The sequence below is a fragment of the Schistocerca americana genome, chromosome 3 (genome assembly GCF_021461395.2).
Source record: "Schistocerca americana isolate TAMUIC-IGC-003095 chromosome 3, iqSchAmer2.1, whole genome shotgun sequence".
In the NCBI taxonomy this organism is placed as follows: domain Eukaryota; kingdom Metazoa; phylum Arthropoda; class Insecta; order Orthoptera; family Acrididae; genus Schistocerca; species Schistocerca americana.
This window is the reverse complement of record NC_060121.1, coordinates 742,685,043-742,829,221: the sequence shown is the minus strand read 5'-3', so window position 1 is coordinate 742,829,221 and position 144,179 is coordinate 742,685,043. Positions and strand designations below refer to the sequence as shown.

General features: G+C 43.5%; 1 protein-coding gene across 1 annotated transcript; it reads left to right on the top strand.

Annotated features, from left to right (window-relative positions):
• The first annotated feature begins 58,628 nt into the window (after positions 1 to 58,628).
• On the top strand, positions 58,629 to 126,228 carry LOC124606358 (octopamine receptor-like). The gene is made up of 4 exons (XM_047138340.1): positions 58,629 to 58,634; positions 58,751 to 58,895; positions 101,608 to 101,897; positions 126,064 to 126,228. The coding sequence occupies exons 1-4, from the start codon at positions 58,629 to 58,631 to the stop codon at positions 126,226 to 126,228; spliced, it is 606 nt and encodes a 201-aa protein (XP_046994296.1).
• The last annotated feature ends 17,951 nt before the right edge of the window (positions 126,229 to 144,179 follow it).

The window sequence follows — 144,179 nt, the reverse complement described above, 5'->3', positions numbered from 1 at the left end:
TTCTCCTGGTAACGACGTCCTCCTGAGTAGTCCCCACCAGGAGATCTGTATGGGGGACTATTTTACCTATGGAATGTTTTACCCAAGAGGACCTCATCATCACTTACCCATACAGTAAAGCTACATGCCCTCGGGAAAAATTATAGCTGTAGTTTTCTATTGCTTTCAGCCGTTCGCAGTACCAGCACAGCAAGGCCGTTTTGGTTAATGTTAGAAGGCCAGATCAGCCAATCATCCAGACTGTTGCCCCAGCAAATACTGAAAAGGCTACTGCCCATCTTCAGGAACCACACGTTTGTCTGGCCTCTCAACAGATACCTCTCCGTTGTGGTTGCACCTACAGTACGGCTATCTGTATCGTTAAGGCACGCATGCCAACCAACCAACGGCAAGGGTCCATGGTTCATGGGGGGGGGGGGGGGGAAGTGAGTTATATCGCGCGTTTATAGTCGACAGTTTGGGTGGTCTCCTTGAACATGTGTGTCTACACACGAGAGTCCATATATGGATGCAGCACGGTGGTCACCCAGCCCATTCCGCGTATGCTGTTGCGGAAGAACTAAACAGCAGGTTTGCAGGAAGGTGGTTGGTCCTCGTTCATTGCCCGCCGTGGTCCTTATTCATGGTCCGCAAGGTCGCCCGATTTAACACCATTAGAGTTCTTTTTGTGGGGATATCTAAAGGATCGTGTTTATGTCACTGAGCCCACATCCCAAGATGATCTAAAACGGCTCATCGAGGACGCATGTTGCTCCGTGACACCGGTGATGTTACATCTCGTCCGCAGATCCTTTAGAAGGCTCATTGCATTGTGCATTCAGGAACATGGACACAAATTTGAACATCTCATTTAAATCAACTTACCACCACCAGAACATCCATCACCCTCCACACAGCCATGTATTATGTACAGCGTGTGGTATTTGCCCCTGAAATTTTGAAGGTTTATAGCTCCCAAACTAAAAGTGATAGGAATGTAATTTAAATTGATGTATACACAGCTGGTGTTACTGATTCCAGTGCGTGATAGAAACAACTATTGTTCCACTTAAAAAATTTTACCTTTTTCTGTAACTCTTTGTATAATAACACAGTAAAATATGTTTATAGCTCTGCATACAGTGTGACGTTTCATATAGTGACCCACCGCAATAAATATTTCCGTCGCGTATTACTTCGTAACTTACAGAGGCAAATACATGTAGTGAAACACCCTGTAAGTATATCATTTTATTCGGAAAATTGCAAATTTTGTAATGAGATAAAAATCCTAAAATCTGAAGAAAACTTTTTCTCCGTTCTAAATCCCACATATCTTACAAACTCACACTGGAAGTATTCTATTTTATGTTTTTAAATATAATCTACACTGGTTGAAAATTGTAAAATTTTTACGTGCATTATTTCAAGATCTAATGAAATTGGTAATTTTTTATAATGAAGGCTGTGGATTGCTGTGTTATCAAGGTTAAATTACGTGTCTGTACTGGTAGAACTGTCAAAAGCAGTATCATATCGTTCCACAGTATAAACACGCGTTGTATGTCACAATACTAATGATGCAAAGTGACGAATATATTAAATCTCTCAAAAAGTAAAGTATGACGCCAAAACGAAGTATTTGTAAGAAACCTTGGTTTCATAGTAATAGACTTGCGAATAAAGTGAAACATTGTGTTCAACATGCGGCGTGTGATGTAACAGACGGTGAAATACAGGCAAGCTCGTCAGTATCTGGAGAAAGACCCATCATTGCTTCGAAGATTAAAATAAAACTTTGTGACACACAGTTTCTCAAAGCGAAAGTGATGTAAATGGTAGGTTATGTTATATTCTGATAGATGTACACATCCTAACAAGGGTGTTAGGTGAGTGTGTGTGTTGTTTACATGAAGACAGTGAGGTATCAATTTCACTAGCCAGGAAACCTGTGGTTAATTGTGCCAATTGCAAACATACTCATATAAATGTGTTCAAATGTGTGTGAAATCTTATGGGACTTAACTGGTAAGGTCATCAGTCCCTAAGCTTACACACTACTTAACCTAAATTATCCTAAGGACAAACACACACACCCATGCCCAAGGGAGGACTCGAACCTCTGCCGGGACCAGCCGAAACACACTCATACATTTTGGAATTGTGATAAGTATAATTATTTTGAATCAATTATGGGTTGAGAGCTATTGACAAAGGGCACACTGCAGGAGAAACAATGCGTGCCGTGATGAATATGCTATGCCCACCTTGTAAAATTGACAAGTATACATATTTATTGGAGCTGCTGTGGAATCTGTTGGATGTGAATCAATGAAGGGTGCTGCAAACGAAGCTGTTGAAATAAATGATGGTATGACTGGCATACCAGTAACTTTTGAAGGCACTAGGAAGAAGTGCAGCTACAGGTCTAAGAATTTTGTTGCTGCGGTGACCAGTGTGGATACTGGTAAGGTAACAGATTTCCAGATTTTAACCAAACATTGTTATAAGTGGAAATCAGGTAATGAAGGAAGGCATATGTGTGACAGAAATTATGAAGGAACAAGTGGTGGTATGGAGGCCTCTGCAGCTATTGAAATTTTTCTACATCTGTGAACGAAAAGGGAGTGTGTTACACTAAGTTCTTAGGTGATGGAGACTCAAAAGCATATAACAGTGTAGTAGCCGCTCAGCCTTATGGTAAGAAGATTAACATAAAGTTGGAATGTGTTGGTCATGTCCAGTAGATGATGGGCACCAGGTTGATGAAGCTGAAACAAAGTTTGAGAGGCAAGAAACTTTCTGATAGTAAAACCATAAGAGGCAGGCTGACAGACAAAATGATTGATGAACAACCGCAATATTATGGGATGGCCATTGAAAATAATACTGAGGATTTGTTGAAAATCAAGCAGGCAGTATGGGCTACCATATTTCACAGACTGTCAACTCATGACAAACCAGTACACCACCTTTGCCCTCCTGGAACTGATTCATGGTGCAATTATCACAATGCCTAGTACTCAAACAGTACATACAGCCATAAATATTCCATACCAGCAGCAGTCATCAATATCATAAAAACTATTTACAGAGACTTGGCAAATCCTGAATTACTGAAGAAATGCCTGCATGGTCAGACTCAAAATCCCAATGAGTTGTTCAATAATCTTGTTGGAATCGCTTACCAAAAAATGTTTTTGTTGGAATGAAGATACTAAAGTGGGGGTCAGTGATGCCGGTATTGCCTTTAATGATGGAAACATTGGTAGGGTGAAAGTGCTACAGCATATGGGAATTAATCCTGGAGCAAAGTGAAATCGGGAACTTGAACAGATGGACAAGGTTCGCATTGATAAAGCAGAGCATGCAGCACAGTTGGCCACTAAGGATCCAGAAAGAAGAAAAGAAGAAAAAACTTGGCAATCGATCAAGAGGATGATATACAGTATGGTGCAGGGTGCTTCTGAGAGACTAAAAACCAAAAAATTAAGCATATATTGAGTTAGTCTCTTGAAACTTTAGAAGCTACATCTACATTTATACTCCGCAAGCCACCCAAAGGTGTGTGGCGGAGGGCATTTTACGTGCCACTGTCATTACCTCCCTTTCCTGTTCCAGTCGCGTATGGTTCGCGGGAAGAACGACTGTCCGAAAGCCTCCGTGCGCGCTCTAATCTCTCTAATTTTACATTCGTGATCTCCTCGGGAGGTATAAGTAGGGGGAAGCAATATATTCGATACCTCATCCAGAAACGCACCCTCTCGAAACCTGGCGAGCAATCTACACCGCGATGCAGAGCGCCTCTCTTGCAGAGTCTGCCACTTGAGTTTATTAAACATCTCCGTAACGCTATCACGGTTACCAAATAACCCTGTGACGAAACGCGCCGCTCTTCTTTGGATCTTCTCTATCTCCTCCGTCAAACCGATCTGGTACGGATCCCACACTGATGAGCAATACTCAAGTATAGGTCGAACGAGAGTTTTGTAAGCCACCTCCTTTGTTGATGGACTACATTTTCTAAGCACTCTCCCAATGAATCTCAACCTGGTACCCGCCTTACCAACAATTCATTTTATATGATCATTCCACTTCAAATCGTTCCGCACGCATACTCCCAGATATTTTACAGAAGTAACTGCTACCAGTATTTGTTCCGCTATCATATAATCATACAATAAAGGATCCTTCTTTCTATGTATTCGCAATACATTACATTTGTCTACGTTAAGGGTCAGTTGCCACTCCCTGCACCAAGTGCCTATCCGCTGCAGATCTTCCTGCATTTCGCTACAATTTTCTAATGCTGCAACTTCTCTGTATACTACAGCATCATCCGCGAAAAGCCGCATGGAACTTCCGACACTATCTACTAGGTCATTTATATATATTGTGAAAAGCAATGGTCCCATAACACTCCCCTGTGGCACGCCAGAGGTTACTTTAACGTCTGTAGACGTCTCTCCATTGATAACAACATGCTGTGTTCTGTTTGCTAAAAACTCTTCAATCCAGCCACACAGCTGGTCTGATATTCCGTAGGCTCTTGCTTTGTTTATCAGGCGACAGTGCGGAACTGTATCGAACCCCTTCCGGAAGTCAAGAAAAATAGCATCTACCTGGGAGCCTGTATCTAATATTTTCTGTTTCTTATGAACAAATAAAGCGAGTTGGGTCTCACACGATCGCTGTTTCCGGAATCCATGTTGATGCCTAAATAGTAGATTCTGGGTTTCCAAAAACGACAGGATACTCGAGCAAAAAACATGGTCTAAAATTCTACAACAGATCGACGTCAGAGATATAGGTCTATAGTTTTGCGCAACTGCTCGACGACCCTTCTTGAAGGCTGTTCCTGAAATTTTACATTTTCTGTTGCGTTTTACCCTACACCACAGAAATCGCTTCGAGTAGAGTAATAACACATATCCTGAGTCTGCTGAACTAACAGAAGAATCTAATGTTATGTATAATTAAAATTATTTATGATAACGTCCTAAAAAGTACACAAAATTTTAACTGTGATTAAAAAATTTTATTTAGGAAAGCTGTGGCTGAAATGCAATTATTGTAAATCAGTCGACTCAGAACATACAGTTTAATGTCCTGTAAAAGTTTCGTGACAGTGGCTACAGAGGTTCTTGAAATACAGGGAAACGAAGTCAGTAATTTTAACACTGTAAGGCGTTCCAACTCCCCTTAAAGAAGCCTACGGGGGCACAATGTCCGCGCAGATAGCATCACAACTGTGGCCTAATCCCACAACAGGACTTGACCAAAAGTTCAACAAATGTCATAAAAGACATTAAAATGCATACATCTCCACTGCAGAAGTAAGCACCAGACCTACTCCAAGGCAATAAATTAGACACAAGTACATATAATGTTGGTTTTCAAAGTCCATTAGACACCTCACCACTAGAAGATACACAATGACTTTAAATTTTCCTTTCACTATCAATACTAGGAACAAATGACGACACTTTGGTATCGTAAGACAGTGCTATTCTGCTGCCACCTTGACAAGATACGGCCAAAGTGACCCAACGCTACTCACGAGTAAAAACCTAACTAAACAGTAATACTTCACTGACTGGCCACAAGGATGTTACACATAAGTCGAGCTAAGTACTTAAACTACCGGGGCCCTAAAAGACTATTAAAATGATTATGACAGCTAAACCCTTATTCTTTTCTAAGAAATCAAGAACTCAGAGCTCATCTTGCCCAATGGCTTCCTTCACACGCCAGCAAGGACCTTACATCAATAGAATGAATGAGTAAATTACTCCCCCACAATCCCTAAAGCCAGGTACTAATCCAGAGACACCCCGCCGCGGCACGATACCAAAAGAATGGCAATAAACTACTCAACTTGAGGCTGGAACGGGAGTCCCGCAGAAACTCGTGTTACCCCCCAAAACTGAGGCCTCGGGCGAAGATGGGAAAGCCGCCGAAGCAGAAGGAAAACGTGTCCCTGCCCCGGACCAGCACAACAGCAAAACCTTAACATCTGCCGATAAAAGGCTGTCGAAATACGCCAAACAACAAATAACAAACAAGTTTGATAGAAATTAACATACACAGCAATACTTAAACGGACAATTAAAGATTATTTTCAATGATACCAACTATTCAAAGTACAGCAAAGGAGCGACCCTCTCATAAACATTGCAAGTTAGCCTTTTTAGCAATAACAAAGTAATTTAAAAAGATAATTACATAATATTTAAAACAAGATTAAATGAATCAAGGTATAGCTTTACTGAGGCCTCCTAGGGATTAATACACACTGTAATTTGAATACGCACGAAACGGCAGACATCGTATTTAATGCATATTATGCAAAAATTTTCTGGCTTATTTGTAGAAAAATTTTGGCATTTTTCGACATGAATGGTACTGTCCTACGTACCTCAACTTTGTGGAACGTTACCAGTTGCTGACCCATTCCACAATCACACTGTATCTCACCGGTGCGTTGGAATGTAGTAGAATTTATTAGACATATGTAGCTGACTTTTGAAGTCTCTCGTAGTTTACTCTTCACCTTTATACAATGAGATGACAAGTCATAGGACAGCGATATGCATATATGTAGATGACAGTAGTATCGTGTACACAAGTTATAAAAGGGCAGTCCACTGGAGGAGCCGTCCTGTGCAAAGTTTCCGACGTGATTATGGCCGCACGACGGGAATTAAGGCTTCGAATGTGAAATGCTAGTCGGAAATCGTTAGTAAATGCACTAGTCTTAGATCCACAGTATCAAGAGCATGCGGTGAATATCAATTTTCAGGCGTTACCTTTCACTACGGACAACGCAGTGGCCAACGGCCTACACTTAACGACCGAGAGCGGCGTATGCATAGAGATGTCAGTGCTAACAGACAAGCAATACTGAATGAAATAGCCGCAGAGATCAGTGTGGGACTTACGGTGATCATATCTGTTAAGAGGGTGCGGCGAAATCTGAAATTAATGCAGACGACTGGCGCGAGTGCCTTTGCTAGCGGTACGACATCGCCTGAAGTGCCTCTCCTGGTCTCGTGGTCACATCTATTGGGCCCTATAAGTCTGGAAAACCGTGGCCTGCTCAGATGAGTCCCTGTTCCAGTTGGTAAGAGCTGATGGTAGGGTTCGAGCAGATCCCACGAAACTGTCTACCCAGTTGTCAATAAGGCACTCTGCATGCTGGTAGTGGATCCATAATGGTGCGCGCTGTGTTAACATCGATCACTGATTGGAAATGATTATGTTCGGCTACTTGGAGACCATCTGCAGCACTCATGGACTTCGTGTTCTCAAACAAGGATTGAATTTTTAGGATGACAATGCGCCATGTCACCAGGCCAAAATTGTTCGTGATGGGTCAGAAGAACATTCTGGACAATGCGCCATGTCACGAGGCCAAAATTGTTCATGATGGGTCTGAAGAACATTCTGGACGATTCGAGTGAATGTTTTGGTAACCCGTATCTCCCAACATGAAGCCCATCCAACTTTTATGGGACATAATCAAAAGGTCAGTGCGTGCAAAAAATCATGTGCTGTCAGCACTTTCGCAATTATGGACGGCTATAGGCATCATGGTTCAAAATTTCTGTAGGGGACCGCCAACGACTCGTGGTATCCATGACACATCCAGTTCCTGCACAACACCGGGCAAACGAATGTCAATTCGAAGTTAATAAGTATGTATGACAGTGCATATAGCTTTTAGACTACGAGTACGTCACAGGGTGCTGGTCGACAATGCATCCACTCAAACGCCAGTGCGACGCTGGTTGCGCGCGTGTCAGAAGCGGCAGGTACTCAGGTCTACTAGATAGAGTCGAAAGGCCCAGCCGTCAAGAGAGCGTGCATCGGCCATTGTTCAGTGGAGCCTCGTGGCAGTAGCGTTTCGCCGTTATTGAGTACAGTTATCAGGTAGTGTGGGCACGATCGTGCCTGGCGGCTGCGGTTCTCCGCGCCCATGCTTCGCTCTCCCCCTCCCCTATCCCTCATCCCTCTCTCCCCTTCCACCGTACTCTACCTGGCCCACAGGCCAAACGCTCCCGTGTCGTATCGCGACAGGCAATTCTCGGGCGTCACCGAGCTGATACTCCCGCCACGCTGGCTCACTTCGTATCTTCATGAATATGCAGCGATCCACAACTCAATAAAGGCCACCTGCTCTTGCTGTTGGCTGTTGGACCACTGATTTCTAGTTTCGTCATGTGAGACCTTCAGATGGAGAGGCATTTCTTCTATTTCCGACAGCTGAAGCAGTCACAACTCTCACCCTTGATTGTTTTCTGGAGAACTTGTCAAACTGTTGAAAAAACTCAAAGAGCTTTGACATTGTCAGTCTGGAACACGTCATCTAGCTATCTGTAGAGACACCTGTTCCTGATGAAATTTTTTTCGTGATTTCGTCACTTTTAAAAAACTACTTCGGTATAATTTCCGCTATTTTTATATCATTTCGTCAATAATTTCGTTAAATTTTATTTCCACTTTTAAGCAATAAAAGCTACAACAAAAAGCATTGAAAACATTCTTGCAGTGGAAGGTCTTTAATTTTTCATAAATTCAAAACAGCTTGAAGATTATGCATCTACTGAGATCACAAACAGCAAAAATAATTGAAATGCCACGATCGCTTCAACCGGTTTCAGCACTTTGAAGGTGCCACATCAGATCTGTGAAGGTATAACATAACAGGTTTGAGGGAGGCCTTACATGAGTTAACTATATACCTTACAATTATTTCAGAACCACATACCTGAAACGTGGATTAACATTTACAAAACCACATGGAAAACATGGCATATGAGTCAGACCATCTGATAAAATCATTGTCACAACCAATAACAATATAAAAAACTCCTCTCATGATCGTTCTTTCCATAAAATATAACACTAAAGTCACCAGATGAAACTACCACTGCTCGTCTAACACCGGCCGGCATTATCACAGCTCTATTCCGCGCAGGCTTACCTTCTGTGATTCTAGCGGTTCACAACGGGCCACCAGATAGCGCTGTCCCAGCAGCGCATACATAGTCACACGGTATAACCACGCATTACTACTAAAACACAACTTTACTATAACTGCTTGTCACATACCCATGCAAAGCCCACATTTGCGCATACATTTCCTGTACATACTACAGTCACTATAAAGTAAGACAGTTACAAAGTATCTGAGGCACATACATTATCCATTAGTGCCTTACACAACTACATATTATAATTTACCTTTATTCATATAAGGACGTCGGGGATACGCACACAGAAAGCTGTTCATAACACGACTTAGCTACAATGTGACGAGCGATTAAAACCTGTATTCTGGGATTTACCTGTCTTAGCACTATCGTCTTAGGTATTGTAAACGCTAAAAAAGAACATATTCACTTGCTATAAAGTCTCTCACCATCTATACATTCGTTCTCTGAGCGCTTCTGGGCCCCTTCAATTACTATCTTGTGGAACTTGTGTCGTTCCTTTCCTGGTGCATGGATGTCATTTAGCCAGTGGGCGTGTTTCCTCTGCATGGTTGGGTCCGAGCCAGTATTTCCGCCGTCGTGTGTCTGGAAGTGAGTGGGAGACCCACCAGCAGTGCAGTCGCGACGGAGCAGCGGTCGCGGATGGATCAGCAGAGAGTCGGTCGGTTGTTGTGGACGAGGGAAGCTATCTCCACGTGTGCAGTCGGCTGGGGAGCTTCGTGGTTCACCGACCCAGGGCGTCAAAGAAAAATGGTTCAAATGGCTCTGAGCACTATGGGACTCAACTGCTGAGGTCATTAGTCCCCCTAGAACCTAACTAACCTAAGGACATTACAAACACCCATGCCCGAGGCAGGATTCGAACCTGCGACCGTAGCGGTTTTGCGGTTCCAGACTGCAGCGCCTTTAACCGCCCCAGGGCGTCAAAGTTGAGTAGTGGTTTCAACTACATTCATGTTGTGGTGGTTCGTTTCGGTGGTTTGCTGTTTGGGAGGTTTTCCTGTGAGCAACACCGAGTGTTTCTACTGCTGAAATTTAACGGCCATGCGGTGCAATTAACTATTTTGGTCGACTACAATTTCAGTGCATCAGTGGAATTTCCTGTCTTGTGGCCGTTAGTGTTCTGGTTACCTGCCCTGGGCACTGACCTAAATTCTGGCAGTGTTCTTTGAGTGAAGTGAACTAGTTAAGTGTATCAGCAGAATTTTCTGCCTACTGGCCGTTAGTGTTCCGGTTACTTGCCCTGGCCACTAACGTAATTTCAGGCAGCGTCCTTTCCTCACCTGTTGTCGCTGTCCAACATGGTGTGTAATTTTGACAGCCAATACATACTCCATTGTGGAGTATCACGTTTGTAACATTCCCGGTTGGGGTTCTCATATACTTATTGACGGGAAGCAAGTTGTTGTGTCGGTCGGTATGTGACTGCCCGCTGGTTGGTTTCCGACGGATCAAGTACAGTTGGGCTCACCACCTGTCTCACTTAAGTGAACGAGGTCAGACCGACCTCCCTGGACGCCTTCTGAGTGCCACCGGTGTTTAATTATCTGTTGTCAGCTATTTCAAAAAAAAAATGGTTCAAATGGCTCTGAGCACTATGGGACTCAACTACTGCGGTTATCAGTCCCCTGGAACTTAGAACTACTTAAACCTAACTAACCTAAGGACATCACACACATCCAGCTTAACTGGTTGGCGCAATGTACAATGTGTACAAGGCTCGATTGACACCGAAGCCGACGGAGCGAACATTCAACCTGAATGAGTGCTCGTACTAAATGTGGCGAAATAATTTACAATGCCGAATCGTGTCCTCCACCTGCTTCCAGTCGTTCTTAAACGACTGTATTACGTAGAGTCTGCTATTGTTTCCTCTTGACACGAAAATCAAATGGTTCAAATGGCTCTGAGCACTATGGGACTTAACATCTGTGGTCATCAGTCCCCTAGAACTTAGAACTACTTAAACCTAACTAACCTAAGGACATTACACACATCCATACCCGAGGCAGGATTCGAACCTGCGACCGTAGCAGTCGCACGGCTCCGGACTGCGCGCCTAGAACCGCGAGACCACCTCGGCCGGCCAGCTATTTCAAATTTTATGCTTATGGTTATTGTTTGTCTCTTAAAATTTTGTAAATTAATTTTTAAATTTATCTTTCAAGCTTAAACAATGCGGAATTCTGCCTCTAAAGATTATGGTAATATATTTTGAAATTTTGAAGTTTGATTGTGGCTCTCAGCCATTGGTATTGCACTTTGCATATGTTGTTTCCTTAAATTATTTTATTGCTGTACTAATTGGATTTTTATCTTGTTGATTTTTAAGATTTCTTGTTGTTAAACATGCTGGCCTTCTGCCTTTAAAGGTCTATGGTAATATATTCTCAAGTTTTGAAATTTAATTTTGCCCCTCAGCCATTTGTGTTGCACTCTGTATATGTTGCCTTTGGGTTTTAAATTATTTTATTGCTATCTTAATTGAATTTTTGATTTTTTTAAAGATTTATTATTGGCCTTCTGCCTTTAAAGGTCTTTGGTAACATATTCTAAAATTTTGGAAATTAATTGTGGCCCTCAGCCATTTGTATTGCACCTTGAGTGTGTTGTTCTTTTAATTATTTTATTGCTATATTAATTGGATATTTATCTTATTAAGATTTCTTGTTGGAGGCCTTCAGCCGTTAAGAGTTGATAAATTACAATAAATGACAATTAGAAGTAGAAACTGACTTCAACCCATTGGCCTATTCCACAATCCTATTACCTGTTCTGCCCAGCCAGTTTAGCGGGCGTATTCCTACGCGAACTAGCCTACGACAGACAACCAGAGGGAAGTAATAGCAGTCGATCAAAGATACTACGAGAGGGGACATATCGATACGCGCTGCTAACGCCGCTCACGGTCAGGCAAAGCAGCAACTCAGTGACAGTAGTAATTTCAATTAACGTAGTGACATGATGGCAGGAACACGAGCCACGCACGGCTCATCCATGTTTGACGGCGTCACTGTGGAAAACCAAGATCAGATTCGACAACATTTCTGTTTTGGTCGCCATATTACTGTTGATGTATTTCTTAGATTGCTGCAATCACTCACACTGTGGGTTTCCCTTTATTGATAAACAAGAAAACGGAATGATGGCAGGTATATGCAGAACTTCTAGGACTTCCTGTATACACAATTCAAAAAAAAGTTTAACACCACCCCGGTTCAAGAACTCCTGAAGACAGACGTTGACTGTGGATATTGTATCACAGACACAGCCCTTTGACTGTTCAGAGAGGTCACTAAACCCGCCCAAAGATGTTAACAACCATGAATGAGAAGCGCCTGTTAGACGTAAGAAGTCCGACAGCCGATCATTTCCAGTCATTCCACCATAAAGTAGGTACACGGCTCGTGTTGACCGTAGTTCAACCATGCCTAGACGCTGACTACCGCATTTCGATCGCGTCCACATAGTTACTTTGTGTCTGGAAGAACTCTCAACAAGGGAAGTGTGCAGGCGTCCCGAAGTGAACCAAGGCGATGTTTTTCAGACATAGAGGAGATACAGAGAGACAGGATCTGTCGATGACATGCCTCTCTCAGGCCGCACAAGGGCTACTACTCCAGAGGATGACCATTACTTACGGATTATGACACGGAGCAACTCTGACAGCAACGCAACCTGACGTCATGTTACTACTTAAACTGTGCGCAATAGGCTGCACGATGCGCAACTTCACTCCCGGCGTCCATGGCAAGATTCATCTTTGAAACCACGACACCATGCAGTGTACAATAGATGGATCCCACAACGTGCCAAATGGACAGCACAGGATTGGCATCACGTTCTATTCACCGAAGAGTGTCGCATATGCCTTCAATCAGACAATCGTCGGAGAGAAGTTTGGAGGCAACCCGGTCAGGCTGAATGCCTTAGACACACAGAGAGTGCTGCAAAGCGGAAGTTTCCTCATGTTTTGGGGTGGCATTATGGTGGGCCGACGTATGCTGCTGGTGCTCATGGAAGGCGCCTTAACAGCTGCACGATACGTGAACGCCATCCTCCGACCAATAGTGCAACCATATTGACAGCATATTGAAGAGACATTCGTCTTCGTGGACGACAATTCGCACCGCCACCTTGCACATCTACTGAATGACTTCGTTCAGGATAACGACATCGCTCGACTAGAGTGGCCAGCAAGTTCTCCAGACATGAACCCTATCGAACATGCCTGGCATATATTGAAAAGGGCTGTTTATGGACGACGTGACCCACCAACCAGTCTGAGGGATGCAGCCCGAATCGCTGTTGCGGAGTGGGACAATCTGGGTCAACAGTGCCTTGATGAACTTGTGGATGGTATTCCACAACGAATACAGCCATGCACTAAAGCAAGAGGACATGCTACTAGGTATTAGAAGCACCAGTGCGTACAGCAGTCTGGACCACCACCTCTGAAGGTCTCGGGGTATGGTGGTACAACATGCATTGTGTGATTTTCATGAGCAGTAAAGAGGGCGGAAATGATATTTATGTTGATCTCTATTCCAGTTTTCTGTAGAGGTGCCGAAACTCCCTGAACTGAGGTGATGCAAAACTTTTTTTTGTGTGTATGTAGCCGTGGAAAGAGATGAGTACACCAGTATACACATCACTATGAATAAATTGCATGCATTCCACAGGGTCAGTCTGTTAGGAAAAAGAAAGTAAATGACTTAACTGAAGGTGAAATAGCTGCTTTTGAGTATGGGATATTGTATGAATGTGTTAATGCAATTGGAAAGAAAAAAATGGTTCATATGGCTCTGAGTACTATGGGACTTAACATCTGACGTCATCAGTCCCCTAGAACTTAGAACTTCTTAAACCTAACTAACCTAATGACATCACACACATCCATGTCCAAGGCAGGATTCGAACCTGCGACCGTAGCGGTCGCGCGGTTCCAGACTGAAGCGCCTAGAACCGCTCGGCCACACCGGCCGGCAATCGGAAAGAAAATAAGCGCCTTAACTGAAGGGAAAATAGCTGTTATCAAGAAAAAAGAGCAGCATGAGAAGAAGACGATTGGATGTACAGGGTGAGTCACCTAACGTTACCGCTGGATATATTTCGTAAACCACATCAAATACTGACGAACCGATTCCACAGACCGAACGTGAGGAGAGGGGCTAGTGTAATTGTTTAATACAAACCATACAAAAATGCACGGAAGTATGTTTTTTAACACTAACCTACGTTTTTTTTAATGGAACCACGTTAGTTTTGTTAGCACATCTGAGCATATAAACAAATACGTAATCAGTGCCGTTTGTTGCATTGTAAAATGTTAATTACATCCGGAGATATTGTAACCTAAAGTTGACGCTTGAAACCTCCGACGTTCAGTTGCGTGTTGTAACAAACACGGGCCACGGTCGGCGAGCAGCATCGGCAGGGACATGTTTACGATGACGACCGTTTTTACGAGTGTGGTTGTAGTGCACTGTTGTGGTTTGATCTAGCTGTCGCAGTGTCCGCATGCAGCGCTTGCTGCTATTGTTATTCTGCATTCGTCTCCGCACGCAGACCACACCGTGTTACCAGACGTTTGTGACAGTGTAGTGTTGTAGGAACTGTGACCATGGTGTATTCGAACTCTGAAAAGGCGGAGATGATACTCATCTATGGCGAGTGTCGACGAAAGGCAGCTGAAGCCTGCAGGGTGTATGCAGAACGGTACCCGGACAGAGAGCATCCAACGTGCCGCACATTGCAAAACATCAACCGCCAACTGTATGCAACAGGTATGGTCGTAGCACGCAAACGGGTCCGTAACAGGCCCGCCACAGGAGAAGCGGGTGCAGTTGGTGTGTTAGCTACTGTTGCCGTGAACCCACACATGAGTACACGGGACATTGCGAGAGCCGGTGGACTGAGTCAAAGTAGTGTCATGCGCATACTGCATCTCACCGCTTTCACCCGTTTCATGTGTCACTACATCAGCAATTTCATGGTGATGACTTTAATCATCGAGTGCAATTCTGTCAATGGGCATTAACAGAGAATGCGTTGCAGTTCTACCTGTTTACCGATGAAGCGGGTTTCACAAACTACGGGGCAGTGAATCTACGGAACATGTATTACTGGTCCGTGGACAATCCTCGCTGGCTCAGACAGGTAGAGCGACAGCGACTGTGGATTGTAAATGTATGGTGCGGAATCATAGGCGACCACCTCATTGGTCCTCACTTCATTGCAGGGGCCCAAACAGCTGCAACATACATCGCGTTTCTACAGAATGATCTGCCAACGTTGCTCGAAAATGTCCCACTGGAAACGCGTCGACGTATGTGGTATAAGCATGATGGTGCACCTGCACAGCCGGCCGCGGTGGTCTCGCGGTTCTAGGCGCGCAGTCCGGAACAGTGCGACTGCTACGGTCGCAGGTTCGAATCCTGCCTCGGGCATGGATGTGTGTGATGTCCTTAGGTTAGTTAGGATTCAGTAGTTCTAAGTTCTAGGGGACTGATGACCACGGCAGTTGAGTCCCATAGTGCTCAGACCCATTTGAACCATTTTGCACCTGCACATTCCGCAATCAACACTAGGCTGACCCTTGACAGGATGTTCGACGGGCGTTTCATAGGACGTGGAGGACGCATAAATTGGCCAGCCCGTTCTCCTGATCTTACACCTCTGGACTTCTTTCTGTGGGGTACGTTACGGGGCTCCGGAAAGGCTCAAAATCAAAAAATGTTCAATTGTTACTTTTTTGCGTTTTCTGAATCGGCAGACTATTACCTTCTAATAGATGTATAATTTATTCAATTCCGAAGACTACAACTATTTTTAAATTTTTTTTTGAAATGTGTTCTACATGGGCGTGACCCACTGTGGCGCTGTTGAACTGCTGTCAAACGGTGTTATTATTAACGTCCGTGTTCATCAGGTACATTTTTGTGACGTGAGATAAAGTATTTATTGTGGCTAACCTGTGACGGTTCAATATATATCGCTGGTGTGATTGTCGGTTGTTTCATGTTTATTTACTCTGTCGTTATCTCGAAAATATTCGTAATTAATTTTGTTTCTTGAGTCTCTGTTTTGTTGAAGTATAATAATGAGTAAAAGTAAAGTTATTAGAAATCCTCTGAAGGCTTTTAAGAAAAGGAGAAATGTTGGAAGGCCAAAGGTATGTGTTATTACCGTAAACAATAAAGACGATAACCAAGTGAGTGAACCTAACCTCTCAAGTACTGCCCATAGCAGTCAAAGTGGGAAAGAAAACACTTCACAGACGAAGCTTGGTTCAATGAGTGAAAACTATGAATGTTTTATGGGCGAATCGGATGTGAATGAAATATTTGATATGTCGGTTCTCAAAGGAATTTTTTCGAACTGTGTAAGATGTATTCATTGTAGTGAAGTTGGTCTGGAACTCTCCATAATAAAGCACGTAGGACTTGCTAGTGAAATACAACTGAAATGTGATAAGTGTTCATACATGACCACCTTTTGGAACAGTGTTGCAGTAACTGCAACTGAAGAAAATGGTAGCAAAATCTACGAACACAACAACGAGCGATGCTTGCTTTAGACAAGGAACGCCTTCGGGCTGCAGACAGGGCTGTAAAGAGTCTAGAAATACAAGCAAGAGTAAACAGGAGGAGGAACAAGAGGAAGCTGGAGGAGGAGTTTGCAGAGGATGAAGATAATCCATCCTATGGACCTGGAATGCACTAAAAAGTTAATCCAATCTTTGTCGCTCGATTCCCAAAACTTTAATTTTCTCATACTAATTACATGTTTTCTAAGGATCTTCCAAATATATTTGTTTCAAACTTTCAGTAAATGTTACACAGTACCTTCTGCATAATTTAACACAGTCTTTTTCCAAAAAACTGTAAATTTTTGAATATATAAATAAAAAATTGCAAAAAATGTTGTGAATTTTCATTACAATTGAAAAAAATCGTCTTTAATAACTGAACTAAAATTTTGTAAAATCCCTGTGTTAAGTTGTAGCCCATATTCCAATAAATAATCTGTAAAAAGTTCAACTTCCTACCTCAAATACTTTGTGAGGAAAGATGTAATTTATAAGCGTTATTTTAACATTGCAAGTATAGGGCGTTCCGGAGCCCCTTAAAGGGGAATGTGTACCGTGATGTGCCTACAACACCAGAGGATATGAAACAACGTATTGTGGCAGCCTGCGGCGACATTACACCAGATGTACTGCGGCGTGTACGAAATTCATTACGCCAGTGATTGCAATTGTGTGCAGCAAATGATGGCCACCACATTGAACATCTATTGGCCTGACATGTCGGGACACACTCTATTCCACTCCGTAATTGAAAACGGAAACCACGTGTGTACGTATACCTCACCCCTCATGGTAATGTACATGTGCGTCAGTGAAAAAGACCAATAAAAAAGGTGTTAGCATGTGGACGTAATGTGCTGTTCCAGTCTCTTCTGTACCTAAGGTCCATCACCGTTCCATTTGGATCCCTACGTAATTCGGTGCTCTCCGATACACACGATCGAACAGCGGAGGAGTGCTACTCAAGCGTCAACTTTAGGTTACAATATCTCCGGATGTAATTAACATTTTACAATGCAACAAACGGCACTGATAACGTATTTGTTTATATGTTCTGATGTGCTAACAAAACTAACGGGGTTCCATTTAAAAAAACGTAGGTTTGTGTTAAAAACATACTTCCGTGCATTTTTGTATGGTTTGTATTAACCAATTACACTAGCCCCTCCCCTCACGTTCGGTCTGTGGAATCGATTCGTCAGTTTTTGATGTGGTTTACGAAATACATCCAGCGGTAATGTTAGGTGACTCATCCTGTATAAAACCTCATGCTGCACAGAATTCCGATTGATATACAACGATATGTTGGCTAAACATAAAGCCATCGATGCATGAAAGTTCATTCAAGAGAAGTTATGGGTCCTGAGGTCAGGGCAATTAAAAAGGTAGCAGACACTGCGAAAAACCCTTGAACCAGCGACTGAATCTCTCGTCGAACTCTCAGCGAAAGTCGATGACGATGATGATGCTATTGCCTGTTTCATGAACCATCACAACGATGCTACTAGAGACAAAACATTTACTTGTCAGTGGTGAAAAACTATAAATGTTAGGCATGCAAACTATAACTTGAATGAAAAAACGATGCAGATGGGAATAGAGAATTTCAAAGAACATCTGGTCTACTGAATCTTATATTCCTAAGAGCCACAAAAACTGTAAATCTTTCGCCTAAAGATCTGGTAATGTGTTGTGAAATATTACATTTGACTGGTCTGTACAGTTATTGGTATTGTCTGAACTCTTTTTATTCACAGTTCATAATTTTATAAATTATAGTACTGGTTGAATTTTTTTTGTTTTTGTTTACATAGCAGTACTGATTGCAGCTATTACGGAGGTACAGTTCCTCTTACACTAAAGCTATTAATATTATTACTGAAATTCCGTCCAAACAGAAGACATAATTTATATGTTGTACTGAGTGGCCTGAAATGTTTGCCACCTCAAGCTGCTGAAATAATTTGATAATACAATGAAATGTTTGGCCCTAAAACTTCCATCCAAAACAGCAACATTAAATTGAACTGTGTTGAACTCACACCCAAAACTAGTATAACCTGGACAACTAATGGTAGGTGAAACTTAAAAACTGTTCTTTTTTACATATGGACTCACACAATCATACATGCACATGAACTGCAAAAGAGAGAAAGTACAGTAAACTATCTTCTTCATTTAATTTTTTTTAACTTTTTTGACGATTTTACTCCATTTTTAAACTTATTATTTACGTAAATATATTGCAAATTTTTAATTTTTAAATTATTTTTAATTTATTTTCATCACATGATGCGCCGGCCGAAGTGGCCGTGCGGTTCTAGGCGCTGCAGTCTGGAACCGCGAGACCGCTACGGTCGCAGGCTCGAATCCTGCCTCGGGCATGGATGTGTGTGCTGTCCTTAGGTTAGTTAGGTTTAACTAGTTCTAAGTTCTAGGGGACTAATGACCTCAGAAGTTGAGTCCCATAGTGCTCAGAGCCATTTGAACCATCACATGATGCGTATATATTCTTGCATAAATAGCATGATACTTATTAAGAATAAAAATAAACAGAATGTATTTACACACAGGCATACACATTTACCCAGGCATCCACACTCAAACACACTCACAAGCTTACACAAAGAGACATAAACTATCACACATGCAGGCACACCATACATCACTCACATACAATGTTTACACTGTGATATAAGAGCCATAATGTTCGCCACAAGCTCTCACTCAGCCAGACATTCACTCTCTCTCGTTCTCACTGCTGGAGTCCCACACCCTCTTTTGTGCTTTATGTTAACGTTTTTGTCTACAGGAGGATGTCAATTCCATCATTACAAATGGCTCTTTTATCGTCATGAGAGAACAATCCGACTTTTGATTACGGCACTGTGTACACCTCATCGGCTCTCGATAAAATAACAGTTTCCAGTAGTATATGCAGAGGGTGTGGCAGAGCACTGCAAACACCACTGAACGGGCAGTGCAAGTAGTCTTCGCCATTGAAGTCATGTGAAGTTGTAAGTTGCAAACCCTTAGACCGTCTCAGGGTGGCTCCATCGGTCTTACGGTATCCGTACATTTTGGACCTTAGATCCGAACTCCGCCATCGGCAATCCAACAGCCTCATCTTTCATTAAGCTGATAACCTTCTTGTTATGACAAACAGTACCATAAGGATTAAAACTTCCTGGCAGATTAAAACTGTGTGCCTGACCGAGACTCGAACTCGGGACCTTTTGCGGGCAAGTGCTCTGCCATCTGAGTTACCCAAGCACGACTCACGCCCCGTCCTCACAGCTTTATTTCTGCCAGTACCTCGTCTCCTACCTTCCAAACTTTACAGAGCTCTCCTGCGAACCATGCAGAACTAGCAATAATGAAACAGTCGTAGCTCAGGTGGTAGAGCACTTGCCCGCGAAAGGCAAAGGTCCCGTGTTCGAGTCTCCGTCCGGCACACAGTTTTAATCTGTCAGGAAGTTTGACATCAGCGCACACTCCGCTGCAGAGTGAGAATCTCATTCTTTTCAAAAACTTCCTGCAGCAAGCACACGTTAGTGCCCATGTGTGCTCTTGTGTATTCATCCAGATTGGGAATGTTAAATTCCCGCCAGACATTCACGACATGTTCATACCCTGCACTAGTTATGGTATCGTCTTCGAGAGTACAGGTAAATGCAGATATGTTGGGTAGTCCGGTTTCGTCTTATTTCTCTTTACTATCCAGATACTCATAAGGAAAAACTCCTTTCCTGCTCACAAGCTGAAATTTTTCCTCATCAGGGTATGCAGATCACGTGATATGCATATTCTCTGAAGGTGGAGTTTCAACGAGTTTCTGGAGTGATGCCTGCATGAAATGTAGCGTGTCAAGGAAGCGGAGCGTAATTTTTGGCGTCATTCGTTTGGAGAATGAAATATATTTCCAAATTATTTCTGGTAGGGCACTGACCTGATTTTTCTCCCAGCGGAAATCAGTTAATCCCTCAACTAGACTTATGGAAGGAAACAGGTATGTGCCTTGGAAACTGATGCTTCAAATTGCATGCATTGTCTGCTGCACTGCGGTGCTTCCCTGTGACATGACAGAGGTACGTACGGGGAGTTCAGCTTTTCTGTCTAACGACAGCCCACAAATATCGCAATTAACTGTGTCATTTTATAATTTTTCATCCCACTCCGATTTGGTCATGGGGACGTTAATGCTGTAAAGCCTATCGACATTCCAAGAGTTTTTCAAGCTCAGTAAGCAATCAAACCTCAGGATTATCGCCAACATAAGACTCAAATTAGTTAAGACTTGAATCATATGTCCATGCAAGTTGGTTAGCTGCCGCCTACGGTACGCGGTTTCGTGTGAAGGTGGTATGTGAGGACTCCCTTCGCACTGCTTGTTAGGGGCAAGGAGACAATCGAAGTCAGTGCATACAAAAAATGGACATCGTTCCTGGTGGTGTGTATTCTTGAATTTCATGAACTAATTTTCTTCTGTAAGCAAAACAACACATACCCTTTCCTTGGAGTCACAGTCCTTGAGATCCCTTTTTGAATACATTTCTCCTGAATAGGTATTTATACACCTTAAGCAAATGTTTTTTTAATATTCATATTTCGGCAGTTGTCTGTAAAGGAGGTGGTACATTTCTTTGATCCGTGTGCTATGCTGATTATCACAGTCAGAGCAGCATAATTACTTAACGATCACGCTCACCTGCATATTTCGAAAAATGGAGTGGTCCATCTATAGTATGCTTGTCCTACTCAACTGGCTTGCTTTTCTGCTTCTTCAAGCCATAAAAGTGAATCGATATTCCCGGATTTTTTGTCTCAAATTTTTTATCTCCTGAATCTTTACGGGGAACTCCATACCATCAAAATTATGATCTAAGTCGATATTATTCTTTACTACAGTGTATATTGTTGTCCACTTGGTATGGTAACTGTAATGGTAAATTCTCTCACAGGCCAGGATTGACCAAGCAAAACAAGGGTTATCCTTTTCATTTTGAACGTTAATACAAGCCTGCATGTCCTTAATATCCTCAGGGTTTGATATAACTGGACCCTTCGTTTAACGGATCATAGACGTGAATATGGATGTCGAAGTGTGGTATTTGACTGAGTGCTTTAGCTGATCATCTTACTTCCATCTTGGAACACTGGATCAGTATCACACCTAAGGTGGATTCACTATACCACTAAGTGATTGATGTACTCTGTGATATAACGCCACTATCACACCAGTGTAGTGTAGGATTTTCTCCTCGGTAGCACCCTTTTGTTTGGGAGAGTTATTCAACTAGCAACAGAGTACTGTGTTACAGCTAATGGCAGTACATCTGGGATCATCTAGGTCTTTGAAGAGCTCTGCCTCCTACACTGGGAGGAATGCTTCTAGGAATCTGGGTCATCATACCCCATGGCTCGATTTTAAATTCTGGTGAATGACATACGCCCCTCAAAGGCCCTAGCAGCATCCAAGAATTCTAAAGGAGTGATGGCTACGCTAAGCTGAAGTCTTTCACTATCAAGATGCAATAGAGCACTACCACCAGCCACAGGTTCATTATCATTAACACCACAACTAGGAGACGACTATATCCACGCAGTGGATGGCAACGCTGTGGAGGATGCGCCTTCTGGAGTAAGGGATACGCATCGAGCCGGAGTAGGAGGTGGCAATAATGAGCTCCTGTTGCACCACCCAGGCTATGGAGAGGGGGTTCGTTAATGCAGCTACACCACTGCCAGCCTGGGGGTTGCGAGATCGTTCTCTGAGTGAACCACCCACGGATGCCAGAGGGTATGCGATGGTATGGGCGCTGGACGTGTAGTGGCCACAGCTGCTTCTGCCACTTCTCGCATAGCCACGAGCGCCGCTTTGTATAGTGGTCCTTATCGCTTGGGTGCCAGTTTAATGCCTGCCCCCACAGCCACCACTATAGATGCGTGAGTCACAGCGATCTGTTGTTGTGGTGGTTTGGTGACACCTCTGTAACATATCAATAAAAGAAAAAAATAGAGGTACAACGATCAAGACCTTTTTAACTCATGCTGTAGAGAAATAAAAACAATTACGTACATCAGCATCCCAGAATAATAATTATGTGTCCTGAGGACGACGCTTGCATTATAATCACCTTTTACACTCTGGGTCCCAGGGCTGAGCAGATTACTCGATCTTTCTGCCAGTTCCCCCATCCAACCAATTATTTCCTCCTCCTCCTCATCCAGGTCTAGCTGGCACTTCCTTTCTGCAACCATCATCTCATGTGCCCACTCCTGCATTTCAGTCTCGTTGGAATTATTGTTCATGACTCATTGCTCCATCTCATGGAAATCTACAACACGATAGTGATTGTAAGAAACAACAACAACATAAATCTGTAATGAATTTTTCTAAGGCGAGATACTGATTATACATAAGTACACATATCAAAAAAAGGTTTACATCGCCTAGATTCCAAGAGTTCTGGAAACTGTATAGAAAATTGGAATAGAGATGAAAATAAACTTCATTTCTGCTCTTTTTATAACCCACAGAAACCACACATTGCATGTCGTCTCAACATACAGCGAGACCTTCAGAGGTGGTGATCCAGAATGCTGTACACACCGGTACCTCTAATACCCAGCAGCACGTCTTGCATTGATGCATGATTTTATTGGTCGTGGCATACTATCCACAAGTTCATCAAGGAACTGTAGGTCCATATTGTCCCACTCCTCAACGGCAATTCGGCGGAGATCCCTCAGAGGGGCTGGTGGCACACGTCGTCCATAAACAGCCCTTTTCAATATATCCCAGGCATGTTCGATAGGGTTCATGTCTGGAGAACTTGCTGACCACTTTAGTCGAGCGATGTCGTCATCCTGCATGAAGTCATTCAGAAGATGTGTAAGGTGGCGGCGCGAATTGTCGTCCACGAACACGAATGCCTGCCGACATGGTTGCACTATCGGTCGGAGGATGGCATTCACGTATCGTACAGCTGTTACGGCGCCTTCCATGACCACCAGCGGCGCACGTCAGCCCCACATAATGTCACCCCAAAACAGCAGGGAACCTCCACTGTGCAGCACTCGCTGGACAGGATGTCTAAGGCCTTCATCCTGACCGGCTTGGATGAAAACAAATCTCCGACTATTGTCTGGTTGAAGGCATATGCGACACTCATGTTTGAAGAGAACGTGATGCCAATCCTGAGCGGTCCTTCGGCATGTTGTTGGGCCCATCTGTAACGCGATGCATGGTGACGTGGTTGCAGTGATGGACCTCGCCATGGACGTCGGGAGTGAAGTTGCACATCATGCAGCCTATTGGGCACAGTTTGAGTCGTAACACAACGTCCTGTGGTTACGCGAAAAGCATTACTCAACATGGTGGCGTTGCTAGCCATAATCCGTAGGTAGCGGTCATCCAATGTAGTAGTAGCCCTCGGGCGTCCTAAAGAGAGACATGTCATCGACAGTTCCTGTCTCTGTGTATCTCCTCCATGTCCGAATAACATCGCTTTGGTTCACTCTGAGACGCCTGGACACTTCCCTTGTTGAGAGCGCTTCCTGGCACAACGTAACAGTGCGGGCGGGATCAAACCGTGGTATTGACCGTCGAGGCATGGTTGAACTACAGACAATACGAGCCGTGTGCCTCTATCCTGGTAGAATGACTGGAACTGATCGGCTGTCGGACCCTCTTCATCTAACAGGCGCTGCTCCTGCGTGGTTTGTTACATCTTTGGGCGGGTTTAGTGACATCTCTGAACAGTCAAAGGGACTGTGTCTGTGAAACAATATCCACAGTCAACGTGTATCTTCAGGATTTCTGGGAAACGGGGTGATGTGTGAATAAAAGAAAAATAAAAAAAATAAAAATAAATTCATACTAGATGCATACCCCTGCTAGATACTCATCTTTTTCTTGCTACATAGCAACATCTACAACAATGAAGAATATGTGCCTCAACAACTACAAACGACGAAATGAATAGCATAACAGCAATATATTGCAAACATACTTACGTTTCTGCTGCTCTATTTCAGGCTCCAGCAGCTGCTAGAGGACAATCAGCTGCCGCTCTAATGTTGCAACAGCAAGATCAAAAATTTTATAAACACTTGTTACGATTTGAATACATCAAGAGCTGTTTTATGAACATGTTTACTGTCACACAGAATTTGGAAATGTACTCACATGATGTTAGCATAATCTTTTCGACTTGCTGCTGCTGTTGACTTTCACCATCCAGCTGCTGCCGCCCTAGTGCTAGAACAACAGCAGAAATTTACTCAAAATTTTAAGAATATTATCTCAAACAAACCAGGTGGTCTCTAGGATTCCTTATTACCAACTTGTATAACATTCTCAGTTAAACACATGACCTACCGAAGCACGGCTCACGACCCTGCCTCACAGCTTTTAATTCTGTTAGTACGTCGGCTTCTACCTTCCAAACATCACAGAAGCTCTCCTGCATACCTCATCCAAGGACAGAATCCAGAATTAGTATCGCTTACTGAAGGTTACAATGCACAGACAGTACTTGGAACAGAGAATTGGTTGAAACGGGACATTAATGACAACGAAATCGGTAGTTCAGATTGGAATACTTATCGTAAGAATAGGGTAATCGCCATTGGCGGCGGCACATTTATTGTAGTAAAGAATTCGATAAAATCTACCGAAGTTCTGATTATTAATTAATCTGTATGAAGTAAAGTTTCAAAGACTGGTCACATTGAAATCACATGCTTCTATAGACCGCCTGGATCAGCAGCTGTACTGGCAGAGCGCTACCAGAATGATTTTCCTGATCATCCCATTGTAATAGGGGATACTTCAACTTGCCAGTTATAGACTGGGAGTGTTATGCTATCAAAACTGGTGCCAGAGATAGGGATTAGTGTGATGTCTGGATATCTTGGACGTTTTTTCCGAAATACTTTGAGCAGATGGTTTGAGAACCAACTCGTGGGGATGATGTCTTTGACCTCTTTGCAAAAACCGACCTGAACTTATCGAATTAGTTGACGTAGATAAAAGTACACACCTGGAAATTGAAATAAGAACACCGTGAATTCATTGTCCCAGGAAGGGGAAACTTTATTGACACATTCCTGGGGTCAGATACATCACATGATCACACTGACAGAACCACAGGCACATAGACACAGGCAACAGAGCATGCACAATGTCGGCACTAGTACAGTGTATATCCACCTTTCGCAGCAATGCAGGCTGCTACTCTCCCATGGAGACGATCGTAGAGATGCTGGATGTAGTCCTGTGGAACGGCTTGCCATGCCATTTCCACCTGGCGCCTCAGTTGGACCAGCGTTCGTGCTGGACGTGCAGACCGCGTGAGACGACGCTTCATCCAGTCCCAAACATGCTCAATGGGGGCAGATCCGGAGATCTTGCTGGCCAGGGTAGTTGACTTACACCTTCTAGAGCACGTTGGGTGGCACGGGATACATGCGGACGTGCATTGTCCTGTTGGAACAGCAAGTTCCCTTGCCGGTCTAGGAATGGTAGAACGATGGGTTCGATGACGGTTTGGATGTACCGTGCACTATTCAGTGTCCCCTCGACGATCACCAGTGGTGTACGGCCAGTGTAGGAGATCGCTCCCCACACCATGATGCCGGGTGTTGGCCCTGTGTGCCTCGGTCGTATGCAGTCCTGATTGTGGCGCTCACCTGCACGGCGCCAAACACGCATACGACCATCATTGGCACCAAGGCAGAAGCGACTCTCATCGCTGAAGACGACACGTCTCTATTCGTCCCTCCATTCACGCCTGTCACGACACCACTGGAGGCGGGCTGCACGATGTTGGGGCGTGAGCGGAAGACGGCCTAAAGGTGTGCGGGACCGTAGCCCAGCTTCATGGAGACGGTTGCGAATGGTCATCGCCGATACCCCGGCAGCAACAGTGTCCCTAATTTGCTGGGAAGTGGCGGTGTGGTCCCCTACGGCACTGCGTAGGATCCTACGGTCTTGGCGTGCATCCGTGCGTCGCTGCGGTCCGGTCCCAGGTCGACGGGCACGTGCACCTTCCGCCGACCACTGGCGACAACATCGATGTACTGTGGAGACCTCACGCCCCACGTGTTGAGCAATTCGGCGGTACGTCCACCCGGCCTCCCGCATGCCCACTATACGCCCTCGCTCAAAGTCCGTCAACTGCACATACGGTTCACGTCCACGCTGTCGCGGCATGCTACCAGTGTTGAAGACTGCGATGGAGCTCCGTATGCCACGGCAAACTGGCTGACACCGACGGCGGCGGTGCACAAATGCTGCGCAGCTAGCGCCATTCGACGGCCAACACCGCGGTTCCTGGTGTGTCCGCTGTGCCGTGCGTGTGATCATTGCTTGTACAGCCCTCTCGCAGTGTCCGGAGCAAGTATGGTGGGTCTGACACACCGGTGTCAATGTGTTCTTTTTTCCATTTCCAGGAGTGTATTTGTTATAATAAGGCTGTGGTAGCATCTATGACAATGGTGATTACGAAGAACGTTAAGAAAGATGGGAAGATATTTTTGTTTAGAAGATGCAAACTTCAGAGTATCGAGCAGTGAGCATAAAATATTCCGTGATGAGGACAAAGATGTGGAGAACAAACGGTAAAAAATTCACAGACTTGGTACAATATGCTTTCGACAAGTATCTTCTGAGTAAGGTCTTGAAGAATAGGAAAGACTCGCCAGGGTTTAAGTGCCGTGTTAGAAAACTACTACGTAAATAAAGAGAACTTCATCTCAGATTCAAGAGAAGCAAAAACCTAGGTGACAAACAAAACTTGAACGAAGCGAAAGTGAGCGCAAGGACAGCAATAAGAGAATAGTTCAAAGACTTTGAAAGTAAATCTTTGTGAACCGCCCTGAATAAAAATCCTAAGAGATTTTGGTAGTATGTAAAATAAGAAAGTTGATCGAAATCATCTGTTCATGCACACACTGACCTCACTGGCACCGTAACGGAAGATAACTTGGGCCTCACGAAATCGTTTCACCGCCGAAGGTCGTAACACGGTCCCTCCTTTCAATTGCCGTACGGACGTCAAAATGGCAGAAATTGAAGTGACTGATCGCGGAACAGAAAAACAAAAACAATCGGTAAGTTGTGGAAAGGCGTCAGCGCCGGATGAGATACCTATAAGATTCTACAAGGATGATGCGAAAGTACCTCTTGCAGAAATATGGAACATGTCTTATTCTCCAGACTTATGACGTTTTTGGAAAATGAAAATCTGCTTCGTAAATATCAACATGAATTCCACGAACAGAGATCCTGTGAAATTCAGTTCGCTCTGTTCCTCCATGAAATCCACGATGCCGTAGACAAGGAACTCAGGTTTAGGTCGTGTTCCTTGATTTCAGAAAGGTATCTGACACCGTCCCGCACTGTCGTTTAGTGAAGAAAATGAGAACTTATCGAGCATCGGAGCAGATTTACGACTGGATTCAAGACTTTCCTTGCAGACAGAACTCAACACGTCGCTCTTAACGGAACAAAATTGACAGATGCAAAAGTAATTTCCGGGATACCTCAAGGAAGCGTGATAGGGCCGTTAGTGTTTACAACGTGTATAAATGATCTACTAGAAAGCATCAAATGCTCTTCAAGGCTGTTCGCAGATGATGGGGTTGTCTACAAAAAATAACAACGTTATTATCTGTAACGATCTGCAGAGCAATCTCCAGAGATCTGATGAATGGTGTAGGCCGGAGCGAGAGCGTTACAAAGATGCTCAACGAACTCCTTTGGCAGACGTTACAGGAGTGGCGTCGTGCATCACGGAGAGATTTACTACAGAAATTTCGAGAGAGTACTTTCCGGGAAGATTCGGATAGAACATTACTTCTCCCACATACATCTCGCGTAATGACAACTAGGAGGAAATTCTAGAAATTGGAGTCAATACAGAGTTTTACCGACAATCATTCTTCGCACGCGCTATTCGCGAGTGAAATAGGGTTGGAGGGCTCAGTTAGTGGTACGAAAAGTATCATCCAGCACACAACATAAGGTGGCTTGATGGCTTCCACTTTAATTGACGCTCTGTATCATACTGTATTACGTAGCTGGTATACATTACATTCTCAGAATTTACTCCTTTAGATGTATCCACTACCTGTTGTTAAATATTTTAACTGTTGCAGGGAATTTCCCTGCGGAAATTGCATGATTACTCGCTATTACAGACGAAGAGAGAAAGTTTCCCTGGAAAAAGGCTTAAATTTGCATTGATACCTCACATAGTCAACACCATTCATTCACGAACAGTGTTACTTACATGTCACTAATTTGAACTCTTTCTAATACTACCACTCGGTAGAACTCCCTATTTGGCATCATAAAGACACTGACATGCTTACGTGATTTAACATCATTATTTCCAAGTCAGAAGGCTTCTGCTGCAATAACTTCACCTCACCTTCAAGAATATTTGCTTTTTAGTCTTCGTTCATATTCATCATCATCAGCGATAAGACTTACATTAACTCCTGGCAGGGAGTGTTGATATACGTCATTACCCTTTCAGGGTTCTTTCACAAGTGGGAGAACTACTTATCGATTGTAGTATATATACTATTCACGACATTTAAAAAAAAACGAATACGTTGACATTTATGGCTAGTTCATCATCACCATGAACATGAGTGAGGTTATTACTATCGTAGATACTACACACATCAAAAAAGTTTTGCATCCCCTCGGTTTCGAGAGTTCCGGAACCTGTACAGAAAATTGGAATATAGATCGACATAAAAATCATTTCAGCCCTCTTTGTTGCTCATGAAAACCACACATTGCACGTTGTACCACAATACAGTGAGACCTCCAGACGTGGTGGTCCACACCGCTGTACACACCGGTACTTCTAATATCCAGTAGCACGTCCTCTTGCATTAGTGCGTGGCTGTATCCATCGTGGCATACTATCCACAAGTTAATCAAGCCACTGTTGGTCCATATTGTCCCACTCCTCACCGGCGATTCGGCGTAGATCCCTCAGAGTGGTTGGTGGGTCACGTCGTCCATAAACGGTCATTTTCAATGTACCCCAGGCATGTTCGATAGGGTTCATATCTGGAGAACATCCTGGCCACTCTAGTCGAGCGATGTCGTTATCCTGAAGGAAGTCATTCACAAGATGTGCGAGACTAGGACGCGAATTGGAATCCATGAAGACGAACGCCTCGCCAATATGCTGCCGATATGGTTGCACTATCGGTTGGAGGATGACAGTCACGTATCGTACTCCCATATGGCGCCTTCCGTGATCACCAGCGGCGTACGTCGGCCCCACATAATGCCACCCCAAAACAGCAGGGAACCTCCACCTTGCGGCACTCGCTGGACAGTGTGACTATGGCGTTCAGCCTGACCGGGTTGCCTTCAAACACGTCTCCGATGATTGTGTGGTTGAAGGCATACGCGACACTCAGCGGTGAAGAGAACGTGATGCCAATCGTGAGCGGTCCATATGGCTTTTTTTTTGGGCCCATCTGTACTGCGCTGCATAGTGTCGTGGTTACAAAGATGGACCACGCCATGTACGTCGGGAGTGAAGTTGCGCATCATGCAGCCTATTGGGCACAGTTTGAGTCGTAATACAACGTCCTGTGGCTGCACGAAAACCATTATTCAACATGGTGGCGTTGCTGTCAGGGTTCCTCCTAGCCATAATCTGTTGGTAGTGGTCATCCAATGCAGTAGCCCTTGGGCGGCCTTCTGGTGAACTGACTGGAAGTGATCAGCTGTCAGACTAGTTCTAGCTGCTCATTCATGGTTGTTTACATATTTGGGCGAGTTTGGTGACATCTCTGAACAGTCAAAGGAACTGTGTCTGTAATACAATTTCCACAGTCAACGTGTATCTTCAGGATTTCTGGGAACCGAGGTGATGCAAACCTTTTTTGATGTCAACTTGTATATCTTCGAATACAGTCATTAATTCGGAACACTGATATTCTGGAGCTAGTTTCTCGTGAATAAATCGCAAAACATGTCTATGTGTGAGTGATTTTTGTAGGACAGGAAGGTATTCCAGGTGACTTTTGTGTGCTGAAGTGAGATTCTGAAGCCGCAGCTTCATCCGTTACTGAGAAGTTAGATGCGCACTGAATACTGTACGTCGTGCCTTATGGCTTACAAGTGCTTAGCAGTAGCCACAATGTCGCAGACTCAAAAATAACGCATTCGCACTGTTTGCAATGCAAACCATCTGCTTGGGACCGTGTTTGCATATCAGATAAAGTTATTACGTCACCACACGCATGGCACTGTGCTTCTAGCATTACTCGTATGTATAAGTGAACACACATGTTGTACTACAATCAATAGCAAGACTTTTGTGTGCTTACAAACAGTTCAGATGTTGGTTTGTTGTAAATCACGAGCGTGTGGGCTGCTAATGATTGACTGGGATGAAAATAAAAATTAAAAAATGTACTGTAGAATATATATATTTACGTAGCAATTATATTATAATATTCTTCCTAATTGCTATGCACATTTGTGCACTTTAACTGCTGCTGCTGCGTTGTGTGAAACACCTGAGTGCCTCATTGTTCTGCAGAATGTGGTGGTTTTTGTGATGTGTAGAATAGAGATCAGAAACGAGTGCAGTATTGCGGATTGTTTACTTTTCAGATAAGGTCACCACTGTTACTAAGGCATGCAGGAGAGTAAGCTAATCATGACTTATTCCTAGTATGGAAGATGAGTACAAGTTTTGCTGTTGTAAAGTAGCCATGACAGGCGAAATGATTGATTATCGGGATCAGATGGCCTGCAATAATGCTATGTTTTGTAAGACGTGGAATAGGTAAGATTAAAATAAATTGATTCAACGTGCTCAATTGCAGATTTGTTCTGTCAAAATAGGAGTAAAATCTGGAATGAGTTTCATGCTGTAGTCTACGCTTCAGACGGAAAACATAAAAATATTGTCCAACAGGAGAAAACGTGTGTTGAGTCAACCGAAAACTGGGCACAGAACAACATCACTGTTACACCCCTGCGGCAAGAAACCACGTTATGTCGGTATTCATTTGGTCATGGCAAAGTGATTTTATGGGATAACAGTGGGTTGTGTAGCTTATGAAACATGTCTGTAATTTATTTTAAAAAATAATTACCATTTAGAAATTTCACCATATCCTCATGTCACGTTTTCTGGTACTGTATGTGATTTCTGCGTTGGAAGGTGGCAACTGCATGGAAACTATTGTTTTGATGCAAGATGGCTCAACACCTCATGTCACTCGCCAAGTGAAAGCTGTGCTTACTGCAATCTTCCACGATTATGTTACCTCCGGAGGTTTCCGAGGTGCATGGCCTGCAAGATCACCTGATCTGAATCCATGTGACTTTTGGCTCTTTGAATATCTAAAACAACGCGTTTACTAGGGACACGTTCCTTCTCTACCTGATCTGAAGACCAGTATACAGCAACACGCTTCTCAGACTCCACCAGAAGAGCTGCGAGTAACTGTTGAATACGTCGTTTTAAGCATGCAGCATATCGTCAACGTCTCCCGTGCCCATATTGAAAAAAACAATGTATAAGTGATGGTTAATAATAGAATTAAGATTATCCCTTTCTCACTTATTTCACCTTTCCTGTCCACATCCCATTCCTAATCCGTTACATATGAAACCATTTCTATACGTCTTTCTTGTATACACCGCGCCAGATTCGCACCTCGCCAAAATTGTAACAACATTTGTTCAGAGTTCATCCGTTCCGCATTAACACATTAGAACACCTACCAAGTTTCACTACAATACGATACTTACGGCCCATACTGGGCTTCTCTGAGTAGTTGAACTTTAATCGTAACCACCCGGTATAAACAGAACAATATCACTGCTACCCGTTCAATCATTATATTGGTAATAATAATTGTCATGCCTAATATTGCTTCTCTCTTTTAGAGAAGTTGGACATTTTGTGACACTTCCGAACTCGTGTACTGGCTTCTTTTTCTGAGTGAGTCGAGTCCACTTGTGCCATACAACGTACTCAGATGGCTACTGGGCAGCGGCAGAGACTAAACGACGCGAGTCCATGAGCACACGTAGGTGGCGGATTCGGAGACGACGTCGCAGAACTCGCTGGCGAGTTTGAAGCGAATATACAGAGCTCATACCTCATCTCTAGTGTAGATTACCTTTATGTCCAGATCCAACTATAGTTCTGCTAGTACTGATATAATAGCAATAACCTAAGTACACTGAAGAGTTAAACAAACTGGTAAACTTGCCTAATATTGTGTAGTGTACCCGCGAGAACGGAGAAGTGCAGCAACACGACGTGGCATGGACTCGACTAATGTCTGGAGTAAAGCTGGAGGGAACTGACACCATGAATCCTGCAGGGCTGTCCATAAATCCGTAAGAGTATGAGCGGGTGGAGATCTCTTCTGAACAGCACGTTGCAAGGCATCCCAGACATGCTTAATAATGTTCAAGTATGGGGCGTTGGATGGCGAGCGGAAGTGTTTAAACTCAGAAGAATGTTCCTGGAGCCACTCTGTAGCAATTCTGGACGCGTGGCGTGTCGCATTGACCTGCTGGAATTGTCCAAGTCCGTCGGAATGCGCAATGGACGTGAGCAGTTAAACAGAGAACCGACTCGTGGCGATAACATATTAGACCTTCTGGTGACAAACAGACCCGAACTATTTGAAAAAGTTAACGCAGAACAGGGAATCAGCGATCATAAAGCGGTTACGGCATCGATGATTTCAGCCGTAAATAGGAATATTAAAAAGGGTAGGAAGATTTTTCTGTTTAGGAAAAGTGACAAAAAGCAGATTTCAGAGTACCTGTTGGCTCAACACAAAAGTTTTGTCTCAAGTACAGATAGTGTTGAGGATCAGTGGACAAAGTTCAAAACCGTCGTACATAATGCGTTAGATGAGTATGTGCCAAGCAAGATCGTAAGAGATGGAAAAGAGCCACCGTGGTACAACAACCGAGTTAGAAAACTGCTGTGGAAGCAAAGGGAACTTCACAGCAAACATAAACATAGCCAAAGCCTTGCAGACAAACAAAAATTACGTGAAGCGAAATGTAGTGTGAGGAGGGCTATGCGAGAGGCGTTCAATGAATTCGAAAGTAAAGTTCTATGTACTGACTTGGCAGAAAATCCTAAGAAATTTTGGTCTTATGTCAAAGCGGTAGGTGGATCAAAACAAAATGTCCATACACTCTGTGACCAAAATGGTACTGAAACAGAGGATGACAGACTAAAGGCCGAAATACTAAATGTCTTTTTCCAAAGTTGTTTCACAGAGGAAGATTGCACTGTAGTTCCTTCTCTAGATTGTCGCACAGATGACAAAATTGTAGATATCGAAATAGACGACAGAGGGATAGAGAAACAATTAAAATCGCTCAAAAGAGGAAAGGTCTCTGGACCTGATGGGATACCAGTTCAATTTTACACAGAGTACGCGAAGGAACTTGCCCCCCTTCTTGCAGCGGTGTACCGTAGGTCTCTAGAAGAGCGTAGCGTTCCAAAGGATTGGAAAAGGGCACAGGTCATCCCCGTTTTCAAGAAGGGACGTCGAGCAGATGTGCAGAACTATAGACCTATATCTCTAACGTCAATCAGTTGTAGAATTTTGGAACACGTATTGTGTTCGAGTATAATGACTTTTCTGGAGACTAGAAATCTACTCTGTAGGATTCAGCATGGGTTTCGAAAAAGACGGTCATGTGAAACCCAGCTAGCGCTATTCGTCCACGAGACTCAGAGGGCCATAGATACGGGTTCACAGGTAGATGCCGTGTTTCTTGACTTCCGCAAGGCGTTCGATACAGTTCCCCACAGTCGTTTAATGAACAAAGTAAGAGCATATGGACTATCAGACCAATTGTGTGATTGGATTGAAGAGTTCCTAGATAACAAAACGCAGCATGTCATTCTCAATGGAGAGAAGACTTCCGAAGTAAGAGTGATTTCAGGTGTGCCGCAGGGGAGTGTCATAGGACCGTTGCTATTCACAATATACATAAATGACCTTGTGGATGACATCGGAAGTTCTCTGAGGCTTTTTGCGGATGATGCTGTGGTGTATCGAGAGGTTGTAACAATGGAAAATTGTACTGAAATGCAGGAGGATCTGCAGCGAATTGACGCATGGTGCAGGGAATGGCAATTGAATCTCAATGTAGACAAGTGTAATGTGGTGCGAATACACAGAAAGATAGATCCTTTATCATTTAGCTACAAAATAGCAGGTCAGCAACTGGAAGCAGTTAATACCATAAATTATCTGGGAGTACGCATTAGGAGTGATTTAAAATGGAATGATCATATAATGTTGATCGTCGGTAAAGCAGATGCCAGACTGAGATTCATTGGAAGAATCCTAAGGAAATGCAATCTGAAAACAAAGGAAGTAGGTTACAGTACGCTTGTTCGCCCACTGCTTGAATACTGGTCAGCTGTGTGGGATCCGTACCAGATAGGGTTGACAGAAGAGAGAGAGAAGATCCAACGGAGAGCAGCACGCTTCGTTACAGGATCATTTAGTAATCGCGAAAGCGTTACGGAGATGATAGATAAACTCCAGTGGAAGACTCTGCAGGAGAGACGCTCAGTAGCTCGGTACGGCCTTTTGTCAAAGTTTCGAGAACATACCTTCACCGAAGAGTCAAGCAGTATATTGCTCCCTCCTACGTATATCTCGCGAAGCTACCATGAGGATAAAGTCAGAGAGATTAGAGCCCACACAGAGGCATACCGACAATCCTTCTTTCCACGAACAATACGAGAATGGAATAGAAGGGAGAACCGATAGAGGTACTCAAGGTACCCTCCGCCACACACCGTCAGGTGGCTTGCGGAGTATGGATGTAGATGTAGATGTAGAATGGATGCAGGTGATCAGACAGGATGCTTACGAACGTGTAACCTGTCAGAGTCGTATCTGTATGTATCAGGGGTCCCATATCACTCCAACTGTCAACGCCCCACACCATTACAGAACCTCCACTACCTTGAAGAGTCCCCTGCTGACACGCAGGGTCCAGAATTCATGAGGTTGTCTCCATAGCCTTCCACTTCCATCCGCTCTATACAATTTGAAACGAGACTCGTCCTACCAGGCAACATGTTTCCAGTCATCAACAGTTCAATGTCAGTGTTGACGAGCCCATGCGCGGCGTTAAATTCTTAAGTCGTGCAGTCATCAATGGTACACTTGTGGGCCTTCGGCTCAGAAAGCCAATATCGATGACGCTTCGTTGAATGGTTCGCACGCTGACACTTGTTGATGGGCCAGCACTGAAATCTGCAGCAATTTGCGGAAGGGTAGCAGTTCTGTCAAGTCGAACCAATGGTTCAAATGGCTCTGAGCACTATGGGACTTAACATCTGTGGTCATCAGTCCCCTAGAACTTAGAACTACTTAAACCTAACTAACCTAAGGACATCACACACATCCATGCCCGAGGCTGGATTCGAACTTGCGACCGTGGTGGTCACGCGGTTCCAACCTGAAGCGCCTAGAACCGCACAGCCACACCGGCCGGCTGACAAGTCGAACGATTCTCTTGAGTCGTATTTGGTTCCGTTCTTGTAGGATCTTTTTCCGGCCGCAGTGACGTCAGAGATTTGATGTTTCACCGGATTCCTGATATTCACGGTACACTCGTGAGATGGTCGCACGGAAAAATCCTCACTTCATCTTCCCTCTGAGATGCTTTGTGCCGCCGCTTGTGCGCCGGCTATAACACCACGTTCAGACTCACTTAAGTCTTGATAACCTACCATTATAGCAGCGGCAACCGATCTAACAACTGCGCCAGATACTTGCTGTCTTATATAGGCGTTGCCTACCGCAACTCCGTATTCTGCCTGTTTTTATATCCTTGTATTTGAATACCCGTGCCTACACCAGTTTCTTTGCTCTTCGGTGTTGAACGTCATACAGACATAAGAATAATAATAATCATTATAGATGGATGAACACTGTGTGATGGGTCTCCAGCAATTGCAGTGAGAGTTCTACCTGGTAGTGGATTGTTAGAATTCTGTCGCTACCGCTTCTTGCTGTGTGGGAGACCGGATATACATTCTAAAAATGGTATACAATTCCATCATACGCAACACATTGCGTTTAAGGACCCAATCAGATAATGTGTCTTCTTCGTATCTTGTTGCATTGCCATTATTTGTTGGACAATATTCCTCCTGTCTACAGTCATATGGTCCTCCGCTATCGTGCCTTTCCATTCTTGACGCAGAAAGCTCTGAGTACATTTCTCTGATAGACGGTTACGACAAAATATACTTGTTAAAGTTTTCATCATACATCTCTCATCAACTGAACACACGAGGCATAGACAACGCCAGCATTATGCGATTGACAGCACCAGCATTATGCGATTATAAATATCATATTAAGTTATTCTCGAGAGGTCAAAATTTCAGGCTTCGACAGCTGGCATCTTCTTCACAATACAGAAACGGCATCAGTAAAACTGCACCGCATGCAAATTAATTCTGCGACCATTGGGGGAGGTGAGGGGGGGAGGGGGTGGGAAGGGGGGGAGGCATAGGTGGTAGGGGGACTGGAGTGTAGGAATAGGTGGCACCGGGGGTACAGGGCCAGGGGATCGCGGAGTGGGGCGGCCTCCACAGCGCAGTAAGGTGATGATGGCTGAATTGATGTCAGATGCGATGGTATCAGTATTCGAGTAATTCTGACGCTGGTGTCAGCGATTCTTGCTCTTATTCTCATTGACCCTCTTCTTCTGTAGAGTATTTGCGGAAGCATAATGCAAATACAACACAGTTATAACAGTGTACAAATGCCAATATTCATCCAGTGCCAAAAAATGTAGTGCTGAACTTGGAAATATAATATCAGTAGGTGAGAATTTTGCGGATGCAATACCTAAGTACCTCGCGCATGTTGTATGCCTGAAAAGGGCTGAAGCCGAATTTAAGGCGTATAGCAAGCAATTATTCACTAAATATTGCAAAAGTGAACGATAGTAAACATTTGTAACCATGTAAATAGAAAAATAATACGTCCTACCAAAATTTGTTCTTTTCTTCCCGTTCCATCCCCGTCCAATTAATGAATTTCTTTTTATGTATTTTTTTATATAAAGGATTTTTAGCTGGAGAGTAACTGTTACTCACCAAGACTGAGTTCTCACGCTTGAGTCTCCAATGTTACTGCCGCTGGTGCCTCTATCATACGGCGAGACCTGTCTCGATCGCGTGCCCTCACACACACACACACACACACACACACACACACACACACACACAAAGTGGTATTATCAGTCAGTCTTCATGTGTCAATAATGAGTGAAGTGAAAGATGTAGTCACAGTGTCTTCGAGAGTAAAGCTGTTGATTTCTTAGTAACAACAATCCTGTTATTCCGGGGTAGCTATATGTAATATTACTTTTAAGGAAGATTTAATACATTATGAAAAAAGTCATTTCTTTATTTCTTCTTGATATTTACAACCCTCATGTAGGTACGAAGAGAAACTTACCATAATTTTACTACCTAATTTCAACTACTTTTCTAGGTCACCCCCTTCCCTCCCAAAAACGACACTTGTAGGACAGGTTTTAGGATTTTTGGTGGCTTAGCGAATAAAAACATAGGTACCTTCGTTCAAAAGATGTTTCATATTTACATATAGATTTACACACGTAAAACAACCGTTTCTCGATTCTTATTTGGTATCTGATAATGAGATCATACACCTCGATAAATAAAGGTAGATCTGTTCTCAGGTATACAATCCAAGCAGAGACTCTGAGAGTCGTAAATCCCCCTTCCCTCCAACATCATTCTCCGAAGCGTGTATACCTCACAGACGTGATATCTTCAAGAAGGTTTCCACATTAAAATCTAGGAGGTATCAACGCGCAGCAAAAGCGATCTGTAAACCGAGTCATTTATGTTCCTAATGCTTATTATCGGGTGCAGATCTTTTGTGGACGTCTTAGAAATTGGCTGTCCTGGATCAAATCTTTTGACTATAAAAGTTGAGATAAGAAATTATCATATTTCATAAACAAGAGAAAGACGAACGTCAGACAGCTTGCTCCCGTTTGCTCGAGTTCGATTTGCCTTCAATTTCCAGACACTCTAAACTGCAGCCACTCTATATTCACTTAGCCAATGACAATGTTCCTGTTCCTATTCTTTTGCAACGAGTAGAATGTTTGGAAACGCAATACATTTTTATTCCGACAGTACGAAAGAAAGTCGAAGGATTTCGGGAGACGTCAACAGTTTCCAGCAAATGCAGCATCCTGAGGAAACACCCTTTGTCAAGGCAGAAACTCATAACTTTATTGCAACGTTTTAATAATATTTTTGCCGCAAGCCACACAGATGGCCGGTTCATATCTGAAAATGAACCCTAATATTCGAAATCAGTCGACTATGAACAGATAAATGCGATTTTATCTGACAGTAAAATTGTGAAACGATTTGTAGCGTTGTCACGTTAAAGCACAACTGCTTTCGATTTGGTATCTTTTATATGCATCCGCGTCAAAACCGCACAGAATATTGGTTTCACAGTCCCAGAATTCAGTAAACATTTGCAATATAGCAATTCATGAATACCTCCTCAATAAGGAGATATAACTGTCTTTCACTACCAGCTGTGTTTATTACTCACACCGTATTACTGGAGTTTTCCCATGATCCTCTGAATAATGAAGAGCACATTTCCTCGTCAAATGCACAACGCCCTCGATCAGCTTATGTGGCATTCAAACAATTGTTCTATAAACATGTACGACTAAGTAAATTGGCTTTCTATGAATGTGGGATGAGTTTCCTAAAGTAATATGTATATTTCGCAAGTACAGCTTCTCAACAGTAATTCAATTTCGTGTCGCATTGCATCACTTTCACTTATATTTGTTGATAAAGGGAAAAACCATGTTGCCATTACAGTATCTCTTCCAAATTACTATTTCAATTGTTTTGAAAGATCTCCGATTACAGTGATAAATGTCTTGATACGTCTAGACTTCATGCAACCTGTCGCCAAAGAGATCAGTCTGAATGAGATGAGAGGGACAGCTAATTAAACGCTATACTATGACGATACGAGCAGAGGAACGAAACCAGTAATGAAATAACTGCCTTTAACGAATCGGTCTCCCACTGTACTTCAAACGGAATGGCTGATAGCCCGGTTATTACCGCTCATTTCTGTACCTCTCTCGCAGTCTCATTATGTTCCAATCGTTGGATCATAAACCTCTCCTGTAATGAGAAAATCTTCATCTAGCCCATTGACTGAACTTGCGTAAACTGTGTGAAAATACGTTGTGTTATTATCATCTTACAGGATATTAATTAAAAGCCACGACTTCAATTGGTTCACGTGTTTGGAGAACGTATTGCTTTCCCGGACATCTAGTTTCTTCACTTTACAAGTGAATGAATTGTCGATTTTGAGAAAAAGTGAGTGAATCATTTACTTACTTCCTTTAATTTGAACCTGAAGTACTTACAGAATGAAACGAAACAAAAAAGGAATTTGATATTTAGTGCAGTCCATTAACTTCTCTTGTTCTCCATTTAGCATATGCATTGTGAATATTTTCAGACTCGGAGGCCATTTCGACTAGAGGACAATCCAAAAGTATGGTACGGAGGAAGCAACTACTATTTGCACAAATAACGTACATTGCCTCTCAATTACACTTGAACAGTTTTTTTATTCAGTTAAATTTGGCATTAACAGAACCATTTCCACTTTCAAAGAATGTGTTCTGAATTCCCCATCCAAAACTCGTCTTTGGTAATCTGGTATCTCTACTACTAACTTAATTGCTGATCTCATTTGTGTTGTTTGCACTGATATCATCTAGGTCTATTTCCGAGGGGAGTATTGCGCAATGGTTCCAACAACACCAGGTGACTTCACTTGATTGTACCGGACATGGACGTAAGGCAGTCATTCTCTTCATGAGGGCTGCCACAGCCGTATATTTGTTGAAGGTCGTTTGCAGTTTTTCACCTCGACTGATTCTCACAAGTATTCAGTTCATTACGTGCAAGATGTAATAAAATGAATATTTGTGAAAAACATCTGAGGTAGAAAACTTCAAAATGTCGTTTGGTAAGGTCGTTTGCCTTTCATTGGAAACTTTCTTCATTATGAGCTATATGAGGACTCACGCCAATTCCGAGCCGAGCAGCACAAAATTTATACGCCATGTCTGCACAACATTTCGTGGTTATGTATTCTCTACTACCTTTAAGCAGCTCTACTATGTGGAATTTCGCGACAATATGGCAACTGATCAAGTGACAAATCAGACGTCATTTCACCACGCGCTCTGCAGTCCCGCGAGTCAGCTTGTATTCGGTATTGACGAATAATGAAATGTAGCACAGAGACGTGGGTTATATTACAATTATTACATGTGACAAGTCAATGGAGGTGTCCATTCCCAGCATGGAACGAACACGACAATGCATTCGCGAGCGATAACGTTTAATGAACGAATGAGTGTGCTCCCTGCCGCCGTTGGATAAGCAGCTGAGCAGCAAGTCGTATACGCCTAGCTCACTCATTTGTTACATAGTTTAATTCTCAATTTCTTTGCGTGTTTTTGGTACTTGCATTGTTTAATTCATAAATTTCGAGCGTATTATAGTATTTGAGAGTTGTAGCATCGCGTTTTAGTACCTGAATAGTGTAAATTCGCGTAGTCGTTTGTCTACTGTTTTGTTTTGAACGGCCAGTGTCGGTTGGTCGCAGTCAGTGTGCTCCCTGCCGCCGTTGGATAAGCAGCTGAGCAGCAAGTCGTATACGCCTAGCTCACTCATTTGTTACATAGTTTAATTCTCAATTTCTTTGCGTGTTTTTGGTACTTGCATTGTTTAATTCATAAATTTCGAGCGTATTATAGTATTTGAGAGTTGTAGCATCGCGTTTTAGTACCTGAATAGTGTAAATTCGCGTAGTCGTTTGTCTACTGTTTTGTTTTGAACGGCCAGTGTCGGTTGGTCGCAGTCAGTGTGCTCCCTGCCGCCGTTGGATAAGCAGCTGAGCAGCAAGTCGTATACGCCTAGCTCACTCATTTGTTACATAGTTTAATTCTCAATTTCTTTGCGTGTTTTTGGTACTTGCATTGTTTAATTCATAAATTTCGAGCGTATTATAGTATTTGAGAGTTGTAGCATCGCGTTTTAGTACCTGAATAGTGTAAATTCGCGTAGTCGTTTGTCTACTGTTTTGTTTTGAACGGCCAGTGTCGGTTGGTCGCAGTCAGTGTGCTCCCTGCCGCCGTTGGATAAGCAGCTGAGCAGCAAGTCGTATACTCCTAGCTCACTCATTTGTTACATAGTTTAACTCTTAATTTCTTTGCGTGTTTTTGGTTCTTGCATTGTTTAATTCATAAATTTCGGGCGTATTATAGTATTTGAGAGTTGTAGCATCGTGTTTTAGTACCTGAATAGTGTAATTTCGCTTAGTCTCCTTCCGCCGCCGAGCAGTGTCAGCAGTGCGCAAGTAGCAGCATTACTGCATTTACTAGGCAATCTTGTATTTTAATAACCGCTTAAATTTTGTCGATTTGTTTGCGCTCTCTGTAGATTAGTTCAGACGTTCTTAGCAAAACAGTTTTTAGCATGGATAGGGACTGCAACTGCTGTGTTCGGATGCAGGCTGAGTTGGCATCCCTTCGCTCCCAGCTTCAGGCAGTGTTGGCTTCGGTCACACAGCTTGAGGCTGTTGCCAATGGGCATCACTGTGGGGGTCGGGATGGGGGTTTGTCGGGGACGGCCAGCTCGTCCCACGCATCCCCTGATCGGACTACGACTGTGGTTGCCCGGGATACTGCCCGCATTGAGGCTGATCCCTCACCTGTGGTAGAGTGGGAGGTCGTTTCAAGGTGTGGCAGGGGGCGAAAGACATTCCGGAGGGCTGAACGGAAAGCCTCTCCAGTTTGTCTGACGAACCGGTTTCAGGCTCTGTCTCAGGCTGATACTGATCTTCGGCCTGACATGGCTGCTTGTCCTGTTCCAGAGGTTGCCCCTCAGTCTGCAAGATCCGGGCAGTCGCAGAGGGTGGGCTTACTGGTAGTTGGGAGCTCCAACGTCAGGCGCGTAATGGGGCCCCTTAGGGAAATGGCAGCAAGAGAGGGGAAGAAAACCAATGTGCACTCCGTGTGCATACCGGGGGGAGTCATTCCAGATGTGGAAAGGGTCCTTCCGGATGCCATGAAGGGTACAGGGTGCACCCATCTGCAGGTGGTCGCTCATGTCGGCACCAATGATGTGTGTCGCTATGGATCGGAGGAAATCCTCTCTGGCTTCCGGCGGCTATCTGATTTGGTGAAGACTGCCAGTCTCGCTAGCGGGATGAAAGCAGAGCTCACCATCTGCAGCATCGTCGACAGGACTGACTGCGGACCTTTGGTACAGAGCCGAGTGGAGGGTCTGAATCAGAGGCTGAGACGGTTCTGCGACCGTGTGGGCTGCAGATTCCTCGACTTGCGCCATAGGGTGGTGGGGTTTCGGGTTCCGCTGGATAGGTCAGGAGTCCACTACACGCAACAAGCGGCTACACGGGTAGCAGGGGTTGTGTGGCGTGGGCTGGGCGGTTTTTTAGGTTAGATGGCCTTGGGCAAGTACAGAAAGGGCAACAGCCTCAACGGGTGCGGAGCAAAGTCAGGACATGCGAGGACCAAGCAGCAATCGGTATTGTAATTGTCAACTGTCGAAGCTGCGTTGGTAAAGTACCGGAACTTCAAGCGCTGATAGAAAGCACCGAAGCTGAAATCGTTATAGGTACAGAAAGCTGGCTTAAGCCAGAGATAAATTCTGCCGAAATTTTTACAAAGGTACACACGGTGTTTAGAAAGGATAGATTGCATGCAACCGGTGGTGGAGTGTTCATCGCTGTTAGTAGTAGTTTATCCTGTAGTGAAGTAGAAGTGGATAGTTCCTGTGAATTATTATGGGTGGAGGTTACACTAAACAACCGAACTAGGTTAATAATTGGCTCCTTTTACCGACCTCCCGACTCAGCAGCATTAGTGGCAGAACAACTGAGAGAAAATTTGGAATACATTTCACATAAATTTTCTCAGCATGTTATAGTCTTAGGTGGAGATTTCAATTTACCAGATATAGACTGGGACACTCAGATGTTTAGGACGGGTGGTAGGGACAGAGCATCGAGTGACATTATACTGAGTGCACTATCCGAAAATTACCTCGAGCAATTAAACAGAGAACCGACTCGTGGAGATAACATCTTGGACCTACTGATAACAAACAGACCCGAACTTTTCGAATCTGTATGTACAGAACAGGGAATCAGTGATCATAAGGCCGTTGCAGCATCCCTGAATATGGAAGTTAATAGGAATATAAAAAAAGGGAGGAAGGTTTATCTGTTTAGCAAGAGTAATAGAAGGACGAATTTCAGACTTCCTAACAGATCAAAACGAAAATTTCTGTTCCGACACTGACAATGTTGAGTGTTTATGGAATAAGTTCAAGGCAATCGTAAAATGCGTTTTAGACAGGTACGTGCCGAGTAAAACTGTGAGGGACGGGAAAAACCCACCGTGGTACAACAACAAAGTTAGGAAACTACTGCGAAAGCAAAGAGAGCTCCACTCCAAGTTTAAACGCAGCCAAAACCTCTCAGACAAACTGAAGCTAAACGATGTCAAAGTTAGCGTAAGGAGGGCTATGCGTGAAGCGTTCATTGAATTCGAAAGTAAAATTCTATGTACCGACTTGACAGAAAATCCTAGGAAGTTCTGGTCTTACGTTAAATCAGTAAGTGGCTCGAAACAGCATATCCAGACACTACGGGATGATGATGGCATTGAAACAGAGGATGACACGCGTAAAGCTGAAATACTAAACACCTTTTTCCAAAGCTGTTTCACAGAGGAAGACCGCACTGCAGTTCCTTCTCTAAATCCTCGCACAAACGAAAAAATGGCTGACATCGAAATAAGTGTCCAAGGAATAGAAAAGCAACTGGAATCACTCAATAGAGGAAAGTCCGCTGGACCTGACGGGATACCAATTCGATTCTACACAGAGTACGCGAAAGAACTTGCCCCCCTTCTAACAGCCGTGTACCGCAAGTCTCTAGAGGAACGGAGGGTTCCAAATGATTGGAAAAGAGCACAGATAGTCCCAGTCTTCAAGAAGGGTCGTCGAGCAGATGCGCAAAACTATAGACCTATATCTCTTACGTCGATCTCTTGTAGAATTTTAGAACATGTTTTTTGCTCGCGTATCATGTCATTTCTGGAAACCCAGAATCTACTATGTAGGAATCAACATGGATTCCGGAAACAGCGATCGTGTGAGACCCAACTCGCCTTATTTGTTCATGAGACCCAGAAAATATTAGATACAGGCTCCCAGGTAGATGCTATTTTTCTTGACTTCCGGAAGGCGTTCGATACTGTTCCGCACTGTCGCCTGATAAACAAAATAAGAGCCTACGGAATATCAGACCAGCTGTGTGGATGGATTGAAGAGTTTTTAGCAAACAGAACACAGCATGTTGTTATCAATGGAGAGACGTCTACAGACGTTAAAGTAACCTCTGGCGTGCCACAGGGGAGTGTTATGGGCCCATTGCTTTTCACAATATATATAAATGACTTAGTAGATAGTGTCGGAAGTTCCATGCGGCTTTTCGCGGATGATGCTGTAGTATACAGAGAAGTTGCTGCATTAGAAAATTGTAGCGAAATACAGGAAGATCTGCAGCGGATAGGCACTTGGTGCAGGGAGTGGCAACTGACCCTTAACATAGACAAATGTAATGTATTGCGAATACATAGAAAGAAGGATCCTTTATTGTATGATTATATGATAGCGGAACAAACACTGGTAGCAGTTACTTCTGTAAAATATCTGGGAGTATGCGTACGGAACGATTTGAAGTGGAATGATCATATAAAACTAATTGTTGGTAAGGCGGGTACCAGGTTGAGATTCATTGGGAGAGTGCTTAGAAAATGTAGTCCATCAACAAAGGAGGTGGCTTACAAAACACTCGTTCGACCTATACTTGAGTATTGCTCATCAGTGTGGGATCCGTACCAGGTCGGGTTGACGGAGGAGATAGAGAAGATCCAAAGAAGAGCGGCGCGTTTCGTCACTGGGTTATTTGGTAACCGTGATAGCGTTACGGAGATGTTTAATAAACTCAAGTGGCAGACTCTGCAAGAGAGGCGCTCTGCATCGCGGTGTAGCTTGCTCGCCAGGTTTCGAGAGGGTGCGTTTCTGGATGAGGTATCGAATATATTGCTTCCCCCTACTTATACTTCCCAAGGAGATCACGAATGTAAAATTAGAGAGATTAGAGCGCGCACGGAGGCTTTCAGACAGTCGTTCTTCCCGCGAACCATACGCGACTGGAACAGGAAAGGGAGGTAATGACAGTGGCACGTAAAGTGCCCTCCGCCACACACCGTTGGGTGGCTTGCGGAGTATCAATGTAGATGTAGATGTAGAATGTTTACGTTGTGCTGTAATACGATACCTTGCGAGCACTCATCTAGCAATCATTGTGCAATCCAGTCACTCCTGAATGGCCATTCTTGGCTCTTCAGTTTCGGTGATCACCCAAACTTTGTTCCTATATGGGGCAAGAACAAAGCTTCCTGTATCGGCGAAGAGATTTGTGGTAATATTATCCGTAAATCAAAACCTGGCTGAATATAAAGGTAAAAGTTGCAAGGAAACGTCAGTATCTCACCATGCATTAAGGAAATGTGATGCCATTACCTTTGGACCTAAAAAGGAAACTAGAAACACAATTCGTATTTCCAGTTGTTTACACACACACACAAAATGCATTAATTTATAGATAAAATGGGATTAAAAGATAAAGTTTATTATCATTCATATAATGGTTAACTGTCTTGCAGATGGCCGTCCGATTCAAAGTCTTCTTCGCATCATCTTTTCAGTCTGTGTCAGACACACATTAATTTCTTATCTGATATTCGTTACGCTGAACTCAGGGTACCGCTGGACAGCACTGGGAACCAGAAAATTCTGTTGGTAAATACGACAGGCTGAGACTGATTTGCTGTACATTAGAGGTCGCCTACTACCATGCTATTTTGCCAGTCTTCCGACTAGTTTGAAGCGAATCGTCACGCATTCCTCTGATGCTCCAACCTCTTCATCTCACATCTACATCTGCATCATACTCCGCAAGCCACCTAATGGTCTATGGCGGAGGGTACATTCTGTACCACTATCTGATCCCTCCAGCCCTGTTCCGCCCGCGAATAGTGCGTGGAAAGAATGATTGTCGGTGAGCCTCTGTATTGGCTCTAATTTCTCGAATATTCTCTTCGTGATCATTATGCGAGATATATGTTGTCCGACTTCTCCTCAAAAGCGCTGTCCCGAAATTTCAATAGTAACTCTCTCTCCGTGACGCGCAACGCCTCTCTTGTATCGTCTGCCAATTGAGTTTGTTTAGCATCTCCTTAACGCTCTCTCGCCAGCTAAACGATACCGTGACGAAACGCGTCTCTCTTCGTTGGATCTTCTCTATCTCCTCTATCAGTCCTACTTGATAGAGATCCCACATAGATGAACAATACTCAAGAATCTGGCGAAAAAGCGCCTTATAAGCCACTTTCTTTCCTCGATGAGTTACATTTCCTTAACATTCCTCCGATGAATGTGAGACGTCTGCTTTTCCCACTATCTGTTTTATTGGATAGTTACGCGTAGATATTTTACGGCTGACGCTGTTCCAGTTGTTTGTTATCAATAGCGTAGCTGTCCAGTAGTTTACGGCTGACGCTGTTCCATTTGTTTGTTATCAATAGTGTAGCTGTCCAGTAGTGGATTTCTTTTCCTATGTATGCGCAATAGCTACATTTATTTACGTTCAGGGTCAACTGCCAGAGCCTGCACCAATCATTAATTCTCTGTAGGTCGTTCTGCAAATTCTTACTATCTTATGGCGTTGCTACTTTGGTACAGACAACTACATCACCTGCGAATAGCCTTAAAGAGCATTCCAAGCTTTCTATTAGATCATATTGTATATTTTGTAAGCAGCAACGGTTCTACCACACTTCTCTGGGATACTCAGGATGACACTTTTATCTCTGTCCATTTTATTCCGTTAAGAGGGACGTATTGAGTTCTGTCTGCAAGAAAGTCTTGAACCCAATCGCAAGTTTATTCCGATACTCCTAAGCTCGCATTTTTTCATCAAACGGCAATGCTGGACGGTGTAAAACGCCTTACTAAAGTCAAGGAACACGGCATCAGCCTGAGCGCCGTTGTCCACTGCACTGTGCATCTCATGGAGGAACAGAGCGAGCTGGGTCTCGCAGGATCTCTGTTTGCGGAATGCTTGTTGATTTTTATAGAGGAGATGACCATTTTCCAAAAAACGTAATAATTCTTGAGCATAAAACATGTTCCATAATTCTACAACAGTTTTGCGTCAACGATATAAGTCTATAATTGTGTGGATCTGTCTTACGGCCTTTCATAAAAACGGGACTGACCTGCGCTTTTTCCGATCAAGTGCCTTTTGTTGCTCAAGCCATCTACGACAAATTACTGCCAGAAGCGGAGCAAGTTCTTTCGCATAATCTTTGTACAATCTTATAGGTATCTCATCTAGTCCTGAATCCTTTCCACTACTAAGCGATTGTAGGTGCTTTTCAATATCGCGACCGGTTACGTCAATATTTGCCATTTCGACGTTCGCACGACGATTTAAGGGAAGGACAGTGTTACGAACTTTCGCGGCGAAACAACTCCGGAAGACCGAATTCAGTATTTAGGCCTTTTCTCTGTTATCTTCAGTTTCGGTGCCGGTTTGGTCGCTGAGAGAATGAATACATGATTTTGACACCCTTACTGATTTTACATGCGACCAAAATCTCATACGGTTTTTTCTCAGGTCGGTTGACAACGTCTTACTTTCAAAATCATTGAACGCATCTCTCATTGATCTCCTTACACTCATTTTCGCTTCGTTCAGCTTTTGTTTGTTAGCTAGGTTTTTACTTCTCTTAAAAATGATATGAAGTGCTCTTTGTTTACGTAGCGCTTTTCTAACATAGCTATTAAACCATTCTCAACGGAGAGAAGTCTTCCGAAGTAAGAGGGATTTCAGGTGTGCCGCAGGGGAGGGTCGTAGGACCATTACTATTCACAATATATATACTCCTGGAAATTGAAATAAGAACACCGTGAATTCATTGTCCCAGGAAGGGGAAACTTTATTCACACATTCCTGGGGTCAGATACATCACATGATCACACTGACAGAACCACAGGCACATAGACACAGGCAACAGAGCATGCACAATGTCGGCACTAGTACAGTGTATATCCACCTTTCGCAGCAATCCAGGCTGCTATTCTCCCATGGAGACGATCGTAGAGATGCTGGATGTAGTCCTGTGGAACGGCTTGCCATGCCATTTCCACCTGGCGCCTCAGTTGGACCAGCGTTCGTGCTGGACGTGCAGACCGCGTGAGACGACGCTTCATCCAGTCCCAAACATGCTCAATGGGGGACAGATCCGGAGATCTTGCTGGCCAGGGTAGTTGACTTACACCTTCTAGAGCACGTTGGGTGGCACGGGATACATGCGGACGTGCATTGTCCTGTTGGAACAGCAAGTTCACTTGCCGGTCTAGGAATGGTAGAACGATGGGTTCGATGACGGTTTGGATGTACCGTGCACTATTCAGTGTCCCCTCGACGATCACCAGTGGTGTACGGCCAGTGTAGGAGATCGCTCCCCACACCATGATGCCGGGTGTTGGCCCTGTGTGCCTCGGTCGTATGCAGTCCTGATTGTGGCGCTCACCTGCACGGCGCCAAACACGCATACGACCATCATTGGCACCAAGGCAGAAGCGACTCTCATCGCTGAAGACGACACGTCTCCATTCGTCCCTCCATTCACGCCTGTCGCGACACCACTGGAGGCGGGCTGCACGATGTTGGGGCGTGAGCGGAAGACGGCCTAATGGTGTGCGGGACCGTAGCCCAGCTTCATGGAGACGGTTGCGAATGGTCCTCGCCGATACCCCAGGAGCAACAGTGTCCCTAATTTGCTGGGAAGTGGCGGTGCGGTCCCCTACGGCACTGCGTAGGATCCTACGGTCTTGGCGTGCATCCGTGCGTCGCTGCGGTCCGGTCCCAGGTCGACGGGCACTTGCACCTTCCGCCGACCACTGGCGACAACATCGATGTACTGTGGAGACCTCACGCCCCACGTGTTGAGCAATTCGGCGGTACGTCCACCCGGCCTCCCGCATGCCCACTATACGCCCTCGCTCAAAGTCCGTCAACTGCACATACGGTTCACGTCCACGCTGTTGCGGCATGCTACCAGTGTTAAAGACTGCGATGGAGCTCCGTATGCCATGGCAAACTGGCTGACACTGACGGCGGCGGTGCACAAATGCTGCGCAGCTAGCGCCATTCGACGGCCAACACCGCGGTTCCTGGTGTGTCCGCTGTGCCGTGCGTGTGATCATTGCTTGTACAGCCCTCTCGCAGTGTCCGGAGCAAGTATGGTGGGTCTGACACACCGGTGTCAATGTGTTCTTTTTTCCATTTCCAGGAGTGTATATATATATATACAGGGTGATTCAAAAAGAATACCACAACTTTAAAAATGTGTATTTAATGAAAGAAACATAATATAACCTTCTGTTATACATCATTACAAAGAGTGTTTAAAAAGGTTTTTTTCACTCAAAAACAAGTTCAGAGATGTTCAATATGGCCCCCTCCAGACACACGAGCAATATCAACCCGATACTCCAACTCGTTCCACACGCTCTGTAGCATATCAGGCGTAACAGTTTGGATAGCTGCTGTTATTTCTCGTTTCAAATCATCGATGGTGGCTGGGAGAGGTGGCCGAAACACCATATCCTTAACATACCCCCATAAGAAAAAATCGCAGGGGGTAAGATCAGAGCTTCTTGGAGGCCAGTGATGAAGTGCTCTGTCACGGGCTGCCTGGCGGCCGATCCATCGCCGCGGGTAGTTGACGTTCAGGTAGTTACGGACAGATAAGTGCCAATGTGGTGGCGCTCCATCCTGCTGAAATATGAATTGTTGTGCTTCTTGTTCGAGCTGATTCATCTGTTTCCATTTGAGCAAGGATAAAATCACAGAAATCGATTCTTTTAATCTTATCAGCTGCAGACAGTGCTTGAACCAATTTCAGAGCCCGCAGCTCGTGGTCGTGCGGTAGCGTTCTCGCTTCCCACGCCCGGGTTCCCGGGTTCGATTCCCGGCGGGGTCAGGGATTTTCTCTGCCTCGTGATGGCTGGGTGTTGTGTGCTGTCCTTAGGTTAGTTAGGTTTAAGTAGTTCTAAGTTCTAGGGGACTGATGACCATAGATGTTAAGTCCCATAGTGCTCAGAGCCATTTGAACCATTTTTGAACCAATTTCAGACGATAAGGTTTCATAACTAACCTTTTTCGTAGGACCCTCCATACAGTTGATTGTGGAATTTGCAGCTCTCTGCTAGCTCTGCGAGTCGATTTTCCTGGGCTGCGAACAAATGCTTGCCGGATGCGTGCTACATTTTCATCACTCGTTCTCGGCCGTCCAGAACTTTTCCCTTTGCACAAACACCCATTCTCTGTAAACTGTTTATACCAACGTTTAATACACCACCTATCAGGAGGTTTAACACCATACTTCGTTCGAAATGCACGCTGAACAACTGTCGTCGATTCACTTCTGCCGTACTCAATAACGCAAAAAGCTTTCTGTTGAGCGGTCGCCATCTTAGTATCAACTGACGCTGACGCCTAGTCAACAGCGCCTCAAGCGAACAAATGTACAACTAAATGAAACTTTATAGCTCCCTTAATTCGCCGACAGATAGTGCTTAGCTCTGCCTTTTGTCGTTCTAGAGTTTTAAATTCCTAAAGTTGTGGTATTCTTTTTGAATCACCCTATATATATATATATATATATATATATATATATATATATATATATAAATTACGTTGCGGATAACATCAGAAGTTCACAGAGACTTTTTGCGGATGATTCTGTAGTATATGAAGAGGTTGTAACAATGGAAAATTGTACTGAAATGCTGGAGGATCTGCAACGAATTGACGCATGGTGCAGGGAATGGCAATTTAATCTCAATGTAGACTAGTGTAATGTGCTGCGAATACACAGAAAGAAAGATCTTTTATCATTTAGTTACAATATAGCAGGTCAGTAACTGGAAGCAGTTAATTCCATAAATTATCTGGGAGTAGGCATTAGGATTTAAAATGGAATGACCATATAAAATTAATCATCGGTAAAGCAGATGCCAAACTGAGATTCACTGGAAGAATCCTAAGGAGGTGTAGTCCGATAATAAAGGAAGTAGGTTACAGTACACATGTTCGCCCCCTGCTTGAATACTGGTCACCGCTTTGGTATCCGTACCAGATAGGGTTGATAGAAGAGATAGAGAAGATCCAACGGGGAGCAGCGCGTTTCGTTACAGAATCATTTAGAAAACGCTAAAGCGTTACGGAGATGATAGATAAACTCCAGTGGAAGACTCTGCTAGAGACACGGTCAGTAGCTCGGTACGGGCTTTTGTTGAAGTTTCGAGAACATAACTTCACCGAGGAGTCAAGCACTATATTGCTCCCTCCTAAGCATATCTCGCGAAGAGATAAAATCATAGAGATTAGAGCCCACACAGAGGCATACCGACAATCTTTCTTTCCACGAACAATACGAGACTAGAATAGAAGGAAGAACAGATAGAGGTACTCAAGGTACCCTCCGCCACACACCGTCAGGTGGTTTGCAGAGTATGGCTGTAGATGTAGATGTAAATGTGGGTCTTTTCCATCCCTTAAAATAGTACTCGGAACATACTTATGCAGGGCATATTGAACGATGCCTATGAATTCTTTTCCATTTGTTCTCCACATGTTCGTACTCATCACCGAATATTTGATTCTGACTGCTGAGGTATTCTGAAATTTGTATCCTGTCACCCTCGCTGAACAAATATAGCTTCCTACTTTTCTTAATATACCTTTTAGGACCCGTCGACATAGATGCCGTCAGAACCTTATGATCATTGATATCTTCCTCTACCTTAACTGATTCGATAAGTTCAGGTCTGTTTGTTGCCTGGAGGTCTAAGACGCTACCCCCTCGAGTTGGTTCTCTATCTGCTTAAGGTAATTTCCAGACAAGACATGTAGAACAATGCCACAATACCACTTGCACTCTACGCAATAAGTTATTTGCTGGACGTATTCCTATTCCAGTCTCTGTCTTGTCCAACAGTGTTTACTATGTATCATTCCCTCTAGTACCAAGGAAGCTAATCACTGATGTCTTAACACATGTACGTTATTCTTCACAGTGTTTACCATATGTTCCTCTCCTCGGCGATTTTGCAGAGAATCGTCTCATTCCCTGTCTAACAGTCTGCCGAATTTTAAATATCCTTCTATAGCACTAAATCTCAGACGTTTCGATTTTCTTCTTTTCTGATTTTCCCACGTCTACGACTTACTACCGTACCATGTTGTGCTCCAAACATACATTCTCATAAACTTTATCCTCAAATTACAATGTTTGTTTGATAGTAGACTTGTCGTACCATAGTGCCCTCTTTGCCTATGCTATTCTGCTGTCTATATACTCCTTGCTTCGTCCATGTCGTGTTATTGTGCCTCCAAGATATCATAATTTCTGAATTTTATATATGAGCCGTGGTAAAAATTGCTGTTTTCAAGAGTGCGTAGTGTGAAGCAGTCGCCCTCCGTTTCTGGCGGTGGCGCCGCTGTGGCAATCGCAGCTTTGGTGTCTCCCTCTGGTGAGAAAGGGGAAAGGTTGCCTGTTCACGTGCATTTAAGGGGCACTATGAGTCTGGGTGAGTCTGGAGTCAGTCTGGGGTCAGTCTCTCGTCCCCAGATTGCTAGTCTGTCTCTCGTCCGAATTTGTTAGGCAGGTAGTGTCTGTCTGTCGTTCGGATCAACTTGTAAGCTGGCAAAATGACAGTCTTTCCACTCCGCCACTAAGAGAACTCAGTGAGTGGTCGCCCGGTCGGGGCATACTTCCTGCATCTGAGTCTGCGCATTAGGCCGCCAGTCTGCTCGAGTTGCTCAGGCAATGGTCATTGGCGGTTGGATCGATCGGTTGGTCGGTCGCGCACTGAGACACAAGATGACTTGTCCGCCTTGAGAGTCGGCGCATGTGAGGTCGCCACGTGAGTCCAGTGGGCCGCGCCGTATAGCGAGGAGTAGTGGCTTCGTGGCCGACACGAGGGCAAAAGGAGTCAACCCACGACATCGGTCTGGCCGGTGCGAGCTGCGGCGCCGTGAGACGGGAGATCGGCGCGCCTTCCTGCGTCCGTCGAAGCGGCTGGCAGCGGACGGTTCGGGAGAGCGAGTTGGGGGTCCTGCGCCAGGTGTTCTCCAGAAATCGCAGTTTATTCGAAGTTAAGTGATTGGTCATATGTTGTTTCATTTACTTGTTAAATTGTACTTGTTTTCTTGGTGAGGTCACCAGTCGCTTTGTTTTGGAGTCGTCCCACCATTCTTCTCCGGTTGCCCACCCACGGGAAGGTGGTTATTTATGAATTGGGTGGTCCGTTTTTCCCTTGTGGAGTAGGGGCGGGTTAGAGCAACCTGCATTTGGGTTGTTCGGTAATCTTCCTATCAATCTGCCGTACGTTAGTAGCTGCCTCTGTCCTGTTTGTCGGATTCGGTGTGTTAACGAATTCATTGCTTGGAGTGTAACGGCCTAATTCCTGAAATATGTTTTTATCTTGCCTATCATCTTGAGAGGCGGTATATGTGTACTGTAGAGCATGTTAACTCGTTTGGCCAACCTTTTATAATTTTATATAAGATTGCATTTCGTGGGCTTTTATTTAAATGGTCATTTTAGTTATAAAGTTGCCACCCTTCCAACGTAAGACTTTTCTTAGAAGTTAAAATCAAGTTGAACCTTCGGTAGCAAGTTAATCTTTTAATTTTAGTGTTTTGTGCCATTTCCATCCCTCCTACGGGGTGCATAGTTTGGGTGCTTGTGTGAACTGTTTAAACTTTTATTTTAAAGTAATCTGGTGTGTTGCAGATTTGCACCAGTGTAGTCTTTCAGAGGTTGTTGTGAACGGTCATGACTACGGCCGTGTCAAAAGGGAGCGGCAAGGTTCTCAGCCCGAAAGCTCATTCACTCAAAAATTTGTTTCTTTATGCCTCTGAATAAATTGTAATTTGATATTTAGAGGGTGCTTTCTGCTTATAATTTTAAATCTGTTCCTTTTTTTAAAAAAAATGCTTTTAGGAACAAAATTCCCATTTGTTAAAAGCAATTTGATTATGGTTTCATCAGTTACTCCCTGGCAACTACTTCCACGCTCACATAGTGTGATTAAATGTGTTAATGTTCTTGATGAATCGCTGGTAAATAAAATAAAATTTTAAGAATATTCTTTGAAATTAAATCCTAAATCCACGGTTCAATATACTTCGTAATCCCCAAATCCTTTTTTTTTTTTTTTTTTTTGCCTACTTCATTTCTGCTTCGATTTCCTCACAATGCATTTCTATACTCATTACACTGTTCATTCCATTCAACACTTCCCGCAGTTCTTCTCTACTTTCACTCAGAATATCGGTGTCTTCAGCGATTCTTATCATTTATTTACTTTCATTCTGAATTCTCAGAATTGTTGAACCATTCCCTCAATTCTGAGACTGGTCAAAATCCCATACTACAGGGTGTTACAAAAAGGTACGGCCAAACTTTCAGGAAACATTCTGACACACAAATAAAGAAAAGATGTTATGTGGACATGTGTCCGGAAACGCTTAATTTCCATGTTAGAGCTCATTTTAGTTTCGTCCACCTACGCTCAGTGGAGCACGTTATCATGATTTCATACGGGATACTCTACCCGTGCTGCTAGAACATGTGCCTTTACAAGTACGACACAATATGTGGTTCATGCACGATGGAGCTCCTGCACATTTCAGTCGAAGTGTTCGTACGCTTCTCAACAACAGATTCGGTGACCGATGGATTGGTAGAGGCTGACCAATTCCATGGCCTCCACGCTCTCCTGACCTCAACCCGCTTGACTTTCATTTATGGGGGCATTTGAAAGCTGTTGTCTTCCCAACCCCGGTACCAAATGTAGAGACTCTTCGTGCTCGTATTGTGGACGGCTGTGATACAATACGCCGGTCTCCAGGACTGCATCAGCGCATCAGGGATTCCATCCGACGGAGGGTGGATGCATGTATCCTCGCTAACGTAAGACATTTTGAACATTTCCTGTAACAAAGTGTTTGAAGTCACGTTGGTACGTTCTGTTGCTGTGTCTTTCCATTCCACGATTAATGTGATTTGAAGAGAAGTAATAAAATGAGCTCTAACATGGCAAGCAAGCGTTTCCGGACACATGTCCACATAACATATTTTCTTTCTTTGTGTGTGAGGAATGTTTCCTGAAAGTTTGGCCGTACCTTTTTGTAACACCCTGTATATCTTTCGCTATGCTGTCGTGTCCGCTTCTTAGAATATTTCTGGTAGATTTAAACTGTGTGCCGGACCGTAATTCGGACCAGGATCCTTGCCTTCCGCCGAGCAACACTCCTACTGACTGAGATCTCCAACTACGACGTCTCATACCTTCGAAACATCACTGAAGTTGTCCTGCACATCTTGCGTGACTAGCACTCCTCTAAGACAGTATTTTGCGGTGAAATGGGTTACCTAAGGCCCAGGGAAGACTTTCGAGAGTCAAAATTTCTGTTTTACGTCGGAGCGTATGTTGTTTCGAAACTTTCTGTAGAGTAACACATTTTCCATAAAGTGTGTTACTAAGATTGGGCGGGGGGTTTACTTTATGCCCACACTAAAAGAAATTAAAAAATGAAATTCTTTAATTGGTGGTGAATTGTGTTAACAATATATTTTTAAGAGGTATCGATTTGTAAGTGGGATCCATAAACTGAAAATACCTTTGAACACACTCTTTACAGTATCAAGGCACATTCAGTAACAACACAACAAAATATTACAATCGCTAATGTCGTTCACTGTTGTTGGCTTTTACTCTCAACATGCAGTTTAAAGAGATACTGTGTGAGTAAGGTTCTGAACCTGGAAAAGTTGAATAGGACTTTCAGGAAAGTGACATCTACCACGAGACTTCAATTTTGGTGTAGAGTTTAATTGAAAAATTTAAATCGTTTATGGAGCCTGGCAGAAGGGCTAATAATACAGGTATAAATATCGTGTTCACGGTTTTGAAATACAAAGTAACTGACCATATTACATTGTTTTCAAAAGGTGGACATAATGTATCCTCGTCTCCTCCCTCCCCTCCCCGTGATACCGCCAGGGTTAAATCTGAGTTCAGGACCGACCTTACTTACGTTGCCTTTCGTGTGCAACGAAATCAGGAAAGTAGTAGATAGGTACTGGAAGAAGTTATGGTGCAAGGTTGCACCGTGAGCCATCCCTGGACAGCTCATTCTGTACGAGCATTGCAAAACATTATTCTACATTCATGCTCATAAATTAAGAATAATGCTGATACATGGTGAAACATCGCTCTGGTGGGCGGTTTGCGGGTTTAAATCACCTCGGGGTATGACCATGCGGTGCATTTGACCTGCGGTCGTCGCACGGTGGCGGTGGCAGCACTCCACATACAGTACTCGGAGGTGTGTTGGTGCATGTCAGAGTACGGTGCAGTGAGTAAGTGTGCAGACGTTTTTAGACGTGCTAATGGTGACTGTGTGTTGAAAATGGCTCAAAGAACTCATATTGATGACGTTATGAGGGTGGAATAATAGGGCAACTGGAGGCTGGTCAAACACAGCAGGTAGTAGCACGGGCCCTCCGTGTACCACAAAGTTGATCTCAAGATTATGGCAACGATTCCAGCAGACAGGAAACGTGTCCAGGCGGTAAAGTACGGCACGTCCACAGTTACAACACCGCAAGAAGACCTATATCTCGCCATCAGTGCCCGCTGACGGCCACGGAGTACTGCAGGTAACCTTGCCTGAGACCTTACCGCAGCCACTGGAACAGTTGTCTTCAGATACATAGTCTACAGACGACTGAACAGACATGGTTTATTCACCCGGAGGCCTGAAAGGTACATTCCACTGACCGCTGGTCACAGGAGAGCCAGTAAAGCCTGGTGTCATGAACACAGCACATGGTCATTGGAACAATGGTCCCAGGTTGTGTTCACGGACGAGTCCAGGTATAGTCTGAACAGCGATTCTCGCCGGGTTTTCATCTGGCGTGAACCAGGAACCAGATACCATCCCTTAATCTCGTTGAAAGGGACCTGTATGGAGGTCGTGATTTGACGGAGTGGGTTGGGGTATGATTTGTGCACGTACACCCCTGCATGTCTTTGACAGAGGAACTGTAACAGGTAAGGTGTATCGGGACGTCATTTTGCACCAGTATGTCCGCCTTTTCAGCGCTTCAGTGGGTCCCACCTTCCTCCTGATGGATGATAACACACGGCCCGACCGGGCTGCCACCGTGGAGGAGTATCTTGAAACAGAAGATATCAGGCGAATGGAGTGGCCTGCCTGTTCTCCAGACCTAAACCCCACCGAGCACGTCTGGAATGCTCTCGGTCGACGTATCGCTGCACGTCTTCACACCCCTAGGACACTTCAGGAGCTCCGACAGGCACTGGTGCAAGAATGAGAGGCTATACCCCAGCAGCTGCTCGACCACCGGATCCAGAGTATGCCAACCAGTTGTGCAGCCTCTGTACGTGTTCTCCGTGATCATATCCCGTATTGATGTCGGGGTACATGAGCAGGAAACAGTGGCGTTTTGTAGCACATTTGTGTCGGGACGGTTTCCTCAACTTATCACCAATACCGTGGACTTGCAGATATGTGTCGTGTGTGTTCCCTATGTGCCTATGCTATTAGCGCCAGTTTTGTGTAGTGCCACGTTGTGTTGCACCACATTCTGCAGTTATCCTTAATTTTCGAGCATGGGTGTATAAACTATTTCAGAGGCAGAGTACTTGGGTTAGGTGGACACGTGAGTCACTGTGAATCGCTGCCTGTGATGTGCGCGCGTGTAAACGGTGTGCTTTCTGCTTTGCATTCGCAGGCCGGAAACACGCTGATCATCGCGGCCGTGGTGACGACGCGCCGGCTGCGCACCGTCACCAACTGCTTCGTCATGTCGCTGGCCGTCGCTGACTGGCTCGTCGGCCTCTTCGTCATGCCGCTCGCCGTCGCTTACCACGTCATGGGTAAGCGCAGCCTCCAGCGTTCCCAGCGTAGTATTTATTTTTTTGGCGTGTGCAGCTTACATGTATGAATTTCGTAACTGTACAAAATAAATGTAACTAAACGACAAGATCTGCAAACTATTGCACATATATTTAATCCGTTCAAGGGCTGCCTCTGTCACTTCAAAGAATTAATCTAGATTTCCAAATGAGTGAGAGAGACATTAAACACTACAAAAATGCATCACTTTTTCGAAAGCCCGTAATTGTCTCGATTGTTACGTAAGGGTCTGAAATTTGGATAAACACTACCTACCACCTTCTTCTGTATTATCGCAAAAGCATGGCTGCATGCGACGTCACCCTCGAGAGCGAACATGCTTCAGACACCAAGGCGTCGACACAGTCGAAAAAATAGGGCAACTCAGAACCACATGTGAGGTTTAAGATGGGTTAACGATGTCACATTGACACCAAATTTCACCACAATTCTAACCGACGTCATCGTGAACATTTCGCACAGTGGGACAATGAGAAGATCGTCTCACACCTTTTTCCCACATTTCACCCCTTCATCTCACGCCTTTGCGATAGAAGTCAGAACTGTGACACACAGCGTAGAAATTACGCTGTTATGGCCGAGGAAACCACTTCAGACACACTGACGCTCAGAATCGACACGAAAAGGCTCCAGGAAGTAGCATTAATGGCGGGGCGTCAGTGGAACCAGATGTTTATGCCCATCCATTTCACGGTCGGAAACGACAGTCCGCAATGCGATTTGTAGTCTGATATGCAAGGTGGAACCACTACGGACCTTTCAAAACCATTCAATGAAAATTAAAGGTTATCCAAAGCAGCAAAGAATATTTATACTTTTTCAGCCTTGCTGCTACGCACCCTGCTACGACGTGGCCACACTGGGATGCAATACTGACATGCGAGTGAGTAAAACAGCAAAGGGTCGCTCTACGACATCCCAGTTTGGCAACACCCTCGGTGCCACCCAAGCACCTTTGTTGAAGTCATTAAACATGTGCCTGTCAGAGACTTCGATACCTTTTCAGCTGCGAGGTGTGCCTTGCTGCTGCTCTAGCAACTGAGGGCAGGCAACATCACCTAAGGAGTGAAGAAGGGCTTGCACTAAAGCGGCTCTGCTGCACGTCTTATCTGAATGGGTACCCGAAGGCATTTCTCCCCTTCGTCATCACTACTGAAGTTTTTGATACGTACATTTTAACGCATTCAAGAAAGATGCTTGGGTAGCACCGATGGTGTTGCCGGATGCCACAGGAGGGTGCGAAACAGGAGTGTTGAAAAAGCACAAACACCGTTTGCTGATTCGGATCACATTCAAATTTCGCTGAACTCTTTTCATCGGTCCCCAGTGGTACCACGCTGTGTACCAGAGCAATAATTGAAGTTGTACTACACTCCAAATGGATCTGATCCCGTTCAGTGGGGTTCCAGCCCCACCATGTCGGAAGAGTAGGGACATATCATCCGGGATCCGCGGCTAGGAGGGGGGGGGGGGAGGATGTCAGCATTGTCTAACGTTGTCAAGAACCTCGTCCTGTTGCTCATCACACAGCGAACTGTCGTTTTCGACAGCAAAATTTGTGGGCGTCAACTCGACGAGGGAATGCCTGGTTTCGTTGATGCTCTTTTTGGCATCTCCTGAGAGCTTTTTGAATTGATTCTGAGCGGTAGTTGTGTCTGAAATGTTTCCTTCAACACCCATAAGGAAACCGTGTGATCTCAAGGCGGGGTGTCGTTATTCTAACATCCATCGTAGAGCTGTCACATGAAACAAACCTCCCATGTCCACCAAGGCGAGGGACACAAGTGTGGTTAAATTTGGTGCCAACGTGGCATCATTAACCCATGTTACACCACACACGCACTTCCAAGCTCTGACCACTTTTTTGCGTGTGTCGACACCTTCCTGCCAGAAGCGTCGCCGAACCTGACGGCGACATCGTAGGGCGCCTCACTTTTGCACCATTACGGAGGAAGATTGCAGGCACATTTCAGGCTTATGGGTAGAAATGGGATACAATTGCGTGGTTTGGAGGAAGTGATACTTATGCACACACACACACATATATATATATATATATATATATATATATATATATATATATATATATATAAGAAGAAGAAGAAAGGGTACATAAATAAAGAGATTAATAGAAATAAATTCTTTTCAATTGATGCCCAAATTCTAGATTTGTATATTTTGTCTCCTTTGACTCAATTTTAATGTGAACTTACCTCCTTGTAGTAGACATCCACAAACTCCATTTAGGTGCTTCTTCTTCCGACACCGCAAAACGTATTCTTCGTGACCGTGTCGGTAATGGTAATGTAATTTTCATTTATCGCACTTCTTCACCTTTTTTGCAGGCAGCAGGAGGTGACATGTCCTTTTCGTGGTGCGCGGAAGAAAATAAAAAGGACACATATTTTTGCACTGAGAAAAATTATTATTCAGATATCGTGAAAGGTACTATACGCATCTCGTATCTTGATAGGTCCTCTCTCCCCGAGAACTCAAGACATAGGGCGACAAAAAATTGAATGAGGTCTTTATCATTTGTTCTCGCCTTCCGACGTAGCAAAATACATCTTTTGCGGGCGCTTACAGCGGTTATTCTTGGCGTTTCCTACGTACCAATACAAGTGTATAAGGATTTTATTAGGTAATTAGGTATATAAAGGAAGATGAAAATCTAATAGTGATGAGTGATCGGACCTGTTTGAGAATGAACAACAAGCGGAGTAACAAAGGTATGTTAACTCGACATTACGAATGAGAGAAAAATAAGATCCTGGAAATTATTAGTGAATATCTTCTAGTAACAGCTAATACATCAAAATCCAGAAGGGGTCCGGATATAATTACAAAAGACGAGTAAATAAGGAAGAAATAATGGTCAGACAAAGATTCCGAAATCAAATAAGACGAAATAGTTGAAGGTGCACCTAGTATATGTAGACACAGACAATGCTTAGAAAATGATGAAAAGTTTAAGGAAACGTCATGAAAATCTACATACATCGAAGTGAGATGAGTATTGGTAATGAGGTGCTTTCTAACGTCCCTAAGGTTCCGAATTTCTCAGTAGTGAATACCGCAATGGGTACACTTCGCTCGAAACTTTAATCGTAGTATATGTACAGTTAAATCAACTAAATTGAAAGATCGTGAGTAACAGAATAAGTGCTTAAATTATCGACAAGGAAAGGAAATAGAAAATATGTTCAGGGCTAGAAAGCAATATACGACATTTAGAAACGAAATCAATAAAAAGCGCTGGAGAACTGAGGTGAATTGTCTACATCAAAAATTTGAAGAAATCGAAAAAGAAATGAACATCGGAAGGTCGGATTCAGCGTATTGAACAGTCAAAATAAGTTTAAGTGAAATGGAAACCAAAGGTGTCAACATAAAAAGTCGATGAGGAATTCTATAATTAAAAGAAGAGGAGAAAGCGCATAGGTTGAAGATTCCACTGAGCACTTCTACGAGGAGGGGGAGCTGCTTGGTGCAGTGACAAAAGAAGAAATGGTTGTCGATTCCGAAGATATATTGACTTCACCTGGTAATCAGAGTTTGTCAGTTGTGGTAATGTTTTATTTAAATGAGACGGGAAACATAGATGATACTCGTGTGGAATTTCTAAAAATTGTTGTAGTAATTGGCAACCAAACAATTGAAATTAGTTTATAGAATCTATCAGTCCCAACACATACCATTCGATGTTTGCAAGACTGTCTTCCACACAATCTTAAAGTGGCAAATGTATATAAGGGCCAGAATTATTGCAAACTGACCTTGGTATCTCCTACATCTTAGCTGTAGAATAAAGTGCTAAAGAACGGAAGGGTAATTTGAGGATCTGTTAGATAATCAATTAGGTCCTAATGTTACCCTTTATAATGGAAGCGAGACTTTAAACATCTTGGATTTACTTATCTAAACTTAGTACACAGTACGCACATATATGCCAGAAAAGAGAGATAGGAATGGGAGAACACCTGCGCGGATTAAAGAGAAAAGGGTGGTGGGGGAAGGGTTTACGACAGGAAAGCAGTATTTCTCCATTACTTTGGAATCTGCGTATCTATGGGGCAGTGATGGAAATAAAAGGAAGCCTCAAAAGTGGGATTAAATTTCAGAGTGAATGGATGTTAGTGATGAGATCCGCTGAAGACATTGTTATTCTATGTTGGATTGCTTTTGATGCTACTTACATTCGTCTGAACAATTATCTGTATCTTATTTCCATTTCAGTTTACTTCGCTCTACTAATTTTAGTTTCAGCCTTTGCCTTTTCCTTCATAGATTTTCTAGCTTATCTATCACACTCTTATTTGTAGTATTCCACGCTCCGTGTCGTACATTGTTTAACTTTAGTTCGTTCTCATTCATTTGATTACCATTCTGTTGGTAGACCAATCTCGGATCTGCGATCGAAGGACTAAGATATATATGTTACTTTAACTAAATGTGAAAATGAGACATAAGTGTGAGAAAAAGCGTACTAAATATATGTACTGGTGGTAGACTCGTTTCATTGTAGTCTTCCGAAGGAGTGCGCAGTAGATATTATACCAATTTCTGCGGCGGTAATGAAGTTGCTTCCTCTACAAGAGGACAGTGTAGAAATGTATCAAGAATGTTAGGTGCCAGCGTGGCCCCCTCCCTTAGCTATTTGGCGCTGATGTCCTGCGAAGCTATTGGAACAACGCGGATAGAGCGTCAGCTGCTATTGATCGCAATGGCATCTCACACCTCATAGTGTGGGCAGACACCCCATTACCTGCCGAGATGGGTCCAGTACGGAAGGACCTCATTTACAAACAGCAGCTGCGCATCGAAACGAGGTCAGGCGGGTAAAGTTAGGCAACAGACATAGACTGTTGTCTCTTAAGCACATTGACTGTACAAAAAGGTGGCCAGCATCTCTGAATAGAAGACGATTATCAAAGGACATTCAGCGAACAAAATGCGAACTCAGCCAGTATCGGTCCCAATTAGCGACTGGATTCAGAACCTCCTTATAGACAGAAATCAAAACGTCCTTCTTAACGCAACAAAATTAGTGGAAGAAGGGAGTGTACAGGGCCGTTACTGTTTACAGTTTATATCGGTGATGTAGTGGATAACGTTGGAAGCTCCAAGGCGACATTCGCACACGATTTAGTTGTCTATAGGATGGTTGTAGCGTCAGACATACGTAGAGAAATCAAGAAAGAGCTGTAGAAATTCGACAATTTGTGCAGGGGCTACAGTTTTCGCTAGACGTAGATAACGTAATGTATTGGGTATAAACAGACGAAGAGAGCTATTACTGTTCGACTACACTATTGGTGAGAAATTACTTGAAAGAGCGACTCCCATAAAATACACGGGAGTAAGTGGCTAAAGTAGAATCACCGCATAAAATATGCAGGGTAGTTATAATTAAACTTCCGCTATATGAGCCAATGTAAGTAGATGCAAAACAATTTACCGTACGGGTATTCAACTTGATGGGGATGTTGTCCGGACTGTGTGCTGCAAGATTTGAGTTGTTAGTAATGTTAGTGTCATGATTTGCCGTTAGGCGGAGACGTAGGATTCAGACACAAACGTAAGTGTGCATTACAGTTGCAGACATTCGTCATGGGTCTGGGACAGGAGAGAACAGCTAAACTCGAAAGCTGTTTTATCAAAACAGCAGGAAGAGTGCTGCTGCTCTTCGCAAGTACCGACGAATTGCAGGATTACGGAGCGGTGCTCTTTCCACAACGGTGTTTAACATGATTCGGTGGCTAAGTAGTGTTATACTGCTGAAGGCCAAATAAAATTTAAAAAAAAAGAAAAAACTGATTCCGAAGTTAGAAGTAAATGGCGATTTTGGGATTACTCCTGAGACAGGCAAAAGTCAACTGCGCCACAAATTGGTGAAGAAGTTACCGTTCCTAGGGCTGAGAAAGGTATGCCTCAATGTGCGGTCTTCAAGCAGTCCACGAAATGCGTCATGAAAGCTGAATATTCCATGGCCCACCGTTGTATTACGCAACAGTACAACAATCTGTAGTGCGGTTTCAGGCTGTCGTGGATGCAGATGTTCGTCACATTGAACAACGCCTGTAACCTGGGTAGGATACATAGTAAGTGTGGGGTCCTGCCCACTCATCCCTTATAGGGCACCTAAATGATGCTGCTTCCTCGGATAGCTATACAACAATTCAAGCAGATCACATTAATGGTTTTTGCTACTATAAAGTAGATAGACAGCACTCAACTTTGGTTTACAAGAATGTGTCGCAAACGATTGGCGACATGCAAACAGTCAGTGTCCTCTATATACAATGTCCATACAAGCAATGTACAAGGTTCACTAATAACAGCTCCACTAGTGTCCGTCTTCCACTGTCTTCACCACTACTGTCCGGCCGAGGCTGGCAGGAGCGAGGTTCGTATTCTCTTCGGCTAGAGGCCGCTCCTGTCTTGTTGCGGTCCTTGTCAGTGGGGTATTGGCTGACGTCGTCTCACAGCCCCCTCTGCTCTTCCGTTGTTCATCTTCGTGCCGGCTCTTGTCCTTAGTTTGTTTGGTTTGTGGGGCGCTTAACTGCGCGGTCATCAGCGGCTTTTCGTTAGTCCGGAGCCGTAAGCAACTAATAATTGTTAACTTCCTATGTGGGAATTAAAATGTGTTTCAATGAATTACTCGTTATTTCCCTTCCTCAAGTCCTTACAAACGTTTCTACAATATTTTATCGTCGTAGCGGGCCCTCTAAAGTTGCGTACCCTTAGAATCATCCTACATATTAGGAAAATCAGATGCCAGTCTGGGAGTAATTCGCAGAATCTTAAAGAAACATAACTCATCCACAAGAGAAGCGATTTACAGATCACTGCTTTTACTCAATCGAGAGAATATTTTATCAGCATTGGAAATTTACCAAGTAGATTTCTAGAAAACATACAAAATTATACTCTGTGCTCTACGGATAGCGTCTTTGGCAACTAATCGAAAAATCGTGTGTCCTATGTTCGATCACACCCACCGCTTAACTTCTGATCAAAACCATCGGCAGTGGTGCCAGAAGACTTGCCGTACACGTAGTCACTGTCGTTCTGCAAATGGCCTTTTCAAAGAAGGCGAACGAGAGGAAAGAGCTCGGCGGAACCTTCCTGCCCTTGGGATGGAAAAATACTCATGAAAGCCGAAAGAATCAGCAACGATCAACGGCATGAGGTTGCAGCAGGCAATGGAAACCACAGTATTAAGCACACAAAATATGTGTCTTGTAACTGAAATAATTTCATGACGCTCTCTCTATTGCCTTCTTCCTGATCTTCGAGAAAAGTCTGCCATGGGGGAAGTAGCAACAAGACAAAGATTGAATATCCGGGGAGAGGATAATATACTACGAGTAGGAGGTCAGAAATCTGAAAGTGATAGAGAAACTACGACATTTCAAAAAGGGAAATTCAGAGGCTTTACACGGATATTGGAAGTCAGTGATGCCAAATGGAAAGAAGATAAAGATTTCTGGGCAGAGTAAAGTAGGACCATTTGAGTACCAGTAGAAAAAGATGTCATGGAAAGGAAAGTCAGTCACCGTAAACTGTTCAGGATGACGACTTTCATCATATGAATTTACAGCATACTAATCGCAACAACAATTATTCAGGCACGCATGCCGATGTCACAGTCAGATGAAGACAAAGAGAAAGTATATGAGCACTTTGAATGGGTAATATAGAATGTAAATGGGCTTGAAAATATTTTGATGATCGCGGACTGTAGAGGGGAAGGGAATACGAGACAGGGTTCCTAGAGACTATGAGCTCTGTCGTTGGAATGAAAGAGAAGAAAGATTAATTGCGATCTGTAATAAATTTTAGCTCTTAATAGCGAATATAACGTTCGACAATCTCAAAAGAAATAAGTATACAGCCTAAGGCCACGAGAAGATTCCGAATGGGTTACATTGTCGCGATATAGCGGTTCTGGAATTAAACAGTGGATTTTAAAGTCTACTCAATTACTGACACAAATTCAGATCACTTCAGATCACAATTTGTGTGTGCGTGTGTGTAACTTGTGCTAAGAACATACAGACACACACACCCACGCCCGAGAGAGGACTCGAAACTCCGTCGTTAGAGGCCGCACAGTTAGTGACCTGGCGCCACTAACCGCGCGGCCGCTCCGCGCGGCAGATCACAATTTACTGATGATGAAGAGCAGACTTAAGCTTAAGAAAATCATCCGAAGCATCAGCGTAAAGAAGTGAAACACAGAAGTACTTTACGGCCATAGGTGCTGCGTTAACAGTAGTGGTACAGTTGAAGAAGAATGGACATCTCTCAAAACTGGCTCTGAGCACTATGGGACTTAACTTCTGAGGTCATCACTCCCCTAGCACTTATAACTACTTAAACCTAACTAACCTAAGGACATTACAAACACCCATGCCGAGGCAGGATTCGAACCTGCGACCGTAGCGGTCACGCGGTTCCAGACTGTAGCGCCTAGAACCGCTCGGCCATTCCGGCTGGCGGACATCTCTCTCTAAAGGACAATAATACGAGCTTAACAGACAAACGCAAAGGTAATTGTGAAGAAACCCGGATAACGAAAGAAATACTTCAATCAATGGACGAAAGAAGAAAGCGTGGTTTTCAGCATAAGACAGCCACTATTCAAGAAAGGCAGATATACGATTCAGCAATGTAAGGCAATCGGGAATAAAATAAATAGGAAATTGGGGGGGGAGGGAAGACGGAGATAAAAATGAGTGGTTTTGCCGATAGGAGACATTTATGCATTATTGCCAGGTCTATACCCCTGCCCCATCTCCACAGGCATCCTGTCCACCCCCCGCCCTTGAGTTCAGTTGGCTTATATGGGAAATATTGCTTGTGTTGTGTTATTGGTTGGGGACACAAGGCCAGCCTGCATCGTTGCCACATCCACCTCCCCCCTTCCACATACAAATGAAATAACTAAAATGTTTAAGACTTTCAATACTCTATTGCATTAATTCAGTGTTAGTCACTGTATTTCCACTTTAATGATTTACCGTTTTATGCCTCTCAGAGTTGTGTATATTCATTGGCCCATACATTTAACATTCTTAAGGAAATCTTTTACGTAATTGATTTTCCGAAATTTTACTGCAAGATCCTCTTTCCCTAATCCCATAAAACCCTTACCAATTTCCCTCCTACACACGTCCATGCCTTCTTCCCCCCTCTCAAAATCTGTCATTCCAGATATAATTCTATTATTTTGTGCAATTTACGGTTTACACACCCATTGTTTTACATTATTAATATTTTAACAAGAAATTTTATTTAATTATCACTTTTATAATTTTAGCGTAACACCCCTCTTGTTAAACTCATGACAGACAGACCACTCTCACTCCTTGCTTCCTTTCCCCACCCCCAATAAACGTCGCTCCATTTTGTCCCTTCCCCCACCCCCTTCCCTTTTCCTCTTTCCCTCTTCTCTATCTCCACCAGATATCAATTTGAAACACTAACTACACTTGCGAAACACATTACTCAGAGTACAGATTCTGACACAGACAAGACGGGTTGCTGACGCAACGACTTACGTAAATTCTACTTTTATGTACAGTTCTTATCTACGTATTGTAAAATATTAGCTGGTATTCATGTAGTTTACTTTCTTTTAGATACGAAGAAGATCGATAGAGATCGAAGCCGGCCATGCAATTAAAAGTGTGCAACTGAGTCTGAGGAATAAATAAGAATTATCTTAGAAGTGTGAGCTCCCATATTTCTGGCCAGACCTATGTTGCCAGAATCCAAAATGATTGCCTTTATGACGTTAGGGTGCACACAAAACACATGAGGGCGCTCCCTCACCATTTGATGGTGATACAAGAGATATTTGTAGGTCCACCCAGCGAAATTAATGGTTGACAATTATGTTTACACCGTACTGGGGAATTTTTATTACTAACATTGAATGATGCACCGCACCGCTTGGCCTTTCCATTAGTGCTATTCAGGGATGCGGATGCGGTCGCGACAGGCCTGTTAGATTTTTCAGCTGGCAAGCACCGGCCGCAAAGCATCGCCGAACACGGTGACAAGTTTGCGTACCTGCAGCTCTGGATCACTCCAACGGAATTCCTGTGGAGACATATGAAGCTGTGAGTGTACACATGTTCACTGTATATTTTTCGAATCATCAAAGTACGAATATAGAAATTTACTTCTCTCACAGTCAATTCATTATACACTACTGGCCATTAAAATTGCTACACCACGAAGATGACGTGCTCCAGACGCGAAATTTAACCGACAGGGAGAAGATGCTGTGATATGCAAATGATTAGCTTTTCAAAGCATTCACACAAGGTTGGCGCCGGTGGCGACACCTGCAACGTGCTCACATGAGGAAAGTTTCCAACCGATTTCTCATATACAAACAGCAGTTGACCGGAATTGCTTGGTGAAACGTTGTTGTGATGCCTCGCGTAAGGAGGAGAAATACGTAACATCACGTATCCCATTTTGATAAAGGTCGGATTGTAGCCTATCGCAATTGTGGTTTATCGTATCGCGAAACTGCTGCTCGCGTTGGTCGGGATCCAATGACTGTTAACAGAATATCGAATCGGTGGGTTCAGGAGGGTAATACGGAACGCCGTGCTGGGTCACAACGGCGTCATATCACTAGCAGTCGAGATGACAGGCATTTTATCCGTATGGCTGTAACGGATCGTGCAGCCTGAGTCAAGAGATGGAGACGTTTGCAAGACAACAACCATCTGCACGAACAGTTCGACGACGTTTGCAGCAGCATGGACTATCAGCTCGGAGACCATGGTTGCGGTTTCCCTTTGACGCTGCATCACAGACAGGAGCGCCTGCGATGGCGTACTCTGCGACGAACCTGGGTGCACGAATGGCAAAACGTCACTTTTCGGATGAATCCAGGTTCTGTTTACAGCATCACGATAGTCGCATCCGTGTTTGGCAACATCGCGGTGAACGCACATTTGAAGCGTGTATTCGTCTTCGCCATACTGGCGTATCACCCGGCGTGATGGTAAGGGGTGCCATTGGTTACACGTCTCGGTCACCTCTTGTTCGCATTGACGGCACATTGAACAATGGACGTTACATTTCAGATGTGTTACGACCCGTGGCTCTACTCTTCATTCGATCCCTGCGAAACCCCACATTTCATCAGGATAATGCACGACCGAATGTTGCAGGTCCTGTACGGGCCTTTCTGGATACAGAAAATGTTCGACTGCTGCTCTGGCCAACACATTCTCCAGATCTCTCACGAGTTGAAAACGTCTGGTCAATGGTGGCCGAGCAACTGGCTCGTCACATTTCGCCAGTCACTACTCTTGATGAACTGTGGTATCGTGTTGAAGCTGCATGGGCAGCTGTACCTGTACACGCCATCCAAGCTCTGTTTGACTCAATGCCCAAGCGTATCAAGGCCGTTATTACGGCCAGAGGTGGTTGTTCTGGGTACTGATTTCTCAAGATCTATGCACCCACATTGCGTGAAAATGTAAACACATATCAGTTCTAGTATAATATATCTGTCCAATGAATACCCGTTTATCATCTGCATTTCGTCTTGGTGTAGCAATTTTAATGCCCAGTAGTGTATATGCTGTCATCCTGTGACTAACGATTGCTAAGGGAGATATTTTGGTACATGCAGAAATAAGTTTTGATTTGAAATCAGTAAATTTTGTGTGGAAATCATTCAACTTTTGTGCCAGAATCACTGATTTTTGTCCTGTTGGACACACGAATGCATTAAGAGAACGTTAGTGTCAGTTATATACTTATTAATCACAAGAGCAGAGTTGTTTTACTAGGATGCCGGCAGCCTTAGCGCGCTGGTGGAGCACATGCCAGACCAACGGTTGCTGACGCGTGCTCGCTTTGCAGTCTCGGACTGGCAATGATGGCTCTCGTAGCAGACTACTACGTTATCGGAGGACGACCACCGCGGTAGCGCCAGCAACACAGCTAGCATACTACGGTTGTTGACAACTCTTCTAACTGGTCTCCAGAGAGTTCTGATTGGCATCGAAAATTAACGCCCTGGAGAGGCGCCTTCCCATCTTGCTTGGCGTGCGTGGAGCTATATAGAGGAAGGCTTTGTCCTCCAGTTAGTGGCTGGTAGCCCCGGTGTCTGCTGCAGGAACCAGGGTGAGACGCAATATTGGCTCATCCTCAAGATGATGGATGATGGTCTCTCATAGATACTCCTGGTCAGGCCATAGTACCCCATCAGTGTTAACTTGATAGCAGTGTTGCAGTTCACAGCAGCTAAGCCTCTCAAACAGGATTTAGTGCTCCAGGGGAGTTTGATGGCGAATAGGTGAGTAAAGGGTCAACTGACATAAGCCTCCTCTCTCGAAATGACGCTGCAGCTGAGCAGAAATCCACCTGGGTGGGAGTAGTATTTATGCCGGGCACGCACTTTTGTTCTGGTAATACGAGGTAGCAATAACACCAAGCATCCTGGTTTTCCCGTTTGTCAGCTATCTTGGTAACCTCAAGGTTTCTCAATATTGCTTTTCAGACGGTCTTTTCTGCTGCGGCGGGAACTGAATATTTACTCTTACGATAGATCTGGCATGACACTCTGCTCAATCACCTTTGTAACGTTATCCATCTGATATATATATATATATATATATATATATATATATATATGATCAATAATTACATGGCCGACCGGCGTGGCCGAGCGGTTCTAGGCGTTACAGTCTGGAACCGCGCAACCGTTACGGTCACAGGTTCGAATCCTGCCTCGGGCATGGATGTGTGTGATGTCCTTAGGTTAGTTAAGTAGTTAAGTTCTAGGGGACTGATGACCTCGGAAGTTAAGTCCCATAGTGCTCAGAGCCATTTTTTTTTTAATAATTACATACTGTACAATTTATTCATCCTTCCACAATGACAGAGATGAATCACTTGACTATGGTTAATATTACAACATTGCAATCTGTATTCATTGCATGAGATCAATCCTCTTGAATTTCATTGAAGTGATTACTTACACGCTATCACAATCTTACATTTACCAGTTTGATTGTTAGTTGAAGAGAAGATCACCTATTAATCATTAGCTCCATTAACAAACCAGTCAACGGGTATTTTAAGGTGACTGTGAGCGGTATACAGATCTTGGTGTAAAGAAAAGCAGGTTACACATATCGCCCTCACAATCTCTAAGGCACTGAAAGATGTAACATTTACAGTCGATGAGCTGTGACGTTGTCTATTACGATATTCCTGCACGTTCTGGAGCATTTGCTCTGCTGTAATTCATCCTCCTTGTGTCGCTACAAGTTCATCTAGCGAATATAATATCATCGCACTTAAGTTTTTATTCAGGAAGACTAGGTGTTGTGTTGGCAGCACCTCTAGCGGTTTCTCCGGTCAATACAACATAGCTTGCGTCCATGTAACTGTAGTTGTAGTGGAGATCGTAGCTGGGAGAAGAAATGTCATGCTTGCCATGTCACCAGTTATAATATTTATCAATACTCCGCTGCTCTGCAATACCATTCTAATCATAACCTTAGGTTCCCTGTTTACGTAGAAAGTTATGACAACTATTCCCGGTGAAGAAACGGAAATGAGGATGCGGGGTTAACCATTCCAAAGACATTGGGCTGCTTCGGATTTTCCCAAAACAATAATTGTGTTGCGGATGCCAGCCCGCCAGTTTGAATCATTCTAGTCGGGCATATCGAAATAAATTCCCTCTGACATCCCTATAAGTCTTCCAGTGACATCATAATGTAAGCATTCCCCAGATCCAAAATAAACAATTATTCCCTGTGTAGTGCCCCTATCCATTTCAGTACAGTTTCGTATTTCACCGAGTGGAAGTGTACTGTAAAGCACTGATATCGGGGGTTCATGCCCGCTATTGGGAATCGAATTCGCACATGAAACATTGCTCCACCAGTACTCATTTAGGGTTGACACATGGTGGAACAATGGAAAGCTTCTCTCTGTAGGTTCAGCTACGTGTGGTAACTGAGTTGAGAATTACTTCCATGCTCTACGTAGCCTGGCTAGAAATTCCTGTGGAGGCAACAAAGTAGAGCTTAATTGCCCGTGGACTGCATGAGATATTGCTTCTTGTAATAAAGCTAATCCCATTCTTGCCACCTTCAAAGTGTCTGTCAATGCTCGGAGTAATCTAGTACAGCCATCTTCCATTTAGTACATTCAGCCGATTTTGTATTACCTCTAAGTCGCTCTTTATAGTTCGCATCATATCTCCCGTACATTGTGTTAGTTCGACGGTTAATTCCCGTACTGCCTTAGTTTACTCAGCACATTTCGATCTAACTTCGTCAACTGAATGGTATGCTACCCGACTGTGGTTCTGGTACCATCTTCTAGTATTGGGACAACACCAATTCTGGGCCATTCTGCATTTTTGCCAGATGTATCCAAGATGGCGGCGACGATGTCATCCTAGATGGCGTCGTGTAGACTTGGCAACAGCGCATGACGTCATCCTAGATGGTGGCGATGACGTCATTCAAAATGGAGGATTTTGGACCCCATCCCCCGGAAAAAATGGTGGGAAGTTCAAATTCCAACAGGATAATGCATCACACCCCAGTTATCTCTAGTAAGCAAAGAAAATCTCGGAAAGATACCTCACTTGGCCTACCTCCACTAACCTAAGTCACCTGACAGCCACCTCTTCCTATGAACTGGTGCCAAGTTTGAATTTTGGCAATAAAGAAAGTTCACTTGCCTTTTCGCTACCACCACGCGAAAATTGATGCAAAGAAAAAACACTTCGACTAACCTCAGTCACCCAGCCACGAACTCTCCCTAGGGATTCGTGGGAAATTGAATCAGCCTGCACAGGCCTGCTGGAGAGAGGAAGGAAGTGTACTTTATTTATTTTTGAACAATTTAGTTAGGGATGGAGTATATTTTATCACATTGATAGAGAACACACGCTCTGACATGCCACTCAGCATACAGACTACTAAATAACCCATGTGTAGTGCTCTACACACTCACCTGCTAATTGCAAACAGTCAAAATACCGCATTGCACAGCCCACGGGCATGCAAACTACTCCTAAATAACGCAGTACATTTACATCCAGAGAACCAAACAACTCCAAAATTGTCAAAATAGTAATCCATCTGAAAAACTCTGCAAACAAGCTTGCTAATTGTCAACTGCCGAAATCATGAACCTGTCTTCATTTAAACAATTAGAGACAGCACCACCATCCAGTGTGTTCACCAGGAGGTAAGCACTCCAACTAACCTAGTACACAGTACAGGCACCAGAGGGCGCTGTCGTCCAAGATGGCACCCATGAAATCAGTTGATGATGCAAGTACAGTTATCCAAGATGGCTTCAAACAGTGTGTTCACCATGAGGTATAGCACTCAGTACCACCAGCAGAGGGCGCTATCGTCCTTTTCGTGACGTAATTCTGTACTGGAAAGGAGCCTTTATTTTTCATGCAGTGTCTCCGCCACCAGATCTAGACTCCAACTGACCTGGTACACATTACTGCCACCAGAAGGTGCAGTCATCCCATGTGTGCAGTAATGCAAGATGGTAGTGGGGGGGGGGGGGGGGGGGGATGGTGGGGAAAACCACTCTGCACACGAGCCTGTATTTTGCAGATTCAGCACATCGATAACTCGAGGGTATGATAGAGATTTTTTACGTGGAAAATTATGGGCGCTATAGACACTGAGTTTCGTTCCAGAAGCACATTCGTCAAGAGGAGACATTACCTGTACATCGATCGGTGTCAGACTGTAGCAGCAGTCGTAGCATTTAATTGTAGTTACACTGGTAAATATCTTGCAGGCTTCCAATATTCTTGTAAGTCTCGTATGTACATATATTACTTTGCAAGAAGGTAATCCAATTGTTGTCTCTCACATTGTATTGTCTTTGATTGTATCCTTGATTGTTTGGCCTAAAAACATATGCCAGTGTGTTACTAGCTGTGGATGTGGACTTGCTACTTGACGAAAATTATTGTATACAGTCATTACTGTGAAAAATTTTTACGTACTATGGTGGGCGTAAGAGAGCAAATTACTTTTGTTCAAATTATGGTACAACTTTCCTGCTGTCAATGCTAGTAAGTGATACACTATTTAATCTTATATTTCCCTTTAAACTGTGTAATCCCTAGTGATTTGATATATTCATTTTAGGCTAATCTTCATAATGGTCATTGACCGAAACCAGTAGGGAATTGTGCAAAGTATCTTCAAACTGCTAAATTTCATTTTGTCGACCTTACTACCAATCATTAGGCTCCACTGGTGAGCTGATAATACATCCAGATGACAGGTAAACAATGTGACACTTGTTAGAGGACGTACCTGGAGGGTTTCTGCCATCTAACAAGAGCATCTTTTTATGTTCCTTTTAGTCGTCTGTGTTCTGATTGGTTTGATGCGACCCTCCACGAAAGTCTCTTCTGCACTTGCATGTTTATTTCAGACTAGCACATGTAACCTACGTCCTCAGTTATTTGCTGGATGTATTCAGATTGCTGTCTCCCCCCACAGTTTTTACTGTCTACACCTCCTTCTAGTACCTTACATGTTATACCCTTATGTCTTAACACATTTCCTATCATCCTGCCCCTTCTTTTAGTCAGTGTTTTCCATATGTACTTCTCTTCACCGATTCTGCAGAGAACCTCCTCATTCTTTATGTTGTCAGTCCACCTAATTTTTCACAGCTCAAACGATTCTGTTTCCTTTTGTTCTTGTTTTCTCACTGCCCGTTATTCACTACCGTACAATTCTGTGCTGCTAGCGTACATTTTCAGAAATTTCATCCTCAAATTACAGCCGAAGTTTGATACCAGTAGACCTCTTTTTTCCGAGAATGCCATCTTTGTTTGTGCTTCTCTGCTTTTTATGAACTTCTTGCTTCATTCGTCATGGGTAAATTTTGCTTCCATGGCAACAGAATTTCGATGTAGAGTTTCTTGCTAATCACATATCTACTACTCACATCTCATTTCCTTTGCCTTTCTCCGGGCTACTCCGTCAATATTCTGCACTCATTAGAATATTCATTCCATCCAAAAATCTTGTAATTCTTCTTCATATTCACTGACGATAGCAATCTAATCAGCGAACCCGATTTTCAACCTCTCTCTTCTTTCTTTTACCTCCGTCACTGCTCCTTCGATGTACAGACTGAACAGTAGTGGCGAAAGACTGCGTCCCACTCTTGCACCCTTTCTAATTTGAGCGCATCGTTCTTGGTCTTCTAGTCTTATTCTTTCCTCTTGTTTCCTGTACATACCATACATTACCCGTGCCGCGTGGGATTAGCCGAGCGGTCTATGGGCGCTGCAGTCATGGAATGTGCGGCTGGTCCCGTCGGAGGTTCGAGTCCTCCCTCGGGCATGGGTGTGTGTGTTTGTCCTTAGGATAATTTAGGTTAAGTAGTGTGTAAGCTTAGCGACTGATGACCTTAGCAGTTAAGTCCCATAAGATTTCACACACATTTGAACATTACCCGCCTTTTCCTGTACCTTACCCTATTTTTCTCAGAATTACGAACATTTTTCAAGAGCATAGCAGGCTTATTATATTGAGGTTTCTCGAGGTTTCATCTTGCACTCGACTTCCGGTGCTCGAACAGCTCCCTCCCGCCGAGAGATGGAAACGCACAATGCCCTAATAGAGGAGGAAATCCTGTAGTTAGTTTAATATTCTTGTTCGTGGCGTAAGTGCACAGCGACGTGTCGGAATAACTGTACGACTGTCCTGTCTATCTTGCTTAATTTTAGCCTTATGGACCTTTTTCCCGTGCACTTCACTCTGCCATCCCCTTCTGATGATGCTGCCAGAAATTGAGGTAGTTCCTCTGTGATTCCTTTCAGAAAGGTTGGGCACGACTTAAAAAACCGTGATGCGAGATGAAAGCTGTAACTTTACGATTACAGGTGAAGGCCTTTCGATCATTTGAAAAGGTGACCATTTTGTTTTGTCACCGCTTTCATATTATGTGTTGTTTCTTCCGCTTTAAAGCTTTTGTGCGCATCTTTTTTATCTGGAAAAAGTAATCTGACGATATATGCTCCACTGGTGAGGGTGAAGAGAAGCGGAGGGGGCAGATCAAAAGAAGAAGGCATTTTCTGATCAAAAACAAAAATAACCCTATGGTCTTACGGTCTTCTAAACTGTGTGCTCTCACGGCATATGCAGTTGTGGTGTCCCAGTCACTGCTATGAGATTGAAGGTTGTAACTTCACACTTTTGCAATAGTTCGGTGGATTCTTTCGTTATATCCATTTTCCTTTTGTTGTAGTGTACTGGTCTGAAGTCCATTAATGCACAATATCCGTCTTAACTGCGCTATTATGCCGGGATGGTTCCTTTCAAAGGGCACGGCCGTCTTCCTTCCCCGTCCTTCCCTAATCCGATGAGACCGATGACCTCGCTGTCTGGTCTCCTTCCCCGAAACAACCAACCAGCCAACTGCGCTATCAAATCGGATATAAAATTGGTTCCTTTATCTGTTGTTATTGTTTCTGGTGTTCCAGACTTAAGTGTCCAATGGTTCACCAGTGCATGAGCCACTGTTTGTGCCTTCTGGTTAGGTACGGCTATGATAGAAACGAAACGAAAAAATGATCGATTATTACTATACAAGTCTATTATGATTTCCTGCTGGTGTTCCATCAAATGTTTGAGTAAATCTATGCCAGTCATTTGAAACAGTTTATCTGTCTCTGATAACATGTTCAAAGTAATCTTTTCTTGAATGAATACAGCCCTGTGAGTGCATGGGCAACATTTTTCTTCATAACGATCCACCAGTAACTATGGCTTTGTGGACACTGTGTCCGACTTGAAATGAATCTTGGGCTTGGCACAACGCCTTGTTTCATCATTTTGCTGGTGCTAATATATTTAACTCACATCTCATCTTTCTGTACAGCATTCCATCTTCTGTGCCCAATTTTAGTTCCTTAATGAAACGCTGACAATCTAGGTCATTGCTTTGCATCTCTTTCCACTCTTTCACATTCATACCCAAGCGTTCTGTGGTGTGTATTTTGTTCAAATGGTTCAAATGTCTCTGAGCACTATGGGACTTAACATCTGAGGTCATCAATCCCCTAGAACTTAGAACGACTTAAACCTAACTAACCTAAGGACTTCACACACATCCATGTCCGAAGCAGGATTTGAACCTGCGACCGTAGCGGTCGCGCGGTTCCAGACTGAAGCGCCTAGAACCGCTCGGCCACACCGGCCGGCTGTATTTTGTTACTCAGACTTTACCTGCACACAATTTGCGTGTATGATGCATTACTTTGAAATCGAACTCATTCAGATTTAAAACTCATACAGTTAACGTACTAGTTGGATATTTAAGTCCTAATAACAGTTTGAGTAAGTAAGTTACTCCGAAAACTAGCGCTAGCATTTCTCTCTGAGCGGTTATATAATGTTTTTCTTATTTATTGAGCTGCGTAGATGCTTAAATGTGGCCCAACGATACAGATAGCCGTACCGTAGGTGCAACCACAACGGAGGCCAGACAAACGTGTGGTTCCTGAAGAGGGGCAGCAGCCTATTCAGTAGTTTCAGGGGCAACAGTCTGGATGGTTGGCTGATCTGGCCCTGTAACACTAAGCAAAACGGCTTTGCTGTTAAAGTTAGATACAGTGAGAATTAGTGAAGTTCGGTGGCAGGAGGAACAAGACTTTTGGTCAGGTGAATTCAGGGGTATAAATACAAAATCAAATAGGGGTAGTGCAGGAGTATGTTTAATAATGAATAAAAAATAGGAGTGGAGGTAAGCTACTACAAACAGCATAGTGAACGCATTATTGTGGCAAAGGTAGACACGAAGCCCACGCCTACTACAGTAGTACAAGTTAATATGCCAACTATCTCTGCATATGATGAAGAAGTTGATGAAATGTATGATGAGATAAAAGAAATTATTCAAGTAGTGAAGAGAGATGAAAATTTAATAGTCATGGGTGACTGGAATTCGACAGTAGGAAAAGGAAGAGAAGGAAACGTAGTAGGTGAATATGGATAGGGGCTAAGAAATGAAAGAGGAAGCCGCCTGGTAGAAGTTTGCACAGAGCAAAACTTAATCATAGTTAACACTTGGTTCAAGTATCATGAAAGAACCCTGGAGATACTAAAACGTATCAGATACATTATATAATGGTAAGACAGAGATTTAGGAACCAGATTTTAAATTGTAAGACATTTGCAGGAGCAGATGTGGAATCTATTGGTTATGAACTGTAGATTAAAACTGAAGAAACTGGAAAAAGGTGGGAATTTAAGGAGATGGGACCTGGATAAACTGAAAGAACCAGAGGTTGTACAGAGTTTCAGGGAGAGCATAAGGGAACAATTGACAGGAATTGGGGAAAGAAATACAGTAGAAGAGGAATGGGTAGCTTTGAGGAATGAAATAGTGAAGGCAGCAGAGGATCAAGTAGGTAAAAAGTGGAGGGGTAGTAAAAGTCCTTCGGTAACAGAAGAGATACTGAATTTAATTGATGAAAGGAGAAAATACAAAAATGCAGCAAGTGAAGCAGGCAAAAAGGAATACAATCGTCTCAAAAATGAGATCGACAAGAAGTGCAAACTGGCTCAGCAGGGATGGCTAGAGGACACATGTAAGGATGTAGAGGCTTATCTCATGAGGGGTAAGATAGATACTGCCTACAGGAAAATTAAAGAGACCTTTGGAGAAAAGAGAACCACTTGTATGAATATCAAGAGCTCAGATGGAAACCCAGTTCTAAGCAAACGAGGAAAAGCAGAAAGGTGGAAGGAGGATATAGAGGGTCTGTACAGGGGAGATGTTCTTGAGGACAATATTATGGAAATGGAAGAGGAGCTAGATGAAGATGAAATGGGAGATATGAAACTGCGTGAAGAGTTTGACAGAGCACTGAAAGACCTAAGTCGAAACAAGGCCCCGGGAGTAGACAACATTCAATTAGAACTACTGACAGAATTGGGGGAGCCAGTCCTGACAAAACTCTACCATCTGGTGAGCAAGATGTATGAGGCAGGCGAAATTCCCTCAGACTTCAAGAAGAATATAATAATTCCAATCCCAAAGAAAGCAGGTGTTGACAGATGTGAAAATTACCGAACTATCAGTTTAATAAGTCACAGCTGCAAAATACTAACGCAATTTCCTTACAGACGAATGGAAAAACTGGTAGAAGCCGACCTCGGGGAAGATCAGTTTGGATTCCGTAGAAATGTTGGAACACGTGAGGCAATACTGACCCTACGACTTATCATAGAAGAAAGATTAAGGAAAGGCAAACCTACGTTTCTAGCATTTGTAGACTTAGAGAAAGCTTTTGATACCTGTATTAAATATTGCCTTCTTTTCCCATGGTTTGTTGCCCACACAAATTTCAGTTAGTGCATCCGTGGTTTCTACCCCTTCATTCAGAGCGTCTCGAAATTCCACGTGAGCTCTGTGTGATATTTCTGATTATCAACTCAACAGATACGCATCCAGTGCTCTCTGAGCACTTTTAATTGGCCTTATTATCAGCTCATATGTATTGATATTTATTTTATGAATACTCTCTGTTGATTCCACGCGTTTGTGGGATATTCTGTTAAACTGTTAACGATAGTATTTCGCTGTATTCTTAATCCTACATCTATTTGCCAACCGTTCCCCAAGACTCGTGCTTCTCTTAAGCACAATTCTAGTGTCTCCTGCTAGCTTTAGTTTAGCAAACACTCAGTATTTGCTCATTATTCCGATTTCCCAAACTATTGGCTCATCCAAATTATAAAAAAAATGCACAAAGAAATCTTATCCTGATTTCCCATAAAATAAGATGACCAACGAAGCAGTGTTATTATCAATGATAGGTGCGACAGGAGGTGACTGCTCCTCCTTTCCGCGCTTACTTGCTCTGATTCCGCCTGCTACTGAGCAACGTGATTTACGAGTTAGTGAATTCCACCCTGAGGTGAAACTTGCTTCTCCATATGGCGTACTTACTGCCAAGACAGGTATAAAGTATACTCAAAACAAAATGAAAATGCAGAAGAAGGAATAAAACACTATACAGGCCCAAGAAAACTGTAAAATCGGCTCGTATTCATACTGCTATGTAGAACGTACCTGCAGCAGAACAGTGGAAAAAGCTCCTGTTTTCTGGTTCTCCGTCTTCATTTTTATCTTCAGCAGTCCTTCTCGCACCAATTATAAATGACTGGATGTGGGCGTCAGAACTCGGCCGAATATGAATACAGGGTGCAATAGAGGGAGGTCTCCGTCACAGTATCCCCCAGTACGACTCAATCTAGCTGCCGGCCTTGTGTGACACTGCCGCTGCTGCTTCACAGCCAGAAGTTCGTATTCTGTCGCAATAAGGGCGTCCTGGCGGCGGTAGCTGTGTGTACGTCTTGCTACGTCGTCCTCCAGTTTTCCAGAGCGCTTAAGTCCTCCGTCGAAGTGTATGTCAGCAGCTCGTAGTGCCATGGTCGCGTTGTCGCTTCTCGAGTACGGGGTCCCGGGTTCAATTCCCGGCGGGGTCACGGATTTTCATCTGCCTCTTGATGACTGGGTGTTTGTGTTGTCCTCATAATTTCATCATCATTCATGTAAGTGGCGAGATTGGACTGAGAAAAGACGGAGAATTTGTACAGGCGCTGATAACCGCGCAGTTGAGCACCTCACAAACCAAACATCATCATCATCACCATCACATCATCACCATGACGGGCAAGACGGCAGCAAAGTGCTGAATCGCCCGAACATTCTAATGCTCAGGCTACAGACAAGGATGCGAGGTCCAACAGCAACAGGACGGCTACGTCATCGGCACAGTGCTGTTTGTCACAGACTGGACGTCACGTAAGTGCTTCAGCGGTTCAGTAATGACAAGTTGGTTCAGTCACGTTTAAATTCTGCTGCTCCCTGCTTTCTTTGTAGTGGTGGTCGCGTATATTTGTTGCACTAAACGACATGGAACAGACATGGAGAAAAGATGGCTCACGTTCACGCAGTTCAGTGACCACTGCTGGCTGATGGTGGCTGCGCCTCGTTTACGTCTCTGGGCTACGCCTAAGTTCCGCTTTAGCTTCAGTTTCTAGTGGTAAATGCTATTCTGAGATGAACAGATTACACAAAAGAGGAAGACAAGAAAGGAAAAGAAATAACTTTAAAATGGTCAAGGCAATATTTAAACAGAGAATTATGTTTCTATCCTGATCGGTCTCATCAGCAAGAAAAATTACTCGAATGGCACGAATAGAATTTGTGAACCTTGCTAAGTACTGTCTTGTACGATGGGGTGCCCACAAAAAGCTGGAATTCTTTTTTAAAAGCTATACATTTTCAAATTGTTTACAAAACAACCTTATCCCCTTCAAAATACTCTCCATTGCAACTAATAAATTTGTTTCACCGGTGCTTCCACAGTCCGAAACATCTTTAGAAATTGCTGACAGCTCCTCCCACCGTCTTTTTTCTTTTTCTTTTCTTTTCTTTTTTTTTTTTTTTTTACTTCTTCAATGTTGTTAAATCGGTGTCCTTTCATGCCCCTTTTCTTGTGTAGAAATAAGAAACACTCTCAGGGAGCCAGGTCAGGCTAGTAAGGTGCGTGGAGCAGTGGAGCAGCAGAACCATGCCATTTCAGCTAAAAACTGTCTAACAGAGATGGTTGTACCTACAAGCGGTTTGTCCTGGTAGAAGAACCAGCCTCCTGTCTGCCACAAATCAGGTCTGAACCGAGCTCCATGGTAACCCACTAATCTCTGGCACTCGATCAGTTGCCAGTCGACAGTCTGTGAGCACAAGCTCTCGAATTTTTTCAATATGTTCGTTGATTCGGGCTTTTGATGGCCGTACAGAACGAGGCTTGTCATCGATCGACATGACGTCATTTTTAAATCTAGAAAACCGCTCCTACGCTTGGGTTTTCTCATTGCGTCGTCTTGGCAAGCTCTTTTCAACATTAAAACAGTTTCAGCAACATATTTACCTAGGAGGAAACAAAATTTCACAGCTGCACGTTGTTTACTTAAACCTACCATCATAAAAAACGAGACAAGAACAAAACAGCGCTAGCAAAACAATCACTGTAGATTAACAGAACAAGCTCAATCGATATCACAGGCGGCATTGCACTGGCAATCAGTCGCGCTGTACAGACTTACCCACAGAAATGCATACTACAAAAACTCCACCCACGGCAATGTTATTCCGTTCTTTTTTTTTTGGGGGGGGGGGGGGCAACCTCCTCATATCGGTTGGGTAAAATTTTTATTCGTTACATTTTAAGTAACACGCAATTAAACTAATAATGATACTGAAATCGTATTGTCTAAAAGTATAAGTGATAAAAATCAATAAATAAATGAACGCCTCAGTGATACCATTCTTTCTCCACAGTGTCAGGATCACGGATCTTTTGAAGCACAAGAATTTCTTTCCTTTTCATCTTTTCATCCCGTCCATTTTTCCATGATAATCAGTCACTCACATATTATGTGAAGGAGGAAAGCTTCTTTTCTTGCTTCACTTAAGTATTTCAGATTATAATCATTGTCCCATACCGTGCTAGATCGCGTTCGGTATGATGTTTTATACTTAATTTTGTCATTTCCAAATAAAAATTTAAACTAAGACAGTGTATATTTACCACTACAGAGACGTACTGAATCTGTCAAACCTGTATATTTCTTAGTATAGTTTTTAATTCACTTTTCGTTACCAGAAACTCAACACTTCTCAAAATTTGTGTTACTGAAAAATCAACGAAAGCAGCGCATAACAACACATTATAATTTATGTTTGTAGTTCGTAATGTGTTTCCGAGCCTTAGTTCTATCTTCACCTACTGTGATTGATAAATATAAATTGATTCAATTACTGGTTTAACAATATAGTCCGTTGTCCCGGAAACCGCTTATATAAAATGTCTAGGCATCAAATACTTTACTGTTTTTCATTATGCCTTCTAATTCATATATAGTAGGTAAAATGTATAATAATTTGTTGTATACATGTTGTTTTACTTTCTAGCGTACTGTACACGGCAACAGACTGCATACGTACACTGAAGCGCCAAAGAAGCTGGCATAGGCATGCGTACTCAAATACAGAGATATGTAAAAAGGCAGAATACGACGCTGCGGTCGGCAACGCCTACATAAGACAACAAGTGTCTCGCACAGTTATTAGATGAGCTACTGCTGCTGCAATGGCAGGTTATCAAGATCTAAGTGAGTTTGAACGTGATGTGATAGCCGGCGCACGAGCGATGAGACATAGCATCTCCAAGGTGGCGATGAAGTGGGTATTTTCCCGTACTCTCATTTCACGAGAGTACCGTGAGTATCAGGAATCCGGTAAACCATCAAACCTCTGACATCGCTGCAGTTGGAACAAGATACTGCAATAATGGGACCAACGATGACTGAAGAGAATCGTTCGACGTAACGGAAGTGTAACACTTCCGCAAATTTCTGCAGATTTCAGTGCTGGGCCATCAGCAAGTGTCAACGTGCGAACCATACGAAGAAACATCAACGATGATATGGGCTTTCAGAGCCGGAAGCCCACTCATGTACCCTCGATGATTGCACGAGACGAAGCTTTACGCCTCGCCTGGGCCCGTCAGCACCGACACTGGGCTGCTGGTGACTGAAAACATGTCACCTGGTCGGACGAGTCTCGTTTCAAATTGGACCCTGCGCGTCACTAGAGGACTGTTTAAGCTGGTGGAGGTTCCGTATTGCTGTGGAGCGTGTGCAGTTGGAATTACATTGGACCCCTGATACATCTAGACACGACTCTCACAGGTGACACGTTCGTAAGCATCCTGTCAGATCACCTGCGTCCATTCATGTCCATTGTGCATTTCGACGGACTTGGGCAATTCTAGCATTACAATGCGACACCCGACACGTCCAGAATTGCTACAGAGTAGCTCCAGGAACACTCTTCTGAGTTTAAATCCTTCTCCTGCCCACCAGCCCCCCCAACATGAACATTATTGAGCATATCTGGGATGTCTTCCAACGAGCTGTTCAGAAGAAATCTCCATCCCCTCGTACTCTTACGGATTTGTGGATAGGCCTGCAGGATTCGTTGTGTTAGTTCCCTCCAGCACTACTTCAGTCGTTAATCGTGTCAATGCCTCGTCATCTTGTGGCACTTCCGCGTGCACGCGGCGGGCCTACACAACATTGGACAGGTGTGCCAGTTTCTTTGTGTCTTCAGTGTGGTTTATGCTAAAATGTTTCATGTTTCATACGTTATTTGGCCAGATGTATGGTATTCTGATTCATTTTCATTCTACAGGCGTTTGACTCCTGAGGAAACCGTCCCTCTCTCTGTGATTTGTTCAAGAAATTAATTAACGGAAGACGCACCTAATGCGAAAGCTTAACCAAGCTTTAAGAACTCTAGTTACATACGATCCTTGTTATTCTAACTTGCTTGTATTTTCATTCATCTGGTTGCACCTTTTTTAAATATTCGTTTAAACAAATATTTTCTGCATAGAAATCCTTACAGAAATCAAGCAAGTCACAATCAGAAAGTTCATTATCCCTTCGTTGTCCAGATCTAAGTTAAATTTACCGCTCAACTACACTCAGTAGAACGAGCCGGGTGTACAACACAAGCAAATATTTAGGAATGCATAGCCTCGTAGGTGTATGCTGCCGAACTCTTCCAACACCTGATCAAACACTGCTCGCAACTTTCTTCTGAGAATTCTTTGGACGACCGGTGGGAGCACACACTCTTTTATTGTGTCCTGAAATGTAGATATTGACGTTGCCTCAAGTATGTTGTAGTGCAATAGTAGCCTGATTGTGACAAAATAACTATGTAAAGAGAACTTCTTGGATGCAACCTGTAATTTCGAACGTCACAGTATTTTACTTGAAACTTTTGCCACAATTGCATTTTATAGAAAATTCTTCACAAAATAGGCACCTTTATTCACGATAGCACAAAATATTTATGACCAGAATATAGTTTTCAGAAAAACGCAACAGTCCTTCAAGAACAAAAGTATCAATCACCGCGGAAAGCCAATTGTGTGATAAATTGGTATTAAGAATTATTTTGTCTCTGAGTGAAATTTTTTCAATTTTAACTTAGTATTTATCACGCTTCTAGACTCATCTTAAAATATGCAGCAGTTACAGCAGATGCTGGATTAGTTTAATTCTCAACTGCACGAAGGCAAATGCTCCGAACATTCAACTAGCAAGAAATGTGTTATTATTATATATGTCTGTTTGTAGTACATCACAGGAACTGATAGTTTATGCTAACTCCGTTTATTTCCATTATCATTGCATATTAAATTAATAATACGGCTGTTTTCAACCTCACCTTCAGAAAACTACAGCAGCTATATTTTCGTATATCTATTTCTTTGTCTTCGATGATATCTTACGGTATATTAGTCATTTTTCACCGTCATTTACACTATGTGATCAAAAGTATCCTAACACCTCCAAAATAAAAGGTTTTTCGTAATAGGCGCATTGTGCTGCCACCTACTGCCAGGTGGTCCATATCAGCGACCTCAGTAGTCATTACACATCGTGAAAGAGCAGAAGGGCGCTCTGTGGACCTCACGGACTTCGAATGTGGTCAGGTGATTGGGTGTCACTTGTGTCATACGTCTGTACGAGAGATTTCCACACTCCTAAACTTCCCTAGGTCCAGTGTTTCCGATGTGATAGTGAACTGGAAACTTGAAGAGACGCATACATGGCAAAAGCTTACTGGTCGACCTCGTCTGTTGACTGGCAGAGACCGCCGACAGTTGAAGACAGTCGTAATGTGTAATAGGCAGACATCTATCCAGACCATCACACAGGAATTCGAAACTGCGCGAGGATCCACTGCAAGAACTATGACAGTTAGGCGGAAGGTGAGAAAACTTGGATTTCATGGACGAGCGGCTGCTTATAAGCACATCACGCCGGTAAATACTAAACGACGCCTTGCTTGGTGTACGGAGCGTAAATATTGGACTATTGAACAGTGGGAAAATGTTGTGTGGAGTAACGAATCACGATACACAATGTGGAGATCCGATGGCAGGGTGTGATATGGCGGATGCAGGTGAAAGTCGTGTGCTAATGTGTTTAGTGTCAACAGTAAAATTCGGAGGCGGTCATGTAATGTTGTGGTCGTATTTTTCATGGAGGGGTCTTACACAACATGTTGTTTTGTCGTGGTATTACCACAGCACAGGACTACATTGATGTTTTAAGCACGTTTTTGCTTCCCACTGTTGGACAGCAATTCGGGGATGGCGATTGCATCTTTCAACACAATTGAGCACCTGTTCATAATGCATGGCCTGTGGCGGAGTTTATATACGACATTAACATCCCTGTAATGGACTGGCCAGCATAGAGTCCGGACTTGAATCCTACAGAACACCTTTGGGATGTTTTGGAACTCCGACTACGTGCCAGGCCTCACCGACTGTCATTGATACCTCTCCTCAGTGCAGCACCCCATGAAGAATGGGCTGCCATTCCCCAAGAAACCTTCCAGCACCTGATTGAACTTATGCCTGCGTTAGTGGAAGCTGCTTTCAGCCTAAGGGTGAGCCAACACTATACCAGTATTACTGATGGAGGTCGCCAGGAACTTGTAGGTCATTTTGAGCCAGGTGTCCGGATACTTTTGATCATAGAGGTGTCTGTCTTGGCTTTTCTTGATTGTCGGGACCTTCACCGATTTAACGAATCCCGTCAAGAGTTCACTTACACTTTCAATTTCAGTATTATACTGGCCAACACCGTGGTTTGGTAGTAGGTGATGCTTCTATAGATTTCGCTGGCTCCATTAACTTTTTCTTGCGTGGGGAGGCACAATAAGGCGGCACTTTACTTTCTTGGAGACATCTGAGAAACTGCTTTAATGAATAAGGAGTGGCGTGTATAGGCAGACTCGTTGAAGTACGAGTATCTCCAAGGCGCAGCGCAGTGGCCGGACCCACATGCTGCCAACTTGTTTCGACTACGCTGCAGAAGTTTTCGCCTCCTCTACACAGCCCCGATCTTTCGGCATGCGATTTCCATATCTTTGAAGTCCTGTCAAAAGGCATTCGTGGCTATTTCCTTCGAACGAAGAGGTACATGCCTTACAACAATGACACTTCCGTAGGCAACCGCAAACATTTTTCCGTGAAGCCATTGACCATCTCGTCATTCAGTGGGATAACTGTATTAATAGTTGTGGAGATTACTTTTAAATAACAAAGTGTTTATTTACTTTTAAAGGTTCCTTACAACAATCAGTAAAAACGGAACCCTTACAGAATCAGTTTGCTGTCAGTTAGTCTGTCTGTTTGTCTGACTATTGAAAACCCATTTTCTCGATAACTGATAGACCTAACAAGTTTAAATTTAGGTCACATGCAAGAATCTATGGTTCCTTGGCGGCGTAAAAAATGAAGCTTCTAAGACAGTGCAATTAATAGACATGGCCATTTATGTCACAAATTTCACAACCTCATTCATCAAAAACATATAGAATACTTCCCGTTGGTAAAGAATCATGAAATTTGACAAGAAGAATGTTATCACAGTACAACTAAAGGAAAACTCAAAAAACTGTTAATTTGTAATTATATCACACGAAAAAAATTTTCTGTCACTTTTTATCTGACTGTCTGTCCGTTCGTCTGTTAAGACCTATTTTTTCTCAGGAACGGGTAGACATATCATGTTAAAAGTTATGTCGTATGCTAAGGCTTGTAGTCCTTTGGAGGTGTATGAAACTGAAGTTTCTAAGTGAGTGCAGTCAAAAGATACGGCAATTTATACCATGTATTTTGATACTCGCATCACCCCGAATCATGAAATTAGACAAGAAGCATGATTTCACTGTACAAGCAAAGAAAAATATCCGAAAAATGTTAATTTGTAATTATATCACACCCAAATACTTTTTGTCATTCTCGAAGTTCTAGGAATTCCCTGAGCGCTATCTTGGCAGTATCGTTATCGATCACAGACAAAAATCATAGGCTTTGTCGATTTCCATAATAGATTAACTACCTATACACATAATTAATATTATTATTAAAGAATCAAGTCTTCCAAGATCGATAGTGATTCCACATCTAATAGTGTTACAAGATCCGATGATCACAGCTCGGATCTGTCGTAACCGGTAATAGTAATAAAAATAAATATATGGAATAAAAACAGCCACCAGCTGCCGGAGGTAATAGTCAAAAGCTCGTGAGCTCTTGACCTAGGTTTTAACCCATGTAAATGGACCCTCTTCAGAAGACTTGTTACGTTTTACGTTCTGTGCCAATAAGCGTACTCATGATTAAAATTGACAATCGTAAAAGCAGCCGTCTGGCTTCGTCAGCATGTATAACGCGTTAACACTTCTGAAGGAGGCCTGCCGGTCGCTGTGGCAGAGCGTTTCTAGGCTCTTCAATCTGAAACCGCGCCACCGCTACGGTCGCAGGATCGAATCCTGCCTCGGGCATGGATGTGTGTGATGTCCTCAGGTTAGTTAGATTTAAGTAGTTCTAAGTTTTAGGTGACTGACGACCTAAGATGTTAAGTCCCATAGTGCTCAGAGCCATTTGAACCATTTGAAGGAGGCCCGGTTGCATGAGTTGAATCCTAGGTCAAGAGCTTTTGACTGCTGCCTTCCGCAGCTAGTGGCTGGTTTTATTCGACATATCACATTCACATACTTGCTGCTACAGCATGCTAAAGATCGCAATAAGAAGAATTTCTGGTGATTTCGGCAAACTTGATTATTCAAGGATAATATAACTTTCAGATCGCCCTCGACGACTGACTCAATGTCAAATACAATACATAATTAAATTGGTTAAGTGTGTATTTCACGTTACCTTAGTCAGCAGGAGGGCTATTGGTTGCTGCTTGACACAACTTGTTCTCCTTAATACTACATTATTCCGAATCTAGTTATATGGACTTTCATCCCCTTCGTGATGGGAAAAGTTACGATTTGCTTTTCGCTTACGTACTTGCGTGTTGTTCTGATTTTTTTACTATCTTAGGACAAACAGTACATGAGCATAATGATTAATATTTTCTCTGTCCTAAGTCTCCCATGATGTCTTTTGTGTTTCCGCTCATATACTTAATATTAAAATTTTCCTATGCAGATTTACATCGTCACTTACGTGCTCAGGTCTCAGATTGGCGGAATAGAGAGTGTGATTATGATGTAGAGAACAAACAAAGGAAAGTAGTAGTCACAGTTAAACGCTAGATCCTGTGTAATAGAATGATAGTGTCTGGTAAGCAGCTAGAAGTGACTGTTCAAGTCTGTTATGAAAAAACTGTTTTATACGGAGCAGAAGAGTGAATAAAAACAAAGAAAATAAAAGACTCTTTGAAAATGAAAATTATGAAGTGGGGAAGATATCGAAGAACCACAGCAATGGCGAGATTAATGGAAGTTAATTGAAGAGGGTATCTAGCAAACGAGGAAATAAATACAACATAGTACAGTGAACTGGAAGGAAATAAGTGGAATGTTATTGCTATTTAAAACGTTCGAAGGCAACAGAAAACCTCATAAAGGTTGGGAGTTGAGAGTTATAGGACAGCTAAAAACAGGTAGTCTTAGGAAGAATTGATATGTTGGAATTACAGGCGCCTTGCATAAAAGACAACAGATGATATCTGTAGAGATAAAGAGTCAAGAAGACTTGGTGGTTGTAGGCGGCCAATAATAATGTAAAACACCACTGCGTATACAGGCTGTCCCAGAAGGAATGTTTGGTATCCAGGAATATTACAGTAATGCTCACTCGAAGCAAAAATGTCTCGTAATCATGGGCTCTAAAATGCATGCTGTAAGAGCTGCGAGAACTTCTTCATCTTCGATACTGTCGAAACAAATCTCTTCCACTGCAAGCTCTTTGCTTTCCGTATATTGAGAGTTAGTAAGGACCAAAACAAGAAAAATATGTCGAGTAAACATGTGCTCTAAATGCACACTTTAAGAGCTATGAGCACTTGTCCGTCTTCGCTACTGCGAAACACATCTCTTCTCCAGAAAAGCAGCTCATAGCTCTTAAGATATGCATTTACAGCCAATGTTTACTAAACTCTTTTCTGTTAGGATGAGCGTTCCTTTCACATTCCTGAATATTGGCCATTCCTCCTGGGACACCATTTATAAATAGTACGGTTGTTCACTTTTCACACATGTTTCTGACTTACTTCCTTATATTTTGCACTAAGTAACATGCAAGCTCAAGATGGCGTGAACGTCTACATTTTATCCGCAGATCGAAATTAGGATAACTTTCAGCTGTAACTATTATCTATACTGCATGCAGTGCTCGCGGAAATTGTTTAATTGCTGTATATGATACTAGAATTTTCCTACGCAGATGTACGTCCTCACTTATGTACTCAACTGTCATATTGGCGGAACGGGGAGTGTGGTCAAGATGTAGAGAACAAACAAAGGAAAGCAGACGTTATAAGCCCACAAATGCTTTTTGGCTGAGTCAGAGAATGCCAGGAGTAATTGTTTCCATGAAGTTTCTATTAGAGAAAAGACAGTTATACATAATAGTCTGATCATGCAAGAGTGACACACCTCGCGCAGCTACACTATTCGAACTTCCGCTCAGTCTTTTGTTTGGGCTTTCCCTCAGTAATTCCAAAATCGTCATGGAGGGGGAACTTTTTTTTTTAGGGACGATGACTGCGTTATGTGCTTTTAAGCTGAGACAATAGCGAAGTCTGCACGTCGTTCACGACAGTCCCAGAATTGGTTACTGAAGAGAGTGGCATTCTCTCATGTGAATTTTCTCCCAGAACCACAGCAGGAACCAGAAGATTTTCGCAGTTACTTATGTGTGGACATAGAAACGTACTATAAACTGTTAACTACGGACTACGACTGTGGTTGCCCGGGATACTGCCGGCATTGAGGCTGATCCCTCACCTGTGGTAGAGTGGGAGGTCGTTTCAAGGTGTGGCAGGGGGCGAAAGACATTCCGGAGGGCTGAACGGAAAGCCTCTCCAGTTTGTCTGACGAACCGGTTTCAGGCTCTGTCTCAGGCTGATACTGATCTTCGGCCTGACATGGCTGCTTGTCCTGTTCCAGAGGTTGCCCCTCAGTCTGCAAGATCCGGGCAGTCGCAGAGGGTGGGCTTACTGGTAGTTGGGAGCTCCAACGTCAGGCGCGTAATGGGGCCCCTTAGGGAAATGGCAGCAAGAGAGGGGAAGAAAACCAATGTGCACTCCGTGTGCATACCGGGGGGAGTCATTCCAGATGTGGAAAGGGTCCTTCCGGATGCCATGAAGGGTACAGGGTGCACCCATCTGCAGGTGGTCGCTCATGTCGGCACCAATGATGTGTGTCGCTATGGATCGGAGGAAATCCTCTCTGGCTTCCGGCGGCTATCTGATTTGGTGAAGACTGCCAGTCTCGCTAGCGGGATGAAAGCAGAGCTCACCATCTGCAGCATCGTCGAAAGGACTGACTGCGGACCTTTGGTACAGAGCCGAGTGGAGGGTCTGAATCAGAGGCTGAGACGGTTCTGCGACCGTGTGGGCTGCAGATTCCTCGACTTGCGTCATAGGGTGGTGGGGTTTCGGGTTCCGCTGGATAGGTCAGGAGTCCACTACACGCAACAAGCGGCTACACGGGTAGCAGGGGTTGTGTGGCGTGGGCTGGGCGGTTTTTTAGGTTAGATGGCCTTGGGCAAGTACAGAAAGGGCAACAGCCTCAACGGGTGCGGGGCAAAGTCAGGACATGCGGGGACCAAGCAGCAATCGGTATTGTAATTGTCAACTGTCGAAGCTGCGTTGGTAAAGTACCGGAACTTCAAGCGCTGATAGAAAGCACCGAAGCTGAAATCGTTATAGGTACAGAAAGCTGGCTTAAGCCAGAGATAAATTCTGCCGAAATTTTTACAAAGGTACAGACGGTGTTTAGAAAGGATAGATTGCATGCAACCGGTGGTGGAGTGTTCATCGCTGTTAGTAGTAGTTTATCCTGTAGTGAAGTAGAAGTGGATAGTTCCTGTGAATTATTATGGGTGGAGGTTACACTAAACAACCGAACTAGGTTAATAATTGGCTCCTTTTACCGACCTCCCGACTCAGCAGCATTAGTGGCAGAACAACTGAGAGAAAATTTGGAATACATTTCACATAAATTTTCTCAGCATGTTATAGTCTTAGGTGGAGATTTCAATTTACCAGATATAGACTGGGACACTCAGATGTTTAGGACGGGTGGTAGGGACAGAGCATCGAGGGACATTATACTGACTGCACTATCCGAAAATTACCTCGAGCAATTAAACAGAGAACCGACTCGTGGAGATAACATATTGGACCTACTGATAACAAACAGACCCGAACTTTTCGAATCTGTATGTACAGAACAGGGAATCAGTGATCATAAGGCCGTTGCAGCATCCCTGAATATGGAAGTTAATAGGAATATAAAAAAAGGGAGGAAGGTTTATCTGTTTAGCAAGAGTAATAGAAGGCAGATTTCAGACTACCTAACAGATCAAAACGAAAATTTCTGTTCCGACACTGACAATGTTGAGTGTTTATGGAAAAAGTTCAAGGCAATCGTAAAATGCGTTTTAGACAGGTACGTGCCGAGTAAAACTGTGAGGGACGGGAAAAACCCACCGTGGTACAACAACAAAGTTAGGAAACTACTGCGAAAGCAAAGAGAGCTCCACTCCAAGTTTAAACGCAGCCAAAACCTCTCAGACAAACAGAAGCTAAACGATGTCAAAGTTAGCGTAAGGAGGGCTATGCGTGAAGCGTTCATTGAATTCGAAAGTAAAATTCTATGTACCGACTTGACAGAAAATCCTAGGAAGTTCTGGTCTTACGTTAAATCAGTAAGTGGCTCGAAACAGCATATCCAGACACTACGGGATGATGATGGCATTGAAACAGAGGATGACACGCGTAAAGCTGAAATACTAAACACCTTTTTCCAAAGCTGTTTCACAGAGGAAGACCGCACTGCAGTTCCTTCTCTAAATCCTCGCACAATCGAAAAAATGGCTGACATCGAAATAAGTGTCCAAGGAATAGAAAAGCAACTGGAATCACTCAATAGAGGAAAGTCCACTGGACCTGACGGGATACCAATTCGACTCTACACAGAGTACGCGAAAGAACTTGCCCCCCTTCTAACAGCCGTGTACCGCAAGTCTCTAGAGGAACGGAGGGTTCCAAATGATTGGAAAAGAGCACAGATAGTCCCAGTCTTCAAGAAGGGTCGTCGAGCAGATGCGCAAAACTATAGACCTATATCTCTTACGTCGATCTCTTGTAGAATTTTAGAACATGTTTTTTGCTCGCGTATCATGTCATTTCTGGAAACCCAGAATCTACTATGTAGGAATCAACATGGATTCCGGAAACAGCGATCGTGTGAGACCCAACTCGCCTTATTTGTTCATGAGACCCAGAAAATATTAGATACAGGCTCCCAGGTAGATGCTATTTTTCTTGACTTCCGGAAGGCGTTCGATACAGTTCCGCACTGTCGCCTGATAAACAAAGTAAGAGCCTACGGAATATCAGACCAGCTGTGTGGCTGGATTGAAGAGTTTTTAGCAAACAGAACACAGCATGTTGTTATCAATGGAGAGACGTCTACAGACGTTAAAGTAACTTCTGGCGTGCCACAGGGGAGTGTTATGGGACCATTGCTTTTCACAATATATGTAAATGACTTAGTAGATAGTGTCGGAAGTTCCATGCGGCTTTTCGCGGATGATGCTGTAGTATACAGAGAAGTTGCTGCATTAGAAAATTGTAGCGAAATACAGGAAGATCTGCAGCTGATAGGCACTTGGTGCAGGGAGTGGCAACTGACCCTTAACATAGACAAATGTAATGTATTGCGAATACATAGAAAGAAGGATCCTTTATTGTATGATTATATGATAGCGGAACAAACACTGGTAGCAGTTACTTCCGTAAAATATCTGGGAGTATGCGTACGGAACGATTTGAAGTGGAATGATCATATAAAACTAATTGTTGGTAAGGCGGGTACCAGGTTGAGATTCATTGGGAGAGTGCTTAGAAAATGTAGTCCATCAACAAAGGAGGTGGCTTACAAAACACTCGTTCGACCTATACTTGAGTATTGCTCATCAGTGTGGGATCCGTACCAGATCGGGTTGACGGAGGAGATAGAGAAGATCCAAAGAAGAGCGGCGCGTTTCGTCACTGGGTTATTTGGTAACCGTGATAGCGTTACGGAGATGTTTAATAAACTCAAGTGGCAGACTCTGCAAGAGAGGCGCTCTGCATCGCGGTGTAGCTTGCTCGCCAGGTTTCGAGAGGGTGCGTTTCTGGATGAGGTATCGAATATATTGCTTCCCCCTACTTATACCTCCCGAGGAGATCACGAATGTAAAATTAGAGAGATTAGAGCGCGCACGGAGGCTTTCAGACAGTCGTTCTTCCCGCGAACCATACGCGACTGGAACAGGAAAGGGAGGTAATGACAGTGGCACGTAAAGTGCCCTCCGCCACACACCGTTGGGTGGCTTGCGGAGTATCAATGTAGATGTAGATGTAGATGAACTCTTTTAACCCCAGAAAGGGGAAAGAAGTTAGTGAAATTAGGGCCGCTATAAGACCCCACGACAGACTCAACGCTACGTTAAGATTTTTAGCGACTGGCAGGAGCTATAAGGATCTTAAATTTACAATTATTAATTCGAAACAACGTTTGAGCCACATCATACGCAAAACCTGTGAGGCTATATACAACGTTCTGAAAAAGTAATATTTAAAGGAGTGTAAACAGAGCCTACAAATGTCTCACGTTTTAAAAGAAAAGGGTATAATTAAAAATCACGATTAGACAAAAATATTGTCATACAACATCTAGCGCTTTTAAGTAAAAGTTTTAAGTGAACATTAGTTGCTTGAAAAATTAAACAAACTAAGGTAATAAAATATGCAGAAAATATTTTGTAGATAGATTAGTGTCTACATAATTTTAGGTATTATTCCAGAAATTAACAATGCACTTAGAAATTCGTTGTAAGCACGATGAATTATCTAGATTTATTATATTGGTATTTGAAATAGCAATAGGCTTATCTGAAGGACTGCGTTGTGTATAACCCACTGTGCTGATGGAAAGATTTGCCTGATTATTACAAGGAAGCTCTGTTTCATTAAACTGTGTCCTCCAGAAGAAGTAGCTTAGTTAAAAACTGCAAAGTCTTTTGTTAAAGGTTCCAGATGAGCTTCGAAAATTCCACCATTGATGAGCAAACATATTTATATTCCCTTAAGATCATGTAATTTTGCGCGGTGCAGGGGTGGAGAAGAGTTTGTACCTCTTTAATCCAGACGAATTTTGCATGAGAACGAGACATGCATCGACCCCCTCCTTATCTACCACCTAATTATTATGCGCTCAACGGTAACGGAAGAAAATGATGGTGGATCCTGCTAGTAGGTAAAAAAGGAGTGCACACTCACAATAATTTAATAAAAATCGTAATCTGCTCAGAAAAAAAGAGAACTTTATCATAAAAAACAACAGAAAATAGGATTCTGCATATTTCTACGAAATGATATGCGGATTGAATATTACAATTACATTTATTATACATAAGAACATAAATGCACATGATTGTCGACACATACAGTGTGTTAAAGGATAGGGTACACTGAACTATTATGCGAACAAGAGTTGGCTCGAGAACAAGGCGTCCTACTCTCTGTGACGCAAATGATTAACGATAGTGAGTAGAGGTCCTGATGAATCAAATATTAATCTTCCGACTATATAGCAGTATCGCAATTAGTAGTGAGGGCTCAAATGGGATCACATGGAGAAACAAGCAAGGTGGACTTTTAGCAAAGTGAGCGCGCGTGCTGCTGTGGGATTCAGTATAAAATTAATAAGGCTCTACAATGCCGGAGCAGCAAAATACTGCACCAGTACTGAAATCTGCAGCACGTCGTCGGTAGGCAGCGACCTGATGACGTAGGCGCCGACTTCTGCTGTGCAGCAACTCTGTGTCAACCCCTGGCCTCGAAGGCTGTCCGAGAATTCTAAGTTCTTCCGAAAAAGAGCGACCAAGTCGCAAGACTGTCCGACTCTGACAAAGATCAGTACCCGAATTTCCTGTAGGCGCAACGCAAGAGCGAAGCCACCATTGCTCTCCTCCCTACTCTCCTCGAAAACTGCGAATCAGCGTTCAGTTCTGATTCCAAAATTCCCCCACACTGTCTCAAAACATCATTCACGCCAATATCGATCGTTCCCTTTAATTTCGAGCAGGCCTTTATGACGTCAACTAGCCTCAGTTTAAGTTGACCGATCATGCCTCTGCTATTCAGCTGATGGCACTGAACTTGGCGTTTGACCGGCTACGAAAACAACCACCGGCTACGAAAACAACCACCGGCCATCCGGCGCCAGACAGTCGCACCCAGCAGGGCACAGTCCACAAGTTTTCTCTGAATCAAGAGGACAATGTAGTCAGTCGGTGCCAGGAACCTTCATTCAGGACGCGCCGGAACGGTAGACACATAAACTACGTCGACACTCAGACGTCTCGCAGGTCCTTTCGCCCTGCATACAATAGGCGAAAATCGACCGACATCAGTCGTTCCGCCAGGCGCTTAAGCATTTTGTGCGAACCCCTCAGAATTCTGGGAATTGCAGCCCCTCATCGGAAACGCAGTGTGCCACGTCCTCCGATGCTCGCCTCGCACAGGCCACCCAGGGAAGTAAAACACGAGTATTTTTTGAGCTCTCTGTACAAATACTCTCATTACAATAACCTTATTCGGTCTGTTACAACCGTGAAATCACACAGAACATTCATAAAATTGATGAAAATGAGAGGAGACATGCAAAACAGGGCATGGAACCTCTTAATTTATGCGCTTTATATTTTGTGTAGGCATCAAATTCATTGTCAGCTAGTGTAAGTACCTCTGTAGCTATATTATTAAACTGTAGCTATAATATTAATCTGGTGTCTCTTCCTTTTGATCAAACACTGGACGCTGTTCGGTGGAGTGCCACTGCATGATACTGATGTGCGTCTTCATGTAAAGACTTGTCGGCAGTCTTGCACGTACACAAAGTTTTAGCCCATCAGTCTTTTGCTGCTTTGTCCAACTTCAGTCAGGTCATGCTTTAGATACTACTATACTGCAATGTTAATGCGAATGCTTTTTTTAACTTAATTTATTGTTCCCATTTATCATTTTGTTTTATGGTAAGGAAAGTGGTCATTTTTCTGGAATGGTGCATTAGTTTCTCATGTTCAGTTGTTGTAGATGACTGACTTTTCTGGCATTTTTATTTCTATGATGGTTCTATGTAGGTGTGTGCATTGACTGTGGCTCTTTGACTTTGTGTGCTTTCTCATTTGCATCTTATATTGCCATTTAGTTTATATCGTATGACGAGCACAGTAATACACTGACGGAAAGAGTCCCAACACTAAAAGTAATTAATGTACAGTAATGAAATTTCTAGGATACATTTGTTTAGAGAACATATTTAAGCCATCAATATAGCAGGGTCACGGGTTAAAGCGCAAGATACATAATAGCAAATCTAAAGTGCTAGTACATTAACAATCAGTTTAAGCACTAGAATGTTGACTTCAAGCATGCAAACGTGCATGTATTGTATTTTACAGGTCTCGGGTGTCAGTTTGTGGGATAGAGTTCAATGACTGCTGCACTAGTTCGGTCAATACAGGATTTTTAATGCAGGTTGTAGACCGCGCTGGAAATGTCCGATGATGTCCCATATGTTCTCGATTGGAGACAAGTCTGATGATCGAGCAGGTCAAGGCAACATGTCGACTCTTTGTACAGCATGCTAGGTTACAACAGCAATGGTGTGGCCGAGCTTTATCCCGGTGGTGGGAAACGCTCCCTGGAATGCTGGTCATGAACAGCAACGCAACAGGTCGAATGACTAGATTGACGTATAGATTGGCAGTCAAGGTGCATGGGACAATTTGCCTTCCGTATCCACCTTCCTTCCCCCACACAACTCCAGTACGTCCTCATCCCGTTTCCCCCACCTCCTCCTTTTCCTCCAACATCTCTGCATCCTTTACACTGTCCGAAGGCTTGATCCCCCCCACGCCCTGGTTTCCTCCTTCCTCTATCGCTATATCCCTCCCTCTCTCCACCTCTACACCCTCCACCTCCTTCATCAGGACAATTTCCAGCACCTCCCCCTACTGGACGTTGAACTTCGCCTTGACATCTACCTGTCCTTCCAACTGTAACCTGTCTTCTTTCCTCCCCAGGTCCCCCCCTTTCCCTCTCCCCTCCTGCTCTCAGAGCGACTTTCCTCCTTCCCCTCCCCCTCTGAGTCCTTGCACTGCTTTCTCAACGGTGTCTATCCCACATCCTTCCCTCCCCAGCCCTCTTCGTCGCGCCCCTGCCCGTCCCCCCCCCCTCTACGCCCCCACCCACCCTTCTTCCCTTCTCCCTCATCTCCATGCCCCTGGCAGACACTGTGTGTTGCTCATCATCATCAGCGTGCTACGTCAGTGTTGTGTTTGGTGCTATTCTCCTGTGTGTCCAGAGCTGTGCTTTTAATTGTGTGCTGGACTTGTATATAGTCCTACTGTCAGTGATCATTATATGCTACGCCGTCCATCGATACTTTTAAGCTGCAGCCATACTTCACCTCGTGTTCTTTTACTTGTCCCAGTGTGTGCGGTTTTTTGTGCTCAATAATTTTTAAGGTTTTTGTCTCCATTTTACAGTCGCCTCCTTTTTGTTTGTTCTCGTCCATTATGTTCCCCTTTTTTATATTTTTTCCGCCATATTTTCTCCCTTGTAATTTTAAATGTCTTCTGTTGTATCATTATTGTCTTTTGGCTGATGAGCTGCGCATATGCTGCTGCCAGCCCACCCCTTATTGGGAACTGAAATTCAATAAAGAAAAAAACGTGTGTGATAACAATGAGAGTACTGCAAAATTATTGACTGTGGATGGTATCGTCAGAATGGCAATATTGAAGTCACTGTAAAAAAGTCATTAATTTTGGCACTTATCTTGAATGGATTCCCACGTAGATTTCGTCGAAGTTGTTATGGCTTATCTTGTTGATTCTAGGGTGATTCCACTGTGACTGCTAGAAGGTCCAGATCTGATTTTAGCAATATTTGAAGACCTAACAAATGCGTTTTTCAGGAAGTTCTTAATGATCAAACAATCGCAGATCAGAACAATGGTATGGTAGAAATAATTTTTGACTTGGTGTTCACGATCCACATTTTTATTAAACTTCTTGTAAATTCACAAATACTTCTTCTTAATTGTCACATCATCAAGAAAACAGTTTTGTATCAATCTTCATATATTTAATTTCCAATTTAACCAAACACATGACTTGACTGTTTTTTACAAAGCGAAATAACAACTTAACTTCTGCAAAGTGACACAAAGACTGTTCTGTGCGCATTCGCCAAAACGGTTACAAGTAAGTCAAAGATCATGACAATCTCACATAAATGAATACACGCAAGAACCATATCACTGTAATACATCTACATCTACAAACATAACCCGCAATCTACGATACGGTGCGTGGCGGAGGGTACCTCGTACCACAATTAGCATCTTCTCTCTCTGTTCCACTCCCAAACAGAACGAGGGAAAAATGACTGCCTATATGCCTCTGTACGAGCCCTAATCTCTCTTATCTTATCTTTGTGGTCTTTCCGTGAAATGTAAGTTGGCGGCAGTAAAATTGTACTGCAGTCAGCCGCAAATGCTGGTTCTCTAAATTTTCTCAGTAGCGATTCACGAAAAGAACGCCTCCTTTCCTCTAGAGACTCCCACCCGAGTTCCTGAAGCATTTCTGTAAGCACCGCGTGATGATCAAACCTACCAGTAACAAATCTAGCAGCCCGCCTCTGAATTGCTTCTATGTCCTCCCCTAATCCGACCTGATAGGGATCCCAAACGCTCGAGCAGTACTCAAGAATAGGTCGCGCCAGCGTTCTACAAGCGGTCTCCTTTCCAGATGAACGACATCTTCCCAAAATTCTACCAATGAACCGAACACGACCATCCGCCTTCCCCACAACTGCCATTACATGCTTGTCCCACTTCATATCGCTCTGCAGTGTTACGCCCAAATATTTAATCGACGTGACTATGTCAAGCGCTACAGCTGGAGTATTCAAACATTACAGGATTCCTTTTCCTGTTCATCTGCATTAATTTACATTTATCTATATTTAGAGTTAGCTACCATACATCGATACTTCGGAGTACCTATACATTAACAAAACCAAGTGTGAAAAGTAGTACGATATTACTGGTTTCTAGAACTGGGGTTGGAATGCCGTAATGGTCACGAAAATGAGGAACCATTACAACCTGATTAGCATTCTCATAGCGGTGCTGCTAGCGTCATCATGTTACACGACTGACGCGAAATTTAAATAGAGATCAGATGTAGAAACAAGCCAAACAACTTTCGTTTATGTCGCACAATTCCTTCTTGGTGTTGCAAATTTTTCCCGTCAGTGAATTATAGTAAAATGTACTAAAGTGTCACGTGACAGTTATTTCGCTTCTCTGGGACGTGCGCGCTCTGTGTATGACGAATGCTTACGCATGTGTGCGCAGGCAAGTGGCACTTCGGCTGGCAGATCTGCCAGGTGTGGATCTCGCTGGACGTGCTGCTCTGCACGGCGTCCATCCTGTCGCTGTGCGCCATCAGCGTGGACCGCTACCTGGCCGTCACGCAGCCGCTCAACTACTCGCGGCGGCGCCGCTCCAAGAAGCTGGCGCTGCTCATGATCCTCGTCGTCTGGGTGCTGGCCGTCGCCATCACGTGCCCGCCCATCCTCGGCTGGTCAGTATCGCAGCCTCCACCCGCTGCCCGCTGCTCGCGTCACTACGCCAAGACACCACTCGTACCTGTCAACCAACTATCTATTCGCTATGCCTTCACGCCATCTCATATCATTAAGCTATATAGCTTGAACAGAGATACGGAGACTCCGCGAGAAACGCATACTTGAACATAAATGCAGATGCACACAAGTCTGTAAGTTATGCTGTTCTACAAGGTAGTTATAATTACTGTAATCCTCCGCTGTTTGGGATGTCCACGTTAAAAACAAGTAATCGTATGACAGTGACATATTGTGGAAGCATTTGTAACGATGTGCTGAAGACAACTAGCGAATCGACCAGTGAAAGAAACAAATTTTAATATTAAAAATGGGGCTGAAACCTGATGATCTTGGTAGTTATGCTGTTTGGAATGGTCGGCCAACGGAGAGGCCGACGTCCTATTGCGCCAAAAATTGTTGAAGAAGTTTGCGAGGTGCTAGGGTGGAGAGGAGTTAGTACCTCTTTAATTCAGACGAATTTTGCATGAGAACTGGACATGCACTCGACCCCCTCCTTGTTGATGTTGTCGTGGTATTCAGTACTGAGACTGGTTTGATACAGCTCCACATGCTACTCTATCCTGTGCAAGCTTCTTCATCTCCCAGTGCTTACTGCAACCTAAATCCTTCTGAATCTGCTTACTGTATTCATTTCTTGGTCTCCCTCTACCATTTTTACCCTCCACACTGCCCTCCAATGCTAAATTTGTGATCCCCTGATGCCTCAGAACATGTCCTACCAACCGGTCCCTTCTTCTTGTCAAGTTGTGCCACAAACTCCTCTTCTCCCCAATTCTATTCAATACCTCCTCATTAGTTATGTGATGTACCCATCTAATTTTCAGCATTCTTCTGTAGCACCACATTTCGAAAGCTCCTATTTTCTTCTTGTCCAAACTATTTATCGTCCATTTTTCACTTCCATACATGGCTACACTCCTTACATACCACCTAATTGATTATGTTCGCAACGGTAACGGAAGAAAATGATGGTGGACACTTCCAGTTGGTAAACTAAGGAGTGCACACTCACAATAATTTAACAAAAATAGTAATCTACTCAGAAAAAAAGAGAACTTTATCATAATAAACAACAGGAAATGGGATTCTGCATATATCTACGAAATTATATGCGGATTAAATATTAAAATGAGACTCACTATACATCAGAACATATATGTACATGATTATCGACACAAACAGTGGGTTAAAGGACAGGGTATACTTAAATCTTATGAGAATAAGAGTTGGCTCGAGAACAAGGCGTCCTACTCTCTGTGATGCAAATGATTAACGATAGTGACTAGAGGTCCTAATGAATCAAATATTAATCTTCCGACTATATAGCAGTATCGCAATTAGTAGGGAGGGCTCAAATGCGATCACATGGAGAAACAAGCAAGGTGGACTTTTAGCAAAGCGAGCGTACTGAAATCTGGAGCACGTTGTCGATAGGCAGCGTCTTGATGATGCAGGCGCCGACTTCTGCCGTGCAGCAACTCTGTGTAAACCCCTGGCCTCGAAGTCTGTCCGAGGATTCTAAGTTCATCCGAAAAAGAGTGACCAAGTCGCAAGAACGCCCGACTCCGACGAAGATCAGATCTCGAATCCACCTCTGTGATGCGATGCAAGCAGCGAAGTCAGAATTGCTCAACTCCCTACTCTCCTCGAAAACCGCGAATCAGCATTCAATGCTGATTCCAAAATTCCCCCACACTGTCTCGGAACGTCATTCGCGCCAATAGCGACCGTTCCCTCCAATTTCGAGCAGGGTTTTATGACGTCAACTAGCCTTAGTTTAAGTTGACCGATAATACCTCTGCTATTCAGCTGAGGGCACTGAACTTGCCTTTTGACTGGCTACAAAAACAACCTGCCTAGACCACCGGTCATCCGGCGCGAGGCAATCGCACCCAGCAGGGCACAGTCCACAAGTATTCTCAGACGCAAGAGGACAATGCAGTCTGTCGGTGCCAGGAATCTTCGTTCCAGACGCGCTGGAACGGTAAACACATACACTGCGGCGACACTAAGACGTCTCGCAGGTCGGTTCGCCCTGCATACAATAGGCGAAAATCGACCGACGTCAGTCGTTCCGCCAGGCGCTTAAGCCTATTGTGCGAACCCCTCAGAATTCTAGTAAGTGGAGCCCCCAACCGGAAAGGCAGAGTGCCGCGTCCTCCGACGCTCGCCTCTTACAGGTCACCCAGGGAAGTAAAACAACATGTTTAGGAATCAAGTGATAAGTATTTTTTGAGCTCTCAGTACAAATACTCCCATTACAATAACTTTATTCGGTCTGTAACTACTGTGCAATGACATAGAACATTAATAAAATTGATGAAAATGAGAGGCGACATGAAAAGAGGGCATGCAACCTCTCAAGTTACTGTTGGCCGTGGCAGCGAACCCTGGACGCAATGTGTGATCTTGAAGCAGGGTGTGAGCTGTGTCACGACAACTGAACATTCCATGGTCCACCATTCTGAAAACGCTGCAAACAATTGTCAAATGGTATCCGTACAAACTTCACATTGCTCAACAAGTTTTGCTACCCGCAGCAGACATTGGAGTAGAATTTTCTCTTCTCTTAAATTTCTTGTAAGGGTGAAATTGACGACATGTGGCATTCGATCGTTTCGCGGGGTGTTCAAGCACATTTTACACACGCTGGGGCAGTGTTGTTTTTCAGGATATCGTTGCCAACAAACGTTCATGACGTTTCCCACCCACAGTCAACGCATCATTGTGTGTTGTGGTTTCACGGTACAGTTTACGAATGGTCCATTTTTCTTGTATGAACTCGAGCCTCAAGGACGAAGTACATGCAGCATGAACGGCACACGTCACTGATCTGCTTCGCCAACATGTGATCCCTGCCCTACAGGAGAGAGGTGCTTGGGACTTAACTGTTTTGATGCACTATGCAGCTCCGCGTCACATTGCGCAATAGGTCACTGGGTCACTCCTTAACACATTTCGAGAAAAGTGACGACGCTTGTGGTGAAATTAAAATGTAGTTCTTTCAATTGCTTATTCGTTATTTCTCTTCCGGAAGTTCTTACAAACGTATCCACAAAGTTTCATTATCCTACGATCACTCGTTTTTGATGGGGACCCCTCTCAAGCAGCGAGAGTTTAATTATCACCACCCCGTATTTGAACGTCGGCACTTGTGCACTGTTCTCATTGCGTTGCAAGTGTCAGTCGTGGTCGGAATAGTGCACTTTGTCAGAGTTAACTGAATTCGAAAGTGGGAAAATCGTTGGCGCTCGGGTGGTGTGTGCCTTCGTAACCTAGGGAGTTGAAATGTTTGGTGTTTCTATCGAAGATTTATACTGCGTACACGATGAGCGGAAAAACATCATCCGCTCAGTGACAAGGCAGCTGAAGGTGTATTGAGTTATCGTGGCAGACGGTCGTTGAAGACGACTGCAACGAAATGGAAGCGGACATCAGTTTCACACAAGCGAACACTATCAACAACGAAACATCGTGAAGGGAGTTCCAGAACCAGGGAATCGCAGGGCGAGATGAATCATCAGAAGCACAAATGCTCATAACAGGAAGTCGTCGTGACGAAGGCAAACAACTTGAACTATGGGGCAATGAAAGAAAGCCGTTTGGTCGGAGGAGCCTTGTTTCACACTACTGTCAACTTGTGGCCGAGGTTGCGTCCCAAGAGTGACACAACACGGAGTTTCGGTGATGATTTGGGCAGCATCATAGTCGCATTCCATTGACCCCAGGCCGCTTTGGCAAGGTAGCATTTCTGCCAATGTTTATGTGACCTTTTTGGCTCATTAGGTTAATTCAGTGGTACATGATTTGTTCCCCCGTAGTGATGCTTTCTTCTACGACTGCAGATTCCCTAATCACACAGCTCACTTGGCTGATTTGTTGTGTTTCCCAGGGCTACCAGTGCGTCCAGTTATCATTATTATTGAGTCTTTGTCCACTACTTCGAAGAGAAGGGTGCATGATCGCTGTACACCTCCAGCATCGTTACCTGAACTTGACACTACTTACCAGGACTAATGGCATAACGGTCCCTTCAAAGCTACACAGTGCCTTTATTTATCCATTCCAAGACAACTGGAAGCTTTTCCGAATGCTAACGAATTTCTAAAGTATATCAGGTATGATAATTTGCTGTGATATTGTCGTTTTTCCAATTTTGTAAAGTACTGTATCTTCATTACTGTAGTGGTCTGTGGAGCTAGCATCTGGGCGCATGTCCTTTGACTGAAGAGCTTTGAAATTAGAACCAAGTTTTAAACTGATTTATCACTATTATTGAGGCTAGACTCTGTGATAACGCTGTCTGAATCGATATATTCAATTACAAGAGGTAAACTTTCGCAAACGCAACTTAAACTTCTTTTATTTGATTCTGAAGAAAACATTAGTCAGCAAGAATACTACAAAGCTAATGACCCTTTCGCGTACTGAGTTCCATCTCATAGATGAACACTCGTCTGACGTAAATTTATTTACCATCTGCACAAAATGTAGAGAAGTATCCAAGACAACAAACTTTCGAAGTCTAATTAATATTGACGAAATTACATATAAGACGGATCTGAAGACGTTGCTGCCTGTCCAAGACTCCATTATCTCACAAACTGCATCTCCAGTACTTATCGTGGAACCGAAAATGTTGTATCTCCAGGAAAATGTAATTACATCAAATGATAAGCACTAGTGGGGAATGGGTATAACCAAATGGTTTCATAAATAGATAAAGAGAGATTTTAATACGCGCTAAGACACAAACAATAAAAAAAATAACAAATCACGATGGAATTATCCGAATTGCATGGAATTAGGTAGATGTGATGTACGTGTACAGACATACAAATCATTACAATTTCAGAAAAACTGGACGACTGAATCACGGGAAAGCTTTTCACCAATGCATCAAGTTAGTAATACATTGATCCACTGTTGGCCCCTATGCAAGCAGTTATTCGGCTTGGCATTGACTGATAGTCACTGAATGTCCTTCTGAAGGATATCATACCAAATTATGTCCACCTGACGCCGTAGATCGTGAAAATCCCAAAATCATTGGAGGGCCCTGCCCACAATGCTCCAAACGTTCTCATTTGGATAGAAATCCAGCGACTTTGCTGGCCATGGCTGGGTTTGGCAATCACGAAGACAAGCAGTAGAAACTAACACTGGGCGGTCATTACCATGCTGAAATGTAAGCCCAAGGTGCTTGGCCACGAGGGTCAACACAATGGGGCATAGAATATCTTCGACGTACCGTTGTGCTGGAAGGGTGCCGCGGATGACGAAGGAGTCCTGCTATGGAATGAAATGGCACCTCACACCATCGCTCCTGCTTGTTGGGCTGCTTGGGGTCTGACAGGTTGGCATCCCACCTCTGCCCGGGACGTCTACAGACAAGTCTTCGACGGTCATCGTCTTCACTGGTCATCGGGGGTCAGTTAGAAGCTTGATTCAACAATGAAGACAATTATACTGCAGTCAATGAGATTCCAGGCCGAAGACGTATCTGGAGACGCCCTGGACAGCAGCGTGATGTCGATGTGGCTGTCGCCCACCGTACTGCCCGACAACGGCCTGACAGTCAGGAATGATGGTCGGCAGTGCCATTTCTTATCACAGCAGGGACCGTTTGGTTGACTTTCTTGGCACCCCTACTGCTTGTCCTCGTTCTAGCCAAACGCTGTCGCGGCAAGCAAGACTGCCGGATTTCTCCCCAATTGAGAGCGTTCGGATTTTCACTATCTAAAGCGCCAGTTGGACATAATTTGGTATGATATCCCTCAGGAGGATATCCAACAACCGTATCAATCAATGCCATCTCTAAGAACTGCTTCCTTAATTGCCACAGGTAGACCTACGTGTTTTTGATTTCCTCTATTTGTGTAGCTCGTCTTCTTGAATAAATTATCCAATTGTTTTCTGAAATTGTAATACTTTGTCTGTAAGTGTACTTCGTTGTCTACCGAATTCGTCCCATTTGGATAATTCCTTCGTGGTGAGGCTTTTTTTGACTCAGAATCTATAATAAAAAGAGAAATACTGAACCTTTTGGAAAGATTCTTACTTTAACTACAGTGAAGGCAGCCCTTTATTGGCGGTTAAGAACCGGCTCAGGAATTGCATTGCACCCGCCTGATCCCTTGTTTTAGAACGATCCAGAAATACTATAACCAAAGCAATCTGTTTACTAATAGTAGAGAGAGAGAGGACGGCGGGGGGGGGGGGGGGGGGTGAGAGAGAGAGCTATCGAGGGCCATGAAGGGTCAAGAACGTGAGGAGCGCAGTTGGATATTGCTAGCGTTATTAGTATTCCATTAGTAATTAAATAGTCGCACGATACGACAAGTTATTCCTCTTGATTAATACGTCCTTCATAAAACGTGAAGTGAATCCGCATGGAAAGTGCGGTTTAAACTAAGAACATGTCCCCCAGATATGTGTGACAACACAATGAAACAGCAGACCAGCTGTCTTAAGAGAACGAATATTAACCCATTGTGGTGTATTGGCCAGATCACGCTTTTCTCTAACTGATATTAGCGGCAAAGCCTCTGAGAGGGTCTCACAAGGCACACTCTTTGATGGGATAGTCAGCCAAACTATTGCACTGCGGCAGAAGTAGGAAAACAACAGAATGTCAAGCTGCCTCTGTTCTCCGCTTATGATAAAAGTCGGCTCCCTCCTTTACATTTACATAATAAGAGTTTGAGAAGACAGTAGAGCATTCTGCAAAGTTGAGCACTGACGAGGGTTTAGTGGTGATTCTCAGAATATGTCCGTTTGACATCATGGTACGTTACAGGGCAGCGTTGCATTGGTTAGGGCATTAACAAAACGATTCATTTTGCCAGATCATAAGCGCTCATATATCTAATAAGTGACATTTAGTAGCATGGAGGTTGGACGAATGACTGTGTGCTTTTGATCCTAGAAGCAATGCAAGGCGTGGATACAGCATGTTGCTAAGAATAGGCTCAGCTGACATATAATTAGCCCTACCCAACCCATGGTTTACCTTTTAGCAGGTCATGGTCCATAAGAGAAACATCCACGTCGATTTGGACACAGGATCATAAGAGTATGTGAGAATGGAGAGGATAGTTTTCCCTTTTTCCAGGTAGAGAGAGAATGCTATCAGTTGGATTGCGGTTTGCGCACAATGGTAAATGACTGAAATTGAAGGACTACGTTTAATGTAACTGCACAACGAATATCTAATAAAGAACTGCTTCACTTTCAGTGGATGCTTTGAATATCGAAGTAATGTCAACATATCAGAAGAACGATGTAGAACACCAACAAGAATTGTTACCTCTGTAATAGACAAGAATAGGCACGGCTAAATATAATTAAGAGAAACTATAAAACCCTGTAAAGGTACTGTGGCCACCGATATTGTTATGTGTGGACTCTAGAATTTCCAAGGCACTCAGATATTAGTGGCGGCAATTTAGAACACTATAGTAACAAAAGTCCTACGTTTCGATAGCCGTAGGTGGTAGACAAACCTCGACCTTTTCCGATGCTGCTCATACCAGATGTAGTAACATAATGTATCAGCTATTTACTTGAGTTAGATTTAAATTACTGAATGTAACGACTTGGTTACATTATCCACGCAACATGTCTTACATTTATGACAATAACTGAACTCAACTGAATTGTCACCTCATGTGTTTTACTGTGATTTCATAGTTATTTCAGCATAATCTTCAGCCTATAGATGTTGCCACTGTACTCTCGTACTAGCCTCATTTGTTCTGCAACTCTAGTCAGCATGGAGGTCGGAACTGGATCTTATAGAATCGGAAAAGACTGCTAAATTCGTTACTGATCCGGCGTCTTCACTCCAAGTAGTTGTTCCAGCGCAGTAAAAGGCGTGGTGCTGGATCGTCGTCTGACACTACTGTCTGCAATGGACTGCTGCTGTATGTGACTCAAATATTCTGGCACAGGAAGACTACTAAGTGATACAGTCCAGATTTGGAAGTGTATATCAGTTATCTCACTCTCGATGTTAATGTTGTTTAAAATAACATATCGACAGTCTTCGCCATGTAGTGCACTCATTTCGATAGGCGATCTAGAAATCCATACCACAAAATATTCCATATATATACTTGATATATATTTCACACACAAATGAAGAAAATATAAAACTTTCCTAATCGGCCGTGTTCCTTGAACACAAACTACCTAATCCACAAAATACAACTTCATAGGCGGCCGCAAAGATTGCAACTCACTTCACAGGCAGCGCGAATCGCTTTGGTGAAGCATGGTTCGTGACAGCATGACAATGCACAATGTGACTAGGGCTGTTCATAATTTTTCCTATATTTTAGATGTTTTCATTAGTGCTTCCTAATGGCTACATTGCTGAGGGACCCTTATTTAACAAATCATTCATAAAGTAGCCAGTCAGAGTATAGGATCGCTCCGTTAACGCCACGTCAGCTAAAGGAAGGATTCAACCGAACTTCGCTTCCATGCACAAAACAGCACGTGTAGTGTTACTTGGTTGGATGTACTGATAAATGCTTTCTAATGACGTCACCTACCTGCAGTGGTACTAATAATATTTTGATTGGTAATAATCACGTCTACAAGAACGAATAAATGCTACAGTTGTGCAAAGAGGTAGTACTCATTTTGTAGCCACGAAACGCGCCCTTGGAGTATACAGTGAATCAAAGGGATGTTGACCACTCGTCTCGCTTACCACCTGTGCAAATTTTATTTTATGTATCTTCTGTAGATGTTTGAAGTAGCGTGTTTTTAAATTGATTTATCACTGGGTAAGTGACCAGAGACTTCTACATCTACATCACACTCAGCAAGCCACTTAATTGTGTGTGGCGGGGCGGGGGGGGGGGGGGGCGGCGTACTTCTGGTGCTTCTAACTGATTTCCCCCACCGCCCACCCTTTTCCACTTGCGAATGGCGCCTGGGAAAAATTAGAGTCGTAAGCCTGTGTATTAACTCTAATTTACTGAATTTTCTCGTCGAGATCATTACGCGAGATGTATGTGGTAGGGAAGCTCTCTCTCGAAATTTCAGTAGTAAACCTATCCTTGAGGCATAACGTCTCTTTTGCAACGTCGGCCACAAGTATTTGTTTAGCATCTCTGTAACGCTCTAGCGCCGATCAAACTATGCTATAACTATACGCACCAATCATTCGTTGGATCTTCTCTATTTCTTCTATCAATCCTACTTGCTAAGGATATTATATTCATAAACAATATTCAAGACTCGCTTGAAGAAGCGCCTTGTAAGTCACTTCCTTTGCGGATGTGTTACATCTCCTTAAGACTCTTCCTATGAAACTCAGTCTGGCATCTGCTTTTTCTACTATTTGCTTTATGTGGTCAGTCACTTAACGTCACTCTGGATAGTTGCTCTTATGTGTTTTACGGCAGATAGTTGCGCAGCAGTGGATTTCCTTCCTCTGTATGCGTAATATGTTCCATTTTTTTTAAGTTCAGGGTAAACTCCAGAGACTTCATTATTCATTAATCCTCCATACGTCGTTTTGTCTTCTATCGTTATTACTTTGCTATAGACAACCGCATTAACTGCGAACAGTGTTAAAGAACATCCACCGCTTTGTACTAGATCTTTTATGTACCTTGTAAACGGTAACGGTCCTGCCATATTTCCTTGGGGTACTCCGCAAATTACTTTTACATGTGACGATTTTTACCCGTTAAGAGCGTCGTTGTTGACCTCTGCTTACCAGGAAGTTTGGAATCGAGTTGAAAATCAGGTCCGATACTCTATACGCTTTTTTCTTCCTCACTAAAGGCAGTGCGTGGCGGTGTCAAAAGCCTTCCTGAATTCAAGGAACCCGGCGTTAACCCGGACGCCGTTGTCTACGGAGTTAGGGATCTCACTGAGGAACAGAGCGAGATGAGTTTGTGGGATACACGTTGATTTTTATAGAGCAGATTTTTACTCTCCAAAACTTAGTAACTCTTGAGCATAAAACATTTTCCATATTTCTACAACAGTCAACATCGACTTCAACGATGTAGGTCTATAAATGCTTGCGTCTCTCCTGCGGCCCTTCTTGAAAACGGGAATTACCTGCACCTTTTTCTAGTTGCTGGGTACGCTTCGTTGCTCCAGCTATACGATTGTAGTTGCTTTTCTAATCCATTGTCAGTCATCTCAGTATCTGCCAATTCGACGTTCCTACCATGATTGAAAGGAGGCATTATGTTAACAATCTTCCGCGGTGAAACCATTTAGGAAGACCGGATTCGCTATTTCGGCCTTCTCTCTGTTATCTTCCGATTCGGTGCCAGTATAGTTTCGAGTGAATGAATGAATTATTTCTCAATTGTTACTAATTTTACCTAAGACCAAAACAGGCATTTCACTCAAAAGGGTTGACTAAATTTTGCTTTCAGAGTTATTGAATGCTTCTCTCATTGTTCTCCTTACATTCATTTTCGATTCGTTCAGCTTTTGTTTGTCAGCTAGGTTTCGTCTTCTCTTGTATTTGAGACAAAGCTCTCTTCGTTCACGGAGCAGTTCTGGAACACGGTTACTAAACCATGGTAGGTCTATCTCATCACCTAATATCTTGCTCATATTGCTCAGAACATAGTTTTCAATGTTGATTATGAATTTTTCTTGTTTGTGTTCCGTATCATCGTCCTCTTCAGTGAAAATCTGATGCTGGCTACTCAGATACTTTAGTCTGTATCCTGTCACTCTGTTTGGTCAAAAATATCTTGCTACCTTTCTTGACATTCCTTATTAAACCCGTAGTCATAGTTGCTATCACGGGCTTACCACTGATACCGAGCACGAAGAGGAGCAGTAGACACGCTTGCCGTGTGCGGACGGGCGTATTGCGATGAAATGTAATTCCACGATGGCTCGCCATTAAGGGAAACGCAACGGGGCGTACAGTATCGTTGATGTACCGCTGTGCTGTAATGGTGCCACGGCTGACAAGCGAAGGCATCCTGCTATGAAAAGAAACTGTACCCAAACCAACACTCCTGCCTCTCTGCCCGTATGGCGGGCGATATTCAAGTTGTTATCCCACAGCCGGCCGCGGTGGTCTAGCGGTTCTAGGCGCTCAGTCCGGAACCGCGCGACTGCTACGGTCGCAAGTTCGAATCCTGCCTCGAGCATGGATGTTGTCCTTAGGTTAGTTAGGTTTAAGTAGTTCCAAGTTCTAGGGGACTGATGACCACAGATGTTAAGTCCCATAGTGCTCAGAGCCATTTGTTATCCCACAACTGTCCGGGGTGTCTCCATACGCGTCTTCGACCTGGAACCTCAATCGCTGTAGTAGAATTGTTTTCAGTGATGAGTCCCGCTTCGAACTGACTCCCGATGACCTGCGGAGATGGCCTCAGGGCAGCACTGCTGGAAATCTGCGAGCCTGTATTGCGAGTAGCGGTGGAAACGGAAGGTGTGATTGACTAGTCGCCGTGGAAGCTTTACAGTTCTAGTTTAAAAGCCTACAGACACAGCAAGAGAGAGAGATAGTGAAAGTTATATCAATCTTTCAATATTAGTTAATGAAGTACAGCTCAAACTTTTAATAATAGCTATACAGTCCACTCACAATAAAGTGATTACCGCCAAGGATCTACGTCAACGTGCAACAACATTTCACAACGTCAGATGGTAGCACGATCTATGGAGGGTCAATAAAGTATGTCAGGAGACGCGGAAAACAGTGCCGTCGCTGTCGTAATGTGAAAACTGACCCATTTCACTGGCATCCAAAGGGGCATGATCATTGGATTTCGAGTCAAAGGTGAAAGGGTTTTGAAACGGCTACGTCTGTAAACTGTTCGCGTGCCATTGTGGTAGAAGAATACTGTGCATGGAAAAATTGCTCTATCCAACACCAGCCTGAGGAAACTGTGGTACACGGGTCATTGATGACGGGGGTGAACAAAAGCTGCGAAAATCAGTACGGGTGAACAGAAGTGGAACTGTTCAGCAACTGACAGGTTCTGCTCGATGGCCTTTCAGCGAACGTTGCTGCATATGGACTTCAGAAGGAAGCGCTGGTTCATGCAATCATGCTGACTGCTTTTCATCGACGACGAGGGCTGGAATTTGCACGCTAATACCGCAACTAGAGGTCCTTTGAGTGGTGACTTGCGTCCTTTTCAGATTAATCACGTTTTATGCTCAGTCAGACAAATGGCCGTTGGCCTGCACGGCCTGAAACGACAGAAAACAAACACCCTGGAAGATTCATCAGAAGGGTCCAGGCCAGAGTAGGCAGCTTTATCGTCTGATTAATATTTTCGTGGTTTATCCTGGATGATTTCGACATTCTGGAAGCACAATAGATCAACACAAGTATGTATCTATCCTTGGCGACCATATCCATGCCTACATGCAGTTTGTTTCACCTCAGCACTATCACAGCTATCAAATGGATAATGTAACGTGTCAGACAGCTTGCAGTGTACGTGCGTAGTTCGAAGACAACTCCCCTGTCCACCAAATCCTCTATATTAATCCTAATACACTACTGGCCATTAAAATTGCTACACCACGAATATGACGTGCTACAGACGCGAAATTTAACCGACAAGAAGAAGATGCTGTGATATGCAAATGATTAGCTTTTCAGAGCATTCACACAAGGTTGGCGCCGATTTCTCACACACAAACAGCAGTTGACAGGCGTTGCCTGGTGAAACGTTGTTGTGATGCCCCGTGTAAGGAGGAGAAATGCGTACCATCACGTTTCCGACTTTGATAAAGGTCGGATTGTAGCCTATCGCGATTGCGGTTTATCGTATCGCGACATTGCTGCTCGCGTTGGTCGAGATCCAATGACTCTTAGCAGAATATGGAATCTGTGGGTTCAGGAGGGTAATACGGAACGCCGTGCTGGATCCCAACGGCCTCGTATCGCTAGCAGTCGAGATGATAGACATCTCATCAATCCGCATGACTGTAACGGATCGTGCAGCCACGTCTCGATCCCCGAGTCAACAGATGGGGACGTTTGCAAGACAACAACCATCTGCGCGAACAGTTCGACGATGTTTGCAGCAGCATGGACTATCAGCTCGGAGACCATGGCTGCGGATACCCTCGACGCTGCATCACAGACAGGAGCGCCTGCGATGGTGTACTCAACGACGAACCTGGGTGCACGAATGGCAAAACGACATTTTTTCGGATGAATCCAGGTTCTGTTTACAGCATCATGATGGTCGCATCCGTGTTTGGCGACATCGCGGTGAACGCACTGTGGAAGGCGTGTATTCGTCATCGCCATACTGGCGTATCACCCGGCGTAATGGTATGGTGTGCTATTGGTTACACGTCTCGGTCACCTCTTGTTCTCATTGAGGGCACTTTGAACAGTGGACGTTACATCTCAGATGTGTAACGACCCATGGCTCTACCCTTCATTCGATCCCTGCGAAACCCTACATTTCAGCAGGATAATGCACGACCGCATGTTGCAGGTCCTGTACGGGCCTTTCTGGATACAGAAAATGTTCGACTGCTGCCCTGTCCAGCACATTCTCAAGATCTATCACCAATTGAAAACGTCTGGTCAATGGTGGCCGAGCAACTGGCTCGTCACAATACGCCAGTCAGTACTCTTGATGAACTGTGGTATCGTGTTGAAGCTGCATGGGCAGCTGTACCTGTACACGCCACCCAAGTTCTGTTTGACTCAATGCCCAGGCGTATCGAGGCCGTTATTACGGCCAGAGGTGGTTGTTCTGGGTACTGATTTGTCATACACCCAAATTGCGTGAAAATGTAACCACATGTCAGTTCTAGTATAATATATTTGTCCAATGAATACCCGTTTATCACCTGCATTTTTTCTTGGTGTAGCAATTTTAATGGCCAGTAGTGTAGATAATCTGTGCACCACCTGGATCTGTCTGTTCGCGCCATGGATTTTCAACCGAGAACCCTAACAGAGCTGCCCATGGCACTGGAGCGGGTATAGCTGCATGGATCCATATCGGTACTGTCCAGAACCTTACTGACTCTCTTCCTGCACGTCATGCAGTTGTCCGCGCGGCAAAAGGTTGTTACTCAGGGTTTGGACAGGAGGACAAGTTAATGTGACTGGACAACGTATTAAGTATTTACATAACGGCATTTTCAAGTAGACCTGAAAATTGAGGTTTAGAAAATCAACACAAGGTCTACTTGAAAGTCGTCTAATACAGAGCCCGGAAGCGGTCGTCGAATTAAGGAAGTTCCTGTTACCAACTGGAGTAATATTTTACTAACTGCACTATAATCTTGTAATAAATTACCGTGAACGAAAGTAGGGAATGTTTCGCTCTCTCAGCTTACTGACGGCGTGTACACAATAAATCATGTCTAAAGTTTTCGGGAATTAACACCATGCGTGACACGAGCAACGAATATGTCAACTTCTGTACGAGCTATCCGTCAATATGCCTCAACACATGACTTCGCCACCTTCAAACTGGTCTCTTCTCGCGATGAAACTATCCAGTCAGATGTATGACGATTGTGGTCGTGCAAAACTGAAACAAAATACATGGGGGCAGATAAAATTTCATCATTTCTCTTGGTACATTCCAATATTCCAGCTAGCAGAAGACCCGAAATGTACTGTAACACCGGAAGTGGCATTAATATTTTCAGCATCATACCAATCGCTCCACTTCACAATGATCGTAAAACTGTGTCGCTAACGCGGCCTGTTGTTGCTGTATGAACGCCATCACAAAAATTTTGTTGCAAAGAGTTTACTGTTTTTTTCAACTGCTAGGTGTTACTATTGACAGAACCTGACCCCAAACTGGTAAAATGAAGAGAATATTTATGATAAAATGTTCTTAGCCGTTGGGCCGCATCACATTCTTCTTTAAACTTCTTCAAAGCTCTACGATTCGATGCATATTCTGAGACCCTCTAGCTGGACGCTGTCGGAAGACGGTGTCGTGTTCACTTATAAAAGGCTGTTTTCAAAAAATAAAAATAAAAATAAAATAAAAAAAGTTCAAATATGTGTGAAATCTTATGGGACTTATCTGCTAAGGTCATCAGTCCCTAAGCTTACACACTACTTATTCTAAATTATCCTGAGGACAAACACACACACACCCATGCCCGAGGGAGGACTCGAACCTCCGCCGGGACCAGCCGCACAGTCAATGACTGCAGCGCCCCAGACCGCGCGGTGAAGGCTGTTTTCTCGCTCATTTTCCGGAATGTGTGCCTTAACCGATTTAGGGAAGCCATGAAATAGATTAATTCGGTGGCTCAATCCGAACTAATGTCTAGTCCCTTGAACATTTTACCTTAAGTCATTTTAGTTCTCTGAAGACAGCAACGCGCAACTGCAGTAGATAACCGAGAAAAAAGAGCAAAGTTTAATGTATACAATTTACTTAAAACGGAATAAGCTTAACAGATAACTAGTTTACTTCCTCTCGACAAAAGTCGACCTATCTCAAAATGTCATCCACTAAAACGTGACGTCACCAATTCTGTAAATGCAACTGCGGTTACACAAATTGACTACCTACTACAAGACGATACACGCCTAAAAAGAATCTGGCGGTAGTCTTGTAGCACCTTGTTTCCAAAACGAGTGCAAAAGTCTGCAACTGCGTTCCGCTCTTTAAACATCATAAAGTAAATACACTAATCAGTAACTAAATGCCAACTGCAGGATTTGATTGCGTGTCGTGTAACAAAGCCGTTCGTGTATAGTCAATTACAAATCGTTTATTCTTGGGGTACCAAACTGTACAATGCAGTAATTGTAAACTGCCAGAACAGCTAGTCATCTTATTAAACTGCTCCCCACTTCTAATTTTGACCCATTTAGTGCGACACCGAGGGCACACACTTTATTAAATTAACAGTAATGTTGTAGATACGGGAAGGAAACCTTCTTCGAAAATCTTGATGAGACGAAAAGGTCGTCACTTGTGTGCATTATAAATGGGGATACAAGGTTCCTCAGTAGCCCCGCGTCAAGAGCACAGCACATAAGGCGCATCTGCTCTTTTCGGCACTATATGACCACGTCTTGGCAACTCTGGGAGATGCTTGCAGTTGGACGGTTCAAAGCAGGAGCCAGGGATGGACCCTCCAGGTCACCCCCGACCGAGTTGGTATTCGGAGTAAGGTGGTGGGAGAGCCTCTCAGCGGACAAATTTTAACGGCCAAGCTGTAAAGCCTCCCGGGTCTCGTTAAAAGTTCAGATAACCAGTCACTCTCATTCCTTCTCGATTGACGCTGCCGCGCCATATGGGAAGAGTTTTTCCAAGAGGTCAGCCCGTCTCACCACTGCTTTACTTTCAACCTACTACATCCTCCAAATTCTGATTAGTTACTTGTCAAATTGCACTTTGGTGTCACTAGCTGTATATCAGCAGTGGGTTCTTTATTTGTTTTCAGTAAAATGTGTGTCCACGTGTGTGCTCCATGGTACTGTTCCATTTAAATTCAAGGCACCCTTTCCCCAAAGATAGGTGCTGACTTCAATATAATGAACAACTTGTAGCATGGTCCTAATGTTAACGGCATCAATAAGCTATTTCTGTCTCTTAGTCTCTTGTAAATGCAAGTTGTTTAGAAGAAAGTGTCATAGTCTTACGCGAGACAGAATTGGTCAAAACTAGAAGAAAATTTATACTACTATATAAAGACAAGTGGTAGTTTAACGTTGTTACCAAAAACCTGGAAAATAAGTGGAAGGTTGTTAGCAAGTATCACGAAAAGTTCTTCACTAATTACTTCATATTTTACACAACAAAGTAATAAATATTCGGACGGACAGAGACTACAGTTTTTAATATATATGGTATGTAGTTCTGTACTTCACATGGAGGGGAAGCACTGTCACCAAAATTCTCGAAAAGTTCGTGACCGATGTATTTCAAATGTTTACACCATACTTCAGGTTCGTACAGAAAGAGATACATATTTTTATATACAGACTGAGTAAATATGTATGTAACATATAAGGAGAAACGTTGTTGGCGTAAATGTCGAGAAGTTCTCTACCTATTAACTTCAAATTTTCATACGATACGCTAATAAAAGTTGGACAACCATGAGGACTATTTACTTTTAGATATATATATATTATATAAATTTATACAACATACAATAGAGAACATAATTAGCACAGTTCTCAGAAGTTTGTTGGTCGATTTATTTCAAATATTTGCACAATACCCTAATTAACATTCAGCCCGAAATATGCCATATATTTTGTAAGCAACACTGTGCAGTTTTTCAGTTAAAAAAGACTGTGCCAAAAAAAAAAAAACGTTTTGCTGGGAAAATGTGCTGTTTACTTTTCTTTCTCGGGAACAGTTTTAAGTACGATACCAGGCAATTTAATCCATTAAACTAACTGTTTTTTCTATATATATTCTTTCTCCTAATAAAGAATTTTTTTTTTAAATCTGCATACACAACAATATGCTGTTTCGTTTTATTCATCGCAGTCGGGTTTAACAGGAAATCCCGAAAGTTTTTGGAATCGCCATGGTACCACATTCCTAGAGAGGCATGCAAACCAAAATATACAACATCCAACAGTAATTAACACCTCACCAGGAACCAGCAATGGTTTTGCCTGAGAAGTAGGATTCAAGGAAGGATTGGCCAAGATGGTTTAATTGAACATCATTTACCATGACATTTTGTTAAAACAATTCTTCTAAACTGATATAACTAGTACAATTCTTGTTTTAACAACTGCAAGTATTAAAGAGAAAAAGGAAATTAGGCAACAGTTTGAATTAAAACAGTAAAACAATTCCATACTAGGACCAGGAACCAGAGAACTGTTTCCTGTTGATCGGAGCCACTTTTACCTTCGGGACAAGGCCGTAGATCAAAGTGAAAACATAAAATGGGACACCCGCCGGACATCAAAACAACAAAACTACAGTAGCTAAAGTAGTAAATAATCAAGCAAAACCTTAAGACTACAGTAAGACAGCAATAGAAGTAACATAATTGTGGTGCTTAACTGTGCGTCCACAAGCGTTCATTTAACGGACAACCCGCATAGTTGAGGGCCAAACCGTCCGGTGTAACCACCAAACTACACCCACGCAACGGAGGTGTCGGCGTGGGGCAACGGACAGCCCAACTAGGACCCCCAAACAAATGCCAAGTCAGAACAGCCACAAACCAAATTACAGTTGAATTCTATAACGTATACACATCACCAATTAGTTTTTATACGACTGATAATAAGGATGATTCACCACCTAGATTAATGCATAACCAAGTGACATACCATAACCTGCATGTGCATAAGGGGTAGCCTAAAAGAATTCACTAGCAACAAAGCAGCCTGCAAATATATACATACGTATATGTATAGATCTCCGTAAATAAGGAGAAAACTGTTCTGAATTTCTTCGCTTGTAAGTAAATAATAAATTGCTGACACTTATTTTAAAACTACTAGTGAGAATAGCAACAAATACACAGAAGTAACTTTGAGATAATAGAGACAATTTAAAGCTTCTTGGAACAAATGAGGAAAAGCAGCTGTTATGCTCAATTATTAAAAGAAATTTCTTATCACAAAATGGTTCAAATAGCTCTGAGCACTATGGGACTTAACATCTATGGTCATCAGTCCCCTAGAACTTAGAACTACTTAAACCTAACTAACCTAAGGACATCACAAAGCACCCAGTCATCACGAGGCAGAGAAAATCCCTGACCCCGCCGGGAATCGAACCCGGGAACCCGGTCGTGGGAAGCGCGAACGCTATAGCACGACCACGACCTGCGGACTTTCTTTTCGCAGCTCAACTAAAAATAGACTAGCCTTTAATATAAAATATTCCTCTTGAGTAAGACAGGTTAAAGGCCACGGTCTGATTACCGATAACAACTTGGAACTCGAACTTTTGGAAAGTGACTTAGCATTAAGAACGAGAGGTTCAGCCAGTACCGGATCACTAAAGCGGCAAGTCTGACGCAAAACAGACAACTATCAAGCTTATTTGCTAATTGATTACGAACGGTGAGAACTGCCAAAGACGGCCTCGAGCAGCGATGCAATATCAGCGAGCTGTTGTGGCCATAAACATTTAGTCAATATCCCGAGTTACAACTTTGCGTCCGCGGCGCCGGCCAGTGTGGCCGAGCGGTTCTAGGCGCTTCAGTCTGGAACTGCGCGACCGCTACGGTCGCAGGTTCTAGTCCTGCCTCGGGCATGGACGTGTGTGACGTCCGTAGGTTAGTTAGGTTTAAGTAATTCTAAGTTCTAGGGGACTGATCATCTCAGATGTTAAGTCCCATGGTGTTCATAGCCATTTGAAACATTTGAACGTCAGCGGCCGATAACAGTAGAATACCATTTCGGGTTAAGTTAGCAATCCCGCCGAGTGTAGAAATGCCCGTCTTCCAGCATAAGGTGGTCAACTAACGCCACACAGCCGCAACTCGGTCCGGTACTCAACGGCCGCCAACTCGGTACGGTACGCAGTTTACACGCTCGCTGCCACAAACACACTCACTGCCCACCGTCCAAGCGCTAGCTGTTCATTCCTTCCCTCGCCGATTTCAAAACCAATGCCAGCTAAGGAGGCAACACCGCGAAGGTAGGACAACCGGTATATCAAAATGAGAATCGACGGCAACATGCGGGCCTCACCGGTTCAAATGGCTCTGAGCACTATGGGACTTAACATCTGAGGTCATCAGTCCCATAGAACTTAGAACTACTCAAACCTAACTAACCTAAGCACTTCACACACATCCATGCCCGAGGTGGGATTCGAACCTGCGACCGTAGCAGTCGCGTGGTTCCAGACTGGAGCGCCTAGAACCGCACGGCCACCGCGGCCGGCGGCCTCACCGGCTCAGGTGTATTTATGGTTTGTCAGCTTATGATTAAAGTAGCTTACGATTAAAGTACCATTATAGAATGGGAATCGTCTGATGCTTTGTAGTCCTACCCTTTCGTGTGAAATACTGTAGCTGAAACTGCTATTCACAGACTCAGCAGGTGGAGAGGTTTCTCTCACACCCCGTATACCAATGAAACCAACCTTTTTACCCAGTCATTTGGAGCGACTTCATTTTAGAGTCAAGGTTTCCTTTGCTACACCAATAAGCGAGGTTCAAAGCCGGAGAGAGAGATGGTAGGGATAGGGGGGGGGGGGGGAGAGGTGGACAGAAATGGGGAGGAAACGAATTTAAAGGGGGGGGGGGGGGAGGAGGAGAGGAATACACAGAGGGGTAGGAGGAGAAAGATGGAGAGAGAGAGAGAGGGAGGGAGGGAGAGAGAGAGAGAGAGAGAGAGAGAGAGAGAGAGAGAGAGGTGGAGGAGGAGGAGGAGGAGGAGGAGATGAACGAGGAGAGGGGGTAAGAGAAGATGTACAGAGGCAGGAGAAGACGGAGATTAGGACGTACATCCAATTGCCGTACATATTTAGCAACTGTGAAGCATTTCAGGGTTCACTAACTTATACGTCTATAAGACAATAATTGCTGGACCAGTATGTCCTCCCACTCCTCACGCAGAAGTAGACACTATAGGCGGTAGTGTACATGATTCATTTCAAATTCTGACACATGTATTGGTCGCCTATAAATGTCCCCATAGCCAGATACCCAACGATTTCAAGTCCGGTGAACGGGAATGGAATGCTACCTGGCCTCCGCGACCGATCTTACTCCCATGAAACATTGCGGTGAGGTACACTCGCACCATTCTTAGAAATTGTGGGTGTGTCTCGTTGTGCATAAACGCTGTAGTTGTTTTCCTGGAACGGTAAAACACCTATTAATCCGCTTGGGGCGTATGGCCCTATGAGTGTGTCACCGAACCTCTTGCCCGTACACTGATAGTGGAGTGATGCTGAGGCCTCACTCCATGATTGCTCGAAGATTTGAATATCCCAGCACGTGCGTATTGTGGTAAATTACTGTGTCATTTCTTGTGAATCCCGCTTCAGATGCAAATAAAATACACAATTTTCGTCACTGTTAAAAAGACCAACATCTTAACAGACGTGGGTTTCCGGATGTTTAACTGGACCAACGTTTTCTCTAGCTCTGACCAGTACTAACTGCTGTAGCAATATGTGACACATTGTTGAAATATCCTGTATGACAGTTGAGTAACGGAGGCCGGAAAGAACTATCCTGCAGGTCAATGCAGGTTACATCTCTGTCTACAGCACTGCCTTGTAATTCACACTTAAGTGCCTGACTGTGGTTCTTCGAACCACCTTCAGACTGTTTCCCCACTGTTCCTATCTCTAACAGCGCGTGGGAAAATAAACATTTAAAAATTTCTGTGCGAGCCCTTATTTCTCGTATTTTATTACGATGATAATTTCTTCCTATCCATGTTGGCGACAATAATGTATTCTCACATACAACGGAGAAAGTTGATGACTGAAATTTCGTGACTAGATCTCGCCGCAACGAAAAACGTCCTTGTTTTAATAATTGCCACACAATCTCGCTTGTCATATTCATGACACTCTCTCTCCTATTTTGCGGTAATACAGAACGATCTGCCCTTCTGTTCTCCGTCAGCCCTTTTTGGTAGGGACCCCTTACCACGCAGCAATACTCTAGCAATGGGCGAAGAAGCCAGGTATATGCAATCTCTCTAGTAGCGTTTTTGTATCTTCTAAGTGTTCTGTCAATAAAGCGACGTCTTTGTTTTCACTCCCGCACAATATTATCCATGTGATCATTCCAGTTTAAGTTACTCGACGTTGTAGTTTCTATGTATTAAGTTGAAATGGTAGCATAAAACTTGTGTCATTTATCGTGTAACCGTAATTTGACGGATTTCTTTCCCACTCGATTGAAAGATCTCACATTTTTCCTTTTTGCACCATGCAGATATCGTGGCTAAGGTAGTTTGCAGTTGGGTTTGATCTTCTGATGACCTTACTAGAAGGTAGATAGCAGCATTACCTGCAAAAAGCCTAAAAGTACTGCCCAGATTGTGTCATAAATCGTTTATACAGATTAAAAACGGGAGAGAGCTTATAACACTATCTTGGGGAACGCCGGAAACACTTCTGTTGATGATTTTCCACCGATTACTAGGTACTGTGACTTTCTGAAAGGAAATCATGAACCCAGTCGCATAACTCAAGCGATATTCCCCAGGTACGAAATATGAGTACAAGTCTCTTGTCAGGGACGGTGTCAAAAGCTTTTTGGAAATCTAGAAATATGGACCTAATGATTACTTCCTGCGAATAAAGAGATTTTCGTACCTCATAACCACGTTTTTTTCTAAGTGCGTGCTGGTTATTTGTCAATAAATCGTTTTCTATGAGGTAAACTCATAGTATTCCAACACAGTATATGCTCCAAAATCCTTCTGCAAATTGACGTCAGAGATATGGGTGTGTAATTCACAGAATTATTCGTATTTCCTTTCTTCAGTAGGGCACTAATCATCAAAATTACAGAATACGAAAGCCTTCTGCAGACAGGCAAACAAGTTCGATTTGGTTGTGAAAAAAACAAGTGATATTGATTGTTGTGTGAGGAATAACTGCACAACACATCAACACCGCCCCAGAAACTACTCGTACTCTCAGGATCCATCCTCTCAACACACCACTGTCTATGGTGTTGTTACTATGTGTATTTCTACATCGTTATGACTTTTTAATAAATGTTGTGCTTAATCGGTTCAGGGGACGTGTCCATTTTCAACGTCTCACAGTAAATTTTATAACTGGAGTAGTCAATTTTAGATTGGTAAGTAAATTTTCTCGCGAGACAACAGTAAATCAAGATATAAACACAACCCGCAACCGAAAGATGTCCAATGGTGATTGCGTCGTACCGGTATTTATGTAAGTAGAACATAATGAATGTGGCTAAAAATTTGTGCCTCACACCTAACTTGTCATGACCACACACATTTTTAATTCCTTTTTGTGAGGGAGGGAGGGGGCGGGGTGGTAGGTGTGATGGTCACCGGTTTGTAGACGGTCGAATGATTAGAGCGATTAAGTTAGTCAAAGACAGCAGTTTTACTGTAATGAAGTTAGTTAAAATGTGAAGGAATATTGGGAGCCAAAAGCCGTATTTGTGTTACATTTGGTGGAGCGCCGTGTTAAGCAGCACAAAGGAGAATATTGTGTTCAAATGGTCAAATGGCTCTGAGCACTATGGGACTTAACATCTGTGCTCATCAGTCCCCTAGAACTTAGAACTACTTAAACCTAACTAACCTAAGGACAGCACACACATCCATGCCCGAGGCAGGATTCGAACCTGTGACCGTAGCAGTCACGCGGCTCCAGACTGAAACGCCAGAACCGCACGGCCACACCGGCCGGCTAGAATATTGTGTCATCGCCCAGCAGAGGAAGTGACAAGAAGCAGCTCGTCGCACGCCGGGGTGTCAACATCAAGGGCGGTAATCGGGTCAGTTATGCCAGTCGAGCAACACCAGAATATTCCACGGACCTACTGGAGAAGAAAAACAGCAGACATCAGCGGCAGAAAGCCGTATTTAAAGACCGTTAACCAGTTCGTCATCATCGTCTGTCGTGAGACGTTGAAGTGACGCAGATCGTATATCACTTAGCGCAGCCACCATTTCGGAGTCGACACTGGCATCTCAGTCATGTAATAGACACCGCCGTGATGCAGGTCGACGTCTGAGGGGCGACAGTGTGACGCCGACGCTGTCTACAGGCAGACACCTGTCATGGGAATCATCACTTGGGGTGCGTTATGGTTGCAATATGTTACCACCGTTCTACGAGCTGCCGCCGCAAAGTCCGTGACCGGGCCAGGAGTCGGAGGCTCTGGTCCACCGACGCTGGTCAGCTACCGCTTGGTATGGTCACTGAGACGGGACACTAACCTGTTCCACTGCCGCCACACCCACTAATATGAACTAGCTGGCGATTGTTGTCCATTTATAAACAGTACATCACATCAATGAGAAACTACCTTAAATATTCTGTTACAGGGATGCTTAAAGCAAGTTAACGCAGTCGATGTAATGTTCTTCGCGCAAGGATAAAAGCGAATCGCTTTCGGGTAGAAAGAAGCTAAATAACATTCGCTGTGAGAGGGCGGCGTACTTCCTGGCCAGTGGGATCACTGCAAACAGCAGCCGCAGTTTTCGTTCACACTGCACACTAAGCCCGCTTAATGCCGTTCGCTGCCGTGGCAGCTGCCTGTGCGGATCCATCTTCATAAGCATAGCCCGAACGCAGCCACGCCCAGAGGCTCGCCGTGGGCGTACGCACTGAGGCGCGGCGAGGCGGGAGGGGGCGGACCGGTAAACATCCGATGGCGGGCTCCTCACAACTCCGGTAAACAGCCCGCTCACCGCTGAGTGTCTGCAGCCGTTACGTCGCTTCAACGGGACGCTGAGGCTCGCTTAACGCGCTTGTCCTCTAACCTCTGCTAACTCTGTACGTTCACTTAGAAATTTCTCGAGTATTCCAACAGGAGTACGTATTCAGTGATCAATCAAAAAGCATATTCTAAACGAAGTCATTCGCAGCTCCTGAGGAGACTGTTTACCCTTGAATCGGATTAGATTACACACGGTGGAGTCAGAGTAACGTGACCACCACCTGTGTTCGACGTCAACGTGCAGCAACCACTCACAGACGACGGGTAGCAGCACTAGTAGTGCAGGGCATATACTGAATTTAAAAGTACGCAAAATCTTTATGTAAGAACAAGCTTTATAAGGATTATGTATCTGAATGAAGAAGCAAAGTTGGAAGCCATGAAGAAATGTCTCATAAGGAGGAACCAGCTATGAGTTGCATCTTCATCTGGTAAACAGCAATAGAAAACTCGAACAGACTACTTTAAATTCTGATTCTTCATCAGACGAATGAGTTATTCCTTAGTTATTATTTATTTTGTACTAACGTGCAATACATCTGCCATGCTGCTTGATTTCATTTGTCCAACCGTGTACTGAAACAAACCAAAAGTAAAATGGACGAATAACACATCACAACGTCTGTGCTGTCGCGCATTTGCCGTATAGTCACACTTCTGCTCCGCACTGCGCGTCAGGGGGCTCCAGCCAACAGCAAGTGTTCATACCGGAATGGACCCCGCCCCATCCCCTGGACGACGTCCTTCATTTAACGACCGGGAGTGGCGTTTCCGTAGAGTTGTCAGTGCTAACAGACAACCAACGCTGCGTAAAATAACCGCAAAAATCAACGTGGGACGTACGTCGAACGTTCCGTTAGGACAGTGCGGCAAAACTCGGCGTTAATGTACTATGACAGCAGAAGACCGAAGCTAGTGCGTTTGCTAAGAGAACAACATTACCTGCCATAGACTACTGAAAAACCGTTGCCTATCTGGCCAGATGAGTCCAGACTTCAGTTGGTAAGGGCTGGTGGTAGGATTCGAATGTGGCACAGACCCCATGATGCTATGGTTGTCAACAAGGCACTGTAAGCTGATGGTGGCTCCATAATGGTGTGGGCTGTGTTTACGTGGAATCAACTAGACCCCCTGGCCCAATTGAACCGATAACTGACAGAAAATGTTTATGCTCGGTAGCATGAAGACCATTTGCAGCCATTTCCAAACAATGATGGAATTCTAATGGATGACAATGAGTCATGACGCCTTGCCACAATTGTTCGCGATTCGTTTGAAGAACATTCTGGAGAATTACAGCTACAGGTTTGGCCACCCAGGTCACTCAACATGAATTCCATCGTACATTTATCGGACATAAACGAGGGGTCAGTTCGTGCACAAGATCCTGCACCTGGTACACTTTCGCTATTGCAGATGGCAGCAGGGCTCAATATTTCTGCAGGGGGACTTACAATTACTTTCTGAGTCGCTGACACGTCGAGTTGCTGCGTTAGAACCGCAAAAGGATGTCCGACACGACATTAGGAGTGAACCCCATGACTTTGGTCACCTCAGTATGTAAAACATGTTCGGAAGATGCGGAAAACAGTGTAGACGTTGTTGTAATGCCAAAAGGGCATGATCATTGGCTTTCGGGCCAAGAGAGGAACGATCTCTGAAACGGCTTTCTGTAAACTGTTCGTGTGCCGCTGTGGTTAAAGCGTACCGAGAATGGCAAAATGACTCTATCCAAAACCGCCGCTGAGGCAACAGTGGTGCACCAAGGATCGTATATAACAGGGGTCAACAACGCCTGCTTAGATTTGTACGGCCGAATAAACGTGGATCCCGCCCAGGTGAACTAAAGAACTACCAACAGCGTTTCCTCAACGACTGTTCCGCGAATGTTGCTGCGTATGGGTCTCCACAGCTGGTGATTGCTGCATGCACCTACGCTGGCGACGAAGGCTGGAATTTGCACTCCAGTACAGAAATTGGACTTCCACTGAGTAGCGACAGGTGGCCTGTTCAGACGAATCTCGTTTTCTGGTCCATCAGCATGAAACGTCTGACAGAAAAAGACACTGAAACAACCGACGGATAGGTCGAGGACGAAGGAGAGCGCGTTATGATGTGGAAATTGTTTTCGTGGCATTCCCTGGGTGATTCTTCAAAGCACAACGGATCACCTCAACAATACTTTTATCCAGGTGCACCAGATCGACCCCTACATTCAGTACGTTTTTCCTCGGCACAATGTCAGCTTCCAGCAGGATAGTGTAAACTGACATACAGCTCGCAATATACATGCGTGGTCCCAAGAGCACCAGGATGAATGATGAGTGTACCTCACTCTACTGGACACCACGTTCCCCGGATTTACGCACAATCGAGAATCTGTGGAACCACCTCGATCGAGCTGTTCGCGACATGCATCCTCAGCCAAGAAACACAGCACCGCTGGCCATGGCACCGGACTCATCATGGCCCCGAAACCTCATTGACTCTCTTCCTGTACATCGCAGAGCGGATTACGCTGCAAAGACGGTTATTCAGGCATTTGACAGGTCGTCCATTAACGTGACAGGACAGTGTAAAATTCAATATCTTGGTCACATAATATTTGATTAAAACTGTTCATCACAGCATGATAAAACTATCACGCTTACTGTTTTGAACCGTTCAGCAAGACGAGAGCTTAATTGTCAGTTTTGAAGTTAAACGTCTCAGTCATAACAACTACCCTTAAATATCAAAGAGTCACACTGGATAGTACGCTCTATTAGAAGCTGTACGTGACAAATACTGCTCCTAAAATACTGCTCCTAAAATGAGGACAAGCGCTAACATCAACTATAAACTGTACGGCACCTCCTACTACCCCAGCCTACGTTTCGTAAATCTGCAGTTGCGCTCGTCCATTCAGTGACGAAAAGCTGTGCCCCTGTAGGGATTAAACAGCTTGCACATGAACTACATTGAAGTGGTACTGAATGACACTATGCCCGCTACCAACGGCACATTAAAAGCCATCCCTATTGCATTGCTACTCCCCTTGAACCATATACCAGCAGTGGAGATAAAGCGTAGAAGTTCCCTTTTTAGAGAGAATCACTAGATTAACAATAATTCTCAACCATCCACATGTAATGTCTTACCTGCCATTCTGAGACTAACATCAAGAAAAGCAGCGCTAGCCGCTACCAAAGATGTGATAAACTTTCACGTTCACAATACCTGGAGCTTACCATCACAACGTTAAAGTTTCACTGTCACACAGGACCCTCCTGGTTTCAACCAATCACGCAAAGTGTTGATTACGTTGAACCGAATACGCAATGGCCATGGCAGGAAGGCCGACGCCCTCCATAAATGGGAGTAGGTAACATACCATAAATGTGACTTCGGAACCGAGTTGTTAACAAATTGACACATAGTGGAGGATTTGTCCAAATCGAGCCTAGAGGGACCCTCCAGCAATTTCCTTTCAGAAACAGAATAGGCGATTGAATATGCCTATTGCATGGATTTTAATTTGTAACTAAGTTCGGCACGTATGAACTACATTAACTTTATTGTTGAGTGAATATTTCTCCATCGCGGTGGCGCCGAATGATATGGAAATAACGAAAATGTTTCGGCTTTGTATACATTATCCGATCTAAAAATGAGAAAATACGAGGAAAATCCTATCCATGGTTTTACCAAACAAAAAATAGACATTACATCTACTAATAAAGTGCCAAACTTACCCAGCTGATTGCCTCCACGTTTATTACGAAGACTGTGCTTCAATAGCAACGTCGCGGTCCGTACGTGGACTGCCTACGACGCCGCCTCGGCTACCGTCGCGTACAGACTACCTGGGCTAGTCCGATTCCTGACGTCACTCACATAGAGTTGTATTTCTGTTATATCTTTATACCACTACATTTTCTTAAAATTTATATTTAAATCACATTACCTTCATGTGTCATGCTTTTAAGATTGTTTACACCGTTTTTATCGTCATTACAACGTCCTAACACTCTATGGTATCACGTACAAAGTTGTGGCAGCTGTGTTACAATGTACCTCTTTCCATACAAAGCCCTTCTGATCCAGCTATAAAGATATATCCTTATTGGCATTTTAAACTGTTTTTATGGTTTTAGTGTTTACGCTACGTATTTCAAATGGTTCAAATGGCTCTGAGCACTATGGGACTTAACATCGGTGGTCATCAGTCCCCTATAACTCAGAACGACTTAAACCTAACTAACCTAAGGACATCACACACATCTATGCCCGAGGCAGGATTCGAACCTGCGACCGTAGCGGTCGCGCGGTTCCGGACTGTAGCGCCTAGGACCGCTCGGCCACTCCGGCTGACTTACGCTACGTATTGTATTAAGTTCTTTTATCAACTGTGAAGGGAGCTCTGCTATAGATTTTACGTAAATTAAACATACTATAAGTTTTTAATTACATTGTTTACACCATATGTTAGAAATACAGGGTGATTCAAAAAGAATACCACAACTTTAAAAATGTGTATTTAATGAAAGAAACATAATATAACCTTCTGTTATAGATCATTACAAAGAGTATTTAAAAAGGTTTTTTTTTCACTCAAAAACAAGTTCAGAGATGTTCAATATGGCCTCCTCCAGACACTCGAGCAATATCAACCCGATACTCCAACTCGTTCCACACTCTCTGTAGCATATCAGGCGTAACAGTTTGGATAGCTGCTGTTATTTCTCGTTTCAAATCATCAATGGTGGCTGGGAGAGGTGGCCGAAACACCATATCCTTAACATACCCCCATAAGAAAAAATCGCAGGGGGTAAGATCAGGGCTTCTTGGAGGCCAGTGATGAAGTGCTCTGTCACGGGCTGCCTGGCGGCCGATCCATCGCCTCGGGTAGTTGACGTTCAGGTAGTTACGGGCAGATAAGTGCCAATGTGGTGGCGCTCCATCCTGCTGAAATATGAATTGTTGTGCTTCTTGTTCGAGCTGAGGGAACAGCCAATTCTCTAACATCTCCAGATACTGTAGTCCAGTTACAGTAGCACCTTCGAAGAAAAAGGGACCAACAACTTTATTGGCTGAAATGGCACAGAAAACGTTCACCTTAGGCGAGTCACGTTCATACTGAGTTGTTTCCCGCGGATTCTCAGTGCCCCATATACAGACATTGTGACGGTTGACTTTCCCGTTAGTGTGGAAAGTTGCTTCATCACTAAACACAATCCTTGAAACGAAAGATTGATCTGTTTCCATTTGAGCAAGGATAATATCACAGAAATCGATTCTTTTAATCTTATCAGCTGCAGACAGTGCTTGAACCAATTTCAGACGATAAGGTTTCATAACTAACCTTTTTCGTAGGACTCTCCATACAGTTGATTGTGGAATTTGCAGCTCTCTGCTAGCTCTGGGAGTCGATTTTCCTGGGCTGCGAACAAATGCTTGCTGGATGCGTGCTACATTTTCATCACTCGTTCTCGGCCATCCAGAACTTTTCCCTTTGCACAAACACCCATTCTCTGTAAACTGTTTATACCAACGTTTAATACACCACCTATCAGGAGGTTTAACACCATACTTCGTTCGAAATGCACGCTGAACAACTGTCGTCGATTCACTTCTGCCGTACTCAATAACACAAAAAGCTTTCTGTTGAGCGGTCGCCATCTTAGCATCAACTGACGCTGACGCCTAGTCAACAGCGCCTCAAGCGAACAAATGTACAACTATATGAAACTTTATAGCTCCCTTAATTCGCCGACAGATAGTGCTTAGCTCTGCCTTTTGTCGTTGCAGAGTTTTAAATTCCTAAAGTTGTGGTATTCTTTTTGAATCACCCTGTATACATCTTCTACTACACATCATATTTTTATATACATATGGTTTCGCCGGCCGAAGTGGCCGTGCGGTTAAAGGCGTTGCAGTCTGGAACCGCAAGACCGCTACGGTCGCAGGTTCGAATCCTGCCTCGGGCATGGATGTTTGTGATGTCCTTAGGTTAGTTAGGTTTAACTAGTTCTAAGTTCTAGGGGACTAATGACCTCAGCAGTTGAGTCCCATAGTGCTCAGAGCCATTTGAACCATTTTTTTACATATGGTTTCAGTTGTCTGTAACTAGCATTCTACCAGCACCACTAGCACCTAACATCGTAAACTTTATGCACATCCTGCTCTTGTTCTTTTATGTTCTGACTATACGCCTACTTGTTACTGCTGAATGTCAATGCAAACTTACCTTCAGCTTGTAGTAGTAGCAACTAAAGCTCTTTTTTCTGTATTCTGTTAAACCTAAAGCCGATCTGTCACCATTACTCGCTATTGTTTTACATTGTTACTTATTCTATGCGCGATGGGGTGGTGAGGCGAGGACTTACTTTGCGTTATGACCGATATTTAACTAACTTTCCTTCCGTACCGTTCCTCCCATCTGAGATCATTTACCTCCTTTCTTAATAATTTCCTTACCCTTATTGTTGGACATTAGAGGTTGGAGCTTTCTCAATAATGAAAACTACTCCTGTGAATCAAACAAGGGTTGAACACTTTTGATGATGAAACAGATTTTTATTATATTCACTAAAATAGTTTAGGCTCAGTTTTTACACAAATATGCAACACAAAACATCTTGTTAACTACCAGTACTGACTTTAATTGGCCTCCTAAACTAAATTTACTTGTGACACACTGTTCGGATGCGGTAGAAAGGAATGGCAGCAAAATAACAAAAACTCTATCCTTCGTCACGTATTATCATCCACAGCACGCTCTTCATTACTCCTATCGTTTAATCGTTTCTTAGTGAGAGGCCAAACAAATGAGACTACCATTTACTTGCACTGTAGCGTCTTATAATATAGAGATTTACAGTTTCTTTCAAAAGATGGTCGAAGTTAATTTATGTTAATTATTTAAATGCCATACTGAAACCTACCTGATATGGCTTATGATCCTTAGTAATACCACACAACCTATCATTTTTTGCAACTCATAGCTAAACTCCAATTTTAAACCAAAAATAATCAGATATACTCAGCATTTGTGTTTCTTTCCAACACTCGCTAAGGTAGCTATGAAGCAAGCTACCATAGATTTGGAATAATCTACATCTACCTGGCTACAACTGCAACCCCTAAACCAAACCATAATTTATGGAGAAAAATCGGAAATGCACTAAAATTTATCATTTTGCACCAAATATGATTCCTGTTCCCACTTATTCTGGCAAGATCACTAAGTTAGTCGCACGTGGTATCAAAACCTATCACAAAGAAAACCTATCTAGAAACACATAAAATGTTCAAAATCACTCCCATTACGCATCCACTTCCTGTTACACATTACACAATAGGTAACAAGCATTTTAGTGAGCACGAACTACAGTGAACCGTGTCTATAAAATGTTCAAAATCACTCCCATTACGCATCCACTTCCTGTTACACATTACACAATAGGTAACAAGCATTTTAGTGAGCACGAACTACAGTGAACCGTGTCAACCGCAGTTGGTGCGAAATATACAAATCCTCGCTCCACAAAGACATGTACCTCTAAATCCAAATAAAAGTCTTCAAAATTGTGCCACATGACTCTGAGCTCACGAAGACACATAACATGGCGTTTAATTCAACTTCATCTGAAATAATACCCAAGTTCAATGTTGCCGTACGTTGAACAACACCTCAGCACAAAGAAACATGCAAAAATATAAAATTTTACCCTGAATCGCGACTTTGACATAGTCTCCTCACACTGAGTACCCATTTGTTAAGCCAGTAACTACAATGATATCCAAGATTAAAGCAAGAAACTACTGTTTCCCCGTCCTGTGCCTAATTCACGACATAATCATACAAACTGTCGACAGATGTCCGTACGATCGCGTCCTGCGTGTAAGATGGCGTTCTGGTCAATCGACAACCACGCCAACGATGACGTCAGGGTACTTATCAAACGGAATAGCGTTCGCCTGGTTGTCCCCTATCCTCAACTAGTGTGTACACAGTGACAGACGGCACTGTATAGCACAGAGAAGACTCCTGCCACGATTTCTGCGTTGGAGGGCCATGGGAAGAATGGAAACAGGACAGTCGCAAACCGATGTGGCCCGATGGCTTAATGTGGATCGTTCTGCTGTTTTTCGGATGTGACGAAAGTTTATTCAGATCGAATCTGTATCCTGAAGACGAGCGCGATGCAGATCACGTGTAACATCAGAAAGAGAGAACATTTATTTGGCTGTAAGGGCACAAGGTACCGCCTTAGTACTGCACGGCAACTGACATCTTACCTCGTAGCTTCCACTGGATAAGTTGTATCGAGACAAATTGTGTACAGAAGGCTTCGGCAGAGTGGCCTTTACTGTCGGAGACCTGCTGTGTGTATACGTCTGACGCGTCTTCACAGAAAGGGCCTAGAGTGGAGCAGTCAACTTGTCAACCCTGGACGGTCGAACAGTGGGCCAATGTTCTTTCCACAGATGAGCCCCGATTTAGTCTGGACAGTGATTATCGACAGATTCGCATCTGGAGGCAATGGTGTGAGCAGGGATTATATTGACCACTCGAACACCTTTCAATGAAATTGTACGGCTAAACCTGCAAGTATTAACTGCTGTCAGGTGCTGTATCCTGACGAGATCTTGGGACCTCATGTGCGGCTGTTGGTAGTTTCTTTGGGCCCAGACTTCGTTTTGCTGGACGATGCACGACCTCATACAGCACACGCTTTCTTGGAAACAGAAGGTATTGCACGCATGACGTGGTCGGCTCGCTCTCCCGGTTTGAGTCCCGTAGAACACGTCTGTGTTGCACTAGGGACACGGGTTGCATCACGTCGGCATCCACCAACCATCCTCCAAGACTGCCGAGCATCGCTGTAAGTTAACGGACGTTTTTTCCTCAACATGAAATTGATGACATCATTCTCAGCATGCCCCGTTGTTTGCCAGACCTGTATTGGTGCGAAAGGCGGTCACATCACATACTGAGCGCATTTATCAGTTGTTGGAATGTGTGTGGAAATCTGTTGACTTGGAAGAAACGAAGAATATTTTTTTCTACCGTTTTGCATGTTGCAGCTTTTCACGTCCTGTAATCTTTATCTTCTTTCTACTTTACCATCATCTGATTACACTGTTTTGTGGCAAAATTAACGCAACCTTGCAAAATTTCGGTTTGTTGCTACACAAAGAAAAAATTGTTAATTTTGATTAAAAAAAACACATAACCATATGTCACAATGAAACATTTTACTCCCGCGTTTACTTATTGAACATTCAGCTTAGCTTTACAAACACACAAAGATTCCAGGCTGTGGACCTGCACCACATTAAGTTACCAAGTCCTAACTAGCTAAACGACCAAAATTAAGAAAATGAAACCATCTTCGGATGTTTCCCTGTAAACATTGAATTTAATAAACACGTTTCTAGCCTGATCGACGATGATGTAGCTCATTTTGCTATAGTATTGTCTTATCAAAACGACAACCTGTGTGGAGACGACTGCACAAAAAAATGGTTCAAATGGCTCTGAGCACTATGGGACTTAACATCTGAGGTCATCAGTCCCCTAGAACGTAGAACTACTTAAACCTAACTAACCTAAGGACATCACACACATCCATGCCCGAGGCAGGATTCGAACCTGCGACCGTAGCGGTTCCGCGGTTCCAGACTGAAGTGCCTAGAACCGCTCTGCCACACCGGCCGGTTAGACGACTGAACACACTAGCTCTCGGCGACAGAGTGACGAACAAGCCCACCTGACCGCCAACGTATTCCTTGTTCAGAAACTGAGGGCGGAGGATAGCCCTCATTGGCTTAGTGGCCTAACTCCTTCTAGGCTATCGATACAGCCCGACGCCTCTGGTGGCCTCTTTGCTCAACATTCCCTTCTACTCTCTCTTCGTAAATCACCACCTTCTACGTGTCTTTCGTTAGTCGTCTGTTAGTTGTCTGCACACATGCTTTCATTCATTCATACACCTGCCAAGAAGGAGAGGATTCAATGAAGAAAGTGCAATGAAAGAAATAAATTAAAACGCTGTTCGCAGACTTTTCTCATTCTGTTGCCCACCGTGTAATGAAGTATGCTTTTCAGCTTGCCATTATGCTACCAAAATTATTATCATTGCAAAACTGCTTGGAAATATTTAAATGGAGCGTACTTTCAGCACCGCTTCAACTGATTCATTTAATCTCTACATATTATGTTCACTTTTTTGTTTTGTTAACCTATTAATATGTTTTCGTTTTTAGTTTCTCACTTTTAGATGTCATGATTGCTGTGAAGCCGAAATAGGTAATAAATAACTACGATAGTAAATTTTTGTATGGCCAAGACACTGACTTTTACAATCTAACCTAAGGAACCATTGTTAATGTCTAAAGTAAGTCTAGGCAACAAAACTGTGATTACAGCATACGATTTCTTATTTTTGTTTTTGTTTGATAAGTAGTGCTTGCAAAAAACTGACACGAATTATTTACAGAAGAGTGGAAAAACTGGTAGAAGTTGACTTTGTATAAGATCACTTTGGAATCCAGAAAAATGTAGGAAAACGCAAGGAAAAACTGTCCCTACAACTTATCTTAGAAGACAGTTTAAAGAAAGACATACCGATGTTTACAGTATTTGTAGAGTTAGGGAAAGCTTTTAAAATTGTTGACTGGACAACCGTCCTTGAAATTTTTTATGTAGCAGGGAGTAATATGTTACTGACAACTTGTGCAGAAACTAGATTTCAGTTATAAGAATTATTCAATCTGACATTGTAGAACCTGTAAAGCAAACGAAAGAGAAATCTGGAGTGGGAATTACAGTTCTAGAAAGAGCAAAATAAATTATGTTTGCGGATTACACTGCAATTCCGTCAGAGACAGCAAGACTTGGAAGATCAGGCGAATGAAATGGATAATACCTCGAAAAGAGATTGTAAGTTAAACAAAATAAAAACCATGTTAGTGAAACATGGCCTGATTAAATCAGGCGATGTTAATTAATAGAGCAGGAAATTGATCACTAAATGTAATAATGAGTTTTTCCATTTGGGCATAAAAATAACTGATGAAAGCCGAAGTAGAGATGATGTAAAATACAGACTGGCAAATAGCAAGGAAAGTGTTCCTGGAAAAGCTAAATTCTTAACAGCGGATATAAATTTAAATGTTAGGTAGGTTTTGGTGAAGGAATTTGTATCGCGTGTAGCCTTGTACAGAAGTGCAATGTGGGCAACTAACTGTGGAGACAATGAGAGGATAGAAGCGTGGAATGAAAGAATGCTGAAAATTGAATGTGTAGATAGAATAACTAATGAGTAGGTACTGAATCGAACTGAGGTAAAGTTAATTTGACTAAGAGATCGGTTGATGGGCATCAAGGAGTAGTAATTTTGGTAATGAAGTTTAGGGGATGGGTAAAAATTGCAGAAGGTGGCCGAGACTCGAGTACAGTAAGATGATTCAAACAGGTATGGGTGCAAGCAACTATGCAGAGGTGAAGACGCTAGCACAGAACAGACTCGCGTGGACAGTTGCATCAAACCAGTCCTCAAACTGCAGATAAAATCATCATTTCACGTTGTCAGCCGTTTGACTACTGTGAAGTCATCCACCACAATTTCCTCTCTTGTGCCAATATATTTGTCTCGGGGTAGAAGTTGCACCTGAAGTTCTTACTTATTCATTGCGTGTATGAAGCGTTCTATGATCTCCGAATCCTTTCCCAAGTCTGTGCAGGCAGAAACATGCGGCTTCGCTTTAAATATGTGGACAATCTTTGCTTATGCGTGCACAGGTGGCAACACTGCACGCGAACAGAGGGACTGCAGCGAGAATGAGGAGTGACTTTGATACTCGAAATGGTGGCGTTTCCAATACTAGGAGAGAGTGTAACAGTTCGCTTTATCCATTTGCGTAATGAGACACCCTTTGAAATACATCGCCAGTTGAGTCAAACGGATGATGATGTCATGAACATGAACGTGCGTTAATGGCGCGACAGCACAAATAAGGTCGAACCTCGGTTGTGACAACGGCTCGACACAATCTCAATCTCACTCCAGCCCGTGTGACGACTCAAAACAATCTCAGTCACACCCCAATCGGTGTGACAACATGGTCATGCGAATGGAGACCGTTTTCGAGATAAAGGTGGATATTCGCAAGGCGAAGTTGACAGATGATGACAGCATGAGTGTGACATTGTTATGAACTATTGTAACAGTGGATGTAACATGGGTGACGTTTAGAAACTCGAAACAAAGCGCCATTCAGCTCAGTGGAAGCACACAGTCTTTCCGCCACCAAAAAAATTCAGTTATGGTGGTCATGTTTTGGGACAGCGATAGCGTAGCAGTGATTCCTGAAGAGCCGTTCGCCGCTGTCATGGAATAATGGCGTCTGCATTGAGAAAATTATACAACTTCAGTGAGATAAGATTGAGAGCTGGCATAAATTAGCAGTTCCTTGTGTGAATGTTCTGTTAAAATGAATATCACAGCTGTTAGTATTTGAACATTCCTCGTTTTGAAATCTCTGTCTTCTCTTACAACGTCTCTCCTCTATCGGTCCTTACTGTATTATGGAAATTATTCGTCCTTATTTTAACACTTGTCTATGATCTTGACTTCTTTTTTCTAGTTACTCATTCACACATTCCTTCCCGTTCTTACCGATCCTACGAAGACTACTTTTTCTTCTATTAACAATCTTCTCAGAGGTCTGGATCCTTCCAGTCCGCTTGTTCCTAAGTTTGTGATTTACTTCCATGCAATGTCCTATCCATACAATTTATTTAGCTCTAATCAGTTTCGTATAGCACAGCCACGCTACCAGAATTAGCCACCACCATTACTGCACAAAAGCAACCTCATATAATGGAAATGTTAAAATGTAATACTTCTTTATGAATAATATTCTAGTCCTCTCTTGTCGCCATTGTAGGATAAATTTATTTTGGAAGATTTCCGAAAGAACTGCTTATATTTGCGATCCTGATCTCTGAAGTAGGAGAAAACAAAATACTGCAGTTTCGTAGGTAAATGAACTGGCACTTGAAATGTTTACCTCGAAAAATTCATGCTTCTGTTAGCGTCAAGAAAGTAGTGTCAGCTGCAGACCAGAAATTCAGATTCAGTCGAAACAGGTGTTTAGCACTGTCCGCATCCAAAACAGAGGAGCAACTTTTCACTGGGTAAGTACATTACTGGCTGTCGTGCGTCACACCTTGTTTGTAAAAATTATGAATTGTCACGTTCAGTACATTTTTGTTATTTTTTGGTTCGAAGAATTTTTCAGCGTGGGAGCAGGAAAGGATATCGCGTGCAGGTGACACTGGACAGTGTAATCTATAAATCATTTTCTAGATAATGGCTCTCTGTAACGGCTTTAAAGCCGGCGGGCGTTAAAACCAACAACAAAAAATCTTGAAAAGCCGAGGACTGGTGGGTCGCCGCTGGTGTGTCCATGCAATGGAATGGTAAGCAAACGTGCAGGTTTATAGACAAGGACAAACGGTTTTTCATGTAGTTATACGCTCGTTCACCTTTCGTAACTTGTTGTAACTAATTTATTTTGTTCTGATCTCGTAATCACGATGTTTTCACAGTTAGTTGTCCTATTCCACTTGTATTTCTTATAGACCCTCAGCTTTTTCTGATCTACGTATATAAACGATTCAGGAGGCAATATGAGCAGTCCTGTTAGACTGTTTGCAGATTATGCTGACTTTTTGTCTTGTAGTAAAGCCAGGAGAAGCTGAAAATCCAGTACAAAATGATTTGGTCAAGATATCTGTGTAGTACTAAACGTGGCAAATAACTCTAAAAATGAGAAGGTTCATACACACGAATACTAAAAGAAACCGGTTAAATTTCGGTAACACGATAAATCACAAAACTATGAAGCCTATCAGTTCAGATAAATACCTAAGAATTACAATTACAAACAACTCATTGTTGAACGATCATGTAGATATTGATGTTTGGGAAAGCGAACTGAAGACTGCATTTTATTTTCAGAACACTTAGATGATGCAACAGATCTAAGGAAGAGAATGGATACACGACGCTTCTGGAGTATTGCTGCGTGATATGACATCCGTACCAGATAACCCTGATAGAGGATATTAAGTTAAAAGAAGGGCAGCTAGTTTTGTAACATCGTAAAACGGGGGAGTGAATGTCACAGATGTGATACCCGACTTGGCGTTCCAATCATGAAGACAAAGACGTTTTTGTTGGGGTGATACCTCTTCAAGAAATTTCAATCAACAACGTTCTCCTCCGACGCCCAACTCCACAGGGAGAAATGATTATCGTGTAAGAGAAATCAGAACCCGCGCGGTAAGATTTACCATAAGTGTTCTTTTTCCCGCTCACAGTTCGAGAGTGGTGCGATAGAGAAATAGTCCAAAAGTAGTTCGATAAATTCTCTGCCAGATACGTAAGCGTGACCTGTGAGAGTAATCATACAGATGCACTCCTGAAGATGATGTTTGGAAGAAGGCAGTTAATAACATAATGAGAATACCAGATCCATGTCCGAAAATTATATTTATGGTTCAGATGGCTCTGAGCACTATGGGACTTAACATCTGAGGTCATCGTTCCCCTAGAATTAGAACTACTTAAACATAACTAACCGCCGGCCGGTGTGGCCGTGCGGTTCTAGGCGCGTCAGTTTGGAACCGCGTGACCGCTACGGTCGCAGGTTCGAATCCTGCCTCCGGCATGGATGTGTGTAATGTCCTTAGGTTAGTTAGGTTTAAGTAGTTCTAAGTTCTAGGGGACTGATGACCACAGATGTTGAGTCCCATAGTGCTCAGAGCCATTTGAACCACAACTAACCTAGGGACATCACACACTAGCAGCAGCGTGGTTCCGGACTGAAGCGCCTAGAACCACTCGTCCACAACGGCCGGCTTATATTTATGTATCGATAACCAATCGATATTTGGCCACTGTTTCTTTTGGGTGATCTGCGGTATTTTCTAATCTTACGTGGTTAATAACGAAAGAGGGTATCTAACCAAGATACGTTCCACCACCATTCAAGTAAAAAAATTTGGTGGTTCCATTTATGACTTCCCTGTTCGATTAAATAACATACGTAGTACACCTACAAGCTGTTTTAAGCATTTGTCTTTAACATCATAAAACAGTCTGCTGTTACGTATGTAATCACATTCACATCTCTATCCACTTGCAAAACCATACAAAGCGAATTGGGAAATCTGTTAGACGTTCTCGACTGTGAGAGCTACTCACAGATCGACTGCTACCTATATGAGCTCATTTCACTTCGACAGACACGCCACCAGTTTCTGTTTTGTCTCAATACACAGCTTTCCACGAAAACTGCCACACATACTTACATATGCAAATTACTAGCATTTCAAAACAACTGCACAAAGCAGAAGGATAGCCATCTACTTTTTATATACACTCTAAGACTAAAAAACGACGCACAACGAAGATATTTCCGGAATGGTATGGAAATCGGTAGATGTTATGTAAATGTAGAGACATATATGACTGTAATTTTAGGAAAAATGAATGATTTATTCCCAGTAAAAGCTTTACAAAGGGGGCAAGTCAATAACAATTGGTCCACCTCTGGCCATTATGCAAGCAGTTATTCGGCTTGGCATTGATTGAGAGAGTTGTTGGATGCCCTCCTGACGAATATCGTGCCACACTCTGTGCCACTTACATATTATATCGACAAAATTCCGAGCTTGTTGGAATTCCCTTGCCATAATGCTGCAAAACGTTCTTAGTTTGGGAGCGATCGGGGCGACCTAGCTGGCCAGGCCAGGGTTTGGCGAGCACGAAGAGAAGTAGTAGAAACTTTCGCCGTGTGCGTGCGGGTAGTATCTTTCTGAAATGTAAGCCCAGGACGGCTGGCCATGGAGGGCAATAGTACGGAGCATAAAATATTATCGACGTACCGCTGTGCTGTAAGGGAGCCGCAGTTAACAACCAAAGCGGTCCTGTTACGGAAAAAAATCTCACCCCAGACCCTCACTTCTGGTCGTCGGGCCGTATTCCAGGCGGTGTCCCACCGCTGTCTGAAGCGTCTCCAGACACGGGGCTGCCCCCCGTCGGAGGTTCGAGTCCTCCCTCGGGAATGGGTGTGTGTGTTGTCCTCAGCGTAAGTAAGTTCGAAACGGGACTCGTCCCTGAAGAAAATTCTATTCCAGTCAGTGGAATTCCATGCGGAAGATGTGTGCTTTAGTCTCTAAGGACCCTCCCTCCTCCCAAATTCGGCAAAACCATCAGTGCCACCCAAACACTTTATTTGAAATGTAGCTTCAGAAATTTCGACATAAAATCAGCCTGGTGGCTGCTACAGCGCCTGAGTTTTAGGCAACACCTTCGATACTCCTTCGGTACGGTTTGCGTAATTGTGGTGAAATTTGGTACCAATGTGTCATCATTAACCTACCTTACAGTTCGGATGAACTTCTGAGCTGCGGCCTTTTATCTGCGTGTGTCGACACCTTGCCGTCTGAAGCGTCGCTGAGCGCAAGGGTAACGTCGGAGGGCGCCACAAAAAAATTGTTCAAATGGCTCTGAGCAGTATGGGACTTAACATCTGCGGTCATCAGTCCCCAAGAACTTAGAACTACTTAAACCTAACTAACCTAAGGACACCACACACATCCATGCCCGAGGTGGGATTCGAATCTGCGACCGTAGTGGTCGCGCGGTTCCAGACTGAAGCGCCTAGAACCGCTCGGCCACCAGCGGCCGGCAGGGTGGCACACTTTCGCACCATTGCAGAAGAGTCATATTTTAAACATACGGGTCGTAATGGGAGGCAGTTACGGGGTTTCAAAAAAGTTGTCCTTTAATTCTGTTGCGCAGTGTACGTATAGCATCCGAAAGAACACTTTTCTCTTCGAGTAGCAGTTAACCGTGGTTCTCTCGTGGAGCGAATCGTTTTTAATGATTAGACAAATAGCTCTGCTCAGTGTCATTTTCAGGAATGGTCGTAGACAGTCGCGGAAAACTATAGACCTATATCTCTGAAGTCGGCCTGTTCTATAATTCTAAAAATCATACGGGGTGTAATGAAAAGGTGTGGTCAAAATATCAGGCAACATTCTGAGACGCCCGCTAAACCCGCACGGCAGAACAGGAGATTAGGATTGTGAAAATGGCGAAATAAGCTGTCGGTCAGGTTCATTCAAAATTGTAATTATTATAATTTAATAAAACCTTTAAACCAAAGCTGCACATAGCCGAACCTTTAGAACTATGAGTTTCAAAAAGGCAATTATTTCATGGCTGAGGGCCTCCAAACAAGAAATCTTAAAAGTCAACAAAATGGAAATGCAGTTAAAATAGCAAATAAAATAATTAAAATATATATGGTATCACAGCTAGGCTGGAAAGCCTCAAGGCAAAAGTAGGTAGAACAAACATATACAAGGTGCAATACAAGCGGCTGAGGGCCACAATTAAATTTTAAAATTTTAAAATATATTACCATAATCTTTTAAGGCAAAAGGTCGCAATGTTTTTGCTTAAAGGATAATTTCAAAATAAGGTTTCAAGCGGATTAAGGCCCACAATGATTTTCCAAAATACATAAAGTCCAGGAAAAACAAGAATCTTTAAACCATAGGCTAAGATAGATTATATACAAACAATTAAACACCGGTGAGAAAGGCAATAAAGGAAACGACACTCGGATGCCTCAAGGGAGGTCGGTCTGCCATCGTTCACTTAGGTGAGACACGTGGTGAGCCCAACTGCACTTGATCCGTCGGGAAGCAACCAGGGGATAGCCACGGACCGACTGACACAACGACTTGCTTGCCACCAATCAGTACATGAGAACTCAAACACCAATTTACGAACGTGATGATCCACAATGAAATATGTATTAGCTGTCAAATATATATACCATGTTGGACAGCAACAG

What these genes read in the sequence shown, in the direction of transcription:
- LOC124606358 (XM_047138340.1), top strand. An exon ending in CGTCGCTTACCACGTCATGG is followed by an intron (nt 58,896 to 101,607) that starts GTAAGCGCAGCC and finishes ATGTGTGCGCAG; the next exon opens with GCAAGTGGCACTTCGGCTGG. An exon ending in ACTACGCCAAGACACCACTC is followed by an intron (nt 101,898 to 126,063) that starts GTACCTGTCAAC and finishes CTGCCGTGGCAG; the next exon opens with CTGCCTGTGCGGATCCATCT.